Raw genomic sequence first — 127,829 nt, 5'->3', positions numbered from 1 at the left:
GAGTACTTGTGGCACCTTAGAGACTAACCAATTTATTTGAGCATAAGCTTTCGTGAGCTACAGCTCACTTCATCTTTCCACAGTATGCATCCGATGAAGTGAGCTGTAGCTCACGAAAGCTTATGCTCAAATAAATTGGTTAGTCTCTAAGGTGCCACAAGTACTCCTTTTCTCGAAGGCAGACAGACACCACAGTGATGGTTAGCAATAGAATACACTAAGATACTCTCTAAGTATACTCGCAACTAGAAAGAAAAAGTCACAATCGCATATACCCATATTTCAGTTTTTACATGCTGAATTGCTACTAAAATTTAGAAGCAATACTGGCTTGTTCATGAGGCCCACTAGAGGGCATCATCTTCCACAAAACTAAGCTAATATGTAGCATACTGACTGTGAATTGTTTTTTCCTCTTAAGTAAAAGGGAGGGTTGGCCAATGGAGGAGATATAAAAGGAGCAGAAAAGGAAAACTATGTATTCTCCCCACTGGGCATTATTTTTTCCCATATTTACACCAGTAAATGCTGCATTGTAAGCATGTGAGTTACACATGCATCGAGAGCAGCGGTTCTCAACCAGGGGTACATGTACCACTGAGGATATGCAGAGATCTTTCTGGGGGCACTTCAACTCATCTAGATATTTGCCTAGTTTTACAACAGCCTATACACGAAAAGCACTAGCGAAGTCAGTGCAAACTAAAATTTCATACAAACAATGACTTGTTTATACTGCTCTATATACTATACACTGTAGTGTAAGAACAATATTTATAATCCAGTTGATTTATTTTAAAATTATATGGTAAAAATGAGAAAGAAAGCACACTATTAACTGAAAAATTGCTTAGTATTTTTGGGTCTGACTTTGTAAGTAAGTAGTTTTTAAGTGACATGAAACTTAGGGGTACTCAAGACAAATCAGACTCTTGAAAGGGGTACAGTAGTCTGAAAGGTTGAGATCCACTGATCTAGAGACTGACCATACTCTACAGTACTAGAAGCTCTGGATACATGTGAAAAGATAGCAATGCTACTGAAAAGATACTTTATTGAAGTAATTAAAACCACCTCTCCGACTCCAGGAAAAGACCGATCATTCAGTTGCATCATTAATTTTTTCCAGGGCTTACTTATGACAATAGCTCTGAAATAAAGGTGCGGTTTTTGTTTTGTTTTTTTGCTTTTTCAATTTTTGTTTTAATTACAGTACTGCTATTGGTGATGTCACCTCATGTTTTCCTCTGACCCCCAAAGGAGTAATCACCACCACCACCACCCTCAATATAATTTCTTGGTTTGGTTTTGTGCAGGACTGTGTGGTTGCAGACACTGTGCCTGCAGATGCTGCTGGATGAGCCAGTAATTCCAGAATCATTCTGAAAGTGGGCATGGCCAGTACTGGGCATGCTCATTAGCTGTTTGAAGCTACTTGGGTGATCTCTATTGTGGGCAAGCAGCCTGGCAGGACACACTCAGAGTCACTCTCCGAATGCTGAACCAGTGGGAACTCAAGGGGAGGAGTTTATAAAGAGGAAAACTGGGAGACAGGCTGAGAATCTCAGCAGTAGGGTGGTTCTGAACAGAATGTATTCTAGGGAGTTGGTCAGTTCATTAGATTTAGACTGCAGTCTCCCTCACCCCACTGGGAAAGAAGAAGAGGATTAAAATTGCTACAAATTGCAGACTGTTCTTGCAGAGACTCAAAGGGAGTTTGAAGGAGAGTGCAGGACTACTGCATGTTTCTTGTTCCCAAATTGCAAATGTTGATGGGAAAATAACATGGTCAAATGGAATAGTTATTTAGAATCTGAATAAAGGTTCACGGTCAAAATCTAATGAACTGACCAACTCCCTAGAATACATTCTGTTCAGAACCACCCTACTGCTGAGATTCTCAGCCTGTCTCCCAGTTTTCCTCTTTATAAACTCCTCCCCTTGAGTTCCCACTGGTTCAGCATTCGGTAGCTGTAGTATTTGACCAGCTTGGTACTAAATTCTGTGTACTTAATATGTAAACAGAACATGGATAGAATTTTCCTGGTAGTTTCCTTTAGCTCTTAGCAATATAAATCTGATTTATTCCATCTTAAATGATAATATATAGTAATTATTTCTTCAGAGGGCAAATGTTCCTAATATATCACTATTATAGAGTTGTTTTCAAAGCAAGAGTAACAATTTAGACAATACCTCCCGCCTACAATGATTGCCAGATGGAGGCATTCCTTATTTGCCAGGAAGCATTGTTTGGCCATTCTGCAATTACATTACTTAATTGAATTAAGCTGCTATCTGAGATCAATACTTTTTAAAAATGGGGTCTTCTAGAGAAAATTAATGTGCTTCTTGAATACACGGAGCCTAATACTGCTGTCCTTAGTCATGGCAAAGGCCAAACGATGGCAAAATCAGGCCCCTAGTCAGAATGTGCCAGATTTAAAAACAAAGCTCAGATGGAGTGACATTAAAAGGAAAATCGGAAGTTGCACCCATACGTTCTGCATGGACAGGTTGAAACGTGAGGTGTTTGGAAGAATAAAGTGTATTGACTGAGCTATGATAGCGAAAGGACCTAAATAACATGCGCAATAAATAGACAAAATAACTCTAACTGACATTTATTAATGGTATATATCAAATGAAAGGAAACTGAAATAAAACTAAATAGCATGTTGCTTAACAGTGTTTTCTGGCTATTTTGTTTCATAAAATGTCTTTCATACATTACACACTGAAAAACAAAACGCAGTGAAACTTCCCTTTAGAAGATCCCTCCAGGGACCTGCAAAACCCTTGTTTCCTAATACAGATAGAGATGGATCTCTAGTTAAAGGTCAAGTTATATTGCCCTGGAAACCTAAAGGATAATTTAGCGCTCAATGACTGGGGGTCTGCCTCTTGAAACTGGGGTTGCTAGTGAAGATTTCACTGCCTATACAACATGTTTTCCAATGGAATGCTTAAAATAAGCCCCTTCCCCCCAAAATAATGGTAAATAATCCAAATAAAAGAAAGGCCCAACAGTCCTGTGCTTTGCACTTTCACTTCCTCCTATGCAAAGGTGCTACCATCAGTCAAAATGGATGAAGAATTCTGATTCTGCTGCATTTTGTATCCTTTCTTCACAGTTGTTGATGACACAGAAGGTGCAAGGCAGAGCAGATTCAGGAAGGTGTTTAATGTGCTACAGCAACATAGCAATAAAAGTGTTCTAAATCTTGACGTGTATACGCATGTACTGGATGATGAAATTTATCGCCAAAGAGAGAGCTGAAACCTGCGCACTGCTACAGCCCCTTTGCATCAAGCTAAGATTTTCTCTAATCTAACTTTCTCTATTTAGTGTAGCTTTGGGAGAAATATGACATAGAATGTCAACTTCCTGTTCAACAGACCTGCTCTTCAGGTGTATACTGAGTTGAATCTGCATAATTTTCTGACAAATTATTCTTCGCAATTTTTTTCTGCTGTTCACGTGGCAAATCTTAGAGTGCTGTGGAAGAGTGCTAGACGCGAGTATGATTTGTCCATTGTTACGCTCCAGTTGCAGAACCTTTGTCATTGCTGTTGTCAAAGAACGCAGCTTGTCTTTCTGACCCCCCATCCTGTGTTTGCAGTGCTGTTAGCTAGAGAAACTGTCTTTTTACTTGTAAACAGAACAAATCTGAGAGGTATTCATAAACCTGGAACATTACAGTCATTGTCTAGAATATGGGCCAAATCCTCAGACCCAGTGGTATTGCTTTGTCCCGCACCTGCAGCTGCTGCTCTTGAAGTGTTCAGTTGGCATGGGCCACACAAATAAGCCACTATCCAGCCTGTACACATGAAAAGACAAGACAAAAGATCTAAGTCTGTTAAAACAGTGAAGATATTCGTACCGAAATATGAGGAAGCATTGAGTCCTTCACCTATCTGGGTAGCATGATTATAAAGGATGCTAAACATCACTTAGGCTACGCCTGCACTTGGAACCAGCGGTGTGATTCCCAGCATGCATAGACATACTCACGCTAACTCACTGAGAGCTAGCTTGCTAAAATAGTCGTGTAGTGGTAGTAGCATGGGCAGTGGCAAACAGTGGCATAGACTAGCTGCCCTATGGGGTCCAGACAGGTTTGGGTTAGGGCCAGCCAGCCCACCACTCATTGAAGCCCATAGTACCATGGCTACACTGCTTTTAGACCACTAGCTCAATGAGAGCTTGTGTAAGTACGTCTACATGAGCTGGGAATCACACCCCTAGCGCCAAGTGTCGACATAACCTTGGACATCTCACACAGAATTGGGCTCGCAACTGCTACTCTAATGACATTCAGCCACATTTGGAGAAGCAAACGTATTTACTCTGAAGTGGAAAATGAAATTGCTGCAGTCTCTTGCCTTCAGCATTTTGATATATGCGTGCGAGACATGGGGTGAAGGAAACAGAGCATTAAGAGGTTTTTCTGCCTTTTGAACTGAAGTGCCACAAGTGATTGCTCCATATTACATCATACGTGGCTAAGAGGTAATTTCCCAAATTAACTGGAGTGACACCTGATATCAGGGTGACCAGATGAAGAAAACGTCAGTTGGTGGGACACGTGGGTTGGATGAGGAAGATTGCTGCAAGACGTTTTGTAGGGGCGGGTGCCAGCCCAGGGGAGGCCACAGCGGGTGTGGTTTGATGATGTGGCTCACTGGACAGGATGCAGTACAGTACTCTTCTCAAGGCTGTTTGAAGATCACAAAAAATGGAGGAAGATTGCTGACCAATGATCCCATGTGCTGTTTACTGCTCATTGTAATGTGACTTTATGGTGCTTTGCACCATGAGAATAATAGTAATTAATAACAGCCTTTTCAGAGGGCGTGGTAGTGAGCCTTCCCATGGCAGATGATCAAGTTCTACACATTCAAGAACCCCCTTTTCCCGCTCCACCCCACTGGTCAGTCAAGCGTTTTCTCCATGTTTTGATGTCTTTATGTGGCTTTTGTGGTCTATTCTTTGCTTCAACATTGGTCCGGATGGTGTTTGAGGATCTAGTTGGCAGGATTTTAGGTGAGCAAAAAGCAAGCGCATACTATCCCCTAGAACACTGTTAAGGATTGAGGGGATCTTTACCTGGTGCCCCCTCTAGAGCAAGGAGCCATCTGGCACTGCCTAAGCCATATGTGGCAGTAGACCCAAAGCCATAGGACTAAACAGGATAAGGGTTATCCTCAAGGAGACAAATAGTAAGTTGTTGGTACAGGTCTCCAAGGTATGATAGGGAAGGGAGGCAGCTGGAGGGAGTTTGTGAGGAGAAGGATATAATACAGTCCAGCTTCAGGAAAGGGTCCCAAGTGAGGCTAATGCTGTGCACAAAGATTTATGGGTATCAGTAGAATTTAAGTTCACTCGATGATTCAGGGTTCCAAGCAAATATTTCCCACAGCCCTACTTCTACTTTATAGAAGAAAACAATTAACCAACAGGAAAGATTAAATTAGTTCACCCCAGCCTACTGTCAACACTGGAATCACAGAACACTTCCCAGCCACACACTACACTAACTATTAGATGGAGTGAAGAATGTTCTGTCTCTGTATGCAGTGTGTTTTTGGCCATGCTGTTTGAGAACTCATCCAAGTAGCAGAATGCCATCATTCATAGAAATGTCTTCTGTCATTCTAATAAATAAAAGAGACAAAGAAATGAAGCCTTCACTTACAGGGATCACTGAGAATGCTACAGGTCCCTAGAAAGTATGACCCTCACAAAAGCAACTCCCTTGAGGGAAAGGCAGTGTTCCCTTGAGAACACAGTTCAGGACAAATGGAGGAGGAAAGCAAACCAGACTTACTACTTTTTCAGAGGAAGGCACTGAGATACTTGGTTCAAGATTTTTAAATGTATCTCCGTAGGGTGTGGACAAGTGGTGCTTTCACCTTGCTTAAATCAGTTAAAATAGGATCAGTGTCTGCAGCTGTAAACCAGCTCTGAGCACATTTTAGGGCTTGTCTACATGAGGATGTTACACTGGATCACTTTGCGCTAAGTGCAACAAATTAACTATATTGAACTGAAGTTCACTCAAACCACTTCGTTATGCTGGCTTGAGGCACTGTCCTTATTAATGATTAAGTCCACAGAGCACTGTGTTTGTTTGAGTTAACTGTGCAGCATTCTGGGCATTTATCCCCTGCTGCAATGTTCTACTGCTCAATTCCAGAGAGCTCTGGGAGTTTTCAGGCAGTGCATTGTGGGTTGTCTGCCAGAACCTTCAGGAATTCTGGGACTTGTGGTCAGACTAACAAACTTCCATGATTCCTCTCCTGGCGTCCAATAATTTACCCATATTTTTCCAGTGCCATGTTTGAACTGCTGGCAGGCAGCATGGAGGACCCACTGCTGAACACCACAGTTGTGACAGTCATTAATACAAACCGGGTGAGGCACAGCAGTTGTCATTTGTGCAACCAGATGGATATGGCTCTGGCTTCCAAGGCTGCAGCAATACAACTACAGGTAGAGGAGGCGCAAGAGAATGAAACTGAGCAGTTACTTCTGCTGGGCGTTTATCTGGAACAGCTTCACTTGGTCGAGTGCCGCTTCTGGGCTCGGCCAACTAGCAGTGACTGGTGGGACAGAATAGTGATCAGGGATTTCCTTACGCTCCCCCACCCCGCCCCCCGAATTTCCCCAACACCCCGCCCAGTGCTCAACTAGTGCAATATTGCCAATTTAGTCGTTGGTTAGAAATTTGAATTGAAATTGAAACATTAATACACACTTCAAAAGCATATACAATATATGATAAAATACTTGTACCTGGAAAAGTATAATAGGTTTGAAAAGTATGAACAAAGACCAGCTTCTTCACACAGCTGTTGTTTTTATGACAACGTTGGCGCATTATTTTAACAATGTTGGCCAACCTTATAATTTCAAATTATGATTTGTAAGCAAGGTCTGAATGAGCTCTCCCCTGATACCTAGTGAGCCAGGATGTTGTGGGGGGGGGGAGGCTTCAGGACCAGACAGTATTTACATGAACTCACCTACTCTGCCTAGATATTGAGCAGACAGAGCTGTGTTGCTCAAGTGATCAATTTTGGTTGGTGTTGGGAGTTTCTGTACTAAACATTTTTATTATATTATAATTAATTTTTACATAAGACTGGCCATATTGGGTCACACCAATGCTCCAGGTAGCCCAGTGCTCTGTCTTCTGACAGTGGCCAATGCCAGGTGCTTCAAAGGGAATTAACAGAACAGGGCAATTATTGAGTGATCCATCCTCTGTCGTCCACTCCCAGCTTCTGGCAAACAGAGGCTCTCAGAGCATGGTGTTGCATCCCTGCCCATCCGGGCTAACAGCCATTGAAGGACATATCCTCCATGAGCTTATCTAGTCTTTTTTGAACACTGTTCTAGTCTTGGCTTTCACAACATTCCCTGGCAAAAAGTTCCACAGGTTGACTCTGTGTTGTGTGAAGAAGTACTTCCATTTGTTTGTTTTAAACCTGCTGCCTATTAATTTCATTGGGTGACCCCTAGTTCTTGTGTTATGTGAAGGAGCTTATTCACTTTCTCCATACCAGTCAAGCTTTTGTAGACCTCGAGCATATTCCCTCTTTGTCTTCTCTTTTCCAAGCTGAACAGTCCTGGTCTTTTTAATCGCTTCTCATATGGAAGCTGTTCCATACCCCTAATCATTTTAGTTGCCTTTCTCTGTACTTTTTCCAATTCCAATATATCTTTTTTGAGAGGGGGAGACCAGAACTGCATCCAGGATTCAAGATGTGAGCATACTGTGGATTTATATAGTAAAAGTGGAGGAGGTTGGTTTGCCAGACTGATCAGCAAAGCCAATGCTGACAAACTCTGTGAAAAGACTGCAAAACACCAAGGCTCTGGACTGCATCGACATGCAGGAAGCCTTATAAGCCAGACATTGTCAAGGCCAATTTTAGAAGTACTTAATGAGTCTGTTAAAAATGCTGGAGACACAACACAGTTTATTCAAATACACATGGCTGTGGCATCCTACTTTCTCTTTAAGCAAGAGATACCGCACACTACAGACTGGAGGCCAATGTTAAGCGCACTGTCATTTGTTCATCCTGAAGTTGGACACTAGTTCCGGCCAAGACTAGCAAATGCTCACTATCATTCTGCAAGAAACTCAACTGACTGATTAGAAGCATGCCATGCAACCGTGAAAGACTCAGGTTGAAAAGTGAAGAACTCTCTCACCTCATTCAGAAAATGTGCATACATGGCTGATGAATGCACCGATGCAAATGGGTGTCAAGTATTGTCACTGCGTATGGTGATCTTGATATCAGTGGTAGGCCAATAGATGAATTTCTAGATGTTCAGGTTATAGAAGACACATTGGCTGCATCTATGACAACCCACATCTTAGAAGAGTTAAATGCTTGTAAATTGAACCCCAAAGAGACAGCTGCTTGTGCATTTGATGCAGCTGCAAACTTCTCTGGAAGACATAGTGGAGTACAAGCTTTGCTCACAGAAAAGTGTAACTCTAAACTCTCCAATACACACTGCAGAGGCCATCTACTCCAACAAGCACTAGTATGAGCTACAGAATTTTCAAAAGGCATTTAAAAAACCATAAATTTAACATCTTCATTATACTCTTTTTTCAGCAAGAGTCCAAAAGGACTGAATGTCTTGGAAAATATAGAAGATACGCTGGGACTGAAGTTCAAAGTAGTCCAACCTGGGAAAACCTTCTGGCTTTCTCATGAGCGATCCTTGGCTGTTGTCTTAAAATTACTGCAACAATAATTATTGGCTTTGGAAAGGATCTACTGAGATGGGACAGATCTAAGTAGTGAGGCTGTTGGACTACTTTTACTCCTTCGTTCAGAGAAGACAATTGCCATTCTCTCCTGTAAGTCTACTGTTGAAACCACCTGGGTCATTAAACAATACCATCTAGGCATCTGCTACAACGGTAGTAGATCTCTGTCCAGCAATGGAAGCTATACTTGGATCAATCAGAGAGCTATCAATTGAAAATGTACTGGAAGAAGCAAAGACTTCAGTTCAGAAGTTGACTAATTAGGGCACTTATATTAACTCCTCAAATGAAGAGGACAAGAAGTGTTTGTTAAGCCAGCTGAAAAAGTAAAGTGCACAGACTTGATTCTTACATCTCTACAACAGCAATTTCTGGATTCTATCAATCTCTACATAGCTTTTACAGATGCCTGTGTTATAAAACACCAACAGCTGAGTGGAGTGAGGTACTACCTGTGATGGGGCTGCAATGGGATCAGGACAGAACAGAGAATTTGAACACTGAGTGGAATATCATACGATGAACAAATGAAGATTTGACTTCAACTTCTTTATCATCACTAGTGGTTCCACCCAAATTTTGTGCTATGTTTCCTGGGATTAAAGAAGTAGGAATTCATCTCTTTCTACTCCCAGTCACAACAGCGACAGTTGAGCATTCTTTTTCCTCATTGAATAGAATTTTGTGTTCTGAAAGAAGTCACCTGCTGCCTGATCATGAGCATATCATGAAGCACTGGAAGGACTAGACACATGAGAAGCCACCAAAAATGAATGCACTGCATTAGAGAGTTTATTAACTGAGTTGTGCAAAATTACAACAAGGAACCAAGAAGGATATAAATATAGTGCTTCATAGTAGGTTTGTGTAGCCAACTTTAATTTGTGTGATGATTTAAAAACATGAGTTACATCTAATAAAATGGTCGTGAAACATTTTTCAGTTTTTACCATGGTGCCATACAGCAGCCCACCTTCACCCTAATGGTCTCACCCCTCATCGGTCCTCAGCTCCCTCCCCCCCCACCATATTTTTGAATACACACACACCCTAATTGCAATTCTGGGGAAAACACTGATAGTGATTCAGAACTTCAGGATGTGGAAGACTGCCTTCCTAAAGAGCAGTGCAGAGCTCACCTTAGAAGTGTTGTGGCCGAACACCATCATGACAGTCACATGCTTTCCCACAGTGTAGGGAACTATCACTGTCTAAAGTTCACTACCCCTGATTGCTACTGGTCAGTAGCTAACCAGTTTGGTGTTGGTAGATCAACAGTTGAGGCTGTTGTCATGGAGGTTTGTGATGCTATGAGGAGGATGCAGCTATGCAGGTCATTAAGCTTAGCAATGCACAGAAGGTTATTGGTGGCTTTGCACAGGGCTATTGATGGGACATATACACCTATTCTTTGTCCCCACACCAGGCCAAAGACTTTATCAACAGGATGGGATATTTCGCCATGATACTGTAAGGCTGTATTTTCACCAGTATTAATCTGGGTGATCTGGCAAGGTCCATGGTGCCAGGATCGTTAAAAATTCAGGCCTGTCTGCTGGAATGAGCAATGGAATTTTTGCTCCCAGGACCACTATGAACATTAATGGAGTTATCATTCCTCCTGTCATTCTCGGAGACCCATCTTACTCTCTGCTTCCCCAGCTCACAAAGCCATACACCGGACACTTGGACAAGAGAAAGGAGCAGTTTAACTATCCCCTGCATAGTTGCAGAATGATAGTCCTGTATGCATTTGGAAGACTGAAAGGCAGGTGGCAGAGCCTCATGACAGGGCTGGATGTTTCTCAGCATTATGTACCTAGCATGACAAGTACTTGGTGTATTTTTCAGAACAGCTATGTGAGTGAGGGAGAAATCCTGGAGGTGGGGTGGGAGCAGGGGAAGGCCTTTCAGAACGCTCTGGATAGCTAGATAGGGTGCCTCTGCAAAATGCCCCAAGTGATGAGGGAAACCGGGTCAGGCAGGCATTGTCCTCCTATGTTAGAGGCCGGGGCAGTTGTGGGTAATGAATGTGCTATAACCAAGGACATGGCTGAAATGCATTTGTGTATTGATTTTGTTAGGAATTAATATGACAGCGGAGATGTTATATAACTGATGGTGGGGAGCTGCTCCTCTGTGAAATTTTTCAGCTGAGTTGTAAAATAAAATGTACTGAGTTTATAAATAACAGCAGTAATGAAGCTGCTTGAATTTTAAAATAGTAAACAAGAACACAGCGCTAAAGCCAATGCAATTGGGGCATGCTCAGAGTGTGGAGTGCTCACAAAGGCCTGTAAGTGGGGCACTGTAAACTGTTCTCCATCTCCGGGGAGGGAGTAGGCGGGGGAGGGAGGGGAAGGAATGCTATGGGAAGGGCCTGCTATTTGGTTGATTGAAAGGAAGGTCCCAGGATGGTCTCCATAGTTTGGTAGAATGGGATGCTGGGCTTGACCTTTGTAGCAAAAGCTGCTGCATCACAACTGTTTGACTCTGCACCATCTGCATCATGTGTTTCCCTTTCCAGGTCCGTGCACTCCATTTTTGAGTGTTCCAGAAAACCTTCCCTTCACGCTTCTGCCTTCCCAACCATCTTGGGCTGCAGTTCTTTGAACATTTCCTCTCTCGCCTCTTTTTTTCTTCAGCAGTTTGTCAGCCTCTCTGCAGGTGACAAGTCCCCTATATGCCTGGACTGTGGCATTGCAGGTGCTAAGGGAAATCAGAAAAAACACAAGTACGAATTGCCCCAATCTTAGTTTCCATGCCAACAATGATAAAATGTTGCTTTCACCATTCCCATCTTCTCCTCTCACTCTGGGGTTTGCTTCAAGATGGTAAGAAGTTTTGCAAATTATTTTCCCCTCACATAGGCTCCCTGTAAAGAGGCTGCGGGGGTGGAGTAGGCAACGGTGGTGTTAGATGGTTGAGGGTTTAGGTGGGCTTGTGATGATTTCCGGTGAGTGGGGGCCTGTGGTTTGAGGTGAGTGGAGGGCTGGTGGGTGGCGGCAGCAGAAGGCAGGTTAGTAATTGCATGCTGCTGCAAGAGTGGAAGGGACATGCTAGGTAGATGGGCAGTCCTGAGATAGCTGCACTGCTTTGCAATGTGCATGCCCAAGTAGAGCACAATCTTTGCTTTAAGTTCTCCCGCTGAGCCCAAGCATTTCAGAGAGCCGTGAGTGCCTGACAATGCCTTAAAATACCTATGCATTTTGAAATGTTTCCAAAGCCTGATTCAGGTAACTTACACACAAAACCTCATTAGCTAAAAGCTGAGGGCACTTATGAAACTGTGAAGACAAATTACTTTTTCTATTACTTTTCTCTTTCAGTTTCTGCTACTACAAGAAACATGCCTGCCATGCAAAGCATTTGATTTGTTAGCCCCTGTGGGGCCTACATCTTGAGTACGGGAAGGGGGTGCGTGAGGGATGGACAGAGGAGGGAGTGAGACAAAGCAGCTCGGAGGGAGAGTGGGGTTGGAGGCTGCACATGTGGCTACTGGTGGTAATATTAATACTGCAAGAACATAAAACTTTATAGCTTTAGGTCTCCAGCATGGATGTCATTCTGAGCACCTTGTGGGGAAGAGGTCAAAAGCTGTATAGGCAGAGAGAGGCTCCTAGCTCCACCCAACGTGGCAATGGACAGCCAGTACCTGGGGAAATGTTTCTGAAATCCCCCTATTCAGTTGTCTGAATGGGGTTCTTTTGTATTCTCCAAATCTACCAGGTCATACAGTTCTTGGCTGCCCAGAAAAATGTCCTCTGGTTGGACCCTCAGCTATAAGCGGGGTCAAGGGAGTTTGTTGTGGAGTCTTGGGTGCTTTCTGGAAAACTGCTTACCACATTGTTCTTGGGTGCAGTAGTGGCATTGTTTGCAAAAATGCCAGCAGTGACACAGTTAGGAATACGACCAAATTCGCTGTGGAGTTACTCCTGTTCCAAGGAGGATGACTTACTGTGGCCTAAAATGCCAAATAGTTGGCTTTAAAAACGATTGTTTGGGGATGTAAGGCACAGGAAAGAGAACAAATTGCAGTTACTCCAGTATAACATCCCCTGTCTTGTTTTTCTTATGCACCTTCAGATGTCAGCAGCCTCTGCCACTCTGGGAATACTTCAGCTGGATATTTCAACTCCCTGTAGACTGTAGCCCTTACTTCAGATCTGGTTACAATGATGGTAGTAGACTCATGGTTTGATACGCCAGCTCTAGTCAGGAGTAACTGCACTGAAATCAGATAGGTTACACTAGTATAACCCTAATCAAGCCCTTAACAGATGAGTATTCTGGAGAACAGGTTTTGTTCAACACTACAGCCTCTTGGATTTTACCCCATGGTTGCTATGAAAGTTGTTAGTTAATGTGAATTAATCTATACAAAGGCTTTAAAGTGAAGCTCCATACAAATGCTAAGTGTTGTTAATGGATAAAAGGCAGGGTAGAATTTGGGTTCCTGGCTGTCCTTTATATGTTGGTAAATGTGGCAGATGCCGTTCTTCTCATGGCTAGATTTTTACTGCCAACAGCTAGAAACGTTACTTTTTATGACCTCTGAGTCACAGGTTTTTTGCACCAGAATTCATTCCAAGTCACTAAATCCTGGTTATTCTAAGAAGAATCACAGTGGGGCGAATTGGTTGGCAATGATCCATGTGGACAGTGGGACATGCATAAAGACAGAGGCAGAAGCCACTACCCACTCGACCCAACAAGCTTTTCTTGTGGAAGCTGTGCTACCCTCAAGGCTGCAGAATTGTCCAATTATACAAGAAGTCATAATTTAGCCCTGGATTCCCTTGAACCATTTTGACGTAAATAAACGTTCCCATCCTGTATATACCTGTCATTATGACTTTATGAAGTACACATAGTGGGTGCTATGTATGCAATAACCAAAAGCCTGGTTTCTCAGGTAAAAATCTGAAGTATGAGCCTTTGCTTTAGAGAAGTAACAATTTTAAAAAGAAAGCAAATTGCAATTCTGTCCTGCAAAATGTTATCTTAGGACTGAAAATCCACAACAGGATAAAAGAAATCTCTATGGCTATGTGCACCAGATGGGTTCAAATTGTACTTGCAATTTATTATGCAAGTTCCAGCTAGCATGATTTCAATCATGGGGTCTGATCTGATTCCCAAGATAGTCAATGGAAGTTTTGTCTTTGACTTCAATAGGTGCAGAATCAGGCCTGAAGTATGACAGTGTCTTATTTTTCCAAAGCCAACTTTGATGGTGTATGTTTTAGTAGTTTAGCCATGTGGACTCCATGCTATGGGACTCCTTGAAAATTTACTCTGAGTCTTTATAGCTCAATTTTTTGTACACCCAAGACCTTTTATTCAAAACAATAGTACTTGGGTCATAATATACTCTGTTACACTGGTGTAAATCCAGAATAATTCCACTGAACTAATTTTTGAATTCCACTGAAATTGGACACTGTCCTTTTAGCTATAAGATTCTTTAGTTTACAGCTAGGGATTAACAATCGGTATGCACTTAGCTCATGGATGAATTACAAAAACCACATGCTGGACATTAATGCTCACTCCCTTACTCTTGATTTAATGTTTACTTAATTGTGTGCCTTATTTGTGTGTGAATTCTTAGTAAAACATCTTGTAAATGTACCAAGAGTCAGTGTAAGAATGAATATTGTATAACATGATGTCAAAAAATCCCTTGCTCAAAAGTAGAGACTGACCTGGAATAGTAAGAGTGCAGTGGTCGCCATCAGAAAGTCAATATTTACCAAGAGACACCCCATGGTGATACCTGAGTTACTGTAAAATATGTCTGTGCTTAAAACAGGCAACAGCTAATGGTGGTATCTTAGATACCATAGTATGGTACCTGAGTAAACAGGCACTTTTTAATAGCAACCACTGTAGTAACTAAAGAAAAAAACATAGAAAAAGTCTCTATTCAGAATATGACCTTGCATAAATATTACACCCAAAAAACTATATTAAAAATGTTAAAGATGCAAAGTCAAGCTCTTAAAATTAGGAAATGCCAGCATTAACGCTGTCTGTTCAACATTAATTTAATTCCTTTATGTGTATATATTATGAAACAGTTACATGATCACATACTACTTTTGTCACATACTACCCCTGCCTCATTCAGTGCCCAGGGAGGGACGGTGCTCACGGAATGGACTATTTATTTTTATCCTCATCATTTAGTGTGTGGCCCCATTAAATATAGTGAGGGACCAACAAGCTACACTGATGTGATTTATTTGCCTAAAAGTTTTCTTAGGACATTATTGTGCCATCTAGTAGGTGTTGTGCAGGGTGATGTACAAGTAAATACTGCATTTTTCCAAGGCTTTTTGCTAACAAATGTAATAGGTTGGTTTTAATTGTGTTATAGCGGCTTTCAGTGTTTCCTGGTTCGTGATTCCCCTCCCACTTAGCAATAAAGAAGGGCAGGGTGTTCATGACCTCCTGATAATTGTTTGCAACTCTCCCCACAGCATTGAGGGTTGTGACCCCTGGCTGAGAACCCACAAGTCTTTGTTAAGAAACCCTTAGTTATAAATAAGATCCAGCAGCCTGTAGTACTTGTCCCTGATTTGCACCTTACTTTGTAGAGTTTTTGGCCAGCACTGTAGAATACAGGGTACTTCAGATTTTACTGAAGTGGAGGTGGCATGTGGGGCTGCCGGTCTTTTGCCAGGGAGAGGAGGTTGGCTGAGGGGGTTTCCTGCAACTGGGGGTCCTATTTCCGATCCTGCCTTCACTCACGTATCCGGGCAGAGGTTCCTTTCAGCAGCATCCGCTGGTTCCCTTGACCGGGGTTCTCTGCTCAGTGTCCCCTTCAAGTTCCCTTTGTTTGACCCTTTGACCTTCACTCCTGTCCCTATTACATTTTTGGTTGTCCCCCGTAATTATTTGAGTTCCTGGACCTTGTGGATCCTCCTCACAGGCTGCAGGAGAGGTGCCTGCCCACTTCCTGGGACCCACTATGAGGACCCTTTTGTAGCTGTCCAGCCTGACTTTGTTACACTAGATGTCTTACAGGTTGTCTTTCGCTATATATGTTTCAATAGTTGTGGCTCGGTTCATTGGCTTAATGAAATTGCCAGCTCCTCACCACTCTTCACGTCCTTCCATTTAACCTTTGCAAGGCTGCCTTTTCCCGCTGGCCTCCTCTGCTGCACCCTCATAACCTGCATTTCCCAATGCAGAACAGCTTGTTGTGGGCAGGCAAATGCCCACTGTCCCCTCCTGACGTGAGGGATTCATGCCCTTGACAAGCTCACACCTGTCAGCCCTGCTGACTCAGCTAAGGAAGCTCTCCAAAACGGGACCTTTAGCATCTACAGGGGGCCCTGCTTAGCCTAGGGCAAGTTTCGCCCTTTTTGATTAGCTGTAATGGCCACTGAAGTGTCTCTCCCTTGGCTGAAGCAGCTTCTGGGAATAAGCCTCAGTCTCTCCCTACTCTTCCCTCCCCCATCTCCTCCTTTTCCCTCCATCTTTTATGGCTGTTGCCATGGCGCCTAGAGAGAGCTCAGCGCTGCAGCTGGGGAGGGAGGAGGGAGCAGCAGTGCCTTCTGCAAGTCCAGGCTCTTGCTCACTGAGCTCATCACCCTCCTCCTCCTAGGAGGGAGCTGGCTGGCTGCTGCTGCTGCTGCTCTGGGTGGGCGGGTGGTTTACATCCTCAGCATCACCAAGCAGAGGGCCGGCGGGGGGGGGGAAGGAAATCCCAGCAGCTGCTGATGTTGGGCTTTGAAGCAGCCTCAGTAACAGGGAAAATGGATTCAGCTTGCACATCCCTCGCCTTTCAGCATCTTCTCCTGGTTTCGACATGGTGAGCAGCAGAGCCAGCACTGCCTTTATTGCTGTTATTAATGATTGTGGCGGAGGGTCATTATTCTCACGCTGATGATGTATTTTCTGATCCGGTTGCTCTGAGTATCTTTAATATGTCTGTGAAACAATGACTTCCATCTGAGCTATTAGAGAGAGCATGGGGGCTGGAGAGAGGGAGAAGTGGGAGGGATGGAGTGAGAGAGCTGGAGATATAGAAAGATGGAGAGAGGAGCAGGTGGGCTGATTAGGAACAGTCTTAGTAAAACAATATTCCAGGAATTCATCTTAGCTAACCTCATGCTCTGAACACCCCTCAAATCCCTTTTTTTGTCATCTTCTTTCCTTTGCTGTTACAAAATGGGATGCACTGAAGATGGTTGTTAATCAAAAAAAAGGAATGTATTTTTTCAAAGGGCTTAGGCTGAGCCTCAGTAACTCCCAGATACTGGGGTTGGGCCTTAGTGAAATAGCATTTGGGGTAGTAAGTGCAGCTAAGCCAAGAGCAGTGTAGAAGAAGCCACTCTGATTAATTTTGTTTGCAGCACAGATTTACCTATTTTGTTTTGCTGTGGCTTTGTGTGAGCTTTCATTTTTAGACTGTCTTTTAAAAAATGTTTCTATATAGATCTTGTTGTTATGGAAGAGGGGTGTGTGTATGTGTATAAATTTTCTCAAACATTGAGCTGCATGTCTTTGTATGTACAGTACATGTGCTGTTGTCACTGCCAGTAACGGAAGAAACATTCCAGTTGGGGTGGTGTAAGATTTATTCTTCAGTTACTGAATTATTGTCCCTTGATTTCATTATGGCACTTAGGATAGACCTATATCATGCATTTGGTCTGTTTTATGGCACTAAATACTAATTTGTTTCCATTAATATAAATGGATATAAGATACTGAACATATACCTTATGGCCTGGGGATGGATGCATAGATAGCTCTAGGTATAGATATTAAAAGTTTAAATTAAGATCTTGGGAGAAAAAATGTCAAACCATATTTTTAAACCTATGGATTTGCACTCAGAAATGCCCCATGCACCATTGTACCAGGAAAGGTCAGATTCTCCTTTCTAAATGCCCTGCATTCATTGTGCTAGATTCTGCCTTGATGTACACTCCATGAACAGCTTGAACTCTGGGAAGCGTGTTAGTGTCACGTAGGGTCCATTTTGTCCAATAATACTGGATTTGATCCTTCAATCCTGGCTCAGGCAAAATTCCCATTGTTCAGGCCTGCTGTTGTGTGTTCATTCCACCAGTGTACAAACGCCAGGCCAAAATCAGCTGTGCTCTAAATGTTAACATGATTTACATGCCTGCCCAAATTCTGATTTCTCTTATGCTGGTGTAAATCCATGGTAATTCTATTGACTTCAGTAGGTTTACACCTGGTGTGGGTGAACTCATATGTATATAGTAACGTAGCTTGCAGTGATTTGGCATTGGGACTAAAAAGTGAGTGTCACATAAATGGATCTGGCGACTAAATTCAGCCCTGGCACAAGCAGGTGCAATTTAGTCAATGGATGTTGCACCCACTGAGCCAGAATCAATCCTATCTTTAAAGGGGGTGAGTCTGCACCTCTGGGAGATTCACCCTCAGGGGAGAGCAGGAGGCGTTTCCAATGGGAATGGGCAACTTCATCTTTGTTGGGAAATTAGTGGGAATCCCCCCAGCAGAGGTGGCTGAGCGGAGTTGCTGACTTGATGCATCTGACCATACCCTTTCCCAGGACAGCCTTGTTGACTTTTGGAACTCCACCACCTATAAGTGGATCCTCTGGAGCTCTCCATCACTGCAACCTCCCTCCTGTTGGACTTGCTGGCTTGGCTATTCTGCGAGGGTCTACACTGGTTGAGGCTGGCCCTAGCCTTGGAGTTGAATTTGTCCACTTGTTTCTGCAGTGCCCAACACAACCCTGACTAGGATCTCTAGCTGCTATTACAATACAAACAATAGGTAACTGCCTTTGGCTGAATTTGCCCCAGCATCTTTCAGTGTCCTCTGGTCATACTGTCCTTCTGTTTCCAGTGGTTATTTCTAGCTCAGTAAGCTTTTAAACACAGGTCTTCTGTTATCCTACTCTCTTTTGTTTTAGCCTCTACTTAATGGGAAGATAACACTGGTGCAGCACTAGAATGTGGTTGTACAGAACAAACAACAGGCTATTATCATTTATAAATGCATGGTGGAACCATCTTGACCTTTTATTATTATCAAAACTTTAATGCAGCTGGAAAGGGGATGCATAATTTCTCCATTGTTATTACAAAGGATAACTGACTTCATAGTATTCAAGTCAGAGAAACACTGTGTAACTCTACTGACAGTATGATGCCAGAGTCATTTTCAGGTTTTGGTTTCTATTACCCATCCTTTTCCTTTTATTCCTTTTATCCAGTTAATATCACAGTTTACAAATGCATAAAAGCACTCCTCTTACCATAAAAAGATAATAGGCTAGATTCTGATCCCACTAACGCGGGTTTAAATCCGGTATAACTCTAATGAAGTCAATGGATCTAACTCTGGTTTCACTCCCAGTATAATGGAGTCACTCCTAATTTACATCAGTGTAAATGAGAGCAGAATCAAGCCTATTAGTGGACCAATGTGGTCCAGTGGTTTAAGCCTAGAAATTAGTAAAAAAGGAAGTTCTAATCCCTGAACTGACACCAGCTCCATCTGTGGCTTTGGTTATCTCATGAACTCTGCCGCCTGTGAAATGGGCAGATAACAATGACAAATTTACTGGGAGAACTGCTGTGAGGACTAATCAGCTAGTGGGTACAGAGCGATTGAACACAGAAAGCACAGAAAAGTGCTAACTGTTACAGAGCTTGTGTATTCACCATTTGTTTTACACACTGACATGGGGGTTGGTAAAACAATCTTAATTTATTTTGATTTGCATCTAGTTTGATTTGCTTGAAGATAATCTCCCTAGCTGGGGCTAGTACGTGGAAAATTATTCTTCCTGTGACACACTGAGTGTGGAGTGATGTGTCCAGAGCATGCTCTTAAGGGTAACCAATAAACATGTAATTTCAGAGGATGATTCATAAACCGACTCTGCTTAGTTCTCCCGGGGGAATGCTGCAGTCTAGCAGGTGAACCAGGTGAAATGGCATGTGCAGTTTGAACAATGCTGCCTGTGAAGGTTCCTTCCCCACTCTGAACTCTAGGGTACAGATGTGGAGACCCGCATGAAAGACCCTCTAAGCTTATTCTTACCAGCTTAGGTTGAAAACTTCTCCAAGGTACAAACTTTGCCTTGTCCTTGAACCGTATGCTGCCACTACCAAGCGTTTTAAACAAAGAACAGAGAAAGAGACCACTTAGAGACGTCTTCCCCCAAAATATTCCCCCAAGCCCTATACCCCCTTTTCTGGGAAAGGCTTCATAAGAATCCTCACCAATTTGTACAGGTGAACACAGACCCCAAACCCTTGGATCTTAAGAACAATGAAAAAGCAATCAGGTTCTTAAAAGAAGAATTTTAATGAAAGAAAAAGTAAAAGAATCACCTCTGTAAAATCAGGATGGTAAATACCTTACAGGGTAATCAGATTAAAACCATAGAGAATCCCCTCTAGGCAAAACCTTAAATTACAAAAAGACACAGCTTATTTTATCAGCCATTAAACAAAAGAAAATCTAATGCATGTTCTAGCTAGATTACTTACTAACTTTACAGGAGTTGTAAGGCTGCATTCCTGATCTGTTCCCGGCAAAAGCGTCACACAGACAGACAGAATCCTTTGTTCCGCCCCCCACCCCTCTGCTCCAGATTTGAAAGTATCTTGTCCCTTCATTGGTCATTTTGGGTCAGGTGCCAGAGAGGTTACCTTAGCTTCTTAACCCTTTACAGGTGAAAGGGTTTTGCCTCTGGCCAGGAGGGATTTTATAGCACTGTATACAGAAAGGTGGTTACCCTTCCCTTTATATTTATGACACTGCCAAACTTGCATCTGCAGAGGGCATGCAGACGATGGGGACCCCAGGAACAGGATGAAATGCTAACGCTATGTTTACTGCATACTTTCCAGTGTCACGTCGTGTGGAGTACTAGCAGCTTTAAGCTGACAGAGAGCTCTGTGGGGATAACTTGAGAATCAGGATATCTCCATCTTTACAGTCACCCTGGGTGAGAAATAACACCAACTGCCCATCTCTAGCCACTGCTTCCCATAATCCCTCCCCAAACACAGCAGTTCTTGACACGTTTCTTGTTCTCCCCCCGGGGTTCTTGGACTTGACCCTTACAACCCCATCGCCCAACTGGTAGGGGGAGGAGGGAAGGATACAGTGAATCATGGCCTTGCACATGGGACTTCAGTCAAATAGCTTTGCAGGCAAGACCATATTTGCTCTTGATTCTGAAATGATTAATACAGTTGTCAAAGGAATGAAATAATCTGAACCCACAACCATTGTCTTGTATAAATATTGAGACAAATCTCGGCCTCTCTTCATTAGCTTTCAAGGCTCCAATTGCAACACAAATCTCATGTTTCTGCTGCAATGAGGCCCAGGCAGAGATACCATGTATGGGAATTCTGCCAGTCCCTGCTGTGAGAGTGGAATGTGGGCAGGCCAGGGATATGGAGAAAGTACAGCCTGGGAACAGGGAAGACCCAAATTCACATCTTGGTGGGTTGCATCCTCCTCTTCTTCCATACGTGTTAGTAGCAGCCACATCCCAGGTTCTACTGGTCCTTTGTTGTGTGTTAAGGGGAAACACTCATCACGCCAGTAGATGCCTTGAAAAAAGCCCTTTTACTCAGGCTTTGCTCCTGTGAACAGAATATGGCCCCTTTGTGACATCACAATCATTTCAATGTGTTTTATCTTAAAGTGGGTTGAGATTGGATCCTAGCATGTTGAGGATATTATAATACAAGACACCAGTGAAAAGTCTGATCCTTCAGCACTTACTCTGGCAAAGCCCCATATAAATGCTGGCCACCTCAGAGACACAGGAAGGGGATAGTGATGTGCGCCTTCTCGGAACTCCCTAGCAATGGATGCCCTGGTGCTCCCAGAGACAGTGTCTTTTTCATGCTGTGAACAAATTCCTGCAGTTCCCATTGGGTCAGTGCATCTTTTGCATTTCCTCAGCTACTTGGCTTGAGTCTATGTAACCCACTGGTGAGCATGTGTTAAAAGTCTGCCACTGTGCTTGATCCACAGAGGACATGAGTCTATTACAGTCATAGTTAATGAGACTTTGCTCTTTGGTTCAAGCTGTAGCAGCTCCTGCTTGTTAGGACTGGGGACATCCAGCGCTATCTCATAGACTCAGAACTTTAAGACCAGAAGGGAACATTTTGCTCATTTAGTCTGACCTCCTGCACATCGCAGGCCACAGACCTTCATCCACCCCTCCTGTAATAGACCCATAACTTCTGGATGACTTTCTGAAGTCCTCAAATCATGTTTTAAATACTTCAAGTTAAAGAGAATCCACCATTTACTCTATTTTAAACCAGAAAGTGACCTATGCTGCAAAGGAAGATGAAAAACCACCAGGGTCTCTACCAATCTGACCTGGGGAAAAATTCCTTCCCATCCCCAATATGGTGATCATTTGAACCCTGAGCATGTGGGAAAGATGTACCAGCCAGACACCTGGGAAAGAATTCTCTGTAACTCGGTGCCCTCCTCATCTAGTGTATCATCTCTGGCTGTTGGCGATACTTGCTACTAGCAGTTGCAAATGGGTCACATGCCATTGTAGGCAATCTCATCATACTATCCCCTCCATAAACCTTATCAAATTCAGTCTTGAAAGAAGTTAAGTTTTTTGTCTGCACTGCTCCCCTTGGAAGGCTGTTCCCAAACTTCACTCCTCCTATGGTTAGAAACCTTCATCTAATTTTAAGCCTAAACTGCTGATTATCAGTTTATATCCATTTGTTCTTGTGTCAGCACTGGCGTTTAACTTGTATAAACTCCTCTCCCTCCCTGGGAGGTGTCCCTCTGATGTATTGATAGAGACAATCATATCTCCCCTTAGCCTTTGTTTGGTTAGGCTAAGCAAGCCAAGCTTCTTGAGATTCCTCCCTTTAAGGTACATTTTCCATTCCTCCAATCATCCCAGAAGCCCTTCTCTGCACCTCTTCCAGTTTGAATTCATCTTTCTTAACCAGGGGAGACCAGAATTGCACACAATATTCCAGATGAGGTCTCACCAGTACCTACTGGTAGTACCTCGCCTTGGTATGTTGGTGGCTGTCCCACTCACATGCCACAATAACCCCATATGTTATTTACAAAGAGTTTTAGCACACAATTTTATCTATGGCTGAACTAAATGTTATGCCCCCTCCTCTCACATGGTCTTGACTTGCTGGTGTTCAGCTGTGAACAGCCAGCAAGATGAGAGCAGGAGTCATTGCAGAAAAACTAGACATTTTAAGTAAGTCGCCATCTTGTAGAATCTAATCTAAATTGGCATCATAAAATATTTGCATCCAAATTAAAAGCAAATGGCCATATTACAGCTTCCTTGCAGAGCTTCCATCCTACTTTTAGTTATAATTTTCTATATTAGCATTTGTTTTATTGATTGACTTCATTTTTATTTTCTACCTGTCACAACTCACAATTGGAAGGCTCATAGGACCAAAAGAAATTAACATAAAAGATGTGATACTTGTTATTTCAATGATACACGTGGTACACATCTCCTTCATAAGTGTTCAGTACAGTAAGAGTTCTTTTGTACGATAAAGAACAAAACTGAAGAGATGAAAGCTAAGTAGCTTGAGAATGCTAAAATAATTTCTCCTCTCCACAGCGGAAGCCATCTATTTGATCATCTCTTGGCTTCATTGTTCACATGTATGCCTTCTGTTGACTTTGTGTAATCCAGAAGTGCACAATGCAAGCTGACTTGTCAATGTTACTTTGATTTCTGCTCACTTTCACATTCTGATTCATGGACATACTTTTGCCATATTTGGGTTTCAAGACAAGCAGGAGAATGCTTAAATCGACAAGGTAATTGTTTTCATTGAACTTAAAACAGAATTCCTTACATCAAGGTATTGGGCCACATCCCAAGATGGTGAAATCACTCTGTTAATTTATACCAGCTGAAGATCTGGCCCCGTGTTGGTTTGTAACATGTTTATCTTTTACAACTTCGTGGCTGGATTCTCCATGGCGGGGTCCCTTTAATCAACATTTAAACCTGAGCAAAGTGGTGATGGAATGCTCAATACTGTCAGAATTGTCCAAAAATCTTTCAGACCCCCCCAAAATATGAAATTGGCTTAAAAATCGTGATATTAACAGAAAAATTCATTTGGGATTCTTTCAATTTCCTGAGGACGCTCTCTCAGGTCACATTTTCTGGCTTTTCTCCATATCCACTAAGGTTAGAAACATTTAGTATATTTTTTAATGAAAGCTGAGATTCTCACATAATCACTTGCCTCCAGGAGCTGGGTCTTTCAGAAAAACACCAAATATCGCAAGCCTTATGATAAAATCACAGGAGTTGGCAAAACTGAATGCTACCAAACCAGAACTGTGGTATTTTTACACCTATGCAAAGCAGGATTAAATGATGACACAAGGGATAGTGCAGAATTAAGCACACAATTTGGGACCTTGATCTAGCTAACAGCTGGGATAGTCGACTAGTAAAAAAGATGAAAAGTTCAAATCTCTTCATGAATAAATGCGTTGATCATAGTTCACCACAATTTGCGGAATCATATTTGTTTAATCTATGAGTGTTTAGCTGGTTGATGAAGAATTGAGAGAACGTCACAAATCCTCAAATTTTACAAATTTTTTTAATAATTTTTCATTCATCTAAAAAATCATAATAGAAAATCATTGTAATCCAATCTGGGAGCATAAATAAAGCCATGTCATTTAGGTAACCAATCACAAAAGAAAAGAATAAACCAGTAACAGGAACGTGGAAAAAAGGAACAAATTAATGAATGATCCAGAAGATGAAAATTATTCCTATAAACTATTTGTCAAATATTTAGAAACAATGAATACATCTCAAAATTGGGTAATCCAAAAGGGGCGAATTTTGTTACAAATATAACTTTAAATGGAATAATAATTCATCCACCTTTACTGGAGATCATCTGTTGGAAAGGACAGACATTGCATTATGCTAGTTCTTTCCTAAATTTATAATTTACAAAATGGTTTTGAGTTCATTTTATAGAAAATAAAATTGCTGACCAAGAGCAATTAAATATTTTGAATTAAAATTATTTAGAATAACTAATGGTAAAATGCACATTGCTTTCCATTTTCAGTCTGCCTAACTTGGTAGCCTTCATTTTCCCAAATGAGCTAATATGCTCTAATTTCTGTTTAGTATCATGCTTCATTTCTCAATCTTCATTTTGAACACTACTGAAATTATGTTTACTATGATTTCCTTGAATATCTAGGGTAAAGGCTTATGCCTTATGTTACATGGACTGGGGTCAAGAAAGATGTCTTATTGTCACCCTGGAAAGTGAAACTCTAAAGGGGAAAAACATCATGGACAGTTGCATGAGAATCTCAGCTTTGTTTAGAGAGAAATCATAATGAGTGAACAAAATAAAGTGAAAAGTTAAACTTACCTTGAATTGTAAAAGCTTCAAGTTCTTTTGATTGAATGATTGAACTTGTGACATTTTTGTTTGAAAGTTTTTACCACACTTTGTGCTTTCATCTCTTCCTCAGCTACCCTTTGCAGCTGCATGGTCTGACTCTAAAATAGCTGCGGTTGCTAACTTACTGACATAATGGAGGCTGGCTTCTTTTCTGATTTGCCTCAGTTTTACTCTAGTGTAACTCAGAGGTGAAAGTAAGCCGGTACAGTCCAGTACGGCGTACCAGCAAGAGCCAGTACGCTGTGCCGGACCGGACCGGCTTCTCCAGGCTGGCATTTTAAAGGGCCCGGGGCTCCCCGCAGCAGCTGGAGCCCTGGGCCCTTTAAAGTGCCACCCGAGCCCCGCTGCCGGAGCCCCTGGGGTACTGGCAGCAGGGCTCTGGTGGTGATTTAAAGGGCCCAGAGCTCCACTGTGGTAGCGGCGGCTGGAGCCTGGGGACCTTAAAATTATCCCTGAGTCCCGGGGCTCCCAGCCGCCTCTGCAGCTGGTAGCTCTGGGGGTGATTTAAAGGCCCCAGGGCTCCCAGCTGCAGCCGGAGCCCTGGGGCCTTTAAATCTTGATTTAAAGGGCCCAGGTATTTAAAGGCCCCGCCTCTTCTTGTTGAGGCCATGCCTCTTCCGGTTGAGGCCACGCCCTCCCTGCTCAGGACTTCGGAGTACCGGTAAATCCTTTAAATTACTTTCACCTCTGGTGTAACTCCATCCATATGCCTGGTTTACACTGGGTTGAGAGCAGAGTCAGGCCTAAAGATTCGGATAAAAATATGCTGAATCAAACTCCACAAATGGTGGACAAGCTTTTCTGGTAGTATTAAGGTAAGGTAAAAACTACTCATGTGAGCAAAGGTTGCAGAATTGGGCCTCACATGTGAGAAAGAAGGGGTAAAGCCACTATGATGCTGAGTAATAAGAATGCATAAATAAAATTACAAGACAGTAAAATAAATAATTTAACGTCAGGCTACAATTGAATGCTTTGTGCACAGAACATATTGGATCCACGTTCCGAAGTAGTACTGTTGGTATTAATTAGCACTAAGCAATAATATTGGGATACAAGACTCCTTGGTTCCATCCCTACTTTGCCACTGATTTGCTAAAATTCACTGAACCACTTTTCTTTAAAATGGATATAATATTACTTCCCAGATTCTTCTCTGTAAGTCTTAACTATTATTTCTAAAATCCTTAGAGGTCCTAGGATCACAGGTGTTAGGTAGAAATTATTATTATAATAATATCTTTATTTTATTATTGTTATGCATGTATTTGTTTTAGAGTGATGAGGGCCATATAAGAACCTAGACTGATAGCAGGCAATTAGCTTCCTATTATTTCTCTGATCCAGGAACATATTTTTTGTTCCTAGGTTACCACACTTTTGTGTCATTCATAGACAAGTCACTCATTTTATATTTGAACTGCTGTTGTATTGATGTTTTCTGCCTCTGGCATTGATCAGAGACAAACTGAATTGTTATTTTTGCATGATCCACCAGTAAAATTTGCCATATTTTTCATGATTCCTTTTTTAGTAGGAGAAAATATATAATTCCACTAAATAACAAAAGCCTCAGTGTCAGTTTATTTTTATTAGTCTGGAACTAATTTTACACATATATAGGAACAGCTAAATTTGCAGACAGTGTTCAGCAATTTATAGCTAAAACAGTGATTGCATTAATTAATTAAGCTGTAAAACTTTAACTGTACAATTTCATTTAAAAGAATAGCTAATAAGCACTTCACTGGTGCAATTGAATAGTAAGTAGACACCCGTCCAGTTTCACTGGCTAGCTTTACTGACCCAGTGACATTCATGCCATATTCACAGGCTTCTCTGTGAGCAGTTCCCTTTTGAACGGCTTCATATATTTTTTGTAGGTCACAGCATGACCTACATGTTACCTCTGTTTTGGAATATATGGTCAGCATCTGTGATCTGTGTGGTGGCCTGTATTGCTACAGGGAACTCAATGAGGGTGTAAATAGCTTCTTTGGATATTGGTATAGATTGATGTACATAAGCTTTGCTCCTATTTAAATTCTTCTGTACATATGTGGGAGACGGGAAAGGGAGTTCTTGCTTCTGATGCAGCTAGTAAGAAAAAATACATTATGGGCACATGCAAACTTTGTCTTGACTGCTTTTTAAAATCTGATTTTAGATGCTTTGTCATTACATGTTTGGACCAGTTTCTCAGTGGGAGTAAATAAGTGTTGTTCCATAGCTATGCTGACTTATGCCAACTGAGCATTTGACTGGTAATCTGTTTATAAGCTGTTCTTGATGACTAATACACATCATATATTGTTATTATCTACATGTCTTTACCTATTTTGTAAATAACACCACATGCTATTAAGGATAAATGATTTGTAAAACCACTTCATGTACCACTTTATATTATTTATTTGTTGACATCCAAATTGTGCTGTTCTTACTCACCAGATCAGTGCAATTGAGAGTAAAGGTGGCATAATATGGTTCTGGATTTTTCTCTGGTTGGACAATGAAATTGTACAAGTCCCTTAGTTGAGTAAAGACTCCCTACTATCAAATATTTGGTGGAAGTCTTTTTCTGAGAGCTGTCTGTTGGGTGTTTGTTATTTAATTGTTTTGGGAATACTTTTTTCAAAGAAATGAGTAAAAATCACAGCAATTCAAGAACAGGAAAAAAGACCAATCCAATAAATAATGTGTTCACAACAAATAAATTGACCGTTTCTAGTGAATCTGTTCCTTACAGTGTTCACAATGCTTCTCTCAGGTTAGGGTATTCCTACTATAGCATATCTATCAAAATCAGATGTAGACAAAGTAAGAGTGTACATGCCCACTATTTACCAACAACAGGATTTGTTTGACTGAGACTCCTGTTATCTTGCTGAGAAAGAGGTAAGTGGCTTTTGCTCTCTCCCTGGGCAGGTGGCTCATTTCCTTCTCTAGACAAAAAGGACTGGGGATGGCTTCTCGGGGAATGGGTTGCCCTGAAGCAGAAACTGTAAGAGAAACCAAAAATGGGGAGAAGGCTTGAGCTGAACTTCAGTTCCGTTATCGTTTGTTTGTTTCTTCATTAATAAAGCCAAAACCCAGAAAGGGGTTAAGTCATTGACTTGGCAGTGTGTGTGTTTGCTTTAGAGCAGCCTGGGAAAGGCACCTGCTGACAGGCGCTATATGACATAGTAACTAATGACCATTGGGCCAGAGTGCATTCCGCAGAGGGGCCAGAAAATTCCATGATGTCACCTTTGTGGAGATTCCACTGCATCTTTTCATCAGGGATAGGGGACTTGTTTCCTCTTCCCCATGGATGAAACCAGGTGTTCCATACCACAGATCTACTGGATCCCTTTGGCTGTCCATACAGAATCCTCCACATTAGTTCTGGGCCGCCTTAGAATCTGACCCAGCTCTTGCTTGCCCTTGGAAACCCTATTTATGGGAATGCTACAGCATGGAGAAGCCTTTGCAGGAACATACTCTGGATGTATTAACTTCCCTACAGCCGTTCTGCTGAGTGCAGGGGTGTGGATAATGTACATCCCTACAGCCCTCTCCCCAGCCTACTCCTGGCTTTCCACCTCTCTCTATGTGAAGTGCTTTTTAGAGCCTAGGGATAGACAGAAGCATTGGATGCCCCTTTTCATGTGGGAAGGGGGAGATCCATGAGCAGAAAGTCCTTTTTGCATGGAACAGTGCTGTTGCTAGAGCTTGGCATGCATGAGAGAGATATGTGGAACCCTAATGTCAAGAACAGCCCAATTAAGTTCAAGTGTCTTCCCAAGTACAGTGTCTTGATAAACTAAGAATGCACCTTCAACAGTAGTTACATAAGACAGAGTGATTTCGAAGCCAGCACTTCTTCTCATTTGCAGTCTTCTTGAAACTAATTGCTGTATTTCTGTCAGGTTTCTGACATTCCAGATGGTGGCCCCCACATTTTCCAGGCCAGGGTGGTGTCAGACGGGTGACTGGAGTAATGTCTATCAGATCATCCAGTCCCATGGTAAAACCCATGGGAGAAGACAATAGAGGAGAAAATCACCCCAAAGATTCTCTTGAAGGGATCTCCTGCATTGCCCTATCATCAAGGTTGTCCATAAACTTGGTGGTCCCAGGAGATCCATAGGATGCCAGGGCCACATTCATGAGTGTTCTGTGCCTCCACCATGACTTTGCCCCCCACTAAACTCCCACCTTCCTGACAACACAGCTTCAGAGACTCCTCTGGTTTCTGCTGCCCCCAGGATCTCTGCTGGAGGCTACACACGGCGGATAATACAGTCAGCAGCTGTAATTTTTTTCTAACATATTTCCACAGGCCCAGAATGAGGGTGATGTGCATCCACCTGGTCCCACCCACACCCTGACCACTCCTCCTCCATCAGCCCAACCACCAGAAACAGGGAGTACCACATGAGAGAGTCCCCTTCCTGTCCTAATCCCGGCTGGACAAACTGGGCCTTGATTGGAGCATTTTAGAAAGACTAACCTAAAAAGTTTGCAAATATTCTCAAAAATTCTTTATAAAATAAACTAATCAATGTTTACTTGATGCCTGTGAATCAGCGAAGAAGGCAGATCAATAAACTCACGACATGATGGATTTGCTCTGCTGTAGCAGCACTGAGCTCTCTTGCTGGTTGGTTAGATTGGTCCCATTAACTCTACAGAACCTCATTGTGATGACTACACTTTTACTGTGTATTTTAGTTCTAATGAAATCGACTTATAGCACTGAGTAGAGCCAAGCAGGACTGTCATTTTTTTATTACAAAAAGCTGGAATATATTTTTTCTTTTGCGTTTTTGTTTCACAGCCATGGATAAGTTCCAGCCAACATCCTGTCTTGTCTGGGGTTAGCCTAACAATTATTCACATGCTTCTATAACACCTTTCAGTCAAAGAGGCTGAAAAACAAGATGTGGTTCAACTATAAAAAGGGACTCTGGGTCCAATCTTGCAAACCTTACCCATGAGAGTTAGATGAATAGATTCTAAGGCCAGAAGTGACCGCTGTGATCACCTAGGCTACTCTTCTGCATGACACAGGCCACAGAACTTCCCTGAAATCATTCCAGTTTGAACCAGAGCCTCTCTTTTAGGGGGAAAAAATCCAAACATGATTTCAAAATGGCCGGTGATGGAGAATCCACCACAAGACTTGGTAAATTGTTCCAATGAGGTCAATGGGACTGCTGACACAAACAAGGATTATGTATGTGAGAAAGAGATGCAGGGAAAGGGATTGCTTCCTAAGAGAAAATCCACTGTCCAAACCCACTGACCTCAACAGGGTTACACAACTGTGCATGAAGGCAGCATTTACCTTGATTATTTGTGATGATCCTTGATAAGGAAAGACACCAGCTTGGCTCTCAGAGCTTAGATTGGGTTTGCAGAGCTGGCAGTTAAAAAACCCACCCTCATTTGTAAGGTGACTACTTAACATGTAGTCAATGAAAGACAAAAAATCATGGAGCTTTACTATGCCACTGTTATAGTCACATTTCAGATTAGAACAGCACTTCAACCAAGCAAGCATCTAAATACTCTGTAAAGAGGAACATGTGCTTCTATTATACACGACACTACACTTTGGTAGTTTAGATTGAGTTGAAAGTCTGGCCCAATATGATTTCACACACGGAGTCTGGAAACTTTTTATTTCCTTTTTTGTAACCAAGTCACATTTCTATATGTTGAATGACTGTAGTCCACTTCTCAATGTATCTAATGCTACTGTAACTGCCAGGTGAGGGGAGGGACCTGTGTCCAACATGCCCTCTGAAAAGATGCAGATAACATTTTGGCTGCTGTTTTATCCCCAGAGAATACTAGAGTATTGGTTCAGCAGATCCTTACTGAGTTGCTTCTAGTAACAATAATGCTTCTGTCCTCTTTTGACAGTTTCCATGGAGCTAGAAGCAACTTGGAAATTTTGTGTTCAAATTTTAGTGCAGGAGTCAATGGTAATCTTGGCATGTGTAATAGGTCTGTGGCAGGGAATTTGTATTTGAAACTGTCTTCTTTAAACTGAGCCGTGAACTTAGTGAGAAATTAGACTACAGGAAGTTGTGAATTTGAAGGAACATTAAAGCATCTCAAGCACAGAAATGTTGCGATAATAATAATTAATAACCTGAACCTGATGCTAATTAAGATTTTGCATATTAGGGTGAAAGGTTGTGAAGATATGTGTACTGAAGATCTGTATTTCTGCATTAGTTGAGTAAAATGTATGTGTCAAGGTTCCTCCCCCACTCTGAACTCTAGGGTACAGATGTGGGGACCTGCATGAAAAACCTCCTAAGCTTATCTTTACCAGCTTAGGTCAAAACTTCCCCAAGGTACAAAATATTACACCCGTTGTCCTTGGACTGGCCGCTACCACCACCAAACTAATACTGGTTACTGGGGAAGAGCTGTTTGGACACGTCCTTCCCCCCAAAATACTTCCCAAAACCTTGCACCCCACTTCCTGGACAAGGTTTGGTAAAAAGCCTCACCAATTTGCCTAGGTGACTACAGACCCAGACCCTTGGATCTTAAAAACAATGAACAATCCTCCCAACACTTGCACCCCCCCTTTCCTGGGAAATGTTGGATAAAAAGCCCCACCAATTTGCATAGGTGACCACAGACCCAAACCCTTGGATCTGAGAACAATGAAAAAGCATTCAGTTTTTTACAAGAAGACTTTTAATAAAAAATAGAAGTAAATAGAAATAAAGAAATCCCCCCTGTAAAATCAGGATGGTAGATATCTTACAGGGTAATTAGATTCAAAAACATGGAGAACCCCTCTAGGCAAAACCTTAAGTTACAAAAAAGATACATAGACAGAAATAGTTATTCTATTCAGCACAATTCTTTTCTCAGCCATTTAAAGAAATCATAATCTAACACATACCTAGCTAGATTACTTACTAAAAGTTCTAAGATTCCATTCCTGTTCTGTCCCTGGCAAAAGCAGCATACAGACAGACACAGACCCTTTGTTTCTCTCCCTCCTCCCAGCTTTTGAAAGTATCTTGTCTCCTCATTGGTCATTTTGGTCAGGTGCCAGCGAGGTTACCTTTAGCTTCTTAACCCTTTACAGGTGAGAGGAGCTTTCCCCTGGCCAGGAGGGATTTCAAAGGGGTTTACCCTTCCCTTTATATTTATGACAGTATGTAACCTGTAAACTCATGAATTTGCCCGGTTCTGGGTATAATCTCCTTTTAATTCCCTGTCAAAATCAAAATGCAGAACAGATTTGCCAAAATGCTTGCAGACCTTTAGAGTGACAATGGGCTGATTCTGGGGTGACCTTGGGGGACTGATTTATGGCTTCCCGCTGAAATTATAAAAGATCATGGCTTTATTAATTATATCCATTAATCGCTTTATCGCACCTTACGGTGGAAGATCAGTGCCAAACCAGTTAATAGTTCTTTGTCGCAATGTTCTGACAGGCTAAAGGCACCATTAAAGACAAACATTATAAGGCAGAGCACATGTGCAGTGGGGTGTAGCACCTAGAGGTTGAACGCAAATCCAGGTGAGATTTGGTAGTTTAGATTGAGTTTTGCTTTGGGTTGTGGGTTCATTCAAACCTGACAATCAAATTTAACACTTCTGCCCTTCAGTTTTCCAGAGTTCCAGATAGAACCCCATTGTCTTCATGATATATTTGCATTTGCGGCATTGGTTCCAAAAAGAACCTTTCTGTTACTAGTGGAATATTACACGCTGGGGAGATGTTTATTTTATATACATAGTACTTAGAGCCCAAATGAATATATAACCATAAATCTGAGGTGGGGATTTATATAATGTGTAGGGTCAAATTCGTTGATGGTGTAGATTCAGGTAGCACCCCTGACTTCAATAGAGCTGCACAATTGTGCCAGCAGAGAATTTGGCCCATAAAATGTTTAAATTTTAATATTTTTCAACTTATAAAATGATGCACCTTATACCAATGGCTGTAACTGCAGAAGCTTAGACGTTAACATTTGCAAAGGTGACAAGTGGGTTTATCAAGGATTAACAGCATTTGCAGCATGGAATGTTTAATTTCAGGCCAAATCCTGCAGACATGGGGGACAACTCGTGCTGAATGTCCTCAGAGTTTTGCCCGAATAAAGTCTCCAGAAGCAAGCATTTAGTTGCTTGGTGTGACACAGAGATGAGCCTGAACTGCTAAATTTGGATTCTGGACCTGGAATCAAACTTTCCCAAAGATCAGGATGGTGGAGCAGCTTGAATCTGGGAATTTTGGTTTGGATCATTATAAAGTCTGGCACTATTTGGACCCAGGGTTTTGTTTCAGGCATATCTTTTATGGGAGGGTTGCCCAAGCTGAACCATGAAAGAACAGCACAATAGAAAGGTTGGTAGGTGGAGTTCTGGGTTAGCGTGTTAGTCATTAGCCTGACAGGAGTTTAAATGCTGGCTCAAGTCCCAAAGGAAAATGAATTTGGTCTCATTACAGTCCCCATTTGTTCGCATTACAAAAAACCACCTCACAATAGTATGAATGTCAATCTGTCCTCCAAAGAGGCCCAGGATTGAAACAACAGGAGGTACAGACTGGGACTGAAGTAATTTGGAAAAGCTGTGTCTGAGGAATCGTGCACAGAGCCTGCCTCCACTATACCTGGCTCATGTCAGTGCCTCCTTTCAGAAGCAGGAAATTAAAATATTACTGAACTAGATCCTGCTTCTACTGAGCTCAGATGGAGTGAAGCCCCATTTATATGGAAGAAAAATAAAACGCCCCTCCCCAGTTTTTAATTACAATCCAGTTATAGTGCACTTGTTCAGTGAAAATAAAACAAGAAGGTTCCACTGTAATAGACTATAGATCAACAAGCATCAGAAATACTTATCTAATTGCCTGTCTAACTTAAGAATTTCTAATGCATTCATCACCAGAGTGGTTAAGGTGCTGAATTACCCTAAGCAATACTCCTCCTGGAAGTTTGTACCTTTTGCAGGATTAATCAGCAAATGGAGTTACAGTTTCATGTGTACAGTATTTTGTGTATCTAGAAATAATTTTCTGCTTCTGAAATATTAGGACTGGCTAATTCCAAATCTGTGTAGATTTACCATTGTGTTACACAGGAAAATACAACAGCAAAAATTAGCAGTGCACCATTGATCTAATTTCCATTAGGAAATACTTTCACTTTGATTTTCCCGCTAACATCCTTTTTTCCAGTGCAGAAACAGAAGAAAAGCTTAAACCTTTAATGGAAAAAAAATATAGTCACCAAGTGTTTAATGAGAACATCGAGTCTTTGGTGCCCACTGCTTGCATTTCTGCTCTATTGTCCCTTGGTTCAGACATCAGTGCAATTACTGAGCTGTTCTCTCCCATTCCCCTGCCCTTCTTTGCTTTGTTACCTTCTCACATAGAAACTTTAGAAGGAGGAAGAATTAAAACAAATTATTTTCCTTAAAATGTTGAGTGCCTTCAAATATACTTATCAGGAAAGAATATGCACATCATGCAGAATTGTATTGTGTCATGTTATATCTTTCACTGTTGAAGAAAAGGATTAATACCTTCAGTGAGTTAATACCCTTTAAATACTCTGGAGTAGGGACTGACAATCATGCTGAACTGTGAGATGTGTTTTCTGCTGTTGATATTATATTCCTTCACACAGAAGAACTGAAACTGGCCTCCTCCTCAATAAATCCTCTGACTCCATCAGAATCTATTTTTCCCCCCTTAGGCCTCACAGTATCAAGCACATTGGTTTAAAAAACTAGTAAGATCATGTACACATTACCCTTGTCCATCACTGGAAGGAGAAAATCAGTATTTGCATAAACATCGCACAATCCCATACCAGCCCGAACCTGGAGAAATCTCTGGAATCCAAATGTAGCAAGGCCACCTCAATAACTTTCCCTGAAAACAGGACATTCAAGATAGGACAGTCATCACTGGCAAGGCTGAGCATGACCCTGAGCATTTTTGAGCAGTATTTGCTGTTTGCCATCATGATGTAAGGCACAACAGTCCATGTTATTAAATGAGCCCAGCATCCTCCAGCTCATTTTGATTATCAACAAAGGATGATGTACATCTTACAGGTGGCTGGGTCAAGTGCGACTCAAAACCTCAGGAAGCAAAAGTGGGGAAGATTAGTCAACATACCTGCCATTTCCTCCTTTTAGCTCTGACAGTGTTCCTAGGGAATTGACACGTTCAGCCCAAATCTAAGAAATATGTTAATGTGTCTTCACAACAAAATCCACTCAACTTTGTTCGGGTCCTGTGTTTCCTTGAGCCCACATGATGCCATCTGGCATTCACTGTGACTTTTACCCAACCATAAGACCCTGCCAAAGAAAACTAGATCCAAAATCTAAATAGCAGGAATTTAGAATAGAACTGGTTGGAAATTTTCAGATGGGAATTTTCAGCAGGAAAATAGAGATTTCAGAAATTTAAACATTTGGTGGGTATGTACTGATAAGTCAAAATTTTGATGAAAATATCATCAAAGTGTTCTGTTCTGATAAGGTCAAAGTGCTTCATTTAGACTCTAGTGTTATGACTTTTAATATATTATATTTTATATTAGCCAAAATGCTAAAGTCAAAATGAAGTGCTTCACCCTTATCAAAAATGAAACCTTTGGTTAAGTACATTTTAATATATAGGAAACAAAAATCTGGGGAAATTTCTTTTTTGTGTTCTGATTTGGGACCAAAAACGAAATTTCAAAATGTAGGCATTTCCTATAGAATGGAAATTCTGTTTTGACTAGCTCTAATTTTGAGGCCCCTGAGCAACATTCATTATAAAGGTTTATTTTTGCAAACAGTGTTTTCAAAAGCTCAGTTTAAGAAAAGGCCTTAACAAAGAACACTAACATCAGCCTGTGAAAGAGGGCGAAAAGGGGGAAGGGTTGGTCTCTCAGTATTAGTCATCTGGTGAACACATGATGTTGACCAGAAGTGCATACTTATGGGGTCAGACCCAGTGGTGTCACAGTATTGGGGCCAATACTAAGGGTAGGTGCTGTACTCTTAAAGGCTGAGAAAGTAATACCTTGAATTTACATAACCTTATCTGAGGATCTCACCTCATCTTACAAAGGAAGGTACTATAATATTTTCCCTGTTACAGTGGGGACACAGAGAAGTGGCCCAAGCACACACAGTGAGCCATTGGCAGAGTTGAGAATAGAATACAAGTCTATTGATTGCCAGCCTCTTTGCTCTTACTACTAGAGATGTTACCAAATGTTAAACTGCAGTGCTTTTTGCTCCCTCTCTGATAACCATACATATGGAAGTGAATTTACTTTTAACATATAGCGTAATGCGTCCTTGTTTCCTAGCCCAACCTTTCTATGCCCAAATCTAGCCTGAGTCATTACTGAGCACATGGTGGCCTCTCTTTAGTATTGTAGTCACTGCACTGCCAGCATCAGGATGGCTTTAATCCAAAAGGCACTATCATATATAAAAGAGCATGTGGTTCTTTTTTCTGTTTCATGTTTAGAGACGCAAAAAGCCACAAAGGCAACTAACCTTCTCGTCTTCTCTCGGGCAACTGGGTGCACTTTCTGGTCAACAAGACCATTTCTCTTGTGTTCTTCTGTGAACAAGCAGCTCTCTCGGAGACACCAGTGAAAGGGCATTTATTTGCTGTCAAGTCATTTATTCATTATGTGCATGTCTGAGACACATTAATGACTGCGAGATATGCCAAGGAAGAGCAGTTAATGGCCAGTGGAGCGATTTATTTTTGTTCTGTGTGTGTGCAGATGTGTTTTTAAAACACCACATGCCACTGAGAGCCCTGGGTGCAGGATACATGCTCGTCAAAAGGGCCATATATTTTCTTTTGAGTCTGAAGAGAAGGAGACATGAAGAAGGTATTTACTGGCAAACTGAGTCCAGTTATCCATTTCATGTCTGTGGGAGAGCTACATATAAGCTGTCCAACAAGAGTGCTTTGTTGGCTAACCTAGACAGTTTTTTCCCACTAAAAGGCATTTTTATAGTTTCAGGTGAAGGTTGTAGCCATTTAAATGGAGCCCAACAAAGGGACAATCACTAGCCAATCCGAGCCATTCACATTGGGTGTATATATATGATTCAAAAAAAGAAAAATCTATAGCCCCTGATTACCACCAATCCCTCCCCCTCCTCTGATGTCCCCGTGCACAGGAGAAAGACAAGAATGTCAAGCAATGGCCATTCTAAACACTGAACTTGTAAAGAGCTGCCACAAATGGCCTAGGAAGTGTCGGGCAGACCAAATCTTAAGAAAATGTAGGGCACAACCATCCAACGGCAAGTAAACAGAATGAATGGTCCAGTTTCCATCTTTTCCATCTCCATTACTTTTGACTGGGTGACAAAGTAGCAGTAATCCTGTTCAACAGAGTGTATGAAGAACGACCCAGCCAATGCCATGAAAACATCCAGAATAGTGAAGGGGGAACACAAAGGGTTAGGTGAACCTTTTTGAACCTAGTAAGAAAAAAATCACAACCTCCACTTCTATTTCTACCATCTCATCACTGTAGATCACTGATGGCATCTTAGCACCATATGTAGTGGGCCCCCAGAGATCCTAGCTGTTGCGTAGCTGCCCCGCTGCACAGTCTGAGGACCCACAGATCTCCATTTTGTCACAGATATTTTTAGTAAAAGTCAGGGACAGGTCACAGCTTCCGTACATTTTCTTTATTGCTGGAGACTGCTCCCTGACTTTTACTAAAAATATCTGTGACAAAATCTTAGCCTTATTTATGAATCATAGGTACCCTTTGTAAAATGGGAAGAGCAGCAGGCAAGCAAAGAATGTATGTGCTTGTTATTTCAGTATTAAAACTGAGAGGAAAAGATCAAAGGACAGCAAGGTCAAAATTACAACTATGTCTTCGTCACCTTCATAGCTGATGGAAGAATGGGAAAATGTATTTGTGAACCATCTATTTGACAACTCAAGGGGAAAATGTGTCAAATTATTCGCTGGATGCTATTCAAAAATCCATAGAACTGGCTGAAGAGTGGAAAATGTATTCATGATAATGTATTCAAAGAAAAATGCCAAATTAATTGTCTACATTATTTTGAATTAATAATTCAACCTTCTCTAGCCAATTTCAATGTTGTTGATTGTTGTATTTTATTTTTCATGAAGGGAACGTTTTGCTATGAGATTGGTTATGTATGTGTTAAACTGCCCTCTAGTGGGTGAAATCAGAACTGCTCAACTGTCTGTCACAATGCTCTTTACTGTGATCAGCTAATGAAAATTCCCCATTAGGACATAGTGTAGGGGACTGGGGAGCTTATCTTTGGCTCGAGAGTTCTACCCCTGCTGCTGCTGCCCTGAAGTTCTGAGTGGTCAAGCTGGACTGCATGGTGACAACTGTGAAATGCATATGGATTTGTAACATTTCACCAAAGGTTGAAGTTGATCCAGAAGCAGCTCAAATTGGTTAGGACTTTGGGATTAGATCCATGTCCTTGAAATAAGTGTCAGAAACAGAAGAGGCAGAAGGGGATGTCAAGAAGGTTCTAAACCTGACACTGGAACTAGCTGTGATATCATCTAAATCATGTAGAGGCATCAGGTAGGTCCTTCTTTTCACGTTAGTTCCAAATGCCATGACAGTATCAGATTTAAGGGAGTCACAGTTGTGGCTCACGAAAGCTCATGCTCAAATAAATTGGTTAGTCTCTAAGGTGCCACAAGTACTCCTTTTCTTTTTGCGAATACAGACTAACACGGCTGTTCCTCTGAAAACAGTTCAGCTACTGTCATTTTAGAAGAATACTTTTGTCTTTGTTTACATTTAAGTCAGTTGAATGAACACGTACAGGTAGCAACTCAATTTCACCAGATGTTACAGTCAGATGGCATGTTCCAATTCCTCTCTTTTTTGGTATAGTGAATTCTACAGCTACATTCTTGAAATAATAAATTTAAGCAGAAATGAACTGGTCAAAAATGAAAGCACCTGAACCAGGAATCTGTTAAGCCTCCTGGGCTTATTTGGGTCTCGTCAGTTGCATGGAGTGAAACATTGCTCATTGCCAGCAAACTAAAGAAATTTAACACACATTCGAAACAGAAGCAAAGCCAACAGTTAACATTTGCTAATGGTGTAGATGCTACTTGGTAAGTGCACATACTACCCACATTGTCTGGATAATAGAACTGAACTCGATTTTCAATCTAAATTCATGCAACCCCATCTTTAATTTTGTTTTCTACAAATTCTACCATCATTTATACCAAGTAACTCCATGGACTTCAGAAGAGAGACTCTGGTCTTATACTGGTGTAACTGAGATCAGAACCTGGACCTTAATAAGTTAATTAATACAGGGATCATGAAGGATTCCTCCTATATACAGTATTGTGTAATTGGGCCAGGTTTATTTTGAACTGGGCCTTTCCCTGAAGAATCAGGTATCATCTACTGCTAAGGACAGGACACTGACTTGACGGACCAAAATTACAACCCAGCTAGGATCTATGGTATCGCCTATTACAAGAGTAATGGCTTAAAACTAAAGATTGGGCTGACAATGGTCTTAACTACATGTTTTGATAACTGAATCTACAGACTAAATCCTCAGCTGTTGTGAACTGGTGTAGCTTCGTTGAAGTCTATTGATTTATACCAGCTGAGGAGCTGCCCATGCATCTTTAGAAATGTGCAAAGAATAAGTAGAGACTCCCTGGACCCATGGGGGAAAAATCCTACTTTTTGAGGGGTGCAGCATTAGATGATACCTCAGTGACTCAAATATCTCTTCAATGGCAAAAACACTACAAGAGCAGATATTTTGCCATGAAAAATAATATTCATCAGAGTGTCTTCTACTCATCTTTTCCCTACATGCCCCAGCTTTGTTTCTTCAACAGTATAGACCATTACTGGAACAATTCTGTGTGTGTCACTATCAGTCTTACATATTTGCACCCATATCGCAGAGTCAAACTGATGGGGAAAATATCACCTGAAGTTGTCTGTGACAGTCCTGAGACTGGTATCTGGGATCAGCATGAAACTTCACCATTGAATATGAGTTGGGTGCACAAGTAGCTTGAGACTTACTGTTGTTCAGTTCAGTGGACTATGCCTAGCCGTTAGCATTACCTGCATCCCACTTTTACCTGTGCTGGAAAGAAACTACCTTGCACACCTTGCTACATACCAAGGAAGGGTGGTCAGGCATAAGGTCTGAGAGGAACATTTCCCCGCAATAGTACTTAGCCTTCCTTTTCTAGTTACAGAGAGTAGCTCTGATCATGAGCAATACATGAGCCCTCCGAGTTCTATTATAAAATAATTGGTATTGTTATTTTCAGGGAGCAGTGAGATAATCAATGATAATTATTTGCCACACTGAAATGCAAAAATGTTCTATTTATTGAGCAATGTTTAAAACAAAGTACTTGAGATATCTTCATGTGATCTGTGTAGGATGAGTCCTTGAAAGCCAGGGACTCATCCCATATGGATGTTATTCTCTCTGTTTGTAAGAGTTTACCCTGGTGTCTTTTGAGAATACAACGACTTTGTAGCATTCTGTTACTGCTTGTGAGCGACCTTCCACTTGAGAGGTGGTTGCTGGAGCTTCTGAAGGACTTTGATATGTCTTCTAAAATCAAACTACTACCCGAGTGTTCAGGTAACTATCCAAAATCATGCAACATATTGCTGAATACAATATCTATGTTGAATACTATACACATATATACACACACCCCTTTATTTAAATGTAAACACTTTATAAATGTCAAGATGATTTATCATCATTGTCGTAAATACATTTACAATGATTAACTCAAATGGATGAACAGAGCCCCCAGCATAGGATGTATGGCAAAGGTCAGGTCTCAAATGGAGGGAAGTCCACAAAATTTCCTTCTAAGCTGATGACATCTCAGTAGAGTAATATATATATACAGGGGTGAGATTTTTTAGCTGTCTGTCCTCTGCCGTAGGATACTTTAGTATTGTACCTTAGTGGGTCACAGAGTCAAGACACAATTGTAGTCCTTTCATATGATCTTGAATTCACAGTCCTTCTGTATTTTCTCTGGTCTGATTTCCAATATCTTGTAATCCAAACCATGCCTCCATTTTGGCAGCATTCATAAGCACCTCTACAGTGTCTGTCATTAGATAAGATCTGGATAGGTGCTGGTCTGCCCTGGGCATTTTCTCTTGGTTGGGATCAGTTTAATGACAGTGGAGTTGATGCATTGGCTTTTTTATTTATTTTTTTTCTCATCGCCTGCCCTTTCCATTGCCTGCAAGGATAATGTGCTATTAAAATACAAAGGCTAGAAGAAAAATAGCGAGGGCAGAAACCGATTTCACACCTGGTTAATACTGGAGCAATTCCCGATGATTCACCAATGTAAGTGAGATTACAAATCAGCCCTAAACTGCAAAAACTGGATTATTGCTTGTTTGTTTAATCTGGATTTCAACAGAATTAATTTACTGAAAACCTACTGAGAACGGTTTTCAAAGCATATTGGTTGGCGATTCCTTGTATAAAACTGTGTTATAAACTGAAGGTTGCATGAATCTTTAGTGCTTGTGATTAACTGCATGGAATGTGCTTTTAAGCGCCTTTTGCAACACGAGTAAGAAATCATTAAACAACTAGGAAGGAACGATTTTGGGGGTTCACTTTAAATGCAGTGCCATGTTCCAGCTGCAGAGAATGCCGTCTGTGTTACAGAATGTAGAGATTGGTGCCGTTATTTGTGTTCCACAAATACATGTATGTCACAGACACAAGCAGAATCAATGGGAGATAGGTGCCTAAATATCTTTGAGGATCTGAGAGTTGGGCATTTTACTATAGTGGTGTCCAGCAAATGTGTATATGGCCACATCCTGTTCTCCTCGTTCCTGAAAAACTCAGGAGTTCTGCCTGATTCAGGACTGCAGGAGTCTTCTGTTTATATTTCACTTCTCTAATGCCATCTCTCCAACGAGCCTTCTTAGCTCAGACCCCAAGTTCCTTTCCTATCTGAACCTGAGGAAGAATTTGTATTTTGGGAGAAGAATAAGCAGTCCAGATTTGGATCTCTCCATTTTCTTCATAACCTGGGATTCAGTAGAGAAATTATGACTAGAATTAGCAAATTAGTCTTCCCCAGGTTGGTGCAGTAAGCAACACTGTATATTCACTTAGTCTAGGAGAAAGACTGTTCCCACACAACCCACCCCTGCCCCCACTGAAGTCAATGGCAACATTTCCATGCACCAGTAAATGTACAGAATCAAGTGCCTAATCTAAAAGGTTCAAGTTGCCTCATGACATTTCCGGTGGAGATTTTAAACCACCCTTTGACAGCCCAGTGAGCAACTATTAGACTGGACAAATCTATAGCAGAGAAGGAAAGTTGAACCCTTCATTTTTACAATGGGTTAGTGCCAGGTTATTTTGCCCCGCTTTTTCTATGACTTTGATATACTGGGAATCTTTCATGTTCAGTGGCCTTCAAACTAGGCAGCCATTGCATAATTAAGGACACCTTTTCTGCCTGTTTTAGAAAGAGTGCTTTACATCTTTCCCCCGTAATGAGGCCTGCAGGGAGATAAATTCAAGACAGATTAAATGACTGTATGATGGGTCCAGTAGAGACTAATGCTTTATCCTTTACAAATACAATTAATGTGCATTTCAGCAATCTTATAAATGGATTGGGAGTTTCTGGGGCTAACAGGGGGATCCCTCTTTCCATCATCTCTGAATGTTCTTATCTGGATCAATTAAACTGCTTTACTAATATACATTTTGGGCAGGTTTTAAGATCTTTGTGGCATGGACCTTATCTTTCTATTTGCTCTGACGTACACACCTAGGAAGATATATAAATCAATTATTATCGGAACCTCCTTGAATGTTTGGGAATTGGTGGGGCGTGGGGTTGGAATTCAAACCTGGAACTGAATCCAAATGTCACAGCTTCAGGGTGCTTAATATGTGGATCTGAATTCTTCAGCCCAAGCTACTCTCTCTATATATTGGGCTAGACTCATCCATGTCCCCTTTGCATTGCACTGGCAAATAGAGCTGAAAGGAAATTGTTTTCCTATCCCATGAAAATTTTTGAGATTTTGAAAAATTTTCCCATCTTGAATTGGGACGAAAAGTCAAAATCTTAAAAACAAAATCACAAACTGAAAATATGGGGCACCTTTTTTTTGGGCGGGGGGAGATCAAATGAAACAGAATGCTTTGATTTTGACCATTTATTTTTTAACTGAAACTACTTTCAATTTTGAAATAGAGAAATCATTTCAAATTGGAAAACTGACATGTTTCATTTAGACAACATTGAAATGAATCATAGTGACAATTTCAAAACTTTTATTCTTTTCAAATTTTTTTCCAGGTCAGAAATTAGTTGAAACTGAGCCTTTCCCATGGAAAGTTTTGGTTTTGACAAGTCGGCATTTTCTGATTAAAAAAATACTTTTGTCTAAAAATTCCCAGCCAGCTCTACTGGTGACTGTAATCCCAGTTTGACTTTCTGGATGAATCACGTTTGTGGCTGCTTTGTGGCGCCAGAGTATCACAAACCAGCTGGAGCATCCAGCCCATTGTTTGGAGGTGGCCTGACGGGGTTGCTTTGGTGGGGTGACTCGTGCTCAGGGCGTGGACTGCTCCTGCTGACTGACTCCTGAACATTGCTTTTATCTCAGATGCCATGGTGGTGGAATTCTGGAAAGGAGGATTAACGGGCCAGAAAAGTGGCCAAATATTCAAGACAGGACTTGGTCAGATGCAGAAAAGAATCTCCTCTTACCCCAGAACCAACAACAAGAAAAAATAAAGCCAACAAAATATTGACACATAGGATTTTGAACAAGGAACCTAAACGAATCTCACTGGTTTGTTTGATGTTTTGAGTCATCTATATTAATGTTCTAGAGCAGTGATCTTCAGACTTCAGTGGCATTACCCAAAAGAGCCACAGAAGGGCAAATTCATTGTTTCATTTGCTACAGTACTATTAATATTTAAGCAGTATGACAGGGGAAATATTTAGTTTCTATACAGCTATATCTATATATTATTCTCCCTGCAAATAAGTTAATAACTTAGTGCAAGTTGATAACTTAATTGGTTAATAACATAGTAAAAGCATCCTGATTGGTTAAAGCTTAGATTGGTTAATAATGAAATCACACAGTGTTTTAATATCATGTGCCACAAAGAGCTGCAGAGACACATTAAAGAGCCACTTGGGGCCCACGAGCCACAGTCCGAGTATCACTGCTCTAGAGCATCAGATTATTATTATTTCATATGTGCTTCATTACTGAGTTTGGGAGAAAATCTTTGGTCTGAAACCCAGTTACATTAGCATACACAGATGGATCAGAGTAGTAATCCAGGAAAGCTTACCTGGATCTGCCTTCACAATGATTACTGCTCCTGAATGCCCCACTCTTGACCTTATTCCTTGAGCACTGTCCACTCCCCAATTCCCTATCCTTCCTCTTTCAACCCTTTCCCCATTTCCCAAAGCAGTCTAAGCATGTTTTAGCCCTGAATGGTAACAGCGGATCATATCAGACAAAAATGCAATAGCACACCAGGAATGAAACTTAGAGTTGTCTAAAATCCAGAATTTACTATATGCAGTCCAGGATTAAAGGTGAAAACATCTCCAGTGATTAAGGTCTCTCATTTTGCAATGCCTGGCAGTATTTGGAATGTAGGAGCTTGTCCTTCTAAAGGTGTACAGACTTCATTACTAGTTCTGTGACAGATTTTAAGATATTGCACCTTAAAAAATAAGTCATGGGAGTTAGGCACTTAGGAACTTTTGCAAATCCTACTTGGTGCCAGTCTGCAGCTTTAGGTGAAACTCTGGCCCTGAATTCCCTAGATTGTAGCTATAAAGGACTGCTATCCTCCGGAGCTCAGGCACAGAAAGGGATGTGTCAAGGTTCCTCCCCCACTCTGAACTCTAGGGTACAGATGTGGGGACCTGCATGAAAAAACCCCCTAAGCTTATCTTTACCAGCTTAGGTCAAAACTTCCCCAAGGTACAAAATATTACACCCGTTATCCTTGGAATGGCCGCTACCACCACCAAACTAATACTGGTTACTGGGGAAGAGCTGTTTGGACGCGTCTTTCCCCCCAAAATACTTCCCAAAACCTTGCACCCCACTTCCTGGACAAGGTTTGGTAAAAAGCCTCACCAATTTGCCTAGGTGACTACAGACCCAGACCCTTGGATCTTAAGAACAATGAACAATCCTCCCAACACTTGCACCCCCCCTTTCCTGGGAAATGTTGGATAAAAAGCCCCACCAATTTGCATAGGTGACCACCGACCCAAACCCTTGGATCTGAGAACAATGAAAAAGCATTCAGTGTTTTACAAGAAGACTTTTAATAAAAATAGCAGTAAATAGAAATAAAGAAATCCCCCCTGTAAAATCAGGATGGTAGATATCTTACAGGGTAATTAGATTCAAAAACATAGAGAACCCCTCTAGGCAAAACCTTAAGTTACAAAAAAGATACACAGACAGAAATAGTTATTCTATTCAGCACAATTCTTTTCTCAGTCATTTAAAGAAATCATATCTAACACATACCTAGCTAGATTACTTACTAAAAGTTCTAGGACTCCATTCCTGTTCTGTCTCTGGCAAGAGCAGCACACAGACAGACACAAACCCTTTGTTTGTCTCCCTCCTCCCAGCTTTTGAAAGTATCTTGTCTCCTCATTGGTCATTTTGGTCAGGTGCCAGCGAGGTTACCTTTAGCTTCTTAACCCTTTACAGGTGAGAGGAGCTTTCCCCTGGCCAGGAGGGATTTCAAAGGGGTTTACCCTTCCCTTTATATTTATGACAGGATGCATCGTACACACTGAATAGTGAATGCTTTAATGGATGCTAATATGCACTGATGAGAAAAAGGATATTTCAAGCAATGATTTGTTTAAAGAAAAATATTATATTTGGGATTTTCAAAGATGCCTAAGGAAGTTTGGTGCCCAGATCAATCCCACTGAATTATCGGGGGGGAGGGGGGAAATCCAGTAACTGGAGGTTGATATACAGTATTCATCTTTTTGGCTCAAATTCTGTTAAAAGTCTAGACGATGAGAGAGTCACAGGACAGTTGACTTCTTAGTATGTGTACATGGCTATTGTGAGCATTTATTTATCATTTTTTAAAAGCTCCACTGGGTTTTTTCCAGTTTAGTTTGACATTAACGTGGATGTTCTCATGGTTTTTCTGTTTATCTGAAATGGAGCAAAAAAATGGAGCTTGGTTTTTTACTTTATTCAGCACTTTTGCAAGTGCTATTTATGAGCAGAGACTTATTGATTGACTATATTGAGTCTCAACAAATCAACCTAGTAGCATTCAGAGTTAAATTTAGCTGATCAGACGCTTTGCTTTACCCTAAGGAAAGGATTATTGTTTGCAGTTACATATTATAGGGTTCTCAATTCAGCCTCCAATTTTGTGGGCACAGTCAGTCAGTCACATATCTAAAACTGATTATTTGTTCCTGCAGTTGCACATATGTGCTAAAAAGGGGCCATATTTAAAAATCAGGCCCGTTGTCCTTTTAAAGAAAGAGTTCTTTAGTGAGTCAACTAGTTTTTGGAGATAGCTCTGAGCTAAAAAACCTCAGATCTGAACAACCACAAACAACAACAACGCTGGAGCTGAACCCAAAATCTTGCAATTGACTCCTAACACCATAATGGGCCAGACTCTGGACCTGAATATTACTCAGACTTTGAGATTTCCTAAATCCATATCCAAGTTGGGCTCCAGTCTATGGCTTGCACCTGTCTTCTTTAGTACAGTCATATGGGTCACTTACAACTCTAAAAACTAGTGTTTTCTGAAAACGCCCTGAAACACACAGGTCCGCTCTTGCCTGCAGCTGTTCCACATCAGAGTTTTCTCAGGATTATATTGCGATCTCTTTAGAAAAAAAATTTCTAACAAAAAATTTCACCAGCTCTACTTAACAGTGAGAAATACCTCACTCGTTGAATAGTGTCATTGGAATAATATACTTAGGGAAGCTGGCCCTCTATGATTGAATGAACATATTTCTATAAACATGCCACTGGTTTATACTGTTCTTCCTTGGAATAGTCTTTGTTAGCTGCATCTCCCTCTCTCTCACGTGAGAGCAGGGACCAGTGCTAGCTGCACAGAGTTCTGCTTTGTCAGCACAAGACCCTGCTTCGGCGCACATCAGGGCTTTCATAGCTCTCTGCAGCCTGACATTTTGGAGAGCCAATTAAAGAAGATAATGAGGTGCGCTGGCTTTGGAGGAAATTGCTGTGCAGAGGTGTTAACTGGCAGCAAGTGGCTGGGAGAGAGAAGATATGGGTGATGAGATGACAATAAACGTGTTTGCGTGACTGGAGGGCTCCCTTCATTTATCCGCAAAGCTAAAACCTCCTATAAAGGTTGAAGTGCTCTATGTGTAAGCTTGCTTGCTTTAAAAACACTTGGATACCCAAGTCTATGTCCTCGTGTTCCCATTGCAAGGTATAAATGGGATTAAATACTGAGGGCTGAGGCTAAAATCTCCCCCTAGACAACCACAAATTGGCATGGTTTCATCTCCCACTAAGGCACTGAGCAGGAATCTTTTCCTAGGCTCAGGTGTCAGATCCCACAGGAGAAACTGGGTGTGGAGGGGGAGGATGGGGTGTAGGCATCGCTTTCTCCCATCTTCTATTTGATACTGAGTCCCCTCATGAAACAAGACTCAGAGCCATCAGGAAATCATAATTCAGTCACCAGATCCTCACCTAACGTGTTACTGGGATTACAAGTCCCTGAGGTGCTTATATGTTATATCCTTATTTTCTTTGTTGCTTCATTCTTTGCACATGGGAAATTAATTTTATTCAGACAGCATGATTTTAAAATGGAAATCAGTGATACGCCTCTGTTGTTCTGAGTCAGGCCTCTGCAGGAGTAGTTTCAACTGGTTATATGCAGGGTATTCGGCAGTGGAAGGGAGAACAACAGGTACATGGAAAAAAAACATGCAGTAGCTTGTTTTAGGCCTGGACACTTCTTAAAGATTCTTGAAACTATTTTGATCAATGGTGGTAGATTTGGGGGAAAGGAGGCAGCAAAGTGTCTTCATATGAAATCATTTAAAGAAAAATAGCAAGTACTTCCCACCAGCCAAAAATTGGTGACAGCTAAGGCTACATTTTTTAAAAATAAACCCTTAATTTATGCCTGAGATATTTGTGTGTGTGTGTGTGTCTGTTTCTGTGTCTGCATGTATGCATCTGCACACACAGATAAGTACAAAACCAGTCACTCATAACTTTCTGTGAGTTATAAGCACACAACCGTATGCACCAAATGCAAGTGCAGTAACTTCTTAGCACCTGCACACAGATAATTTTGCATGCAAAAATCAATATCTGTTTTTAAAAATGGACCTTGCATTTGAGCTGTGCAAAAAAGCTAGCACGCTGTGCAAACGACAAAATAGCGTCAATGGTTTTCTTTACCATACTTTATTTTTATTAGAATAGGACAAGAAAAAAGAAGGAATGGGCAGAGGCAAGAAGGGTCTGTGCAAAAGTGGTAGAAGAAAATGATGACCACAGATCTTTTTCTTGAACAAGGCCCCAAACAATTTACATCATACAGACATAGGCTTTATCAGTCACATGTACAAACTAGAGCATGCTGCCCTGTGGCTGTTGGATTAGTGAGTCTCATGCATCTTCATGCTCAACTAGACTTTATCCACAAAGAGTTTAACGTGATCACATTTCTCTTGTGCCCATACTGTTTTCAAAGCAGGAGCATGGAGGCATTTCCCATGACCTGTTTTATTTGTAATAAAATAAAATAAAAGGGAAGCCAATCTCAAGCACCTAATAAAGACCTTCCCCACAGGGGCAGCACAGAAGGAACTATCCAGACCCTGGGTTGCCAAATTAATATTCACTGTTGTAATATCAGTTGTTATATACTAACAGGAGATGACAGGCCAGTAACTAGAGTGCTTAATACAGTTGCTAAACAGAAGGCATTGCATGGGTGAGCCACTATGGGCTGGCAGAAAAGGAATCCTTCACATGTGCATAGGTTCCCATGAAGTTAACTGGGGTCCTGTGCATCCCTTTTCTCAGGGGACTGAGACAAGGGGTCTGATACTTACAGATCCACTGTTCACTAAGATCCACATTTCTCATTAAGGAATGGATCCTGAACAGCATCTTCAGTGCATTTAGTGTGATGAGACTTTCGTGCAGAAGACACTCACAGTCTTTCTTCCTACTTCTGGGCTCAATTAACTTTTTTTTTTAATTAGAGAAGGGAAAATAAGCTTTGTCAATTGCAATGTTAATCACACTCACTTAGCTCAGCTGCAGCCCCTTCTTGCTGTATCTTAAGTTAGGGAGGTGCACAGAGTCTTGTGCTGCCATCATGTTGGTTTGGATTTTTATTTTATTTTTGCTGAGTTTTTAATACACTTGCTATTTGACAGCTTGGCAGCTTTGGTGACTGAGCATCCTCTGTTTATTCAGAGACCAGGCAAGGAAGTACCTGCTTCCCCTACTGTACTTCCTGCTGGAGAAACCACCAAGGGAGGTTAAAAGGATAGTTCAGTAACCATGACCCATTCAGTCCCCAGTCTGCCTATGCATACTGCTAAGAAGGGAGTCTAATTAATGACAACAGCAGTGATGTTTGTCATGTGGGCACCTATCCACTAAAGACACAATTGAAATGCTTTCACCTAGGCCACTAAACAAGCCGAACTCGAGCTGGATCTGAGCCTAGAGGAGAAGGCCTCTACTGACATTTATCCTGAAGCCATCTGTCCTGGGACATTATCTTGTGACAGTAGCCAGTGGCAGATATGGGGGGGCCCAAGGTATATTACTCAGCAAGTTGCCTCTTGCATCCTCCTTTGGTCACTTGTCTGTAATTGTCCTGTGCAGGCAGAAATGTCCCAAAGTAGCAATATTCAGAAACCGCCCATGCCTCTGTGTGCTTCTGGTTCACACAGTCAGAATTTAGCTCTTAGTTAGTGGTCATACAGCAGGCCTCCTTGTACATCAGCACAAAGGTGCTCTGCTTCATTTCATATGTGCTGAGTGAGCATACAGGACAAAAACAACGAGGAGTCCAGTGGCACCTTAAAGACTAACAGATTTTGGTTTTGTGGATACATACTAACACAGCTACGTGTCTGATACTTGGCATACAGGACAGTGTTTCATATCAACGAGCCACTCAGACCTCTCCCAAAATGCAATTAGATGGGTTTTCCTGGAAAAGAAACATCCTGCTTAACAGATGGCAATTCAAAATGGAGCAATAATGCTTCAGTGACCTCCGGATACCGATGGAAGCCACGAACACAGAAAGGGGTGATCAGAGTCAGTTTTCAGAATGAGGTAAAGATTCGATTGTATTTTACTCAAAACAAAACCATAGCCTCCCCCTAGCTCCCCCATCCAGAGCATGCATTGAAATCCTAAGTGTTTTAGGGCCATATCATCTCCTATGCAGGCTGGGGGATAGGGTACAACACAGGATACAGGAAGTGAGTTGCCTTCGTATTCTACCTTTTCAAGGCTGTGGATTGTCTCCCCACATATGGCTGGCCCTCAAACCAGCAGAGTCCACTGAGGTCTATGAGGAATCTGTAGAGGCTCTGGCTCTGCACTAGCATCCAGCTCCTTGCCTGCCAGGGAGCAGTGCAGGATTCAAATAGCAGTGAGAAAAAGCATACAAGTTATGAGGAGAAGATCATCACTAATTGAGTAACTAACGTCCCACAGAGTGAGGTACAAGATGTGGAAAGGCCCTCACATCTCCATGCAAATAAGGAGAACAATTGCCTGCAGAGGATCTTCTGAGGTCTGAGAGCGGAGAGCCAATGCCACACAAGTGGCGTTCTCCCATTTCATTCCCTTCATTAGGGTTTGCCAGTTTTTCATCCTCTCCCAAATTGGGGTGATATGCCCCTTATTCTCTCAAATGTACAAAACCCACTTGTTTTAAAACACTATAAGTAGGCGCAGCCAAGATGGCACAACCAACAGCAACTGACTATAACAACTCACCCATCACAAATTATCACTGAGGATAGAACTCAGGATTTTAGCAGCACAGTACAGACTCTACCACTTAAGCTAAGGGAGTAATTCCGTGATCTAGCAGCAGTAGTAGGCATTTTTTCTGTATGTGCACCAGCCAGCACATTACAAAAACAACAAAGAGCTAAAGTTGGAAAGCCACAGTAAAAAATAATAGAATAGAGCAATTGCCAAACAGAAGAAGAAAAAAGTAAAGAATAGAAATAGGAAGGAAAATAACTAAGGTGGGCAATATCTGTAGAAAGGGAAGAGAACAGAAAATTACAGGAGGCTGGAGAGAAGCTGGCAGTAGATTTGCTCAGCCAGTCATATTTCTCTTTTACATTTAATGCTGAAGATTACAATGTACTTTCATCCAGGCACGTCCTTTTTTATGGCTCACTCTGCTCTGGGAGGTGGCACAGCACTGTCTGCACACTCAGTGCTTGTCATACTGTGGGACTAATATTTTCCTCAAACCTCTGGAAACGTGAATAAAAATAAATTTCCCCTGCCTGTTTGTATTATGCAGTGGAATGTGAATTGATCCAGGAAAAGTCTGAGACTTTTAATACACTAGCAATTCTAATTAACTGTAAGTGCAGCCATGATCTCTCACCGATAAATTCACCACGCCTTGTAGCAGTGTGTTAATATGTCTCATAATAAGCACGGCAAATGCTGCAGGGAATTCATTTCCATTTCCAGGGATGCTAGTGTCACCACAGATCCAGGACTTGCTTTTAGTCTAGCACTTTATGGGTAAATTCTGTGTTAAAACAGAATCATGTTGTTTGCTGTTGTGTCCAAACTGAATTTATCATGGTTTGAGGAATGGGCTTAATCCTGTAATTTTGGACTGAAATGTCCACACGGGATTTTTGGAAGCACACAAATATTTCTATTTTGCTGAGCCGAAATTTCTCATGTCTCCAGAGGGCTCCTGGAGTAATTCCCACTGATTACTGTGACACACACTTGTAGAGGGCACAGCTGATCTATAGCAACTTTCAATGCTACTGCATGCTCCTGGCTGCAGTAGAAGTTATTGTTATTAGTCAGTTTCCTTAGAGGGATTTGGCAGACCCTTCAATTGCTGGAGATGCTACCTCTATTTAAAACAATGAAATGTTGGTGAGGGTCCCACACTGAAGGGAGCGTAGTGAAGATTTTTTAACTCCCTTTATTTTATTTGTATAACGGCAACATTGTAGTGTGAGGGGTACATTACAGTCAGGGCTATAGACTCAATGTTCTTTAGGCACCTAACTCCCTTTGAGAGTCTGGAGCTAAATCCCTTCCCCAACAAGCTTAAAACCAAGGGTCTGATATTGCGTGTTGCTGTGCACCCTCAATTCCCATTGGCTTATTTGGAGTTGAGGGCACTTAGCATTTTTCAGGAGTTACTTAGCAATGGGGGGGATTCGGCCCCAAACACCTTCTTCCCCAACTACAGACTGCTGAGAAAGCACTTCTCAATAATTCAGTTGGCACTGTGTCAAGCCCCCTCACCCATAATTCAGCACAACACATTCCAATGCACGAGGTGCTCTGTTCTTTCCTCGCTGCAGAAAGGGGTCAGCAAGGAAGCCTGGGAGAAGCAAGAATTTGGAAATCCTGCTCCTGGAGTTTTTCAGGATATTGGCATGTAATTCAAGTTTAAGGCAGTCAGAGCATTACAACAGAGAGCTGAAAATTCACAGTTCCCTTCCCCCACTCCCACGCAGACAAGAATAGGCCAGTTTGACAGGTAAAAGAACAGCTTCCAAATGAAAGAGTTGACTAATCCTCTTTAGTTACGCTGGGTGCCAAAGGAGTCACTGTAAGGCAGCTATTCCACACAAACACACACACAACATAAATTACACTTCTAATGAACTCTTAATCAAACCTCTTCAATGCACTTATAAGTTTGCTCAAGCTAATTCACAAAGCAGGCAATAGTGCCTAGGGGAAGCCATTTGGAATTGCAAATTACAAAAACGACTTTAGATTCTCGATGGTAGACTGGCCACCTTACTGAGGGAATGCATAATATATTCCCTTCTGTTGTGGAAAGCTGCCCCCGTACCAGTACAAAGCCTCTATGATAGGTAACTACAGAGCATGGTCACTTTGGCCTTTGGAGTCTGATAGCAAGGGGATAATTTCAGGAAGAAGTGGGCAACATGAAATTGTGGCAGCTTATGTGAAGGCTTTTCACTTTACAGTAGTTGCCTGATTTTGAAGGCACAGCAATGCACAAATGCTAATTGCTCAGGCTTGCTTGACAAGGTACTGTAGGCGCTGTATGATTATTCTAATTTAAACAACAAATTGATTGTTTCTGTGTAGCGTAATCTGAACAGCAGCTATTCAGACTCATATTGAATTATTATATTGTGTATAAATAGACAAAGAACCTGATCTAAACGGTATTAAAGCCCATAGAAAATTCCCCTTGACTTTAATGGACTTTGGATAAGTACCATAATGAATAGGGCTGTCAAGCGATTAAAAAAATTAATTAATTAAAAACCTTAATCGCGATTAATCGCGCTGTTAAACAATAATAGAATACCATTTATTTAAATATTTTTGGATGTTTTCTACATTTTCAAATATATTGATTTCAATTACAAAACAGAATACAAAGTGTACAGTGCTCACTTTATATTTATTTTTGATTACAAATATTTGCCTGTAAAAAAACAAAAGAAATAGTATATTTCAATTCATGTAATATAAGTACTGTAGTGCAGTCTCTCTATAATGAAAGTTGAACTTAGAAATGTAAAATTATGTACAAAAAATAACTGCCCTCAAAAATAAAACAATGTAAAACTTTAGAACCTACAAGTCCACTCAGTCCTACTTCAGCCAATCGCTCAGATAAATAAGTTTGGTTACATTTGCAGGAGATAATGCTGCCCGCTTCTTGTTTATAGTGTCACTTGAAAGTGAGAACAGGTGTTCGCAGGGCACTGTTGTAATCAGCTTTGCAAGATATTTACGTGCCAGATGCGCTAAAGATTCATATGTCCCTTCATGCTTCAACCACCATTCCAGGGGACACGCGTCCATGCTGATGCCGGGTTCTGCTCAATAAAGATCCAAAGCAGAGCGGACTAAAGCATGTTCATTTTCTTCATCTGAGTCAGATGCCACCAGCAGAAGGTTGATTTTCTTTTTTGGTGGTTCGGGTTCTGTAGTTTCCGCATCTGAGTGTTGTTCTTTTAAGACTTCTGAAAGCATGCTCCACACCTCATCCCTCTCAGATTTTGGATGGCACTACAGATTCTTAAACCTTGGGTCGAGTGCTGTAGCTATTTTTAGAAATCTCACATTGGTACTTTCTTTGCATTTTGTGAAATCGGCAGTGACGGCGTTTGTAAATCAAACACGTGCTGGGTCATCATCCAAGACTGCTATAACATGAAATATATGGCAGAATGTGGGTAAAACAGAGCAGGGGACATACAATTCTCCCCCAAGGAGTTCAGTCACAAATTTAATTAATGCACTATTTTTTTAATGAACATCAGCATGGAAGCATGTCCTCTGGAATGGTGGTCGAAGTATGAAGGGGCATATGAATGTTTAGCATATCTGGCACGTAAATACCTTGCAGCTCTGGCTACAAAAGGGCCATACAAACGCCTGTTCTCACTTTCAGGTGACATTGTAAATAAGAAGCAGGCAGCAGTATCTCCCGTAAATGTAAAGAAACTTGTTTGTCTTCGCAATAGGCTGAACAAGAAGTAGGACTCAGTGGACTTGTAGGCTCTAAAATTTTACTTTTTTTTGTTGTTGTTTTTGAGTGCAGTTATGAAACAAAAAAATCTACATTTGTCAGTTACACTTTCACGATAGAGCTTACACTACAGTACTTGTATGAGGTGAACTGAAAAATACTATTTCTTTTATCATTTTTACAGTGCAAATATTTGTAATAAAAATAATATAAAGTGAGCACCGTGCACTTTGTATTCTGTGTTGTAATAGAAATCAATATATTTGAAAATGTAGAAAAACATCCAGAAATATTTAATACATTTCAACGGGTATTCTATTGTTTAACAGTGCGATTAATCGTGATTAATTTTTTTAAACTGAGTTAATCGCAGGAGTTAACTGCGATTAATCGACAGCCCTAATAATGAACCAAACTGCTCTCAATTACCAGTGTAAATCTAGAGTCACTTTATTGAAGTCACTGGCCACTCTGCATCCTTCAAACTGCTAAACATAGAAGGGATGATTTCCTGGGACATACACAAGGTCAGCCTCACAACATTTCCCAGCCCCTGCCCTTGGAGATCCAGCGGGATCTAATCCTTGAGTTCTATTTCAAGGTTACTTGCTGAGTAACTTTGTGCAAGTCACTTAACCACTGAGTCCCTCACTTTCCCCTCTGTCAAATGAGTACTCAACCCATGTAAATCTTTAGTTATGGAACCTGAAATCTAACAGAACTCACGTGGTTTAGGGTTTCATTACAAGGTTCACAGTACTTCTGAAGGAATCAAGACCTGATTTTGAGCAATGTGAAACCGATTTATGATTTTTCATGATTCCAGTATGAAATCAGGTTAAAAACAACTCTGCAGTTTCAACTAGTTTTCCCTTCAAAGCAGAACACAGCAGGATGAAACTGAAGATCAGGTTTGCAAAAACTCCAGTGAACCAACCTCACTGAGTTTCATGTGGCTCTCACAATCATATTTACCCACCTCTCCGTGATTAAATAATGCTCGCAAAGAGCTCTGAGATCCTAGGAAGGAAGGCATGATAGAAATACAAATCTGTGGCCAGCTAAGACATTACAGCCCAGATTCATAAAGATACTTAGGTGCCTAATTCCCATTGAGTTCAATGCACCTAAATATCTTGTGCATGTGGACTGTTTTTTTGTCACTGTGCTGCACACCAGTACCACTCAGAAGTTCACAAAGGGGATAGACCTCAGAGCCACCTGCTTCAAAAGCACAGAAGAATCTACTATAAACAGTATAGGACCTATGGCTCAAACTGGATTAGTTTTAATTCTATTCTTTAATGGCCAGTAGTGAACATATACACTAGTAATTATTCACAGTACTTTTATAATTGGGGCTCAATCCTGCTCCCTTAAAGCTCAATGACCGAATTGACTCTAGTTTGAAATGCAATTGGGCTGTACATCTAAATAATAAAGCTGGCATATGAGTCCTTGAAATATCTTACAGCTGATTATTTTTATTTGCATTGTACTGAATAGTCTAAGCTACTGAGAAAATATTTACTTGCATCTTAACTCCCATTCTTTGTGTCTCTCTATAAGTCTCTGAAATTATAGCCCATTTTTTTGGTGCAAGAAACTGAAATTTCATTTGATTGCATGAGAATTCAAAACCTAAAATTTTTTCACTAAAGATAACGAGCTACATTGCCTTTGTTGGTGCTATTAATATACACATCTATTGAAAAGAATATGTATTATTGCTCCTTTTATTTGGAGAAACTTATATTTATGTCTAGCTAACGGATGTTCTCTCCTAAACAATAGCCAGCTACATTGCTGAAGCATGACCTTGCAGATAAAGGTGATTACAAGTAACAAAATACAGGAGCTTTAATAAAAAATAATGGCCAGATGTTTCTGTAGGAGGGGAAACTGCTCAGGGTGACAGATTTATAATCAAATTTATCAAGAATTGTGAGTCGTATTACTAAAATTGCCATTCACCCAGTATCCTGAATAAAAACCGGTGTCTATTACTGCTCCTGTTTTTACTGTATTCCTAAAATATTGCTGTTTAGCTAATGGAGACTCATTACTGGTGGAAGCAATGCTTCAGCAATGTAATGGTTCAGCTGGCTTTTGTTAACCCACTTATGTTAACCCACTGCTAAAATGTAATATTTTCAGGCTTTGCTAGATGTTAAAAGGTATTTATTCAGGAAATTAAATAAGCAGTTTAATGAATGAGGTGCTGGGGAGGGAATGTGAGTATGCTGTAGAAAACACACCCGTACACATGCGGCCATATGATAAAAGGTCCTCAGTTCCCATTTAGGCACCAAAATAAGGACCAGGTCTTCAAAAGTGCACTGGCAATTGTTTTTGGTGCCTGATTGGGAGCTGAGGACTTTTGAAAATTCTGGGCTTATTGTCAGGTTTCAGAGTAACAGCCGTGTTAGTCTGTCTTTGCAAAAAGAAAAGGAGTACTTGTGGCACCTTAGAGACTAACCAATTTATTTGAGCATGAGCTTTCGTGAGCTACAGAAAGCTCATGCTCAAATAAATTGGTTAGTCTCTAAGGTGCCACAAGTACTCCTTTTCTTTTTGGGCTTATTGTGAAGACATGGGACAAACAGGTCGTACACCAAACAACCATCTTACAGTCACAAATAAATTGGTTAGTCTCTAAGGTGCCACAAGTCATCCTTTTCTTTTTGCGAATACAGACTAACACGGCGGCTACTCTGAAACAGTGACAACAGCAACACTGCTCCATGGATCAGCTGTCAGACCAGAGGAGGGAGTCAGTCACCCCTAACCGTACCTAGAAATTGACCTTTTTGGTAACCATTATGTTTTCCATACACAAAAAAGCCAACCACAGCTTTTATTTGTATATGCATGAAAACAATCAACAAAGAAAGAGCAAATGACAATATGAGACAGAGAGAGCAGTGTGAGCCACTGAACTGGCTGACAACATTGCCCTCATTAGCAGATGGATAGAAAGAGCTGGTCAGAATATGGAGGCTAAGGGAGTTCCAGTGGAAAATTTTGAGTTTTTGGCAAAAAACCAAAACCAAAATATTTTGATTATGAAATGCCACCACAGTGCCTTGTGGGATTGTATTTTGGGTGTCTTATGCTCCCATTTTCCACTCTAGGACTCCCCATCGGTGAATTATGACTATGGTTTAGGCTCAAATTCATCCCTGGCATAAAAGGATGTTCTTTAATTTCAGTGGTGCTGGAACCACATACAACACTAGGGTGGAATTTATTTTGCAGAGTTAATTTTCTTTTATGACCTGGAAATGGTTAATCTCCGCTACCTTTTTCAAACCTCCTGCCTGCAACCATCTCAGATGTGTGATGATGGCGGTGCTGTAATTGCAAAATTCCACTAATCTTCTGCTATCTTCCTGGGTGTACAGCAACTTCAGAAACTTTTAGGGCATCAACCTCAAGAGAATAACTTGTTATATCCAACTCCTGCTTAGAAACCCATCGGAAAAGTGATACACCCCTTGGAGTGCCACATCCCCAGCTCTATTTAATTTGGCAAATTGAAAGCTTTTGTTGCAGGCATTTCAGAACAGGCACATGGTAATCAGCATTAGTTTCAATGGGAAACGGATTGGGTCCCTTCAGTGTACACTGTTTACATTGATGGATGAAGAACAGTTGAGTATTCATCAGTCAACATGCCACGCTTGACATCTGTCTCATCCTTATGTTTTACAGTTTTCTCCTTCTTTTTGTCACCAGTGAAGGCGCACACAACACTGATCGTCCATTACTGTAACACCATACCCATGTTTTCCCCATTTAGTATCTACAGATCTACTAAAGCATGTGTGTCCTTTAAAGGGCTTTAATATTGCTAGTCACTTTTGGTTTGATGACATTTACTTTTTCTCAGTATTTTGCATGTGAAACAGAAATAAAATAACAAACAGGGAATTATCACTGTGAGATCAATGAATGGATGACACACAGTATTTGCTGGAACAATCCTTCAAACTTATGTCAGAAATTCCCATGCAAAATAATGCACTCCTTACTTACTAATTACTATTTATTATTTTACAGTGCTAGGCACCTCAGAGCACAGCTAGAACGAGAGGATCTTTGCCCTGGAGAGCATACAATCTGATATCGGACACGAAAATCCTATGGGGATAATGAACAGTGCAGGAGTTAAGGTGACAAAGGAAAAGAGTCACCAGCAACACTATCACACAGTTACTCAGCTTAGTACATGTACATGACATGGTTGTTCTGCAACAGAGGATTCAATATTTGTACAAAGGTTGAAATAATTGTCTCATATATTGAGGATGGCATGGAGGATGGTGAGACTTAAGGAAGGATTTGAATGAGAAAATGAAGAGGGGAAAGTACTCAGATATGTATAACATTGGTGTGATGGGTTGAACGCCCCATCCAGGGTGCCACCAGATGTGCTGGGGTCCCACTGGTTCCACCCCTTCCACCAGCCTGGGTTTCCTAGCCCTCAAGCACACACACAGGTAGGGCCACACCCAGCTGCAGACACAGACTGAAATAAACTCTGTGTGGGAAGTTTCTGCTCGGGGATTTACCCAGCACTCATGTGCACACCTCCTTTGGAGTGTAAACGCAAAATAATATTGTCTTGCACTGTTTTGAAAGATCTGCACAGCGCAAGCTCATAAAAATTCGCCCTCTCCCTCAATGTGGAGAGAGATATGCACAGCTTTTGGGTCCCGCGCTCCAGATATGAATTGCACAAACTGGGTTTTGAAATAAACATGAAATAAGTTTATTAACTACAAAAGGTAATTTTTTTGTGATTATAAGGGGTAGCAAACAAAACAAAGCAAATTACTGAGCAAATAAAACAAAACATGCAAACTAAGCTTAATACACTCAAGAAACAGGTTACCAAATTTCAGAGTAGCAGCCGTGTTAGTCTGTATCCACAAAAAGAAAAGGAGTACTTGTGGCACCTTAGAGACTAACAAATCTATTTGAGCATAAACTTTCGTGAGCTACAGCTCACTTTATCGGATGCATCCGATGAAGTGAGCTGTAGCTCACAAAAGCTTATGCTCAGAAAGATTTGTTGGTCTCTAAGGTGCCACAAGTACTCCTTTTCTTTTTGAGGTTACCAAATGTAATTTCTCTCCCTAAATGTTGTTTTAGGCAAGTTCCAGTTATTTCTCTTTACAGACTGGACCCCTGTCTCAGTCTGGACTCAGCCCCCACCTTTCCCTTCAGATGTTTTTAACAATCTTCCTTCTTGGACAGGGAGTCAACAGAGAATAGTCCTGTTCACCTTACTCCCCAGCCTTAAATAGAATTTACATAAGGTGGGAACCCTTTGTTTCCCGTGGAAAAACACAAGCAGTGTCCATGGTGGTACTCTGTACCAGTTGACATCAACCGATGACCCTGCAGGGTCAAAGCAACATCCCAGGAAGCTCCTCAGGATGGTGGGAGATTAGTATCTTCAAAGTTCTATTGTCCTTCTTAACTGGCTCATTCAGGGGGATTGCCTACTGTCTGGTGGGTGTTCCCCCAAATACACACACAGTTGTAATTGTTACAAAGTCTATATTCCTAACCTCAGATACAGAAATGATACATGCATAAAAATTGGATAAACACATTCAGTAGATCATAACCTTTTCAATGATACCTCACATGACCCATCTTGCATAAAACAAATCTTAGTAAGGCCATATTCATATCATAACAATATTTCTATGAAGAATATGGGGTGTAACGTCACAATTAGATATGGACAGACTTTTAGGAAATATGGATACAAGCTTTAAAGCTCAAGTAATAACTAAAATATAGCGGCGGAGGTGGTGGAGAGGAAGTAGATGAACAGGAAAACAGAACACAATTTATACAATGGCCCAAGATCATAAGCAGCAAAATAATACATGATAATTGGAGTGACTGTTGGCAAGAGAGCTATCAAATCATACAAAGAAAAGAAGTCTTTAACCTGGGCAGTGCAGCACATGGTATGGACACACCAGAGTGCCACAACTTGGCCTGAGATAAGCATCCATTTTCTCAGTGTCTTTGGCTCGAAAGAATCAACAGTGCCTTTCTGATTCAATTTCATCCATCTGCATTGAAACCTCACCCTCTGAGGCTGTCCCACAGGGTTGGATGGTAAAGCTGATAGCACACAGAAGCTTCAATGCTTCCTTGAAACAGCGGGTAAGGAAGAAGCAAGAGCAATGGGAGAAGCAAAGAGAGAATTCAGTGCACTGGGTCAGGAGACAGTAAGTGAATCTGAGAGATACAGCATGATCATGTATGTGCCCATTGGAGCCATTGACCACAGGCTGAGATGGGTCAGAAGTGACAGAGACCCAGGGCTAAAATCAGAATACAACAGCAAGAAGGACTTTCCCCTCTGGGGCCCTTCTGGCACATTTCCACAAATGCTTGCCCAGGGTCATCGATCTAGGAGAAGTACTTGGAATTGGTCAAAAAAGGAGAACTGGCTTTATCAAAATCACTTCCCAAAGAAGTCTAATGAGCCCTGAGAAAATAACCCTGACAAAATAAGAAATCAAGAGACTAATGATGACAATTTCCCCGTTTGCAGGATCACTTATGTTTGAAACTGGAGGCTACAAATCCTATATTCTGATTGACTGAGTAGAGTTTGATAAACTCTATTATTTGATGACCTTAAGGACAAGGACAAGGATAAGAACTTTGTTGTGGACACCCATGGGATGTTGTACCCCATGTAATTGCTGGACCTAGACTAGGAGGAAGTCTAGTCTGTAAAAGAAGCTTATTGGAACATCTCTGAGGGTGAGATTTACCTGCATTTAGCTTTTTACTGTATTAGGCTTAGACTTGCATGTTTTTGTTTTATTTTGCCTTGTAATTTACTTTGTTCTGTCTGTTACTACTTGAAACCACTTAAATCCTATTTTTTATATTTAATAAAATCACTTGTTACTTAATAATTAACCCAGAGCAAGTAATTAATTCCTGGGGGAGCAAACAGCTGTGCATATCTCTGTATCGGTGTTATAGAGGACGAATAATTTATGAGTTTACCCTGTATAAGCTTTATACAGAGTAAAACAGATTTATTTGGGGTTTGGACCCCATTGGGAACTGAGTATCTGGGTGCTGGAGACAGGAGCACTTCTTAAGCTGTCTTCAGTTAAGCCTGCAGCTTGTGGGCGAGGTGGTTCAGACCTGGGTCTGTGTTTGGAGCAGGCTAACGGGTCTGGCTCAAACCAGGCAAGGTGCTGAAGTCCCAAGCTGCCAGGGAAACTGGGTTTAGAGGTAGTCTCAGCACATCAGGTGGCAGTTCCCAAGGGGGTCTCTGTGACCCCACCCGTCACAACCCAGATATGGAGAGGAGAGGAGATGAAAACGCAAAAGTGTCTTATTCTTTCTGTTGGTGTGTGCACGTGCGTGCTCATGCACATGTATACACAAACTCTGCTCCTATCTGCTCTAACACCAGGCGGTATTTATGTATTCTAGTCCTAACACTGTTCCCAATTTGCTGAAATGCTGAGCTGGCATTTTGGCAGGTACTTACTTTCTTTCAGTAATCACAGAAGCACAGAAATTACAGATGAGAAAGATCAGTTACGTCCCATCTACTCCTTCGCCCATGCAGCGGTGTTGTTTTTACTATACTCTCAAATATATTGACCAGTCCTGTTTCAAATTATTTACCTGACAAGGGGTCCCTGTCTTCCCACCTGGACACTCTCCCACCATGAGGACCTCTTTCTTGATATGCTTCTTCCTGAGTGATCTCTTATGTAAATACCTGGAAAAGCTGCCAAAGGAAATATCACATCAGTGCAAAAAAGGATTTGGTTGCCCTATTTTTTCATTGGATATTTTTCCCACCTGTCCCACACAGCTACTTCTTTTTGCATTCTGCCCTAAGCAGCATTTAAGCTGCATCATGGTAGCGCTCCAGCTGAACATGGATCCTACAATGTCTGAAATGAGGCACAATCCCTAATAACAAGAGCTCCCTGGCACACATCACACCGGAGTAACACCAATTTGTCACTTGAGCCGCAAGCACTTGGATTTTCTATACACCTTGCAGTGGGCCCCAGTATCCTGGGATACACATCCTGTCACATCCATGGCTTCATTGTAATGCTGGTGACACCTCTGAAAGCCCTTTAGAATTGTCATCTCAGCAGAATGTAATTACCTTGAGTGAAAAAAACACTAAGAGATATTTTGGATTCCTCTGTGCCATTGACTTCACTGCACAATGGTGCTATGATTGGGGGAGGGAGCCATATGTGCATGCGACAGCCTCCTTCCACATGCACAGTGGGTGATAAAACTTTAAAGACCTGGGGCCTGATTCTGCACTCAGTTACACCAGTTTTGTAACATAATAATTCCAGTGGAGTCACACCAGGGCAAAACAGGATAAACCCCATGGTAAATCAGATCACTTTTTACAAAAGGAGAGAATAATTCAGTTAGGTGAAAGCAAGAAATTTGAATATATACTGAGACTTTTACAAGCTTCCACAAAGAGGATGCACAAATTGCTTAACTCAAAACATGCTAAGACTCCCTGTGAGGGATGAACTCACACACCCCGGGGTCCATTTGCTAAATTTGGGCTATGTACAGAATAACCTCAGATAATTACTTGTAGATTTCAACAGTCATACATTGACAGAGACCCAGATGAGGCCTATTGATAATGCTGTATCTTTCTTCAGACCTCAGGTGGTATATCTGTTAAAATTCCACCAGTCCTGCTTGAAAAGAGTGTTCTTTTCTTTACAGGTACTCAGTATTACTCAATTAATTTCATCCTGCAAGGCAGGAAATCATCAAATGGTCAGGCAATTTAAAGGCCCAAGATTACCTGTGACCTCCTTTTTATGTAATTTATATGTATATCTTGAATAGTTTCCTTTTCCCACTTTAGTTCTGCTTCTGATGCTCTGCAGACTTTCAGTTTTCTATTCTTAGAAATGTCCTCAAGGTCAGAATAACACTTTGTACATCACCTTCCTGGTATTGCTTATTTAAAATCAAGTTCCAGGGAACGCCTTTTTTAAAAGGACACTGTCAAAATTCACAGACCCCAAAAATGCCTCCCTCCTTCCCCAACCCACACATTGACTTTCTCAGATCTCACAAGCTAAGCAAGGTCATATTGGGAAGATACGTGGCTGGCACCCTTCCTAGAATAGTGAGGTGTGCTTTACAAAGCAATGCTGATGATGTGGTAGTTGACACTCTTCTGTCTGAATCAACACTGAACCATTCTCCCAGCACACTGTTAGAGTGGATGGCATTTGTAAAGGCGATCTAAAACCAAGGTCTTGACTAACTGTGATCTTTAGCTGCAATTGGATATGGTGTTCTTCTTTAGCTCCTCCCCTAAACTGTTTTGTGGTGTTGATGTGTGTTTTTAAACAGCTGCTGCATATCAGATCACAGGTGGCTGCATTTTAGAGATGGATAGCTGGATCCTCCTATGCTTGTAAAGTGTCATTGAGATCCTTTGGGATAAAAGACATTATATATATGTAGATATAGACCCATTGAGCTAAATTGTGAGTTGCCATGTGCAAGTTTACTGGGGGCAGGGAGAGGGGAGACAGTGCTTTCCTTTCTTGTGCATGTGCCCAGGAGGCTCTTCTGAACCCCCTTGCCCACAGGCTCCTGATCGTGCCAGGAGATACATGCCTGAAACGCCTACTGACCTCCTGGGATGATTGGGCCTCAGGATTGCCTTCTATGATGAGATAACTGGCTCTGTGGCTATGGGGAAAGTGGTGGACTTGACTTTAGCAAAGCTTTTGTTACGGTCTCCCACAGTACTCTTGCCAGCAAGTTAAAGAAGTATGGATTGGATGAATAGACTATACGGTAGATAGAAAGCTGGCTCACCTGCTCGTCCCCTGCTCACTCCATCCCCCCTCCCTCCATCGCTCGCTCTCCCTCACTCTCACTCACTTTCACCAGGCTGGGGCAGAGGGTTGGGTTGCAGGGGGCGGTGCAGGGTGTGGGCTCTGGGAGGGAGTTTGGGTATGAGAGGAGGTGCGGGGTTGGACTCTGGGAGGGAGTTTGGGTGTGGGAGGTGGTGCGGGGTTGGACTCTGGGAGGGAGTTTGGGTGTGGGATGGGGTGAGGGGTGCAGGCTCTGGGAGGGAGTTTGGGTGTGGGGGGGATGCGGGTTCTGGGATGGTGTTGGGGTGCGGGCTCTAGGCTGAGTCAGGGGGTTGGGGTGCAGGAGAGGGTCAGGGGTTTGGCACTTATCTCAGGCAGCTCCCGAAAGTGACCGGCACACCCCTCTGGCAGCGGCTCCTAGGCGGGGGGCCCAGGGAGTCTCTGCGCACTGCTTCCCGCAGGCACCATCCCTGCAGCTCCCACTGGCCACAATTCCCAGCCAATGGGAGCTGCGGAGTCAGCGCCAGGGGTGGGGGCAGTGTGTGGAGACCCCCTCTTCAGGGGCCGCAGGGATGTGCTGGCCGCCCTTTTAAATCGCCCAAGCCCCGGGGCAATTGCCCCCTTTTCCCCTCCCTCATTGGTGGGCCTGCCTCCTGAGGTCTCTTCCATCCCTAATCTTCTATGATTTCAAGGACTGCCAAACGCTAGAACCAACAGCAACGTTCAGTGGCTAGCAGAGCTCAGACAGCATAGCCGGGAGCACACACTGCATCCTTTTAGCTGAAAAAGGGGCAGCCTCTCTCAGCAGGGAAGTGTCATGTGCACTAGAAATTCAGGTCCGGAGTCTCCTCCCACATACACCCAGCGTAGCTCTACCAATTTTAATGGTGTTATTCCCAGTTTACATTGGTGTAAGTTAGAAGAGACTCAGGCACTCAGATTTTAAAGGTAAAGGTTGCTGTTACTTTAAGGGGTAGGGGGGTTATATTTGGAGTCCTTCTGCCTTAACCAATTCCCTTTAGAAAACAAAACATGTCTTGGGCAGCCACTGAATTATTTGAATGAGGAAATTCTGCTTGTGAAGCAGAATCAATTCCAGGGTCTCGGTCCCTCAGAGTTATGATTGTTTGGCCTTCCACTCCAGGCAGTTCAAGAGGGAAAAAATATGCCTTGTCAAGCTGAAGTGCAGATTCCATCCCTTTGCCTCTGAAGCCCACCCTCCACCACCACCACAGCAATATGTTTCTGCAGCCTGGCAGGCAGTGACGATCACCTCCATTTGTTTTGTGTGTAAAAATCACAATGGACGACAGGGCAGCCAAATGGGACATTCCATTCCAGTGTTTTCAAACTCTCCCTGATGGGCTCATTGTCTGATATTGGCAAGACTGCAGCAATTTGTCAGCCCCCACACCAGGAGACAAGAGGACCAAAGCCTTTCACAGACATCTGCAAATGGGATGTGCGTTCATTTTTGTCCAGATGTTTTCTTCTTTTTAGAATCATTTTGAATGGGGATATTTCATTATCAATCTTAAAAAAGGATTGTTGGGAGATATCTGGTTCCCCCCCCCCCACTTAGCCAGTACTTTTCTTCTATTTGTTGTCTGGAAAACACTGAATCCTTGCAAAACCAGCTTTACCACACATATCAGTGTCCTATCATGTAACACCAGATAACAGATCCAAATTCAAGGAAGCTCTTAAGCACGTACTTTGAGCACGGGTGTTTTCCTGATAGGGATACTTTCCAGTTGGACCCATAATGAGTGGCTCTCTTTAAGTCTTAAGCCCTTCCCTCTTCCAACCTAAAAGTTTATATAAGCTCTCTGACAACATTTTTATGTCTCACATTAATATTTAAGAATTCTATACATTCTCAGCCATACAAGGACAGGCATTGGCCGCCGGCAGGCCTACAGCACAGCAATATCCTACATACCAAAGCAAGCATGTAAGAACAGTGAAGTGCTTATAAAATCTTCCCTTATTCTGTGTGAAAGCAACTTCATCATGGATTTTGCATCTCCATATGTTCTCATGATTTCACAGTTACAAAATATCAAGCTATGTTAGGACCTTTTAAATTGCATCTGCAAGACATGCCCAAAGCAACTGCTGTTTGAAAGCCAATTATAATAGCTCTTTTGTCTATTCTCCCACTATTTTATTTTATGTACTTATACATCAAATCCTCCTACATTACAAGAAAGTTCTTCAGATTGCAGTCAAGCATTCCAAAGCTAGGAAATGACAGATTTAAGATTGCTTGTGCAGCCTTCATTTGACCCACCTTGTGCATATGCATCATGGTAAAGGCTTTAGTTGCATAGCTTCACTCAGAGCACAGAATGGACAGTACTTACTGAGGGTACATCTACACAGCAAAAAACACCCAGCAGCTGTGAGTGGTCAGAGCCCAGGCAAACTGACCCAGGTTCATGGGGCTCACGCTATGGGGCTGGGTTCTGAAACCAGCAAAGGGGTCTCAGAGCCTGGGATCCAGCCCAAGCAGGAATGGCTACACTGCTATTTTTAGACCTGTAGCGCCAGTTGACCCAGGCTCTGAAACTCGCTTCCATGGGGAGAGGGGGGCGGGGAGGGAGTATTGCAAAGTAGTATTCAACTTTTTATTTTCTTCTCATGTTCACGGTGTGGCCCCATATCCCATTTACTGCACACTACTCAAACCCTGTCCAAAAGACAGAATTACTCATTTCTTCATGGCCTTTTCAATGGCACTCATCACTACAGTATCCAAGCGCTTCCCAAATATTAATGGATTTATTTTCACAACACCTCTGTGAGATTAGGAGGTATTATTATCCCCATTTTACAAGGGAACTGAGGCACAGAGAGATTAGAGCCAAAAATATCCACTGATTTTGGGTTCCCAATCTGAGACACATATAAACTGATTTTTTCAGAGCACTTATAGTTATTTGCCACTTCGTATGTCAAAGCTCAGTCTCCACTGACTTCAGTTGCAGCTGTGAGTGGTCAGTACTGCAGATCAGGCCCCAGGGTCTCAAGTCAGACACTCAGAAATGAGGAACACACCATTAGTGATCACCTGTGAAAAGTTTAGTTCAAGAGACTTGCCCAGCATCACACAGGAACTCGGTGGCAAAGGCACAGTTCTCCAGGGCACCACTCAACTTCCTTACGCATGAGACCATCCTTTCTTTTCGTGCATTCCCCTGCCTCATTCACTGTGCAACAAATGAAAACGGGGTCCTACACTGAACATTCTCCTTCAGTACACCACACTGACTCATGAAGTGAGCTGTAGCTCACGAAAGCTTATGCTCAAATAAATTTGTTAGTCTCTAAGGTGCCACGAGTACTCCTTTTCTTTTCGCTAGAACAGGTTTATCCTGTGCACTTAATGAGGCAGGGGCCCGGTAGAGAAGAGGGTATGTAACCATGTAATTAAAGATTGTGTCATAATGCATACGCACAAGGGAGCCCAAATAAGGTTTTCACTATTCAGGCTTCTCGGCACAGTCCTAGTCTCCCCCACCAGTCCCATTCTCTTCCTGAACATGTTCCCAATTTCCCACCCAAACGATTATCAGTTCTTCCAACCTAGCTCCGTGTCCCTGGTCCCCTTACACAGCCAGTCCCAGTCCCTGCCTTCCTGGCTCCTCCTCCTCCCATCTGTATCTCTCCTGCTCCCAGCTTTGGGGAAACTAGTCCATGCACAACTTTTGCTGGGCAGACATACTCTTATTGACAATGAGGGTCTCATCCTTTACCTTGTAGAACTCCCATTCACTTCAGTCAGTGTTGGATCAAGACCTGAATCACAAACATGTCCTAGCTGGTACAGTGGATTATTACAATATCCTTCCTCCTGGAAGCCTGCGTTCAAATACTGCTTGGGACCCATGGAGTTTGATTGCCTTTGTTATATGTGTAAACATAACAAGATCAGAACAGCACTGCAGTCTAGCTGTAGTATAAACATATCGGACAGTCTCAAGCTAGTCCCTTGAGGATATGTGTCCATGTCACCAGCACACCATGCAAAGTGAAACAATACATCTTTTTTAGCAGATTCAACTCAGTAGAATCCCACGGGTATTACAGGGCAGGTTCAAGGTACACAGACAGATCTGTAAGCTTATGCCTTCATGGTACAAATCCCCTCACTTTGTAGCCTTTTGGAACTATTATTTCTGACTGTCTTAATTTCAATAAGACCATCAGTTCTCCCTACATTTTGTAATTAAAAAAAACTCCAGACAGACAGAGCTAGTTGAAAAATGTTCCACAAAACATTTTTCTGTCAGAAAATGCAGTTTCATCAAAATGGAAATGTTTTATGGGAACTTGTCAATTCTGACAAAATCTTCAACAGGAAAAAGACAAAACAATTTGTTTAGACTTTTTCATTTTGTTTTCTGTTGTTTAAACATAATATATTAACTATAATTATCATAACATATTAATTATAATCATGTTATATTATTATCAAAATGAAGCAATTCAATATTATACAAATGAAATATTTTGATGTTTCAGAATTTTTCAAAATTTTCATTCCACAGTAAATTTTGAAATTTTGAATTTTGACAAAACAAATTTTGAAATGTCAGAATTTCCTGCAGAATGTACATTCCAATTTCCCTCATTTTATTCACAAATAATACTGTGCCCTTCTCTAATGACCCCTTTAAGATAGAGGATTATTATCACCCCTTCTTACAGATCCAGAAATTCAAGCACAGAGAGTATGTCCATACCCTTCCATCTATGTCCATACCTCTTCCACTCACAAATTGCGCTAACCTAGAATTAGGACCCATGGGATGGAGAGTCTAAGCCTGAGGATACGCCTATATGGGGATAAAAAACTTCCAGTTAAGGGTCTCAAAGCTCAGGCTCCAGCCCAAGCCCAAATCTTGACAGCAATTTTTAGCCCTCGCAGCCCAAGCCCCACGAGCCCAAGTCAACTGAGCCAGGCCAGCTGCAGTTTTGCCACAGGTATTTTACCCCTTTGCAGACATACCCTTAGTCAAGCCCTGTTCCTTTGCAGTATAGTTGCAGCCCCACTCGCTTCGTGCTCTGGGAGTCCACCAAAAGTATCCCAGAATTCCACGGGCCAGCTATTTTTGTCCTCTGGAGAGTCAAGTTTGGTGGACAGTCAAGTTTTCCCTCATTGCACCATGAAGAAAGGACTAGGGCAGCCCCATTTGGGGAAAGTTCTAGGACGTATGGGATATGGGCAGTTGGACTCGGGCCCATATAATGTAGTGTAGACACTAGAGCCCCAGGTTGGGACCCAGGGTTCAACAATTCCTAACCTGGGGTTACAAATTAGTGTGGATGCTCAAGCCATAGGTTAACAAACCCAGAGTCTGTTCACTCAAGTTCTATTAACCCTGGGCTTACATTGCAGTGTAGACATAACGAGAGAGGTTGAACGTCTTACCAAAGGTCACACAGAATACGACTGGCAAAGACAAGAACAGAATCAATATCACCTGATTCCTGTGCTGTGCTTTAAGCCTACAAAGTTATCCATCCCTCAGTCCTCCCCACAACATAGGGTATAACAAGTGAGGCAAAGAACAAGTCTGACAGCAGCTACAAGTAATGAACCCAAAGCTCCAGGGATAGTCATGTAATTCAAAATATCACAAGGGAGAGATACTGTAGGCCCAAACTGACCTCTAACTAATTTCCTGCCTACCTAATGTTCTTATTTCTCTTTCCAATGTCCTTGTAATATTTTTCATATTTGCTTTTTCCCCCCTCCAAAACAGCTGCTTCTGCTGGGTTTTTTTCTCTTTAAATACAATGTTGAATGCCAGCAGCTAACTCTCTTTGACGACCTTATAATAAACAATCCAGTCGGAATGTGCAAGAGTAGAGAAAGAATTTTTATAAAGAAACCATTCTTTTTGAGTCCTCTATGGGATGAACAGCAGTAAGGAAATAAGGATTTATTTATTTTTTAGCTTGAAAGGAATACCCTTTCCATTGTACCGTAGTCATGTCAAGCATTGCTGCGAATTTTTGCCAGTTGCTGCTCATTTAGCAATAATTTCCTTTTCTTAGGCACATCTGACATGTACTAAGTTGGCCTGTGAGAGAGATAATTTCCTTGTTATTGGTAGATTGCAGCTTCGTTTTGATAGCAAACTGCGCATGATGACAGGCTAATTGCCATTCTGGCTTGTCGGATGAGGAAAAAAGGGTGCCACAAAGACAGCTTGGCAGGCTGCTATTTCACACCCAGAATTATTCCTGCTTCACCATCCAGACTACTTTATGGAGACCACTTGGTGGGGAATAGAATGAATCAGATTTCTTTGGTTAGTAATTATTAGTGCAAGGCCATATGCTTTTACTTTGTTTGTGTAAAGCAAAAGGGGTTTCTGAGACTGGGGAGACAGCTGAGCTGTGTGTAGCCAGGTTATTTCAGTGGCCCAATTAACAATGTTAATTTTGACGCAGCATCTCTGAAGAAACGGGGCCTTGAAATATTATTTTAAGAAGGGGATTTTATATGCTGCAAATACAGGAAAGTATTTCAGTCTCAGATACGTAGGGTGGAGCTTAGCCCTCGGGATATGTGCAGCGCTCCTATGGATATCAAGAGGACAGCTAAGCTTGTAGGGTAAACATAATATCACAGGCAAGCCCAAGATGTTCTGAGTGAAGCACTTCGCCCACACTAATTTAGGCCCCAATCCTGCAAAGATTTTTGTGCATGTTTAAATTTACACATTGTGAATAGTCCCATTACTCACCATTGGAGCTATTTGAAAAATGGAATTTCCATCCCAGGGCTTTGATTCAGAGTACCATGATGCATTGCCTTTCTGGAAGACTTGCTTTAGTCACATACAAGTTATCGGGCTCCATACAGGAGAAATGGGAAGTTCTATGGCCTGTGTTATGCAGGAGGTCAGACTAGATGATCTAATGGTCCCTTCTGGTCTTAAAACCTTTGAACCAGTGGTATGTACTAGGTGAAATGTGAGTCAGGACTCGGGTTCTAATCTCATCTCTTTCACTGACTCCAGTATAACTGTGGACCCACACACAACAATTTTTTTAAACTTAGTTTCCTAAAGTTAGGCACCTGAATCCATATTCAGGCACCTACTTACATGGCCTGATTTCCAGAGGTCCTGAGCTCCTGCAGCTACTACTGACTTTTATAGGAGTTAGGGCTGCTCAGCACCTCTGCAATCACTTATTTCCCCATCTTTGCCCCAAAATGTGGATACTAATTCTTGCCGATCTCACAAGGCTGTTGTGAAGTGTTGTTAATTGATGTCTGCAAAGGACGTTGAGATTCCCTGATGAAAGGTGCTGTGGAAATATAAAGCGTTGCTTGTAAGCTTGTCAGATTTGTTTTATTGGTGATCTCTACAGTAATTCAAGAATTAAAACTGATCAGAACGCCTGATGGTTTCCATGTGAGGCACAATTAAGGAGGTGTGTTGCAAATGGGACCCTTTGTGTGCATTATTTATATTAAAATGCTTTACCCTGTAGCTCAGACCTTACATGCAATGTTTCATCCTATCAATGTTAGCAAGTGAGCTGTAAACCCCTGAAACATAGAGCTTGAAATGGAAATGCTGACAGACTTTAACTAGAGAGGGATTCAGGGCTCCACTACAAGAAAAGGTGCTAACAGAGGGCCCTGGATTAAACCCTGTGGTACACTTTGGGGTACATTAAAGCACTGTATGATAGGCTCATCTGTGGCTATACATTGAGTTCTGCTTGAAAGATGATGTCTGAGCTGGTTAATACAAAGTGGTCACCTTACTGAAAACATGAAAGAGGTCAATGAAAAGAGCAGCACAGACAGGAGTTATGAGCTAATGGGATTTAACAAGTGCTTTAAGTCTTCATTTGTCTCCATCCCTGCATGGGATGAATTGAAGCGGACTCGAAGTTACCTACGATTTTGTCAAAGTCCAGCTAGCGAGCAACCAGAGACAAATGTTTCAAGATTTTTGACAAAGGAAGTGTTAGACTGGGCTGTAATTAAGACCTGTCCTATCACATCTTCTTGTAATTGGGTCTGGACAAAGCTTGACTCTTTCTTATTCTTAATCTCGTTCGCATGGATTGAAAGGTGAACACCATCACACAGAGTCCTCTACCTAGCATTATATTATCACACATGTGCTCTTACATTCTTTGGCACAACAGGATGCAAATTTCTCTAAACCGGGTTCTGAATTTGCACTCATTGATTTCACTGGCAGTTTTACCTGAGTAAAAATTGAGCTAGGATTTGTCACATTCAAAATATTGTACACCTAATTCAATGAGACCATTCATAGGCACTAGGTCCAAAACACTAGGCCTTTACTGGGAACATAAAGCTTTATGTTAAAGAATCTCAAAGTACTTTGTTATGTTAATTATTTAAGCCTCACAACTAGACTTGGGTGGGAAATGGTTTTCCCATCCTGTGGATATTTTCAAGAGTTTGAAGCTTTTTCCCATCTTGAATAGGGATGGAAAGGCAAAATCTCAAAAATATTCATGAATCAGTTTTTTTTCCATTTCAGGTCAGTTGAAACATTTCATTTCAATAATTTCAGAATGTTTATTTTGATTTTAACCTTTATTCTTTTTTAACCTTTCCCACCCCCCCAGTCTAATTAGCTTACATTTTGAAATGAAAAGTCGTTCTGAACTTTTCACTTAGAAAATGTCAAAATGAAACATTTTTGACCATTTTGAAATTTTTTTGAGTTGGGAAATTCATCAAGCCCAGCTTAGATTTGCAAACAGTTTCAATTTTGACGAATTAGTATTTTTGATGAAAAAATTACTTGTTGAAAAATTCCCAACCAGCTCTATTCACAAGGCCCTTGTGAGACAGGTTATTAATTAATTATTATTATAATACCCCTTCTACTGATAGGAAAAGCAAAAGCATAGAATTAAGTGAACTTTCCAAGATCATACAGTAAAGCACTGAGTGGAAGGGATGGGAAAAGAACACAGGAATCATTTATCACAATCCCTGATCTAACCACAAGACCACATTGCCTCTCTTCAGAACTGCCTTTGTTCTGGAGAGGTCAGTTTTAACCTGGCTCATGTTACTGTTAGTTTTCTTAAGTGCTACTGCAGACAGACAGTCTAGCCACAAGGTTATCTGCAATATGTATTCAATGGATATTCTTAACTACTTTTGTGGATTAGACTATAGCACAACTCAACACCCTAAATCTGTCTCTGCATTAAGAAAACAGTGAAAGTGAAATTCACCAGGGTACAAATGTTTGTATCAGAAATGCTGCTACGTCTCTGGTAGTTTATTTGTTTATTCTGAACTTCTCTTCTAGCAGAGCATGTGATTATCACAGATTATGTATTCAAGGTCTCTGAAAACTGTCTCTAGGGTGATTAAGACAAGAAAAGGCAACAAGTCATCACTGAACGCTACGAATTTTGTGCAGTTCAAGTGCTAAGCTGCGTGTCTCCACGCCCCAAATATCCATGTCTCCAGAGATATTTCAGTTGTTCTCCAAAGGAAGGTCCACATTATCAACCAAACTGTTTCCACCACCAGTAGGCATGCCAGCTAAATCCAATTCAGAGTAAGGCTGTAAAGTGGACAGAAGGTGGCTGCTTCCTTTCCAGGGGGTTGTTATTTTTGCTAATATAAATACTATTTTATAGCAAATAAGGTAGTTTCTGAATGTTATTCTATTGGAGTACTTCTGGAGTTTGAAATCCCAGTTACCACATATTATAATCATCTGTTTGTAGGGAAAGAGGTGTTTTTAAGTATGTTTTGGTAATACGGGTAATGCACATCTAAATGTAAGAAGTCTGTCTGCCTGTTTGCAATAGATCAGGGCTGTGAGAGGATTCAAAATCATTTTTCTGAGCAGGACACAATCTTGGAGACTTTATAGTTGTTCTTTCTTTGTTGTTTTCCTTGTTGTAAAGTAAAAGACTCCACTCTGCGAACGCCCACAGACCACTGGCTCAGTAGAGAGGCAGCTGGAGGCCACAACAGATTTTAAAAGATGGAGACAAGCAGAAGCATGTTGGAGCCTAAGGCTATGGCTACACTGGAGAGCTTACAGAGGCACAGTTGTACCAATGCAGCTGCACCGCTGTAAGCTCTCTACTGTAGCCGCTCTAAGCCAACAGGAGAGAGCTCTCCATCCACTTAATTAATCCACCCCCACCAAGCAGCAGTAGCTATGTCGGTGGAAGAAGCTCTCCTGCCGACATAGCGCTGTCCACACCAGTGCTTAGGTCGGTATAACCTATGTTGCTCAGGTAGGTGCCTCACTTACACCCTGAAACACATAAGTTATACCAACATAAGTGGTAGTGTAGATATAGCCTCAGATGAAAGAGAGCCGAGAGCGTTATAAGATGAAAGAAAAGGCGTACTTGTGGCACCTTAGAGACTAACAAATTTATTTGAGCATAAGCTTTCGTGAGCTACAGCTTCATCGGATGAAGTGAGCTGTAGCTCACAAAAGCTCATGCTCCAATAAGTTTGTTAGTCTCTAAGGTGCCACAAGTCCTCCTTCTCTTTTTGCGGATACAGACTAACACGGCCGCTACTCTGAAACCTGTCACTATAAAATGAAAGGTCTTGGAGAGGCCAGCAACACAATGGGATTCTCTGCAGGAGGTCTGGAAGGAGCTCGCAGCATGTTGGAAGAGTCTGGGGCCTGCTACATGTTGAGGGAAGATCAGGAGAGTATAATGGAGCTGGACACCTGAGGGAAGAGAGATAGATCTTTATAGCTGGGTCTCCAAATAGCATGTACAGTTGCAGGTGCAAAACTGCAGGCACTCTTAACTATGCTTACAATTGCACCAGTTTGTAGTAGATACTTCACCTGATTTGTGGGTGCAGAACAAACAATCCCAGAGCACTTTTTATGACCAGTAGTAGACGTAAAATAAAAAGTTATCAAATTCAGAACACAGTTGAGGAACTTGTGATCTGCTACTGACTATGGCGTGCACACACTGACAGACTAAACTCCTCCAACACATTGTTTTGAATTATATGCTCATCTCGATTTTTAAAGATATAACATCCGTCCATCCCAGGATAACGGTCTTTGGAGAGATGATAAAACTGCACATGCAAAAGACCTCAGGACTGTAATAATTCACTGAATATGTCCATTGTGCTGCTAAGAGTTAACACTGAATCCCAAGATGAAATAACATACCCTTTTTGTTATCTTCTTTTTGATAGTCATGTACCTTTCAATCTCTGAAGGTCCACATTTGCCCATTCCAGAGAGAAAGTTATTACTGTGAAAGATCAAAAATAAGCAGTACTTTGCCATCTGGTCATTATTTATTAAGTTTACTGATTCTAGTATGGATGTTACTAAACCATCTAGCGTAATGCCCATTAAGTCTATTGATTGTTAAGAATCCATAACATGCTACTGATCTTACTAGTGATTAGAGTCTTGGGACACAATACTCCACACACCTACTTCATGGCTCAGTGCTTACTGAGCCCCACTGACTTCAGTGGGGATTTCCCACAGTAAGCACTACACACAATTCTCAGTTAGTGAAGGATTCGGCCCCAAAGTACAAATTCAAAGTAATTCCATCAAGTAACCCTTAACAGAATTTGGCCATAGGAATTGCAATTAGTTCACATGCTTGTAATATTTGTATTAATGCTGATTATATGAGTGTATTGTATTATTGTTATACTGGGTTTATATCCACTGTCATTGCTTTGGTCTTTTATATCCCGTTCATAATCCATTATGAAACAACCTTATAGACCCATACTATCAAGTAAACTCAGCCCTGTGGCTGGTAATAATGCTAAGACAGCATTTTAAGATTTGTAAGCAAAGTGGCCCAGTGCATTAGCTAAAGCTTCTGTTATCTCAGCAGTTCAGTGTGTCATAGCAACCTCTGTAAATTGCTTGCTATCCAGATGCTAAACCCATGTTTTTATCTGCATAAAAAAGGTATAATGCATATTTGATAAACTAATAAGGAGTAAATTACCTTTTTGGAGGAGACTAGGAATTTATTTTGTCATGCCTCATTTTAGATCCTCTCTTTACTTTCACATTTCTAACCTCAAGTGGTGCTCCTGTTGCAGTTTAACATGATTTTTCTTGCTGTGATTCCAGCCTGCTCTATCTTCATACACACCAGCTATCTGGGTAACACTGAGACATTCCATCTGTGTAGCAATGATACGTTTAATCCTCATGCTTTATGCTTTCAAGCATAAATATCCAAAGTATCTCATTCCTGAACTAAAAGCATCCATCTTTTACGGCCTGCTGCCTTGCTATGGGAGGCTAACCTTAAAGTAGCTCAGCACACCCCAGGGCTACTACTGCAGGACTGCAGTCGGTGATGCATGCCATCTGAAGTATTATTAGAGTGTTTCAGTCATGAGATCACTTGCAGCCAATCAGAACTCAAGTGGGCTCAGAGCCTCTTGTACCCTCTGCTCATTGGGGTTCTGTAGTAGTACAGCCAGTAAAAATACTTACTACTGTAACTGTAGTTCAGATCTTTAAAACAATCACTTCCCTGCAGGGAAGCCTCTCCTGTGAATTTTTAATCTATTTTCTTTCCTGCTTAGCTCACACATTGTTTTGTTTCTTCAGCTCAAAACCTTGCATGGTTAATCTTGAGAAAATTCAACCTTTGTTTAAACCCGAGCAAGTCTTAAGGCATTAGCATTCATATGTCATAGGCAGTCAGATTTTCACATTCTTAACCATTCCCATCTCCTTCGCCTCATTTTCTGAGTTTGAGCTGGACATTATAATGTCATCCCTGCTGTGCTGCATTACAACACAGATGACAAAAATGGGCCACTTATACTATACCGCTTCCAGAGTAGATTTTCTTTCACAATATTCACCCACTCCTAAAACAACCATGAGTCTCAATTTACTGTAATCTTTGGGCTCCACTCTGATCTCAGGTTTCAGAGTAGCAGCCGTGTTAGTCTGTATTCGCAAAAAGAAAAGGAGTACTTGTGGCACCTTAGAGACTAACCAATTTACCATTGCAACTCCACTGGAAACAATGCACTGGTGTAACTGCGAGCAAGATTAGACCTTCTGTCTTGCATGGGGATTGTGGAGGAAATACTGGCCAGATTCTGATCTCCGTTACAATAATGTAAATCTAGAGTAACTCTATTGATTTCAAAGCAGTTATAACAGCGTAACTGGGAGCAGTATATGGAAGCTTAGTTAAATGGAATTAGAGGATGACATTTTCAGGATACATTTCATAATATACAAGTGGAAATAAAAATTAATTCAAGGTAACAAGAAAGAATGCTAGTTTGTTCACTGTATGACAAAATTACTAATGTGGATTGCGTTATTTCCCCAAAAGGTGTCAATCATCCTTGGGAATCATAGTCTTTGTCTCTGATCCATCTAGAGAAGTGGCAGTGGGACTACCTGTTCTCCAGTAAATACGGGGAAAGTTAACCCTGGTCCTTGCACAGGTGACCAGGAGAAAGGATGCGTGGGGGAGGATGAGAAACACAGCCGGTACACACTCTGCTATGATAGTCCTGGACTTCTCCAGATCACCAACCATGTCAACGTGTATGTTGGTTTTCTGCTGTGAACAATTGTCGTGTAGGACTTGGAGATGCTAGGGACTTAATGGCCCTGGATCTGGCACTGCCAGCATGCCTATGAAGGTAACCGTCCCAGGTCAGGATGGAGACACTGATTGATAAGGCAGTGTGGAGGAAGCTTGTTCCACTACTGCCAATGCTGTGCTTATTCTGCACAGAAGACCTCTTTATCCGAGGCTTTGAATCAGTGGCAACTAACAGAACCAGAATTATTTTTAAAAATCTCTTTGCTCAGCTACAGAAATCCTTAAGAAACAAACTGCCTCCTACTTCTTTGCAGAATGCCTCCTGGAGGAAACAAGAAAGAGGGAGGACATTGCTTTGAAAGCCATTAGGCATGCCAAGCTTACACATAGCAATTTGATTGTGCTAAAATCCCCCTTGCAAGTCTCTGGACAGAGGTCACAGAGTTTGGAAAAATGAACTATTGTCTTAATGTTTTGTAACCATATGAACCGTTGTGATGCCACTGACCCACTGACAAATAACAGTGTGTCTTATTTCTCGCAGGGCTTCCAAAGCGGCTGAGGACAGGACCTTAAGGAATGTCACACAGTAGGTGCTGAGACAACTTGCACTGAATGGAACAAACAAAGATGGCAGTCCCTATTTGAAAGGAATTAAACGCATAGACTCTCATTAGGAAGAAACAATGTCAAAAAAAGGACGCAGCAAAGGCGAGAAGCCGGAGGCACTGATTGTTGCCCTGCAGGCTGCCAATGAAGAGCTCAGGACCAAGCTCACAGACATTCAAATTGAGCTGCATCAGGAGAAATCGAAGGTGAGTGAAGAGTCAATATTAAATGACAGTATCTGCAAAGGAGAAAAAGATCTGGAAAAGCTGTATAACAGAAAATCAAGGCGGGCACACATGTTTTTTAACCAGAAGACAGGGCCTGATTCTTCTGTACTTACACCATTTTTATCCTGACTTCAATGGAATTACACTCTGTTTACATGGGGGTAAGTTAAAGGAGGCTCAGGCCTATGAAGAAGAGGATTGTTGACCTCAAGATCCTGGCTACGTTCCAATTAGTTAGATTTATCCTGCCACCCTTAAATTCAGTGTTAGTTCTGTGACTACCATGTTTTTCATTTATCTCTGCCTACTGTGTTGTGTTGCTGTGCATTCTCGAAGCACTTATTTCGGCCACTCCAAAGACGGTTGCATTTCACTAGTGAGTGAAGTGCTTCATAAATATATAGTGTGTGATCCTGTGCTGTACCTCTAAGGCTAGGTGCACTGCATTGTAAACCCAACTCTACAGGACCCAGGCCTGTGGAGTTGGTGTTTCCTAGCCCACACTTGAACTTCTACTCTGCATTGTAAATTGCTAGACCCAGGTCTCACAGTCATGCTAGCATCCATGCAGCACTTCAGAGTCAAACCTTCTGACTTGGGCTCAAACCTGAGTCAGAGCCTCAGTTTAATGTGCAGTGTAGACCTTCCTTACGGACCCTACCTTTGAGCGGGGGAGGGTCCACAAGGGGAAGGGTCCCAGAGTTCAGGCTCCAGCCTGAGCTGAACATCTACATAGCAGTTTTTAGCCCTGAAGCCCAAGCCCCACAAGCCTGAGTCAGCTTACCTGTGCTGGCCACAACCATGCTGCTGGTCTTTTATTCAGTGTAGACCCTTAGGGTACGTCTACACTGCAAAAAACCCCAAATCCATGGCAACAAGTCTCAGAGCCGTGGCCTACAGATATGAGCTCACATTACCAGGCTAAAAATAGCAGTGTAGATTTTCCTGCTTGGCCTCTGAAACCCAGCGAGTGGGGTGGGAGTCAGAGCCTAGCTCCAGCCCAACTGGGAACATCTACACTGCTACTTTCACCCTCATTGCACAAGTCTGAGTCTATAGACCCAGGCTGAGTCTCTCTGCCCTGCGTCTTTTTCTTGCCATGTGACATACCCTAAGAGGCTGGAGAGGTTCCCAGCACTCAGGGTCTAAAGTACAGCAGCCTCCCAGGGATCTCTATGGGACAGATCTCTTCAGTGCTGTAGGCTGTGGCCCCACCCCAACACATGTCTATTGCCTCTTGCCTCAACCCAACAGCCCCCTGGGGCCTGCAGGACGTCTTCAGGAAGCAGCTTTACAGCTGACTGAGGGAATTCTTCCTTGGCAGAATATGGGGCTTTTAGGACTCTTCATGCCACTCCAACTGAAAGGAACCGGAATGGGGGTGACGGATGTCACCCACAGTGTAAATTTCTAGCTGTCACTGTGCACTTGTTCTGCAGAGAAGGTGCAGATAGCCTTTCCACTTCCTGCCGGTCGTGCCTGAAGAAGTAGATAGTTTCAGGCTGGCAAAACGTCATCAGTTTTGAAGTTGCTTTGCAATGAAATGGGTTTTTTCCCACTGCATCACTTCCTGCTTTCTTACTGGTGCTTCTAGTCGGGAGCCCATGACATTACACCTGTGCCCTGGAGTCTCCCGTGCATTGCCAGGTGCAAGAGTGTTGCTTTTGTCCTATAAAGCCTTATACAGAGAGAGCTAAGTGTCTCCTGGATGCTAATGAGATAGCGGCACTCTTTAGTTTTAACAAGATGTTCTTTATGAGCAGCAAACAACAGAAGTCCCATGTTATAGTTGCTGTTGATTTCCTCTCACCGAATCCTGAAGTTATGGCCAGTGCTGTCCACATGCTAGGACTCTGAATCTGCCACTGAGCCACAGTAGCAGTTTCAAAGGGCAGCACTTACTGATGTGGTTTTTTTCCCCCCAGTTGATTTTAATTGAAGCCTGTGATGGAAATTCTTTGATTCCTTCACAGATAAGCATGGCCTCAGGAAAACAAACCTAGGCTGGGCTGCTCGGAGCTTCCAAAACTGAACAACAGCAAGTGCTTTAGTTTCCATCGGGTCTTTTATCATGAAAGGCTTTCTTATCCACATATCAAAGCTAATGGCAATCTCAGAAGCCCATTGGCCTGTTGAGTGGAAATCGGTTTCTTTAGTTGTAGCAGAAATAAGATGAAAGAACAAATAGACAGTCTGGGATAATCTGTGGGGGGGGTTTCTCCCCTCACCCTCCAGTGAGATTTATAGTCATTAATTGAAACCCATTTTAACATGGCAGGATTCGCAAGCAACAAGGAAACTGACACAGTCATTCTTTCGAATTCATCCTGCATCTCAGACTTTTACAGCAGGCTGATCTCAGAACCTGGAAAGGCACAATGGTTTTTCAAGCCTTGGCACTGATGTCTTAGCAGACAGGCAGGGATTAGCTTCTCTTCTTAGGAACCATAGGCTGGCTGCCAGGAACTTGAAGGAGTAGTGAGTTTCTCTCATGCTTTCCACTTTGTTTTCTCACTGACCCTCTCTGTCTTTATTTCCACTGTAACCATAGGCTAATAGTACAGTAGCACCACTGTGGTATGCTGTTAGCTGTCAGGGAGAGCTGTGAGCACTCAGCCCCTTTGAAAAACAGAGCGCTCGTATTTATGTGCCTAAATACAGAGCTTAGGGCCTAATTTTAAACAGCCAAGTTTGACAACTTTGACCTGGGCTGTTGCAGAGCTTGGTGCCCTAAGAATGAAGTTGAATATGAGTCACCATGTGATGCAGTTGTGACAAAGGCTAATACCATTCTGGGGTGTATTAACAGGAGGGTCATATGTAAGGAATGGGAGGTAACTGTCCCACTCCGCCTGTCACTAGTGAGGTCTCAGTGGGAGTATTGTGTCCAGTTCTGGGCACCACACTTTAGGAAAGATCTTGACAAATTGGAGAGATTCCAGAGGAGAGCAACAAAAATGATAAAAAGTTTAGAAAACCTGACCTAAGAGGAAAAGTTAAAAAGAACTGGGCCCGTTTAGACTTGAGAAAAGAAGATTGATGGGGGGGGACATGATAACAGTCTTCAGATATGTTAAGGGCTGTTATAAAGAGGACTATGATCAATTGTTCTCTATGTCCACAGAAAGTAGGACAAGTAGCAATGGGCTTAATCTGCTGCAAGGGAAATTTAGGTTAGCTATTAGGAAAAACTTTCTAACTATAAGGGTAGTTAAGCTCTGGAACTGGCATCCAAGGGAGGCTGTGGAATCCCCTTGATTGAAAGTTCGAAGAACAGGTTGGACACCTGTCAGGGATGGTCTAGCTTTAGTTGGTCCTGCCTCAATGCAGGAGGCTGGACTTGATGACACCTCAAGGTCCCTTCCAGCCCTACACTTCTATGATTCTATACGTTGCTCATTGGATTTTTTTTTAAGAAGCCCTAAGAAACACGCTGCTCATTTTTAGGATCTGTCAGGATAACTTTGGTGACCTGAAACTGAAGTGAAACTGCACTTTTAGGACTCTTTTCCCCCTTCGAGATATATTTTGGTTGAGAGTATATCTGAGACCACCTGGGGACAGAATGCAAGAGAAACATGTCACCTCAATGCATATTGCATATGGCATTCGTTAGCTTTAGCAAATCCCATCCTTCAAATCAATTACGATTGTAAGAAGGCACCACCCGTGTCTCCTGGGGGCCTTTCAACTGAGGTAGTATTTTATTATTATTCATTTTTTTATCTTTCCTTGTCTTTCTCACTTTAAAGGGTTTGCTCACTCTCTGAGTCTTTATGGTATTTTTTAAAGGAAATTGCCACGGGAGTTTTTATCATCTTAAAATCCTTCTTTTCCCTTCTTACTGTAAATAATAAGCCTGTCACATTCAGTTCTTATTGAAATCTCTTTCTTCATCAAATTGCATTCCTTCATTGCATGTTCACAGGAGTTTGATTTGTAGGGTTGCTAACGAGCTCTAAGATAAGGTTAGTGAAGATTGTTGGGTTGCTCTGTTATTGCAGGATGGGTCATTGCCCGGGCAAGAGGCTTCAGTCATTTATTTTAATGAACAGCAGTGAAGCACTTGTGTTGAGAAAAAGTATGTAGGGACAAATGCTGAAGTCCTCACTGAGGAAAAACTCCTAATGAGGTCAAGGAGACTTTTTGCCTGAGTAAAGTTGAGTAAGTGCTTTAGGATGTGGCCCATATCTTGTCATACTGAGGGTGAAAGAATCGATGAGTGTCTCAGGTGATTTCCCTCCCTGATTTGCTGGAGTGTATGAGTACTTCAAATGGGCATGGTTTAGAACATATTTCTGGCAGCTGATTTTCTTTTCTTCTCAACCTGTAGGTCAGCAAACTTGAAAGAGAAAAGATTCAAGAAACTAAGCGGATCAGAGAATTGGAGCAACGCAAGCAGACTGTGCAGATCACTGAACTTAAAGCCAAACTCCATGAGGAGAAAATGAAAGAGCTGCAGGCAGTGCGGGAGAACCTAATCAAACAGCATGAGCAGGAAATTACTCGGACGGTTAAAGTGAGAGACAGTGAAATCCAGCGTCTCAAGTCAGCACTGTATGCTTTGCGGGATGGGAGCAGTGACAAAGTAAGGACAGCGCTGACCATTGAGGCTCGTGAAGAGGCCAGGAAACAATTTGACTCCGAGCGCCTTAAACTTTTGCAGGAAATTACTGAACTAAAATCTGCCAAAAAGCAGGTGGACGAGGCCCTTACCAACATGATTCAAGCCGATAAGATCAAGGCGGGTGATCTTCGGAGTGAGCATCAGTCCCATCAGGAAGCCATCTCTAAGATCAAATGGGAGAGTGAAAGGGATATTCGCAGACTGGTTAGTAATCTCCCTATGCACCAAACAGCCAGGGTGACTCCTTACAGCCTTGTTGATTTGCCTCTAGTGCTGATAGGTTTCCTGTTCAGTCAGACCCAGGCAGTGCAAATTAGTTTGCAAACAGATTAAAATACTCCCAGTTACCACATCTCTCTTGGAATTAGGTGAGATGAAGTTGGCGGGAGCTGCTGATGTGAGCTATTCACGGGGCTACTGGAACCCAGGAGGAAATATGCTAATGGTATATTCTGTAACAAATTGGTAGTTTGTGTGTGTATAAATAGATACGCACCCACACCACTGCTGCCTTTTCGGGATGGAATCAGAGCGTCTCCCCACTATGGCCCTATACTGCTAACAGGAATTCTCTTTTAGCTTTAGTGGTAGGGGCTGTGCTTTGGAAGCAGGAGGCTGTCAGCGGACTCACTGCATAAATATTATACCTGCCATCTACAGCAGGAGTCGTCAGTTACTACTGTGCTATCCATGGCCACTCAAAACTTCACCACAGCAGCCGGAATAGGCCCCAGACCCTCCTTCCCCGAAAACACAGGTCCCCAGCACTTGGGTGAAAGGAGAATTTCATTGTGCAGTATAGGGCATAAAACATGCAGATTTATAGCTTTACCAGACTGATAGATGTAACACCTTTGCACCCCAAACGTGGCATAACTCTTTCTATTAGTCTTTCTATTTCCTCTCTGCTTGCCCATGTGCATTTCTTTTTCAAATGTTCTATGTAGGGGAAAGTGGCATTCTCCTTCCAGCTTGCAGTGCAGAAGAAGTAGCTCTATCACAAAGAACATTGTGGTGATGTTCTTCTCTGCAGTGACTTTGTCTTTCTAGCAATCGTGGTTTCCAAAATTAAACCACCTGCACTGCAGGTGCTGGGTGTTTTAGCTAGAAGTGGGACTGAACGAAAGCCCTCAGCTGTACATCCCTGAAATCCAAATCCAGCTCAAAAGACTCTCTCTTTGTAGACATGAATGATCCTAATCTTGCCTTAGGGCTAGTTTGTGCCATTGAGCCATTAGACTGTGTAGGAAGCTGTGCAGCCCCAAGGGACAGTTCTGGGATGGATTATGCCTCAGGAGAGTGCCAGGAAGTGCAAAGGGAGTGTGTGGGGATCCCTCTCCACAGCCGTGGTCCTGCTCCTCTCTCCAAAGCCCTCAGCCTCTTTTGGGCAAATAACACCCCTGGGGTGCACAGAGTTCTGTGACTGACTGTTCCTGGTTCTTGCCCAGCATGTTGACAGAGGGAAAAGGCTTCATGGGCTTTCCTTCTTCTACCAACATTGTCCCAGTCACCAGTGCTAGTCCGGCACCTAATAGTGACCCAGTCACCAGGCACAGTCCGACACCTAATAGTGGACTGAACAGAACCATTGGATCCAAACACCCCAGAACTTGGCGGGTGATGGAAATCTAGATCCAGATTTTTTTGCTGGGGCCCATCTATAATTGTTAATTCATATGCAACATAAAATCAAATTAATCTTCAGAAGCCAGCAGCATGCAATGTGAAGGTCTCCAGCAAAGAGGAAATACTGGGTTTTGCCACACTGCGGTTTCCTCCAGATATTCCATGAGGTTTCCTACATGTTAATAAATCTCAGGTTTGGATTTTCAGCAAGCAGAGGATTTATCTTGCTGGCTCAGAATACTGGACCATCAGTTCCCTCTATCAGTGTCCAAACCTTGTGCTGCAGAGGAAGATGGGAACAAAAAGCCCAGGCACCCAGTCAAATGCACAACACTAAGCAGCACTTAGATCTGCCAGTGATAGGTACTTCATTATTTCAGATAGAGAGAGAGAGAGAGATACTCCTCCTAAACTCTGTACTGATGAGCTTAGATCCCAAAGCCTTAGCTTAGCTGTGTACAATATCTACAATTTTTATTATTGGCCATAAAATTATTATTATTATTTATTATTATTATTATTAGGGCTGTAAATCGCAGTTAACTCACACGATTAACTCAAAAAAAATTAATCATGATTAAAAAAATTAATTGCGATTAATCGCAATTTTAATTATACTGTTAAACAATAGAATACCAATTGAAATATTTTTGATTTTTTCTACATTTTCATATGCATTGTATTCTGTGTTGTAATTGAAATCAAAGTGTATATTATTTTTTATTACAAATGTAAAAATGATAAACAAAAGAAATGATTATTACAAATGTATGATTATTACAATTATGTATGATTATTACAAATGTAAAAATGATAAAAGAAATAGTATTTTTCAATTCACCTCATACAAGTACTGTAGTCCAATCTCTTTGTCATGAAAGTGCAATTTACAAATGTAGATTTTTTTGTTACATAAGTGCACTCAAAACAAAACCATGTAAAACTTTGGAGCATAGAAGTCCACTCAGTCCTACTTCTTGTTCAGTCAACCACTAAGACAAACAAGTTTGTTTACATTTACAGGAGATAATGTTGCCCTCTTCTTATTTACAATGTCACCAAAAAGTGAGAACAGGCATTTGCATGGCACTTTTGTATTTACGTGCCAGATATGCTAAACAATCGTATGACCCTTCATGCTTCGGCCACCATTCCAGAGGACATGCTTCCGTGCTGATGATGCTCGGAAAAAAATAATGCATTAATTAAATTTGTGACTGAACTCCTTGGGGGAGAATTGTATGTCCCCTGCTCTGTTTTACCCACATTCTGCCATATATTTCATGTTATAGCAGTCTCAGATGATGACCCAGCATATGTTCATTTTAAGAACACTTTCACTGTAGATTTCACCAAACGCAAAGAAGGTACCAATGTGAGATTTCTAATCAGCCTAAGGTTTGAGAACCTGAAGTGTCTTCCAAAATCTTAGAGAGACGAGGTGTGGAGCATGCTTTCAGAAGTCTTAAAAGAGCAACACTCTGATGTGGAAACTACAGAACCCAAACCACCAAAAAAGAAAATCAACCTTCTGCTGGTGGGATCTGATTCAGATTATGAAAATGAACATGCATTGGTCTGCACTGCTTCAGATTGTTATTGAGCAGAATCCGTCATCAGCATGGACGCATGGACAAACACCTGTTCTCACTTTCAGGTGACATTGTAAACAAGAAGCGGGCAGCATTATCTCCTGCAAATGTAAACAAACTTGTTTGTCTTAGTGATTGGCTGAATAAGAAGTAGGACTGAGTGGACTTGCAGGCTCTAAAATTTTACATTGTTTTATTTTTGAATACAGTTTTTTGGTACATAATTCTACATTTGTAACTTAAACTTTCATGATAAAGAGATTGCACTACAGTACTTGTATTAGGTGAATTGAAAAATATTATTTCTTTCATTTTTTTACAGTGCAAATATTTGTAATCAAAAATAAATATAAAGTGAGCACTGTACACTTTTTATTCTGTGTTGTAATTGAAATCAATATATTTGAAAATGTAGAAAACATCCAAAAATATTTAAATAAATGGTATTCTATTATTGTTTAACACTGTGATTAATTGCGATTAATTTTTTTTAATCTTGATTCATTTTTTTAATCGCTTGAGAGCCCTTATTATTATTATAAATTTAATTTAATTTAAAAGGAAATTGAAATTCTAGTTGAGCTAATAATATACCTGCAATGCCCCAAACATGTATTTGATCCATTAGTGTCAGGATAAGAGAAGATTTGTATTAGATATTATATGAGTTCTTACTGCATGTTGTGATTATGTCTCCATCTGCAGTTGCTACCTACCAACTTTTCTAATACAAATGATAGTATGGAAAGATTTTAAACAGCAGAGGGGAGCAATGCTCTCTGCTTTAGTCTTTATGGTGTCATCAACAGTTATAGAAACAACACAGAAGGTCAGATTCAGTGCTGGGGTAAGTGGCTACAACTCCACTGGCTTCAAAGGAGTTATGCTCACTTGCAACAGCAACGAATTTGGTCTGGAAAGTTGAATTCACAATTTGGCAGGTAAGTGAAAAAAAATTCAAATTAATTACTTTTTCACTTTTAAATTGCTGGGCTAGACCCTAGAATGGTGTAGATCGTAATATTGCCATTACCCAGTGTTCAGAAAAAGTGGGAAATCAGACCCCCGAAATCAGGAGACTGGTTTAGTAATCATGAGAGTTTCAAAAGAATGAATGTTGGGTTCTTTCTGGTTTGCCTTTTGCTTTTTTGAGCCTTATGGTACTCTTGTGTCATAATTTCAAGCTTCGCTCTGTAATCCTGAGGGCTAGGATCTTCCTTTTTTTCTTAACGGGAAGTTCAAACTCTCAGACAATGGATTTGGGCTTTAAGATAAACACTAAATAGCATGAGACTCACAACAAAATTGTGAGAGTTGGCAACACTAGTCAACTCAGCCCTGTATGAATATTTTGTGAGTGAAATGGTATTTTAAACAGAAAAATGGTCCCTTTTAAAAAGCTTTTGTTTGTATAAGTGCCATGCACTAGGTCAGACTTTGATCTCATTTACGCCAGTGTAAATCCACTGTATCTCCACTGGAATCAATGGGGTTGCATCAGATTGACAAGTGTGTAATAGAGATTAGAATCTGGCCTAGAGTTGCCACCCATCCGGGTTTTACCTGGACAGTCCACATTTTGGCTTCTGTGTCTGAGTACCATCTGGCCCATTAATTTGAAAAATATACTGTTGGGAGGATTTCAGTATGCATGAAAGGCAACAGGATCAGTAAATATCTTTGAGGCTCTGGGCAAAATTCAACACAGGCAGCATTCGGGTTTTGGGGAAATGACTCATGTAACTTTCACAGATTAACATGCATTTTTTTCCCTGAGTGTTTTACAAATTCTGAGTCACAGAATTTCCTTAGGCTCAATGGCATTTAGCTGGCTCATACCTATCTTTAAAGTTTTCAGGGCTTACGTGCAGTGATCTTATTCTAAACGTTAGTTACCCCTTTCTCTTCTAGTCTTCCAGTGTAGCTGCCTGGACAGCATCAGTCATCCAGATTCTAGTGGAAGGGATGAGACACTTCAATATGTGCTGGATCTGCGTGGAACATTAGACAGGCGTGATGCAGCTAATGAAACTTATGGACTTGATTCTCCATTCATTAGAATGACACTGCCAATAGGGAGCGGAGAATGAGGCCCCTAGACTGCAAGTCTACTAAATAGAGGGGACAGATCCTCAGCGGATGTAAATCTATGAAGCTGTGCCAATTTACACCAACTGAGGATCTTACATCTGTGCAAAGTGAGTACACAGACCATATCCTCAGCTGGTGTGAATCAGCATAGCTCCATACCTGGGGATCTAGCCCAATCATATTAATTTTGATTGTTTTCCACTTACTTTGAACTGGTACTGGTGCAACACCATCAACTGTGGTCACTCTGGCTGGCGCTTTGGTCTTCCAGAGACTGTGCATGTTTGATGATGATGAAGTTATAGATTAAACCCTTGGTCTGATTTTCAGAGAAGGTGAGCACCTGCATCTCTTATGTACATCAGCAGGGAGTGAAGACCTGGGCACCTTTGAAAATCAGTCCATATTTTGTGCATAGATGTACTTCTATATCATTCAATTTATGGCCTTTGCTCATCATAGACTTACTAATCCGATGCAATAACTATTTGTTTTTTATGATGTTGAGGAAGTGTGTAATCCATGAGTTTGGTGTACTATTTAACAGCAGATACAGCAGTGAACAACAACGGTAAGGTGATCTCTCCTTACTCCTGCAGTGCTGACATTCTGTTGGGCTTGTGCAGTAACATTGTACTTTTATTTCTTAATTAAGATGGATGAAATCAAGGCTAAAGACAGAATCATCTTTTCCTTGGAGAAAGAACTGGAGACCCAGACAGGCTATGTACAGAAGCTCCAGCTGCAGAAGGAGGCTCTGGATGAACAGCTCTTCTTAGTGAAGGAGGCAGAGTGTAACATGAGCAGTCCCAAACGAGAGATCCCAGGAAGAGCTGGAGATGGATCAGAACATTGTAGCAGTCCTGTAAGTAGGTTTAAATGTAATCCAAAATACAAACAATGGGCTTTATTTGGATTGCAAAATTATTTTGCCCACTTCCTGCATCATTTTCATGTTGCTATAGTAGTTAAGCCTCACTCTGTGAAGTGTCTTCTAGTGGTAATTCTAATTACAGGAAATAGTTCTTGGCACAGGAAATGTCTACTGGACTAAACTATTCAGGGCCTATTTCTTTACTTACACTTTTGTGCAAAGCAGGTATAAGAAGATAAAGGCAGTTGAGAATGACAGTGTTTTCCTTGCTTTCCAACCTGAGTTTTGTTCTGAAAAAACCCTCCTAAGTAGAGTTGTTCAGAAAAGAAGGGGGATGAGAGTGTTTCTGAGGAAAATTTATACAAAAACTAAACATTTTTAGTTTTGTCACAATTTTCATCAGAAATACTTAATTTTTAATCAAAAAACAAAACCAGAATTTTTTATTCCAACAACTGAAAAATGAAAACTTTCATCTGAAAATTGTCAGAAACTGAAAAAAAAATCCCATGGAAAAAATGTTCAAGGAAAGCAGGCACTTTCTGAGAAAATTTTAAATCAACAACCTAATTTTCCATCAAAAAAGTTCCAATGGAAAAATTTTGACCAGTTCTGTTCCTCGGTCCAGAAACCCCTTCTATGAATCTTCCTCCTCAGATATAGCTTTCAAAGTCCAAACGAAGCAGCCTTGAAGGCTCAGGTTGAGACCTATCCAAGTTTCTCCCTTGCAAATGTTTATGTTTCCCTTTGCTTTGAGCAGTTAATGCTTCCTGAGCTAATGAGTTCAGACTAATGACCTGAGCTTGTACCTTATGTGGTCATCAGCACCAGTGCATACTGAATGTAAACTGCTACCAACAGAATGGCATGTCATTTGCACCCATGTTGCACGAGTCAATGACCACACAAGCTGCATTAGATAGTACAGAATGAGGTCCATGCTGTTTTAACTTTTACCCAGCATCCAGGTACTTGTGACAGACGTAAATGATGTCAACCTTACAAATGGGTTTCGTTTCATTAGAAAATGATGATGTGTTCGTCTTTTTTGTGAGCATTCCAGTCCATTTGTTTCTTGTCCAATGGACAGTTTCAGAGGACCTAGAAACTAAATTTTCTTTCTTTCAATTTACAGGATTTACGCAGAAATCAGAAGAGAATGGCAGAGCTGAATGCCACTATCCGGAAGTTGGAGGACAGGAACACACTGCTTGTAGATGAACGAAATGAACTGGTGTGTGCTCTTGTCTGTGTCAGATTGGGGAGGCAAGGAGCTGTAAAGAAAGGAAAGGAAAGAAGAGGAGCCTCCAAGGGTGTTAGAGGCAGAGAAAGTTCATACTGTGACCACCCACTACCTCTAGGGCCCAGGGGCATGAGAGGGTTGGAAATGGCATTGTGGTACTCAGGAAGGCTCAGCTGCCTCAAGGCCTAAGCCAAAGCCCATTGAAGGCAATGGCAAGGGGCTTGGGATGAGGCCCTCGGTCATTAGTCCACCACATTCACTGCCCTCCTGGTATTTTCTGTCTCTTGTGTTTCAATTTAACACGCTACCATTCTGTATATCATGGAATGCCTCAGAAAACACCTCATAAAGCACAACATGGTAGCGCATTACATTTAAACACACGAGGCAACAGTGGGCAGCCACGGCCAGCCCCGGCTGCCAACTGAATCCAGCTCCTGCATCTCCTGGCCCACTCGCCCCAGCCCTGGGGCCTCCTCAGAGGGCTCTGTGGATGATGCCAGTCTAGGTCTCAGATCCACAGTTCATAGGGGTCGAGGCTTAATCTGCCACAGTTCAGAGGGTTCTTGAGGAGTTTACCAGGAAATTTCACAGTAACCCCGTCAGCCAATCTGAGATGGATTTCCTGTTTCACTGGTGACCTTTTTTCTAGTTCTGCTACAGATGAACAGCCCATAATCCCTGAACTCCAACAAGGACACTGTGTCACAATAAATAACTTGGTAAAATAATTAGAGTTATAAATGCAATACTAGTATTTTAAAGATACACATGATATTATACACTATAAAGCTTTTGATTAATATACTCACACCCTTTCTTGATGACCTGGTGCTAAGACACAAAGGCCCAGCCTCCCCTCAGGTTCCTTAATTGTTGACAGGGAGGTGCAGAGTTTAGAAGAAACTAGAGCTAAGAGCTATTGCAGCTAACTTAGAGTTTTACTTAACTAACTGACTTAAAACTTAAAATTAAATTAACAGACTAATAAACTAAGAACGAAGAAGCGTGGAGCTTAGAAACTTAGAGAACAAGCTCCCAAGCACAAAACTTAGAAAAACCCTCAGAAACTTAGAAGCTTAGACACTTTTTTGGCAAGGTGGGTCACCCTCTTTTGTAGGGCTTGAGCACTCAGGCCCTCCTTCTATGTCCAAACTTAGTTTCCTCACCCACTGAAATGTTGGGGTACACTTACTCCATAGGCTGGTATGTTTGTACATATTGATGCCATATACATACATATTAATGACATTAGATCATTCTTACATTTGTTATTTTTGTCCTCCTGGTTATTTCGGTTATTTCCTTGTGGTGTACCTGTTTACAGAGAGTATGAACTTTGGAAAGCCCCCTATGCCAACCTGCTTCAACACATCCTTTATCTATCTATGTTAAAGATCACAGCCATATATGGACCTTATGCCTTAACTCATCACTATTTACCTAGGTGAAAGGTCCCAGACATATGTGTGCTAACTTTGCTATCTGGGTGAAAGGTCCCAGACATATGTGTGCTAACTTTGCCTTAGCTCAATATACAGAATGTGGCCTGTAGGTCCCTTGCATTACAGCCAAACTACTTTAATATAAACCTGTAAACCTATTATAATAAAACAAATAATCAAAGTCATAATAAAATAAGAAACCTATAAGAAAAGATATATAGGCAAGCAAGCAGGCTAGCCCTAGAGGCTACAACAATAAATTCATTTCTTTATCAGATTGACTCTTAGAACAGGATAGGTGTGCCTTTAAGTGAACATCAGTGCTTTTTGACCTTCATCATTTCTGCAGTTGTAGTAAAAGATTAAGTTTTTGAAAAGCAGTGCTGTTTCCATTACGTTCATTGTGGAAGCAATAACCATGATTAACTCAGTATGTGTTAATATAGATATCTTGTGTGCCTCGGTGGTATTAATTAATACTTGTAAATGATGTCTTACCAACATTTCAGTAATACAGCAAAATGCATTACTTTTATTGATTTGATTATGTATCTCTCTCAAAAACTTGGCTTCTAAAAGATTATACCATTAACATTCACCCTACTTTGCTCTTATGGATACAAACTTTTAAATTACTGAAGTATTTTTTAATGAGAAAATGCCACTTCTTTGAAAATGACTGTAAACAGACCTTAGATAATGGGCATATTTATTAAATAATATAGTATGACTAAGTACTGTGCCATGGAAGGAAAACACCCAAAGGACAATGGAAAAGGGACAAAGGGCTTTATGCCTAAAATGGCAACTTGAGATTCCTCCTTCCCTGCCAGAAAGGATTGTTTTGTTTTGCCTTTTTAAACAGGAATTGAGTGTTATTCAGTGGAACTCATCTTGTAAGGAAGGAGGACATTTAAGTGGATAAGAATATAGACATTGATATATTAGAACATGCTACTACCTACAAAAATGCCTTCTCACTGTTAAGCAATGGTTTGATTAAAATAAATCTACTGTTTTATACAAATATGTATATGTTCTGTTGTCCATCAAGAGCCCAAGCTATGGATGTGATATTTACTATCAGCGTAACTTGGGCCATTCAAGGACCAATCCAACTCTTTCTTTTGGTAAGGAAGTCAGTATGACACAGTCGACAGGTTCTATTCCCAGCTCTGCTTCTGGCCTCCTGGGTGACCTTGGACAAGTCATGTTGTCTCTCTGTGCCTCAGTTTCCCCATGTGTAAAAGGGACCTCCTTTGTACAGTGCTTTGAGATCTATGGATGAAAAGTGCTATATGAGAGTTAGATGATATTATTCTGTCAGTTCCGTTTCATACTTTTGTTCAGGGCTTTGTTGGGACAATAGTCACCTGGGAAGGAGAGAGAAGGCAAGAGCCCACAGTGAAGGAAGGAAAATCCATTTTTAACTTGTCATTATTATTCATTATTACAGTTGAAACGTGTTCGAGAAGCTGAAAAACAATGCAAACCTCTCCTTGAAAGGAACAAGTGCCTCACCAAGAGAAACGATGAACTGATGCAGTCTTTGCAGCGCATGGAGGAGAAACTCAAAGCAATCACTAAAGAAAATGTAGAAATGGTTGGTATTGAACACCAAGCACAGATCTGTATATATATATGCACTTCCACAGGCTTCAACGTGGTCTTTCATAAATTAGATTTACAGGCCTTCACCATGAAAAACAGCTGTGCCCTCAGTTCATGTCTTACTCTGACATTTTTCTTCCATCCAGGCCTGGCTGTAAATACTTTATGGAAGGGAAAATATTAAGAGCTACATTTTCAGCCAGCTTCATGTTGGTCTTTGCGTTTGCATTTTTATGTGCACATCTGTGGCAGATAAAGAGCATCATCTGCTTCACAGAACCCCCACATGTCAGGCATTTGGGCAGCGTGGGTGCATGCATCATTTGTGGGCATAACTAGATGCATGTGGAAAAGTGGGTATACAAATGTGATGTCTGGAGCTGTAAACTGCACCACAAATGGGAGACCTGGAACTGTAAATTTCACCCGAAATATTTGTTCTATTTTGTGTGGTTGCTTTTTTACATGTGGGAAAAGCTCTCTTCTTTATAAATCCATTAACATGGAACTGCTGCAGTTTTCAAAAGGGTTATAACACTTTCCTACACTCATTTTGGTGTTTTGGCATTAACAAAATGTACAAGTAATATCTATGGCTACAGCCAGGAATAATGCAGCCAGGTGCTGAGCAGCCTTGCCCACATAGCATTTGCTAATGTATCTCATCCCTGATTTGTGATTTCCACTGCACATCGCTTGAGCAGGCTGGTTGCTTTTCCATATGGGTCCTGCTCCACTGGTGATTAGGAGACTATCAGATTCATTTTAATTTCTTCTGCAAGCAGGGATTTCACATCCAGCTTAACAGAGGTTAAAGTTACAGGGTTAATCTACCCTAAAACAGTGTAACCAATCCATGTCCTGCAAACAGGCAAATCAGTGTTGACACTATAGACATTACAACACTTGTTCTACAGCACTACAGACTTCTACCGCTTCCACTCAAAGAATTCTCCCTTGTGCTTTCTGTGCGCCAGTCACTAGAGGGCAACATCATGATATATAGATAGTAGGGCTGTCAATTAATCGCAGTTAACTCATGCGATTAACTCAAAAAAATTAATTGCGATAAAAAAATTAATCACGATTAATCGCATTATTAAAAAATAGAATACCAATTGAAATGTATTAAATATTTTTGGATGTTTTTCTACATTTTCAAATATATTGATTTCTGTTACAACACAGAATTCGAAGTGTACAGGGCTTACTTTATATTATTATTTTTATTACAAATATTTGCACTGTAGAAATTATAAAAAGAAATAGTATTTTTCAATTCACCTCATACAAGTACTGTAGTGCAATCTCTTTATCGTGAAAGTGTAACTTACAAATGTAGATTTTTTTTCTGTTACATAACATCACTCAAAAGCAAAACAATGTAAAACTTTTGTGCCTACAAGTCCACTCAGTCCTACTTCTTGTTCAGCTAATCGCTAAGACAAACAAGTTTGTTTGCATTTATGGAAGATAATGCTGCCTGCTTCTTATTTACAATGTCACCTGAAATTGAAAACAGGCATTCGCATGGCACTTTTGTAACTGGTGTTGCAAGGTATTCACATGCCAGATATGATAAACGTTCATATGCCCCTTCATGCTTTGGCCACCATTTCAGAGGACATGCTTCCATGCTGATGATGCTCTTTAAAAAAAATAATGTGTTAATTAAATTTGTGACTGAACTCCTTGGGGGACAGTTGTATGTTCTGTTTTACATTCTTTGTGTTTTATCAAATCTGCTGTGAAAGTGTTCTTAAAACAAACATGTGCTGGGACATAATCTGAGACTGCTATAACATGAAATATATGGCAGAATGTGGGGTAAAACAGAACAGGAGACATACAGTTGTCCCCCAGGGAGTTCAGTTACAAATTTAATTAACGCATTATTTTTTTAACGAGCATCATCGGCATGGACACATGTCCTCTGGAATGGTGGTTGAAGCAAGAAGGGACATATGAATCTTTAGCTCATCTGGCACATAAATATCTTGCAGTGCCAGCTACAACAGTGCTATGTGAAGGCCTGTTCTCGCTTTCAGGTGACATTGTAAACAAGAAGCAGGCAGCATTATCTCCTGCAAATGTAAACAAACTTGTTTGTGGGAGCGATTGGCTGAAGTAGGACTGAATGGACTTGTAGGTTCTAAAGTTTTACATTGTTTTATTTTTGAATGCAGTTATTTTTGTACATAATTTTACATTTGTAAGTTCAACTTTCATGATAATGAGATTGCACTACAGTACTTGCATTAGGGGAATTGAAAAGATACTATTTCTTTTGTTTTTTACAGTGCAAATATTTGTAATCAAAAATAAATATAAAGTGAGCACTGTACGCTTTTCATTCTGTGTTGTAATTGAAATCAATATATTTGAAAATGTAGAAAACATCCAAAAATATTTAAATAAATGGTATTCTATTATTGTTTAACAGCGCGATTAATCGCTATTAATTTTTTTAATCGCTTGACAGCCCTACTGCATAGCCTCATGCAGAATAAATTACAATTTAACTCCCTGACATTCTCTCCTTTTTACAATTAAGGGATGGTAAAGAGTAGTAATGTCATGACAATTTTGCAACTGATGCAGATTTAAAAGAACATGAAAACATTGCCTGATTAAAGGGGGGACTTTAAAGTACTGACTCTCATTTTATCTTTCTTTATTTCTCTCTATATATATATGTTTTGTCTTCTAAACAGAGAGAAAAAATGACATCACACCCTCCACTGAAGAAATTAAAATCTCTCAATGACTTAGATCAAGCTAACGAAGAGCAAGAAACTGAGTTTTTAAAGCTTCAAGTTATAGAACAACAGAACATAATTGATGAGTTAACAAGGGTATGTCTAGCCCATCAGGAATTAAAAGCAATCACATATAACTGACATCTTCATCTCATAACAGACAGGATTTGAGTGGTAACATTTTAATAATAATGATGCTTTATTATTTCTAGGATGTGAATTTTAAAATACAGTCTCACAGTACAATTTTGTGGGTGCAATTATGTGTGGGCACAGTTTGTGTCATTTTGTAGATATGTGTAATCCAGTAATTAGATGTCTAAATGACAATTAGCTGTAAGAAAAAAATAGTTACAAGAAAGAAGAATGATGTCTTATTCAAAATCAGGTCCCCAGTGTGTTTCACAAAATGATATCCTAAAAATTAACATGTAAAACAGTAATATAGTTCCAGGATTCAATAAAATAGAAAACAGCGAGCCTAAAATATATACAGTAGTTGCAGAATGTCTTATACAATTAGATATATGCAATATAGTACAGAATACAGATGCAGAGTTCTGTATAGGGAAGAGAGAAAAAATAAGTTTGCAGCTGAGAAATAAAGTGACGCAGAGAGAGGATTGTTCCAGATTTTGGAAACTGAAGAGTGAGAAGACTTTGTACCCCCACGGGAAGACTGGTTTTAACTAAGAAAAGAGGGGCCTCTCCCCAGTTTTAGTCTTGCCAAAAGGATACATTCTTCATTGCACTGTTCACCTCATCAATAATACTGTACGTCTGAATCTTGGGTACATCAGTGAGGTTAAGAAGTGCTGATGTTAGAATCCCCTTAAGAAGCCTCAGATGTGACACAGAAGCAGATGTTGTTAGACAGCCGTTCACTAGTAATTTGGATACAGCTCTTCATGTTAAATGCCCCTTTCCAGGACATTTGCAAGATAATATGAACAAAATCAGATTCCACAGAAATCTGTTGCATCGTCTAAGACATCCTGCTTGGGAAACGGACATGAAGTCAACAATAACACAGCCCAATGACTTTGAGATAGACAGATATCAACGATGCATCTGCAGACAAGGCAAATAGTATACTTCAAATCTCATGGCCCCATCCCACTCCCCATGATGACCAGGCCCTGTACAAATTGTTTAACAGAAATGACAGCTACACGACATGAGTAAATGGCTGGAGCTTCTTTTCAGATGTCATAACTTCTGGTCACCCTTTCAACCTTAAATAGCAGTGTTCTGCACAAAGAACTAGATCCTCAGCTTGTGTAAATAAGACTAACTCCATTAAAGTCAATGGAACTATGAAATATTGGATCATATTTCTTAACTGTATTTTCCAGGATAGGGAAAAGCTGATTCGTCGCAGGAAGCATAAAAGAAGTTCAAAGCCAATTAAGGTAAGAGGAAAACTACTCTGTCTTACTGTAACAATGCCAGTGGGCTTTTCAGGAAAACAATCCGTGAAAACCTGAGGAAACAGATGATGTTTGGTTGCAGTAAGCTCCCTTAGCAATGGGGTTCAAAGGAATCTGAATTTCTTTGGAAAAGCTTTTCAATCCTATTTTTCCTTTAAAATAATAATATAATTATTTACCATCTGCTTTTCTGTAGATACCAATTTCAGGTCCTGTTGGGATCATATTTTTGTCCTGAAAGACTCTTCAATCTGTCTGCTGCTGTTGGTTAATACTAATACTAATCCAATCCTGAAATCCTTATTCACGCAAAACTTCCATTGACTTTAATATTCTCGTAAACTGAAATCCCTGGCCCAGATCCTACGCAGCACTCAGCTCAGAAGAGAAGAAGGGTGCAGAGGTCTTAAGTCATTTGTGGTGCTCTGATCCTCAATCTAGTCCAGTCCCTGCAATAATTTAGAGCAACCCGAGGGATGAGCTAATTTATGCCAGCTGCCAGTGCTTCCATCAGCTGGATTTAGGGAACCCCCAGCCATGTCTCCTGTGCCTTAGAAACTGCTAGGTTAGCTCTGTGCCACCAGAGGACTCTCAAATGGCCAGATTCACCAGGTTAGGGCAACTTTTCTCCGCCAGAGTCATGCAAGTCTGTCCTGTCATTCAGCAGAATCAGGCCCAATAAGTCCTATGGTAAATTGAGGTACTGTCACATAATTTCATTAAGGATTTTAAGGTTGCACACAACAGGCAGAACTGAGGCTAAGGAATGAGCCCAACATGTCCCTGTTTAACTTTATTTCTAAATAAGCAACCAGAAATTGTACTGCTCAGTAGGGTATAGCAGTGTTCTTCATTTCTAAAAAAAGTACACATACACAAGGATTTCTAAGCATCTTCAGTTCATCCCTTCTGCATGACTCAAACAGTGGGGATTTATTAGAGGGCTGTAATCTGACAGCATTAGAAGAGAAAAATACTGTAGTGCAACAGTGCATCTTAAATTCTTATTGATCCATCTGTCTGCATAAGTATTCTACTGTGTGCCAAGCATTAAATGCTGAAATCAGTATCCTGAAATCCAAACCTGCTGGTTAAGCAGTTCTACCATCATAGAATGTGACTCACATTTTTTCTGTGATGTGTTTAATTCAGTCTAGGTGGCAAGATATTCAACCTTAACCAAAACACATAGTTTGAACAGCATTCTCGCTGAGGTAGCAATTACCACACCAGTTTTACTTTCATGTAAATCCACTGACTTACTCAAGATAGACAGTGATAGGAGAATCAGGTTCATCATCTCAGTTCTGCACAACAGGACATCTCTGGTATTGTGGCATTGTCCTTTAAGACAGGACTAAAAGATGGTTGCTCTGAACAGCTTTATGAAGTAACAACATATGATTCTATTCCCTTCAGATGGGGGTGGAGGCTTCTCTCTTGGGATATTGATACTCTCTGACGCTACATTGTCTGATAGTTTTAGACTACAGGCCAGATACATAACTGATGCGAATGAATAAGCACAACGCCATGGACCTCAATTCACCAGCTGATTATAGGGACCTATGTGTGGTTCCTTTCAGAGGGATCTGGTGTTTGGAAATGCAACTTATGGCTCTTCTTTCATGTCTTGTGGTTCTTTTAAAGTGCCTACTAAAGTGTTTTTGGAACTGGCTAACACTGCCCCATATATAACCCCATGCTGTTTGCCTCCAAAAGGGGTTCAGAAACCACATGTTCTTCCTGTTTTAGAGACATATAGTGGATACTGTTTTTGGCTACGATGATGACTCCTTGGACTCTGAAACCTCATCCATGGCCTCATTCAGAACAGACAGAACACCAGCAACCCCAGACGATGACCTGGATGAGGTAAGAATTGGCTGCCTCGCTATAATTGGAGCTAGATTTTGAAGAGAAATTAGTTCCCAAAACAAGCAGCCAGGGCCTCAAACATTGGGTGTACAATGGGTGCTGAGCTCTTCTGTCAATTTGGCCTCAGTTTTAGACATGGAGATCTTGAAAATCTAGCCCTGAGCTTTTTGGAAATCTATCCCCTAGAACCTGCAATAAGAATCACTAAATATGCAAATTATCTATATTGTTAAGCTTAGGTTTCATTTCTTTCCAATTACTTTGTTGAAAAGTACTTGTAGTTGGTACTAGTCTGGCCAACCAGTTCATCAGTCACATCCGCCAGGCAGAAAACTGAGCCCTGAATCAGTCCCTCTGGGTAGTTCCGCAAGCCTTGCTTTTCCCAGTTCACCTTGAATGTCCATGGCTCAATACTCCCCCATCAGTTTTTCGGAGTCCACAATTCTCTCCAGGCCCTGAAAGTTCCTTAACTGAGCATTGTACTTCCATTAGTAATGAACCACAGACACACTCACATACTGACACCATGAGCCTCATCAGGGACAGAACACAGGGGCCTTCAGCACCAAAAGCAAAGAACGTACCACCTAAGCGAAAGTAGAGTTCGTTTGCCTGCCCGGTAGTGGAAGACAGGGGAAAATCCACTAGAGGAAGCCATGATCCCATGCACAAGCAAGCCCATGCACCACAACATGAATGATGCAGTCATTCCAGAAGGCACCAACAATGGGGCAGTGATTAGTACTTCTTGGGAAAAGATACCCAGGTAGAAAAACTTCCTGTCTGCTCACAGTCCTTCAACCATTGTGCGGCAGGGTGGATGTTGGAGACAAAAAAATTTTTTTGAATCTGTAGGTCTCATTGCTGATGCAAAAGGTAATGACAGGCCTTGAGCCAGAGTCTACTCTCACTTACGTCTGTGTCAATCTGGAATACTTCCACGGAAGTTAGTGAGCCATATTTACTACCCAGATCCCTCTGGCACGCGCAAGTCAAACTTGGTGCAGGAGGTAATATAATTTGCCCACACTTCCTGCTCTGCCAGGATGTACAGCCAGAAAGTAGGAGGGGCTAGCTGGGAAGGAGGCAGGGCCAGAACACCCAACGGATGTGCTGATTCAGCTGAATAAGCCCCAGCCTTATTCTAACACTATGCTCCAGGACACAAGGCAATGGCAGTCCCCCTCCAGGAGTGAATCTCTTCTCAGATTTAGATGCCCTTTCAGCGCATAGAGTGACAAATTGTATTTTCCTGTGCCTGAACGGGAGAGTCAAACCTTCTTAGTGATGTGGAGTTACTCTGGATTAACACCAGTGTCACTGAGAAACATGGTAGAAATCTACAAAACCTTGTGATCCAAGCAGCCCTGGTCTGTTTTCCTGACAACTTGCTAAATCTGAAATAAAAGTAACTCCAGACCCAGATTAAAAATCCATAAACATTTTCGAAATTCCACACCTTTACCACCACTACAACACGCTCATTACAAATCTGTTTTGACTCAAGCACTTTGGTTGATAATACATGGTAAAGTTGGAAACCTACGTTGGCCACAATAAGCCACATTTTAGGCACTTCTCTCCTTTGCAATGCTCCTGTGTCTGCTGCTTGTACAGCACGTTCTTTCTGTTCATACAGAGTTTAGCAGCAGAAGAATCAGAGCTGCGATTTCGGCAGCTAACAAAGGAATACCAGGCCCTGCAGAGGGCATATGCATTACTGCAGGAACAGACTGGAGGCATCATAGATGCTGAAAGAGAAGCCAAGGTCAGTCTTTGTCTGGAGGGGCGGGTGCGTGTTCAGCTGCAACTAGAAACTAGTGCATACAAACCTCCCAAAGAGAACATCAAAGTGGCATCTAAGACACGGTTGCTAAATGACAGTTTCACTCATTTTGCAGAGCATATTTAAAGGGGCAACATTATTAAAGATGGACACAATGGATGGACCCATAATATACTATTTACCTGCTGAGCCAGGAAAAATGGGTGATTCTGTAATTGGTACAGACAATTCCCCATTTTGTGCATCAGGGTGCACGTTTTTGCAGGCACAAAGGACACCTGTAGGTTTTTGTGGGTTCAAACGTTTCATCTTCTTTTGAACATGCGTTTGAAAGTCTTTAACAGGTGGATGTAGTTATTCTGTAAAAGGTGCTAATTATCCAGTTTATATTAAATCTTCCAAGACTAAAAGATTTCCCATCTGTAGTGTGGGGATAATTTCTTTCTCCCACCTTTTTCCTATCTTGTCTATTTAGAATGTAATCTCTTCAGAGCAGGGACTGCTTCTTGCTGTGGTTTTGTACATTATCTAGCACAACAGAGGCCTGATCTTGGTTGGTACTACTGCAATACAATGAACAGCAATTATAAGTTTTGGGGCCTGATTCTCCACTGCCTCGGCCCTTGTGTCATGATTTATGCCAGTGTAAACCAAGTGTAAAATGGGCATAAAATGCAAACAAGTCAGACTCGTAGTGTTTTACATTCACTTTGTAGGAGGCCAGACTGCTGTGCTCAGTTTCCTATGCATTGAAAATCCAAAAAACTGTATTTCTGCTTGTTCCTATTTAATGATGTAACTGACTTTAACAGGCACAGGAGCAGCTCCAAGCAGAAGTCCAGAGGTATAAAGCAAAAATAGAAGATCTGGAAACAACTTTGGCACAAAAAGGACAGGTAGATGCTTCGTAGTGGGTATTTTCTTTGTTGTTTTGGACTGTAGCTAATCTCTGCTTCTGCTCACATAGGCATGAATGCAGGCCATCAGAGGTCCTGGGTATAGTATCTTGTTTGCTTCACAAGTTTTGCAGGACAGTAGCACAACAAGCAGTTACTACTGTGGAGTACTGATGCTGCCAGGGCTGGGTTTAGACTTGTTAGTGCACAGGTGAGGATTAGATTACAGTTGTCCTTCAAGAGACCCTGGAGAATTTTTAGTAATGGTAGCCGCTAGCAAAATAAGTGCTTTGTGATCCCACTCCAGCTCAGAGAAAAGATATCAAAGAACACACTTCACATCCTTTCTTGTCATGTTGAGAGGCAGAGACATTATTAACAATACTTCGCATTTCTATAACAAATTTTGGGTCTGATTTTATGCTGGTATCTCCATCAAAGTCAATGGAATTGCTCCAGATTTATATTGATGTAACGGAGATCGGATTCTGGCCCTTGACTTTCAGATCTTTACAAATCCTAATTACAGCTTATTTAAAGTTCTTTATAAATACATATTAATTAAACCTCAAAATCCCAAAGTAGCTAGGGGAGAGGGGGAATCACTTCACCCACCACTAAAATGCAGACTTCTGGGTAGAATTTCACATCTGTTTAACACCACACAGGATCACTGCAAAACAACTGAGGACAGGAAATTAACATTGACAATATTTGAAACTTCAGTGGGAATTTAGGTTGGTAGAAGGCTGGGTGGGACAATGAGATTAATATCTGTACTCTTACAAAATGTGCCATAGGAACCATGAGTGCTCATGATCCCATTGTACATCCCAATACTTGTTACAGCATGTCTGTGACGCCATCGTGGGGCATTGTTTCTATACTGGCTCAAAGGGAAGGAGCACCACATTCTAATGAAAAGACTTAATGGGTTCAGAAGCTTTGCTACTCATTTATAGATTAATATATTGTTACGAACATACAGCTACTATAGATTCTACCTCTGTTAGATAGAAAAAAGCCTATCACGGTAATATCCAACACTGCACATTTGTTAATCATGTTCAATTTCATGTGGACTCCCAGGCTAAGCACTGAAATAGTTACCCGATTATTATATAACAGTGTTACTTTACCAAACAGGATTCCCACTGGGTAGAAGATAAACAGCTTTTCATTAAGAGGAACCAGGAGCTTTTGGAAAAGGTAAGCTTTAAGGCCTCAGGTATTAGAGGTTTTTAGGGGATACAATATGCATACACATTGTGGATGGAGAATTTGGTGCTTATGAATGTTTTGAATGGTATGGACAGGCTCTGCTATTCTATTCCTAGGTTTAGTCACACAGGTCTTCATATATAGGCCATGTCTGACAGGCACAGTCCCTACGGCAACATCACTACTGCAAGGCTGGGACAGGGACTGCCAATCATGTTACATTATGCTAAGTCTTTACTGTTGCTATCTAAGGCTGGAGATTTTGATCCCGTGCTTAAAGTGACAAAACTGTGCTTCTAGAAATAAAAAGCATCCCCTCCTTGTAGCATCAGTACTCTTTACTACGGGATATATATCGGGTACATTTGTCCAAAATGTCTACGTGACTTAGGAACCTATGTGATTGCCTTTCAATGGCACATAGGTTCCTAAATCACTTAAGTGTTTTTGAAAATGTTACTTATAATCTTTTAAACTGAGATTTTCAAAAGTGGCGAGGTACATAATTCCTTTGAAACTTCCAGCCATTGCCTTCAATGAGCTTTATAGAGTTTGTTTTCAAAGTTCATCTGTAAAATAAAGTTTGATCAAGTAAAACAGCAACTTTGGAAACATCTTCCTGTTTGGGGTTTTGCACCGTTTGAACCCTCTTTATTCTTTGAGCTGCCAGTTCCTATCTTTGCGTTTTGGTTTGTTTTTGGAACAATCAGTGGTTTTGAAATGGCAGCACAAACCATTAATTCAAATATTTCTACTAGATAGAAAAACTGGAGGCAGACAACAGCCGATTGCAACAGGAGCTGCAGGATGCCAGGGACCAGAATGAACTGCTGGAGTTCCGGAATCTAGAGCTTGAAGTAAGAAACTGCAGTTTCTCATTCTCGGATGAACTGTTTGAGAGGCAGCAGTGTCTGACTATCGTTAGAGCAGGGGACTGAGAGTCAGGAGACATAGGTTCTAGTCAGAGGTGACATATGGCAGGGGCATGCAGAGTCACATCCTCCCCCCACCCCACACAGATTTGCTGCTTGGCTTGTACTGAGCATGCTCACATGGACTGAGCGTGCTTAATAATATCTGCTAAAGCCAGTGCCCTCACTCTGACACCCCCCACCCCAATTGGAGGTATGGTTCTAGTCTTGTCTCTACTTCTGATTCACTGTGTAACTTCAGGCTTGTCACTTGACTTCTCTGTGCCTCAGTATCCCAATCTGTAAAATGAGGATAAGGAGATCCCCAGATAAAAGGCATTATACAAATGCAAATTATTGTCATTAGTGTTTCATAGATAGTAGTGTCAAAACCAGGACAGTGCCTGTGATGTCTTGTTCTGGGCTGGTACAATGCCTAGCACAATGAGGTCCTGGTCCTTACCTGGCACTACTGCAATACAAATAATAACTAATACAACAACAGAGTCTGCAGGCAGAAAGTACCCAGACTAGCCAATCAAGTCCATGCTCTGCCATTTTAGAGGCGCTATACCCCCCACTCAGGCCATCTCCACTTGCTGATCATCTCTTATTATGACTTTAACAAGAATCACCCAAGTTTATACACTTACTGAAGGGGATACTCTGACCATGGATAGGCCATGGAAGTTCAGGTTCAGTGTCACTCGTGGGAAGATGAGGAGGGTGACTCTGAGCCTATTCTGCCCTTTCTATTAGTGTGCCTGGATCTGGGTTTAGTTGTATTTACTCTGCTTTTGGAGTCCAAGAAAAATAATCCTGCCTTGCTTTGATTTTCCAGCCCCATCCCTGTTTTATTCTTCTGCTGTGGTTTTCAAGTAACATTTAGGGCTTCATTTGCTCACAAATCAGAGCTTATAGGTATCTCAATCCTTTCCTAACTCTCACAAAGAAGAGTTGTGACAGATCCTTTCTGATAAATCTTACAGACAGCCTCAGCTGTCAGCTGTGTTTGATATAAAACTAAATTGACAAATGGCTCAATTAAATGTCCCATAAACTAAAATACGTTTGCAAGTTAAATTTGGGGCCCACTCCACTCCCTCCTATGCATGATTGAAAGACTCATAGAAAACAGATAAGACATCTATATAAAATCTTTTTCCTCTTGGCCTGAGTCCCATAGAGCTGGACAAGTATTGCAAAATATGTTCAGTGAATAGTCATACAAATTATTAAATGGATCAATTTGTTGTGTTCATGCTTACTTTGAAATTACTTTCCACAAACATTATAGGGAATGAGTTTGCAGGGAGGAATATTTGCAGGAACAGCAAATTTTAACAAAGTAATGGAGTTTTAATGTGAGTATTCTCACCAGAAACCTGATTCTAGGGCTATGTCTACACAACAGCTGGGAGGGTTCTTCCCAACATGGGTAGACAGACATGCACCGGCTCTACTCAAACTCACTCACTAAAAATAGCAATACAGCCACTGCAGAATCGGGGGTGACTCAGGCCAGTCACCTGAGCACGTACCCAAGGGGTTCAGTGTGTTTGTACTTGGACAGCTCACCCCAGCTGCTGTCTGGGCTACCGGGAGAACACTGCTGGTTTTAACACGCTAGCTTGAGCAGAGCTAGCGCATGTCTGTTTAGCCATGCTGGGAAGCGCCCTTCCAGCTGCAGTGTAAACATACCCTAAGAGTTCCACTCATCTAATCAGGGGTTAGCAACATAGCCTGGGATCACATGTCTAACCAAATTAATCAGCACCGCTTGAATTTTGAATATTTTCAGAACCTATAGACCAAGAATTATTCACCACCATTATTTGGCAAATAATTTTGGATTACAAATAAATCTAATGAGATAATGAGCTGCTCCCAGGCAATTTGAAATCAGACAAAAGAGACAAAATCCATCAAATACATTATTTGCTGCCAAATATTTGCCTGGGACTGGAATCCCATACCACTTAGCACACTGCATTTTTTTCAGCCTTAGCTAAATTATAATGCAATTATTTTTGACTTTTTTATGAGGTAAAGAATTGACACACTGCAAGGCATGATAAACCAGACAGTGAATGTGTTATCTGATCACTCGATGTTCTACATAGCTTATTCATTCTAAAACATTCTCCTGTGCATTTCCAATATGTTTAAAGGAAAGAGAAAGACGGTCCCCACCATTTAATCTCCAAATCCACCCATTCTCAGATGGTGTAAGCGCTCTGCAGATCTACTGTATGAAGGAAGGTGTCAAGGTATGTTAACATTACTATAGGCAGAGCTTTCAGCTCCACCTTTAACTAAGGTTGCCCAGCATTTCCCATTATGAGACCCTGTTTTCTGTTGTTTATTACTTTGCCAAACTTTAACCATGTGGCCTGAGTATTAAGTAAGAGCTTGTCTACACAGACACATCCAGGAAAATTAATTAAAGATGTGACTTTGAAGTGGGTTAGTTAAACTACATTAAATCCCTCTGTGGATGCTATTATTCAGAATTAAAGTGTCCTTTAATTTATTATGGTCTATCTTAATTCACTTAATTCTGAATGACGGTGTTCACACAGAGGTTTTAACTAATCCACTTCAAAGTCACACTTTTCATCAATTTGGATTAGTTTTCCTGGATGTCCCCATGTAGACACGCCCTAAGAGTTCAAGATGGCTCAGGGGGAATAGGATCCAGACCCATATTGGTAATCACTGGTTCAGAGTGAGCTGAAATCAGCAGTGTCTGAAAATCATTACTATCTCGTGGCTGACTATTTGCTATTACAAAATGTTTTGTTGATCTCGGTCCTGTTCCCAGGGGCCAGATACCACCACCATGATTAAACATGCATCTGACACCTTTATGTTATTCTGTGTTGTAGGATGTCAGCATTCCAGACCTCATAAAGCAGTTAGACATCTTGGGTGACAACGGGGTAAGTCAGAGTCCTGGCTAGCTTTCCTGGTAGGCTGTAAAGTAGCACCAGTAAAATTGGAGAAAAGTATGACAGTATATTTACCGTAAGATTATGTGTTAAAGAGTCAGGTTATAAGGATCATTCTAATAAAGGGTCTTGTTAGTTAATTTCCAGCAGTTAAGGATTTGGGGGAGCTGGGGCATCTGGGTATCGGTAATTGGATATTGAGCCTTTAATCTCTGAGTCACCAAACTGAATATAGCTCCAGTCTAACTGTTATTGGTATTTGATAGTCATTTGGTAGCCTGTGTGAATTGAATTGGTGGTCTGAGCTGACCACATCTCAATTAGCCTTATGGTACCCCTACTGGCAACTTCAGGAGACAGACCAGGAATTAAATGGGCAGGAATATACATTATACCATGGACCCTGAGCCTGTCAGAACATGGAGGAGGGTGTTTTCAAAGGGCTTTGTAAAGGAGGGTCACAGTGCTGCTGCCTATTTAGTCCCTGCCATATGGATAAACAGACGTCAATTCCCAGGACTGTCAAACTAGCCCCTTTTGACAGCACTAAATTCACTTTAAGAAACTGTATAGGAAATTCAAATGAAAGCAATATCAGTACCTACTCAGCTGTGGACCTCACTCATGCTGGTGTAAATCAGAAGTAAATCCACTAATTCCAATGAAGTTACACCAGTGTAAATTAACCAATGTAACTGAGGGGAGAATCAGCCCATCCTGTTAATAAGGAGTCTAGTTTTATTCTGCATTTCACATCACATACCTTTGGATTGGAATGTCCAGTCAGTCTGCACAGGTTAGCATTATGCAGAAAGGTAAGAGTCGTCACCTTTCCCAAGGTAGGATAGAATTTTCAAAGGGTCCTTAGGGAGCTAGACACCCAGCTCCTATTGAATTTACATGGGATTTGACACCTCACTTGGTCAGGTTCCTTTGAAGAGCCTAGCTATAAATAACCAATAGTCTGTATACTCTGTATTTATTGACACCTGTTAATGTGTTTGTTTGTTTGTGTAATGCTCTGTGCAGTACACGACAGAGTTCCATGCAAACTGTGGAAAGTGAGAACAGAATGTGGATTTTCTTCTAACAATATAAATATGCTTTTAGAAAACTGCTATCCCTTCCTTAGCTTGGTTTTCTTCTTTTTCACTTTACAGAATTTAAGAAATGAAGAGCAAGTGGCTATAATTCAAGCTAGCACTGTGTTATCCTTGGCAGAAAAGGTACAATTTCTGTGGTGCTTGTCTCTCAAGTGTATGCACTATTTAAGGCCTATTCTACAGTAAAAAAGGTTTGCTGGAATACTTTTGCTGGCATAGCTTATACTGTTTCCCCAAAGCCAATAAGCTGCCCAACAAATGCACTTTATTGCGGGTATAATTGCATCCACACTAGAAAAGGGGCCTGTATAGAACTGGTATAAAAGAATCACACCCTCACTGACATTACCATACCTGAAGAAGTTTCTAGTCTATCTCTATCCTAAGCTATGAATTTAGATCTGTAACAAATGCAGCTTCCACACTAAATGTAAGTAGTGACTGTAAACTTTATAGAGGAAAGTTATGCAAAGCCATCAACCATATATGGTCAAACTAGCAATGGACTGGAAGGCTGGGATTCTCTAAGCCACCTAAGGAATATAGACACACAATTCCCATTGAAGTAAATAGGAACTGTGTGTCAAAACCTCCTACTTGGTTCTGAAAAATCTCATCTGAAATATTTCTGTTTAAACTGATTTGTTTTTGCAGCTCAGATAAAAGGGGTGACAAAGGAGAGAGTGGCATAATTCGAGCATAGCCAGCTCTGTGCCACTCAGGGGTTCCCCCTATGCCTATGGAATTTCCAAGTAGCTGTCAAAGCCATCTGTAAAGCTGTTTTGTGCCACACCCTTAGTAAGGGGCTCTGGCCTTCTGGTTACTGAAGTCAGGCAAAATAGAGGGGAAGCATTTTGGCGGGGTCCTGTTTGTCACTGGGCACTTTAGTTGCAAGTGCTGTGGGTTACAGCTCTGTGTTTTGCACCCTCTAGTGGATCCAGCAGATTGAAGGTGCTGAAGCAGCTCTACACCAGAAGATGATGGAACTGGAAAGTGACATGGTAGGCAAACGTTTTTGATATGTATCTATAACAAACCACTGAATATTTCAAAATATTTGATGTCTCAGAGAGTCAGAAAAAATAATCTTTTAGCAAATAAAATGAATTATACCTTCTTGATCAGTGGTGAATCCATAACATTGTTATTAATTTTCTTTGCATTTAATAATTGTGAGAGCGTGAAGTGGGATTTTTCATGATTAAATGCTATCAATGTTCATCTCTGATCCTGTCTTTTTTTCACCTTTACATGGTGCTAATTGGATATTATTATGGATATAGGGCCCAGAGTTTGCTGGGTGCTTTTCAGGCAGGTAAATAGTCATGATTCTTGCCTCACAGCGTTTACAGACAAATACATGGCATGTATCAACTGGCACTGAGAAATTTAAGTAGAAAAAAAACCCTGAATTGTAACACTATGTTGTTTAAACACACTTTAAATCAAGGGTTATCAATTGTTTTTTGCAAAGGTCCAAATTTCTTGGTCAAGGTATAGACAAGGTCCAGACTCTAGAGAAAAAAATACATAATAAATAATAATAATAATAAGTAAATAAAAAGATTTTGAGGTATGTTCAAAAGCATCTGGTGACCCAGATTTGGCCCACGGTCTGCCTCTTGACTACTCCTGCTTTAAATCCTTAATATTTTAAAGGCAAGGCGTTCATAGCTGAATTGTGCTTAGTATAACTACAGCAAGGTCAGGATTTGGCTTCTCTCTTAGTCTCCTTAACTGGAGGAAGTAATATACCTAAAAGATGAACAAGTTTACATGGACTGTAAAGTAATCATAATGGTTCAAATTGTGCTCTTAGTAACACTGGTCTAATTCTGAGCAATTCCACAGAAGACAACAAAGTCATTCTGGAGTTACTCCAGTATAGACCAGAGCACATTTCTACTCTATTACCTTACCAAAGCAAACATAATTGTTTTTCCTTCAGACTTTGCTAGATAGTAATCTGATATTAACAACCATGCAAAGTCTCCATTACTGACAGATCTCATAAATTCTTGCTCCCATCAGACATCTGTGGTTGATCAAATAATACTTTCCATGGCATGTCAACTAACAAATTCATTTTTTCTGTCAAAATTATTGTTCATTGTAGGAGCAGTTTTGCAAAATAAAAGGTTATTTGGAGGAAGAATTAGACTACAGGAAGCAAGCTCTTGACCAGGCATACATGGTATGTACAAGGAAAATGCTACAGCACACACCATAACACGACACAGATTCTGGGGGGAGAGAGGGTTTTGCACATCCTTCCTAACTTTTTCATATCTGCCTTTCTCCATGCTGCTAAACCACCACCTTGCAGTCTGCACAGCCTCAACATGGTACTTGGCCTCTTCACATCATGAGAAGCTGGATACTCTAAAGTAGAAACTCTTCCTAGTTAACAGTAGATGTCCTTCATTAGAGTCACCTTGCCCAGTTGGAGTCTTGCAAACAACCAGAACTAGACATGTGCAGGAATATTTAAATATCTCCTTGTCAGAGTGCAGGGGTGGCCAAACTGCGGTTCGTGAGCCACATGCAGCTCTTTTACAGTTAAAATGTGGTTCGCTTAGCCCCCTACGTCCCCATTCTCCATCTACCAGACTGGGCGGGAGCTCGGGATCGCTGCCTTGCAGTGGGATGGTGAGGTAGGGGAAGGGGGGTCTCAGGGTTTCAGCAGGAGCAGGGCTGAAGCCCTGAGCCCTGGCAGGTGCACCTAGGTCTCGGACTTCTGAAGATTGTCATATGCAGCTTGGAGGGTCAGTAAGTTTGGCCACCCCTGTCATAGTGAGAAGATAGTATACCAAATTGCAACCGATTTTATTGGAAAATACCAGCCCAGCAAAATCTGTTGTATACAGGGTTTATACCTGCTGAGTGCAGCTTTGAAGTGTTTCGTGTATAAGAGGAAAGGATAAAGTGATGAGCTACCCAACCCTGCATTAATGAACATGTTCATGTATTAGCAAGACTAAGACTCAAGAGAGAAATCTGTATCCTGGCATGCTGATCTTTCACCCTTATTCCTTTTTAACAGAGATGGTCAAAACAATTCAAAATGTAAATGTCAATGAAATTTTCCTCAGTATTTTGATTTGTGATTTTAGAAAAAACTGGTGAAAATGCTCATGAAAATTCCATCCCAGTTTTGACCAGCACCATAGCGGTTTGAAACATTTCACAATTATGAATTTCAATGAAAACATTCAATGGACATTTTTTGCCAAAACATTGAAACATTTTTGACCAGCTCTGCTTTTTAATCTTGCACACACGTATACCTAGGAAGCTTCTTGTATGTATGTAGACACCTGAATCTATGACCAGAAAAAATCCCAGCTATATTTAGTACCATGTTCCATCTCTAACCAACTTTTGGTGTTCCATCAACTAGAGAATCCAGGAGCTTGAAGCTACCTTGTACAATGCTTTGCAGCAAGAAACGGTGATAAAGTTTGGGGAACTGCTAAGTGAAAAGCAACAGGAGGAGCTGAGGACAGCTGTAGAAAAGTTAAGACGGCAGATGCTGAGGAAAAGCAGAGAATACGACTGCCAGATTCTTCAAGAGAGGATGGAGCTGCTACAGCAGGCACATCAGGTAGTGCACAAGGACCAAGATCTTAGAACAAATACATCCATATTGTTTTGCTGTGTAAGAATTCAGATTATGGTCTAATGTTTCTCCCTAGTTTATGAGAGATCCTGGTTCAGTTGGCCTGGTTTTCACTGCTGAGTTGTCTAGGGCATATAAATACCTGCGCTATGCATGCAAATGCAGGTTTCACTATCTTCTTTATGGAGGCTGTGGGAATATTTTGCCTCTTAAAGTTCAAAACCTAACAACTCTCTCTTCCGATTTACTGTTTCATGAATCTAGCCTCATAGCACAAATCTCAAACATAAGTTATTGGGCTCAGTGCAGGAGTGACTGGATGAAATTCTCTGTTATGAAGGTCAGACTGATGATCTAATGGCCCCTTCTGGCCTTAAAATCAAAAGTGATTTTAAAGAGTATCCTACGATACGTAACAGTATCAGTGTCAGCTATGAACAGTGCACAGATAAGACCGACTTGCATAAATGCTGGAACTAGGGGTCACACTCCCTGGTTGAAGTGGTTTCCATTATATACGGGGGTTACAGTTTGGTTCAATGGTTCTCAGTCCCCCCACAATAAAAATTGTTCCAGCAGTTTGATGACATTCTTCAAATAGGTGGTGAATGGGATTTTCTTTCTAATCTCTTCTGTTCCTCCGCTCCCAAAGTGGGCAGTTGCTAATTAATCTCTCTGGGACATAATCATTGCATTTAACGCCTTTCATTTTCAGAGATCAGTGTGCACTGATGTGGACATGGCAAATCAAGGGGTGGCAGAGGAGGAATAGTGGTGACAAAGGATTTTATGCCAATGCAGAACTGGCTGGATTTCTTAGTTGTTCATTTCCAGGATCTTTAAAATTTGCCCCAGCTGGGTGATTTGTTCAGCTGAGCAAAACAGTTAACATTTTCTCGTCTGTGCATTCAGAGTCTGGAGTTGGTTTGTTTGCTTTTTATTTCTAGAGGATCCGAGATTTAGAAGATAAAACTGATGTCCAGAAGAGACAGATCAAGGACCTAGAGGAAAAGGTTGGTTGTTTTACAGATTTTAAAAGAATCAGATCAGCTTTATTGGGTCTGAGACAATTTTTTTAGACTAAAAATCATAAAAGTATTTGCTGACCTAACTGAACTATGTTAGTGTCTCTCTTTCCACTTCATTTTCTTTCCATTTTATGTCTTTCATTATATCTAGACAATCTCAGATCTGTTTTTCCCCTTCCTGCAAACTCTCTATTCCCTTTAGGAAACAATATTTTTCTATAAAATTATAAACATCTTATTTAAAATATGATTATGTAGCAAATTATGTTGAGGCAAATGCTGAGGTCCTTACTCAGTCATTACCCAAGACTCTTTATATGCAGGCAAAACTCCCGTTGAAACCAAGGTGAGTTTTGCCATTAAGAATTGAATGAAACTGAGTTAAGATTTCCAGATTGTGCCCCTCAGTCATACAAGTTTAGGGCCAGATTCTGATACCATTACCCATGTTGAAACCAGTGGGGACTAGAGTAAGATACAACACAATGTGACTAAGGGTACCAGAATCCTGCCCCATTACTGAACTGTGACATCAAAAGAAACTGAAGATTTTTTGCTTATTGACTTTGTTTATACATTCCTGAAGTGAAATGCAATGGGCCTAATCACAGGCTCACTGCAGTCAAAGCAACTGAGACCCAAAATGCAGTAGGCAGCCAACTAATTCAAAAGTTGCTAAACGGCTAGAAGATGATCCCACCTCCTGTGCCTGATGATTAAATAAAGTCTTTTGTGGATCTGAATGCTCATTTTTGCCTTCACAACTTCCTTTAAACTATGTCTAAAGGAACATAACCAATTTACTTAACAAGCAAAACAAAGCATAATAAAGAAAAAATCTCAGGGGCATAGAAACTGTGACAGTAGCCAGTTCTTCACCAAAAAACATCTAGTCTAACAGTAATCCGATTAATAATAGAATAAACATATATTTTAACCCTTAGCTACACACATTCTTCTTTTTCCACTTTGCTGCCAAAGTTTCAGTGATGTTCAATAGAAATCAAGGGCATGTGCAAGAGTATATAATACATTCACAAGCAGAAAATGGATCAAAAATTGGGAGTGTATTACGTTGTAACCTTTGATTTAAAAAACAAAACAAAATTTGTGACATGGTTCAATGGAGAATTGTGATGGAAGACATTGGATGGCCACATTTTCAAACCACAAAAATTCTCCTCCCACTAGAAGAGCAAGGATCATGATGGAAGAGATCCAAGAGTCAGTTATTAATAGTTCAGTATGAGGGACATGTCTGATTAAGGTCAGTGTTACATCATGTTCCATGATCTTAGCATGTTTACTAGTATGGATAGTGGGCACCATTTTAGAAACCAGATGCCAGATGCTCAGTTGGTATAAATCAGCACCAGTTTGTGACTTCAGCGACTCTACATTGATTTACACCAGCAGAAGATCTGGCCCAGTGTTACCATGTGGTGTTGGATGCATTCATTTTGCTGATGAGTTAAAAAAAAAATGATACAGTCTAGTTTTTTCACACCAGGAAGAGGGGTTGGTATTTGCAGACACAACTGGAAAACATGTTTTCTGCATGCGTAATTATTTCAGGTCTCATGCTAAACTGAGTTTATCATTGTCATATGAATTGCAAAGAGAACTAGCTCTGACCCGTAAGACAGTACAGCAAGATTTTTTTTTTACATAATCTTCTTTTTTCTTCTGCAGTTTCTGTTTCTATTCTTGTTCTTCTCTCTTGCCTTTATTCTTTGGCCTTGATGTCAATGTGCCTCTTGGAAAGGTAAGGCCGCTTCACATATTTTCATGAAACTTGTGTTTGTCCCATAGATTCTTATGAAATGAAGGCCACATCCTCAGTTGGTATAAGTTGATCTGGGTACACTGACTTCATTGGTGTTATGTCAGTTTACACTAGCTGAGGGTCTGCCTTGAGTTTTTAAACTTAACGGTCTCCAGATCACAGAAGGAAGGATGGCAGTCTTGTGCTTAAGGTACAGGACTATCAAGCAGCTATCATGTTTGGTTGCTCTCCATGTCTTTGTTGCCTCCAGACTGGATTACTGCAATGCAATGTTCAGGACACCACCTGAAGAAATTCAAAGTGGGGCTGCACAGGGAACATATTTCCCCATTTCGCACTGCCTTACATAGTTCATTTCAGGTACAATTCAAGATGTTGGTTATAACTTATAAGCCCTTTATGCCTTGAATCCTGTGTGTCTGAGAAAAGCCTCTCTCAACCTCTGTGTAGCTGAGAGAAGCCTCACGCTCAGCCCTAGCAGCTGAGATCAACTGAGAAGCTCAAGAGAATAGTCCTGTTCCTGCAATTCCTTGCTCATGTGAGGAGTGCTAACTCACACAAGGAGCCACATTGACTGGGATTCCCTTTCCACTGGCCAGGCAGAACCCAAATTGGGTGATCTTCAGGGCACATCCCAATCCACAGTATGTTTTTTGATAGGTCTATACCCCTGGCTCTTCCAAACAGTTCCAAATAGACTGTCCCATTTTGGAGTTACCAACATTTTAAATGTATTTCCTGGCTCTAGCAAACAGTTTTTTAGGGGATTGCATTGTGGTATCCCAGCCACTGACTAGAAGTTCCTGACACAGGACTTCTGAAAGATGACCCAGCACAGCAGCTGGGACATGTTTTGAGGTTATTCACAGTCAAGCTGGAAGGGCATGTCGAGTGGGGTCCCTCAGGGATCAGTTCTGGGTCCGGTTGTGTTCAATATCTTCATCAATGACTTAGATAATAGTATAGAGAGTACACTTATAAAGTTTGCAGATGATACCAAGCTGGGAGGGGTTGCAAGTGCTTTGGAGGATAGGATTAAAATTCAAAATGATCTGGATAAACTGGAGAAATGGTCTCAAGTAAATAGGATGAAATTCAATAAGGACAAATACAAAGTACTCCACTAAGAAGGAACAATCAGTTGCACACATGCAAAACGGGAAAATGACTCCCTAGGAAGGAGTGCTGTGGAAAGGGATCTGGGAATCATTGTGAATCATAAGCTAAATATGAGTCAACAGTGTAACACTATTGCAAAAAAAAGCAAATATTCTGGGATGCATTAGCAGGAGTGATGTAAGCAAGACAGGAGAAGTAATTCTTCTGCTCTACTCTGCGCTAATTATGCCTCAACTGGAGTATTATGTCCAGTTCTGGGCACCACATTTCAGAAAAGATGTGGACAAATTGGAGAAAGTCCAGGGATGAGCAACAAAAATTATTAAAAGGTCTAGAAAACATGACCTATGAGGGAAGATTGAAAAAAATTGGGTTTGTTTAGTCTGGAGAAGAAAAGACTAAGGGAACATGATAACAGTTTTCAAGTACATACAAGGTTGTTACAAAGAAGATGGAGAAAAATTATTCTTGTTAACCTCTGAGGATAGGGCAAGAAGCAATGGGCTTAAATTGCAGCAAAGGTGGTTTAGGTTGAACATTAGGAAAAACTTCCTAACTGTCAGGGTAGTTAAGCACTGGAATAAATTGCCCAGGGAGGTTGTGGAGTCTCTGTCACTGGAGATTTTTAAGAGCAAGTTAGACCCTGGGGGTACACAGCGGTCTTCTAGGGGATACATCAGCTCAGCTAGATATTTGCCTAGTTTTACAACAGGCTACATAAAAAGCACTAGCGAAGTCAGTACAAACTAAAATTTCATACTGACAATGGCTCGTTTATACTGCTCTGTATACTAACTATACACTGAAATGTAAGTACAATATTTATATTCAATTGATTTATTTTATAATTATATGGTAAAAATTAGACAGTAATCATTTTTTTCAGTAGTAGTGTGCAGTGACACTTTTGTATTTTTATGTTTGAGTTTGTAAGCAAGTAGTTTTTAAGTGAGGTGAAACTTGGCTGTACACATGATAAATCAGACTCCTGAAAGGGGTACAATAGTCTGGAAAGGTTGAGAGCCACTGGTCTAAATAATACTTAGTCCTGCCTTAAGTGCAGGCAACTGGACTAGATGACCTCTCTAGGTCCCTTCCAATCCTACGATTCTTTTTGTGCAAGCGCAATTTGCTTCCTCAAAACTTGCACCTGCATTTTCTGCTCCTCTGGGCACAATTCACTTCAGCTATGGATACAAATCTCAGTATTTGCACCTCCAGATACACCATTCATAGAATATCACAGTTGGAAGGGACTTCAGGAGGTCATCTAGTCCAACCCCCTGCTCAAAGCAGGACTAATCCCCAATTTTTGTCCTAGATCCCTAAATGGCCCCCTCAAGGATTGAACTCACAACCCTGGGTTTAGCAGGCCAATGCTCAAACCACTGAGCTATCCCTCCCCCCATTGTGGGATTAAAGCAGGAGTTAGAGACACCAGCACTCTAATTTTACCAATGCAAATTGCACCCAGGAGAAAGAAAACTTGGTATTAGTTTTTGCAAATGTACCACATAAAGTCTACTTCAGGGGCTCAGTTCAGGTAACTGTGTTTATAAATGTGTCCATGAGAGTACATAGCTATGATCAACTTTTTCTCCCTTTCTATTCTGTACACAATATGCCTTGACACTGTAGAGACTTGTAGTGTGGTGCACCTAATTGCATTTTGCACCAGTATTAGCCCTGATCAGGAAATGTACTTTTTGTCAGCAACATTTTCAATAAAAATCAAAAAGTTTTCATTTGCACTGAAATTTTTGTTCAAAAGTTTTCAGGTTTTTGAAGAAAAAAAATCCAAAAATGTTAAGCCAAAATGTTTCATTTTTTCAACAAAACCCCCCAAATGTCATCAAAATGGCTGACAGAAATTTCAACATTTACCCCAAAAAAGCCATTTTTTCATTCAAAAAACATGAAGAGCTGGTTGAAAATTTTCATTTCAATTAGCACAGGAAAATTCCAGGTCCCAGCTTAGACTGGTTCATGAATATTTGATGAGAATTTATGCATATTATTAGAGTGCCAGAGAGGAAGGAAAGGGGGATTTTCAGGTACAGAAATAAGACGGAAAAGCCACAGAATTAGAGTTTCAGAGAAGGGCTTTTCAGGAGCCATAGGTGTAAGCCAGCATCTTTAGAAATACACATTCCCTAAATTAGAAAACTGCCTACAGTTTCTAAATGAGATTCCTGACTCCTTATTGTCTGAGAGCCTGTGGAAATATTTTAAACATGCCCTTTAACACTGAGTGGCTGCCTGCCAGAAGAAACTCTTCAGGGAGAATTTGTATGCCTGGGTTACATGGTGACTTTCAAATTACAGTCTCCTAATTATTTCCAAAACATACTGAAAGTCAGTCTGAATTCCTGCTCCCAGACGTGCCACCTCCTCCCTCTGCTTTAGAGCAGGAGATGAAAGCACAGTCACATGGGAAGAAAAAATCAGAAGCAAAGCTGAGTATATTGTAACCACCATATTCGGTAATTGCCAGAGTGACCTATTTGGAGAGCTTGTCCATCCAGGTAATGTCTGGCTAGAGAAAGCTGATGAGGGTGCTTCAGGTTGGAGCTCCTCATTAACAGACCAGTAAAGACCATGCAGAAGATTATCACTTCTGTTCATTTGCACACAGTCGTCCTTTAACCTTTAAGTGACCCATCTCAGATTGCTAGGACATAATGGAATGTCTGCTAGACTCAGGCTTGAATTCTCAGCTGTACTGAACTCACAGAGCCAGGGGACAGTCAAGGGTGACTCTAAACCATTTTTATGCTTCCCCCAATCTAATGGATTGGCTGGCATTATAGTAGGCACCCAGTGTAAATCAGAGCAGCGTTAAGGCCAATCTAATTTATAGTGGCTGGAACAATTACCTAGGAACCATTCCACTGGATCAGGATCCACCCACCTCTATCCCAACACATCTCTTCCCATACCCTTTAACTGATTTTACAACAAGGCCAAATTCAGCTCTTATTTACACTGGTGTAAATCAACAGTAACTTTATTGAGATAATCAGAGTTACTCGATGTATAACACCAGTGTAACTACAGCAGAATTTTGCCCAGTGGAGTTACTCCTGATTTACAAGGCTGCGATATGAGAATCAGGCTTACATTTCCCTGCCTTAGGGAACCATAAAAGTCTAGGTAGTCATTCAGGCCCAGATGCTCAAAGGTACGTGCTAGATTGTCTAATATGATTAGATATCTATGCTCACGTCTTCCTTCTGTTGCTCCTCTCTGTGCCTGAGTGTAGTTACAGGAGCTATGTCTAGCTGGCAGAATCTGGCATTTCTAAGCTATCCTGTCAGATAGCTGAAGTTCCATCCAAAGAAGAGACTCGTTCATTTGTTGTTTTTCATGCAGAAAATTAGGATCTCAGACCCATGCCCTGCCTGCCTGCCTTCCTATGAGCAAGGAGGGGGAATCAGATCAGCGGAAAGGCGGGCGAAGTGAATTTTACAGCTAAATCTGTGTAGAGAACAGAAAATCTGCCATGACAATGGAAAAATTACAAAAGTACACAGGGATATAAATGCAGAACATAATGAAAAGGCATCTTCCAATTCTGTCTAAATCCCACGGGTGCAATTTGCACCAACTCATCTACCTCCCCCACCCTGATGTGCTCATTCCTTACTGCAAGCAGGGGAAGTAGCACATGAACATTTTGGGAGAGGTATAGGTAGCCTTGAGAGAGGCATTGCCAAACGACTCTGCATTAGCATCGGATGGTAGCATCTCTATAGTTCAGTCTAGCATACTATTTAACAGCTGGTTTTCAAAGTGCTCTAACATCCACGTGCACACCCAGATTGCCTTGAAATTTGTATTGCCTCATCGGGGCTTAGGGTAGGGTTAGTGGTGCAAATTTGGGGTCATTTGAGTAAGGAGTCCCAAAGTAGTGTCCTAAAAAAAAGTCATATGACATCAACATTTTATGGTTCTTATAATTTGGTGGGGGAAGCACAGGAAGCAAATGGATCAGTGTCTTTGCCAATTGCCATAGTACTCCTGGATGCCAGTTTTCTTAGATGCTGTAATTTTTAGACTTTAAATAGATCCATTTGTAAATCTTCCTTGAAGTGTAGCTGGAGACCCATTTTATGTTCAAAAAGAGTACTTTTTCCATACCTCTCTTTACAGTTTATCCTCTCCTCTTCCCTTAAGCAGCTGGGGGCATACAGAGCTGAAATTTCAGATGACGATTCATGGCCTCCTAGGGTCAGTACAGCTATCACAGCTGTTGCTTTCAGGAACGATGGAGACAGGGTTACAAAGGAAGTAAATAAAGTGCTTGAATGGGTGAAAAACTGTAGAATCCATTTGTGCAAAACTCTCGGGAGTCTGTTGATATGAGATTCCCCTAGTTGAGAGGGTTTGGGAGGAAAAGATGTGTATGTGCAAGGACATTCGGTTTGCCTGGATTTTGCACCCTGTGAATTTGTTTCAGAATTTAAATAGACCTGAAACCCCAAAGCAAAACTCAGAAGAAAAATGCCAAGTTTTTTCCTGGTTTAAGCAAAGCCCATAATCCTTCCCCATCAGTAATAAGCAGGGTGGATGGACTCAAAACTCAGCCCCAAACTTGGTCCTGGTTCATCCAAAACACAGTCCAAGTTCACTTCAAAGTTTCATGAACAAAGGGCTTGGGGCTTGTCCTTTAACCAGGTCAGTTCCACCTGCTTTCATTTCTCTCTCCTCGTAGAAGTTTTAGACAGCTCTGGTCGAGTGGCCTGGCTTAAGCCTTACTCCACTGAAATCAATTGCAACATTCCCATTGACTTCTAGGGTGTAGAATTTGGGTTCTAAATCCTTGGCCTGTGGTAGCAGAGGGATATAGCTTGCTGTGTTGAGGAATACCATGTGTTAGATTCCTGACTAAATCCTTTCCAGCAATGGAAAATCTCCAAAACCCTGTGCGTGGGTGGGAGGGAGGGAGTGATGGACAGATAGATGCAATCTCTCCATTTAGCTAATACAGATGTTTTTCTTTTCTATTTTGTAGAGCGCCAGACGACACAGATAAGTCCTTAGAAAGGCAAATGCTTCCAAACCTATGAAGAAGAGAACATTGTTTACACCGATTTAAAAATACAACCTGTAGCCAAGACTACAACCACCATGTATTTTAAAGCCATTATTCAAGATTTGTTACTTGACAGTTCCTGTCTAAAGCTACAATATATGCTGCATTTAATGAAGTTCTATATGTCAAACTAAGAAAAAAGAGAGGGGGGAGAAACAAACTGTGAACATATTAAAAAAATTTTAAACAGAATCAGCAGATGAAGTACAAATGGGCATTGGGCATGGAACCAAAGTTACAACAGAACAATCTATCCCTGCTGTGCAGGGGGATATTAAATGTAACAATGACACCCCATGGAAAATAAATCAATATTAAAGGGACAGAGCAGGAGAAATGCTTTTGAAAACTGTGAGGGGATATTGACAATAAAATATTCAATTTGAATCATCCGGCTTCCTTACAACAGGGACTCTCTTTCTCTTTTTGGTTTAAACTCAGGAACAATGACAGCTGCAATGTGAACAAAAAGAAAAACATACTCTGTTTTGTTTCATGATGGGCGGAACTGGGCGTCATGTCGTACGTGGTGGGGATGTTAACATACCACCAGCTAGCAGGGCAGACGAAGGGAAGAATGTGGGTGATGGACCTGATGAGGATTTCTGACAATGCTGTAGCCTTATCTTTCTTATTGATCGCTCCATAAAGAACAGCACGTACATTGTTAGATACTTTTCATACATTTTAAAGACTGACACACTGAAGAAACGACCACACTTGATTTCACAATTACTCCTAACGTATCTAGGATCACTGGAATGGGGCTGAAGAAAGAAATAATGTGTCGGGGGGAGGGGGAGAGGGAAGAATGCCTATGTTATCTGATCCCACAGAACACTGATTTCCAAGCTTGTCTAAAATTGTATGCTAATGAACATGTGAAACAGTTACGAATATTTCGGTTTTGTTTGTCAAAGTGATTTTGTCAGCGGGCTTCCTGACAAATGGTGCATGAACCAAAAATAGGTAATAGTTGGGCAAAAGCATCTTTACTAGGCACAGGACAAATGTATCACTTGTCATTTGTCACAATTAAGGACCGGTAGAAGTAGTTTGCCTTTCAATGCAACACTTATCTCCCTGTTACAATGCACAGGACCTGATCTTACTACCCTTAGGGAATGTCTACACTGCACGCTCTTTACAGCGGTGTGCAGTGAACATACATGACTGCATGCGCCCCGGTGCAGGGTCAATAGCAGTGTAAGTGAGGCATTGCTTAGGCGAGTAAAGATATGCCAGAACTTTAGCGTACATACCCTACAAGGATCTCTACACACCCAGGCAGTGTCTCCCCATTTACACTCCTATTTTTAGCACTGTAGTGTCCTGCTGCCATCCTGCTGCAGAGTCTTTCCCTGCTGCAGGCAGGAAAGGCTCTGTCAGGGGAGAGGCAGTGGGAACAGGCTCCTGCAGCTCCCTGTGGTGAGGAGAAGCTCTGACAGCAGAGAGCTATTGGAGCCTTTCCCCACCCCAGAGAAAGACTCCAGCAGCGAGGGAAGGCTCATGCAGGAGGAGGCATCAGGCTAGCTAACTGTAGTGTGGATGCAGTCTGCTTTTCACTAAGGCATGTCACTACATGCCCCAGTGAGTGTGCCGTGTAGACATATCTGCTTACCTGAATAAGGCTCTTACTCACACATGTAGTCCTATTCATTTGGCCAAACCTTGAGAAGTGCTGAACACCTGCAACTCACAGGGAGAGTTAAATTCACCCCTTTCGGGGGGGGGCAGAAAGGCAGCATTATCTAATGGCTGGGGCACGGGAGTGGGAATCAGAAAATTTGAGTTCTATTCCCCACTCTACCACTGACCTGCAATATGACTTGGACAACTAATGCCATGCCTCTGTTTCCATTCCCCTTCGTTTATCTTGTCTATCTCAGTTGGAAGGAATATCTCTTACGATGTTTTTGTCTAGTGCCAACATAGTAGGGCCATGATCTTGGCTGGGGACTCCACATGCTACTGTAATACAAAAAAATAGTAAGGACCAGCACACAATCTGTGCATTACTTAAGCCCTCAAAATAGGTCTTAAATTGGACTTAAATAATATCTACTTCTTATACAATGCTTTGCATCAGTAGATCTCCAAGTACTTTTCAATGGAGGTGAGTATCATTATCATCCCCCTTTTAGAAATGGGGAAACTGAGGCACAGATAGGGTGACTTGCCCCAGGTCATCCAGCTGGCCAGTAGCAGATTTGGGAAGTCCAGAGTCCCAGTCAAGTGTTCTATCCACTTCGCCACGTTGCACAGGTCTTGTGGGCTTCTGCAACATGTGAATTTCGTAGATAGTTTCAGGTACTTGGCATCTCCCAGGGTCTACCCCGCTGGGGCTGCTCACATGTGTAAGCGCTATTCATTCGAGTAATTGCGGTATTGTATTCCATTCTACTACAGGGGGCTCATTTGTTTGCTGCATGCCAGTTTGGAAGCTATTTGTCAATGGCTTTTTCTCCTTAAAATAATTTAAATTGCAAAACCACGTCATCTTTTTAAGATTCTGTTTTAGCAAAGGAGTCCATTGAATTGTGCATCAGGAATATGTTTGTTACCGGTCAGTAGATGGACACGTTGAAAAATGCAATTTCACTGCATGTTCTTTGTTCAGAGGAAACCCTGCGGTAGAAGGCACCGTATGTGCTTTCCAGAGGTGCTGCTAGCAGTACAGTATTGTAGCTCCAGAGCCAGAACCATGGGGAGTCTCCCACACAATTATGCCCTGTTTGTATTCTTGAACAACCTTTACAAAATCTTCTCAGTTACAAAAGACAGTTTTCTCTCTGATTCTGTTTCCTCTGTTCTGTGGCAACACAAGTTAATTTCATACCCATTTGTCAAACATGGTATGTCTGCACTGCAATTAAAAACCTACCGCTGGCCCATGCCGGCTGACTCAGGCTCGTGGGCCTCAGGCTAAGGGATTGTTTAATTGCAGTGTAGACGTTTGGGCTTGGGCTGGAGCCCAGGCTCTAGGACTCTGCAAGGGCAGAGGGTCCCAGAACTGGGCTGCAGACTGAGCCCAAACATCTTCACTGCAGTTAAACAGCCCCTTAGCCAAAAGCCCTTAGCCCGAGTCAGTTGGCACAGGCCAGCTGCCTGTGTCTAGTTGCAGTATAAAACTACCCACAGTGTCCTGTGAAATCTCAGGCCAGGCACTATTGCCAACAGAAATAATAGGCTTTAGTTAAAGATGGCAAATTCTGGGCTGGACCCCATCAGCCTTCATTCAGGTGAGTAGTCCCAGTAAAGTCAATGGGCCTGCTCACATGAGTAAGAGCTACCAGATCCTGCTCTGTATTTTGCGATGTTGCATTACCTCATGATAACCCGTGGCCTCAGTTTCTACAAAATGATTTTTTGTCTTACACAAGACCATTTGGTTTCTGTCAGTCAAAGCAAGGGTTTGTAAAGCAGAGAAAAAGTCCAGTTTCAGAATAAACCTTTGACTTCCTTTGGGACAGACTTCTCTATTTAGAACTTCTGAAATACACTGCACTTCCCAATGAGTCTTTGGCTCCCTTCTGCACTCAGAAATGCATCTGGCTTCGGTTTTTGTCTCTGATTGGTATGTCTCATCCCTTACAACTGTATTGGCAGAGTTGACAGGTGCCGCATCGGTCATTCGTTCTCCTCTTTGTCTTTATAAAAGAACTTATGCAACCTTTGGGGGGGTGATAAATTTGAAGTTCCATAAATAGAGCATTTTTAAAAAACAATTTAAATGGCACTTGCACACTCAAATCAAGAAGATAGATATCTAAAAGCAAAACCAAGCAAGGTGCTGAGTGCTCCTAGCTCCTGTACTGGAGATGATGAGCATCCTTATAAAAAGTTACTGCAGATTACTACAGTAATAGTTACTGCCGTATCACTATTGCATGCCATAGCATTTGGACGATTACTGCACCATGCTGTGGTACTTCCTTTTTGTAAGGGCCCGTTGCAGGATTGAGCCCTAAATACCGAATTCTGCATGTGTTATTGCCAGGTGCAAATTTGTTTTATGGGTTATGCAAGCTACTGCATATATGAAATTGCAGGAGTAAATTTAGAGGCAGGAGTGGGAGTGCCTTTGAAAATGTAGTGCAATGGGTATTTCCATGTGAACTGCAGCAAATTCAAACCCCACCTGAGCAGACTTGTTGGAGGTTCACATGTCCCTTACCCTTCCTTCAGTGCAATCCATGCAGATGTCATTTATTCATTTACAGTGTACAAAATGGTCCAATTCTGATCTGTTACCAGATATTACCATGTATTTGCTATCTACATGTGTTTGCTTCAACTTAATACATTGTCTCTGTTTGAAATGTTCATGACTGAATGGATCAAACTCTGTCCCTAGACCTGTGCAACTCCATTGACTTTAGTTGGGTCAATGAGATTATATGGGCCTGACATCGCACTATTACAAACCATGTTTAGGGACCAGTCTTGCTCCCACTGAATTCAGTGGCTATACTCCCATTGGCAGCAATGGGAGTAGGTTCAGGCCTTACAATGTAACAAAGGGAGTTGGGGTCAATCCAGATGGAATTCCCCAGCATTGAAACCTACTGTAAAAGCGTATGTATTTCAAGACAGTTGTGGTTATTACAACAGGTTATGTGTGTGTGCATGCTCATCCTCTCTCTCTCACACACACACACACACTCACTCCCTCCTTTTTGCTAAGGCTCTGGAGGTGGGACAGATAATCCACAGTCACCTGTATGTCAAATTGTGAAAATCCTGCAAGATACCACTTGGAGTGGATTGCCAGTTCCTCCGGAGACTTGAAAAACAACAACATTTACCCCTCCGCAGCGTAACACAAACCGTGCCTAATACATGCCCATTGACATCAACTATATAAACTTTCTACATTCAGCTAGATCAAAATGAGTTCACCTTTTAAAATATATATATATATACGCACTCATATACCTGTATATATATATATATATATATATTTGTATGTGTGTGTGTATATATACACACACACACAAATATATATATATGCACACACACACAAACTGTACATATATATATATCCCCAGTGTATATAGTAGAATGTTGTTATAGCTTACAAAAGTGTACTTCCAATCCTAGGAATGAGGACTTGGGCCAAGGGTTGTTTGGATGACATGGCTGATTAAACTCCTTGTGGTAGGGTTGCCAATTTTGGTTGGATGTATTCCTGGAGGTTTCATCACACAACATAATCTTTAATGAAAGATTACTCTTTAATTCCTGGAGACTCCAGGACTATCCTGAAGGGTTGGCAACCCTACCTTGTGGTTTAATTTTGCATCTCACTGACAACTGGTGTCTTTTTTACGACCACTGTCCTGCAGCTTTATTTCTGCTCTCTCCATGTTGTTCCTGAAATTCACTGGGCAAATTATTGAGATGCCTCCCTCAAATTAGCCTTGTACAGCACCCACAAACAAACAAACAAAAGTAGTGAATATCCATGGACTTTCCAAAGGACAATAGGTGATCCCGCACAGTTCAGCAGTATTAATATCAACATGGGTCACAACTCCAAGCTCTCCTTTTGCAATGCCTACAGGATGCATTATTGAGCTTTCCAGTCTCTCATCCTAAACACAGTGGGAGTATCCTCTGAATCACCAAAACTTCCAATTCCATTGCATCCCATGTAG

The 127,829-nt window shown here is 41.3% G+C and overlaps 1 protein-coding gene and 1 long non-coding RNA gene across 5 annotated transcripts; one reads left to right on the top strand and one right to left on the bottom strand.

Moving 5' to 3' along the window:
* Positions 1-16,500: 16,500 nt before the first annotated feature.
* JAKMIP2 (janus kinase and microtubule interacting protein 2) lies at positions 16,501-123,068 on the top strand. Of its 4 annotated transcripts, XM_048861168.2 has the most exons (23): positions 16,502-16,626; positions 61,737-61,951; positions 79,187-79,457; positions 83,812-84,309; positions 90,070-90,279; positions 91,424-91,522; positions 94,433-94,579; positions 97,302-97,442; positions 98,702-98,758; positions 100,532-100,651; positions 102,294-102,422; positions 103,253-103,336; positions 104,483-104,545; positions 105,316-105,414; positions 107,640-107,738; positions 108,357-108,410; positions 109,580-109,645; positions 110,455-110,523; positions 111,639-111,716; positions 112,923-113,126; positions 114,089-114,154; positions 115,862-115,934; positions 122,089-123,068. In XM_048861168.2, the coding sequence occupies exons 3-22, from the start codon at positions 79,329-79,331 to the stop codon at positions 115,910-115,912; spliced, it is 2,463 nt and encodes an 820-aa protein (XP_048717125.1). In that variant the 5' UTR covers positions 16,502-16,626; positions 61,737-61,951; positions 79,187-79,328; the 3' UTR covers positions 115,913-115,934; positions 122,089-123,068. The 4 variants fall into 4 exon arrangements, with proteins under 4 accessions (XP_048717123.1, XP_048717125.1, XP_048717126.1 ...); XM_048861166.2 differs by lacking the exon at positions 61,737-61,951 and having other exon boundaries at positions 16,501-16,626; XM_048861169.2 differs by lacking the exons at positions 16,502-16,626; positions 61,737-61,951 and adding an exon at positions 44,164-44,184.
* Positions 75,555-77,405, bottom strand: LOC142073075 (uncharacterized). The gene is made up of 3 exons (XR_012669763.1): positions 77,062-77,405; positions 76,251-76,335; positions 75,555-75,785 (listed from the first exon to the last, which is right to left on the bottom strand). It is a non-coding gene; the product is annotated as an uncharacterized LOC142073075 (long non-coding RNA).
* Positions 123,069-127,829: the final 4,761 nt, after the last annotated feature.

This window comes from Caretta caretta, chromosome 8 (assembly GCF_965140235.1).
Source record: "Caretta caretta isolate rCarCar2 chromosome 8, rCarCar1.hap1, whole genome shotgun sequence".
NCBI classification, from domain to species: Eukaryota; Metazoa; Chordata; order Testudines; family Cheloniidae; genus Caretta; species Caretta caretta.
This window is presented reverse-complemented; position numbering and strand designations above follow the sequence as displayed.

Coding starts and splice junctions, on each gene's coding strand:
- JAKMIP2 (XM_048861166.2), top strand. CDS start 79,329: ATGTCAAAAAAAGGACGCAGCAAAGGCGAGAAGCCGGAGGCACTGATT. Junction 102,423..103,252: donor ATGCTGAAAGAGAAGCCAAG/GTCAGTCTTTGT, acceptor TGACTTTAACAG/GCACAGGAGCAGCTCCAAGC. Junction 111,717..112,922: donor CTCTTGACCAGGCATACATG/GTATGTACAAGG, acceptor TCCATCAACTAG/AGAATCCAGGAGCTTGAAGC.